General features: G+C 32.0%; 1 protein-coding gene across 2 annotated transcripts; it reads left to right on the forward strand.

Moving 5' to 3' along the window:
* Positions 1–4,511: 4,511 nt before the first annotated feature.
* On the forward strand, positions 4,512–97,800 carry LOC108906272 (plexin-A4). 2 transcript variants are annotated; one of them, XM_018709488.1, is made up of 19 exons: positions 4,512–4,911; positions 13,458–13,574; positions 21,618–22,776; positions 49,658–49,840; positions 57,796–57,924; positions 68,265–68,365; positions 74,136–74,265; positions 74,318–74,480; positions 74,536–74,744; positions 74,795–75,128; positions 75,182–75,528; positions 75,584–75,816; positions 83,964–84,249; positions 84,306–84,554; positions 85,149–86,192; positions 88,540–88,720; positions 90,637–91,347; positions 91,400–91,545; positions 95,178–97,800. In XM_018709488.1, the coding sequence occupies exons 3-19, from the start codon at positions 21,655–21,657 to the stop codon at positions 95,352–95,354; spliced, it is 5,745 nt and encodes a 1,914-aa protein (XP_018565004.1). In that variant the 5' UTR covers positions 4,512–4,911; positions 13,458–13,574; positions 21,618–21,654; the 3' UTR covers positions 95,355–97,800. The 2 variants fall into 2 exon arrangements, with proteins under 2 accessions (XP_018565004.1, XP_018565002.1); XM_018709486.1 differs by lacking the exon at positions 13,458–13,574 and having other exon boundaries at positions 95,178–95,354.
* The last annotated feature ends 9,907 nt before the right edge of the window (positions 97,801–107,707 follow it).

Below are 107,707 nucleotides of genomic sequence, written 5' to 3' on the forward strand. Positions count from 1 at the left end.
TGTACACCTAAAAGATATTAATTTCAACAAAAGCTCAAAAGCTACTGCCAAAATAAATTTCACTGAATATTGAAATATCATCCTGTAGTTTGCCTTTACAGTATGTACAATTCGTTTTGAAACACTCTACATATAGTACGAGGACCGGCTTAAAACAGTAAATGAAATTGTCGATGTTAGTTGTTTTGGATGAAGAATCTCTCTCCTCGAGCGATGGAACACATGTTTTTAAATATCCTGTATATCTCGTCAGTTTCTTTTGCCAATTTTTAACATTTCTTATATTAAGTTCAAGATATAATAACTTCAAATACACCTAAATACTTCAATAATTTACTTTACTGTATATAGGGTGTCTCGTAAATAATAGTACATACTTCAAACGTAACTTGGATGAAAATAAACCGATTAGATTAAGTTATTGTAGTACGATTTTGCTTTCTTAAAAAATTTGAGGCCTTAAAAATTTTTATTTTGTTTTTTAAAATAATTCCGTTACTATATTGTCACTTTCGTTTTTTGCCATATTTTTTTGTTGGCAGATATTTTGAGAAAATAATTATTTTGAAATGCCACTTCACATTCAGATGAAACTGGTTAAACTGTACATTTGATTAAATTGAATGTGGTCTTAACGACCTCTAACGTTTCGTTCTGTTACTATGTGAAAGATTATAGTTAGTAAGACAAAATTTGAAACTTGAACAAGAAATCACATGTGAATGAAACAAAATGTTTCGTAAATTGTTGACGTATAAACTGTCATTAAGGTTTGACCTAGCATTTTATTTACATCTTGTATAAATGCCTATGTTTAAGAAATAAAATAAAAACAATACAGTTTGGAGACAATATTTTCAGGATCGTGCTGATAATGAAAATAGTGCTACATTTATTAAATTTGACACAAAATTCATATTTTCCAAACGGGTTTACTACCCAAGATTGAGAATTCCACAATTTTCAGTTTTTCAGGGCAATTCACAATGTATCTCTTTAAAAAAATGTTACCCGTGGTGAAATGACCGAATGAACTTATATAAACTGTTAATTTTTGTGTTTTGTAGTTACGTAAATTTAATTTTTCATTTACGATTATTTTTTTAGATATGCATTGAGATATACCTTATTTCTCTCAAAAATGTTTATAGAAAATGTATATATGTACACAGTTATGGTAAAGCTTTGATAATATAAAAAATCTAGACGTTCTTAGCCAACATTTTCAGTACTGAGAGCAAAGCAATATTACAGTTTTTATGTCTTCTGATACAATTAAAATGGTTCACCTTCTATGTACTAACATTTCTTTGAATCTTAAGACAGATAATTCCGAGGTCTTGGTAGTATGAATAATATAAAAAATATCCTAAAATAATTTGCATCAAATCGATTTATTAACTCTTAAAATCATTTTCGATTCTACAGGGTGTCTCATTTTTGGGGCCTTACCTAACCTATTTTTTTCAAGAGACACCTCTCATATTAGGTACCTACTAAAATTTCTAATTTCTTCTGAAAAAAATTTAATTAGATACCTTCTTGGACATTTAATACACCCTGTACAAGGGTTTTGGGAAACAATGTCACATATTCGGAAGTTGACAGAACTTAAGAAATTAGAATATTTTTTTTATGATTGTTTTTGAGTTAAAGGGCGTCAAAGATGATTTTTTTAAATCTAATTTTGGCTATCTTCCGAAAAATAATGTGATAAAATTTGGTACGGGTAGGTTTTTGGGAGTACAAAATACGTTGCATATTATAATGCAAAAATTTATACAAAAAAGGTACTTTTGTTAAAATCGCTGTAAACGCACTGTTTTTAAGAAAAACGCAATTAACTGCCCTAAAGTCAACCAACATCTACTTCTTAATATACAAGGTGTCCGAAAAGAAGTAGTCTAGATCAGAGCTGGGAGTATTTTGACAAAACAAATACCAAATAGTATTTTAAATACAAAATAATATTTTTTATTTTGTAATTAAAATACTTTTATTATAACAGCAAAAATATTTTGTATTTCAAATCCTTTAGTAAAGTATTTTGTATTTTGTATTTTAAAAAAATATTTAAAATCTTCTAAATGTAATTTAAATACTCTTGAGTAATTAAAATACTCGAAGTATTTAAAATACCCAAAATACCTGCCAAAAACAAATACTCTTTGCCTGTTACGACTGACGACTGGTACAGCACGCGCTAAAAAAAATTACGCACCGGCACGCCTGGATTTAGCGCTTTCTACTCTGCATTCTGCAATTTTTTTTAAATTTTTTGATGATCTCGAAATTGGGCTTGCCTTACACATACAATATATTTTTTTAAGTCACATCTTAAGAGTTTCAGATTTAATGTTTCACAAAAATATTTTAAATACCTACTGTTAATGAATATTTTCAATATACAGGGTGATTCCCAAACAGTGACCAAAAATGAAACCTCGTATTCTTTGGTGAATTTTAAGGGGAGTCTTTCATATAGTTTTTATCTAGGACGCTTCGTTGACAGGGTGATAATCTTAAAAAAATATTTTTCATTTCGTTTTTTAAGTTCTACTCGAAAATCAAGCTTTTTCGAAAAACAAAAAGAGAATAGTAGTTTGTAGAAAATTTACGAATCCGAAAATATCATGATTGTTACTGTGTAGCACTGCAGTGGCGTACTATTTCATTTAGATTAATATGCCACCGATACCCTGTATCTCCGCCACTGGAACATCCAAATTTTAGGAAAAGGCCTCGGATTTTAGACACTGTTTACATAAGTACATGTGCCCGATTTCAAATTATTTCACTAGTTTTTAAATTATTTAAAAAATTAAAGCATTTTTTTAAGTTTAACACCCTGTATCTTGTTAACAAAGCGTGCTAGATAAAAACTTCACACGAAAGACTCCCCTTAAAATTCACCGAAGAATATGAGGTTCATTTCATTTTTGGTCACCGTTTGTGAATCACCCTGTATTTAATATTCAACATACTTAGGCCCGGTACTTTGAGTCTCGGTTAAAGATTGATTAACTGATCAGGCGATTAGACTGTACATATAATGATATAAATATAATCACAGTCTCATCGCCTAAGTAGTTAATCGAGCCTTAACCGAGACTCAAAGTACCGGGCCTTAAAATACTATTTTAAATACTAAGTAATTTGTATTTAAAATACTTTGCCAAAGAAATATTTTGTTTTTAAGTATTTTAAAATACTTTCATACTAGTATTTTGTAATTTGTATTTTAAATACATTTTCAAAGTATTTTGCCCAGCTCTGGTCTAGATGAAAATAAACCGATCTGGATCAACCTACCTTAGTACAATTTTGGTTCCTTAAAAAGTTATGTCATTATTAGTTACAATGGAATAAATATTTCTTGAGAGACGATAACGTTTTAAGGAATTAAAATTGTACTAAAATAATGTGCTCTAAACATATTTTCATCCTTGTAGTGTAGACCATTCGTTTCTAGACACCCGGTATATTAATTGATTGACTTTATGACAGCCAATTGCGTTTTTCTCGAAAACGATGCGTTTCCAGCTGTTTTCATAAAGTCTTATGAAGTAGTCACTTTTTTATAAAATGAAATTTCACACTATTGATATACGGCATATTCTGTAAATAATTTAAAAGAGAGAAAGATGGCAGCTCCTTTAGCAGTTGGTCAAAAACTAATAACACTACCGGATTTAGAACCTCAAAAACCTGTAAGTATTACATTGTTTTTTGGAAAAATTTGATTTAAAAAAAATCATTTTTGTCACTGTTTTTCAAAAATAGGAAATATCGTCATACTTTTTGATGTTCTATCGGCTTCTGAATTTATGGTATCTATTCAAAATCATCACGCGGTATAGATGAAAATTATTATAAAATATGAAGGTACGACTTTATTTGGGTGCAACACTTTCTTATATTATTGACATTAGCTTAAATGCGACATTGTGTATAGCACATGTTTTTGGGAAGTGCAAAATAGAGACCATCATAGTTATTACCCTTATCAAGTGTTCAGAGGGTAAGTACCTACATAAGTAATCAATAATATAAACATTTAAAAACTGAAACACCATGTATAGATATATTTATAGGAAGTGTGTTTGTATAGGTATGTATGTATACCTATCTCACGCGCCTACGTATTTCTCTTTAAAATAAAGACAGATATATGAATTGACTTTCCCAGTAATTCATTGAATACTGATTTTTTTACCTACACGAGTACCTACGTGAATCACAAATGTAAATTATTTGAGTTAAGCGATGTAGGCAATTAAGTACACGTATCTTTCATTATCTGATAAAATTAAATATTCAGAAATTTTTTAGTCGACCTCAATAAGTTCGGTATAACTTTCGAATGAAGTGAAGATCTCTTTTCTGTTTACATTTTGAAACTGGTAGTTCATGAGATCAGGAGATAGGCGCTTGCGTCATGATAGATAGGGCGGGGTTTACAGTACAACTACACATTACATTATACCACAAGTCAGTCGGTGTTCGGTTGCGGGTAGGGTGTGTTAGTCAGTGCTTTCATAAAATACATTTAAAAAAAAAATTAAACCGAAAATCCCTGCAAAATATAAGAAAATATCTTTAAAATAACACCGCGCACCGTATTTTAAAACATTGTAACAAACTGCATCTTCAACTAAAGCAATAAAGTGTGTTTGTAAAATCCTAACCTATAAAGTGAATATTGGTAAAAGAATGTTAAGGCTCGGTTAATCCTTTAAGAATTTGCATGTTTTCTGTGAACATAATTTATTAAGTGTGTTTTAAAATAATTTATACGGGTTTAGTCTGTACTTAGAATTATTTATTTTAAAAACTTGTGTTGAGTTTTAATGATTACGCTATCTGGTGGTTTTGTGAAGTAATAAAAATAAACAAAAAGAAGACAACATAGTAAGTAAACATTTGTTCACTTTATTTGTAATTTTGATAGCATTTAAACCAATAAATATAAAAACACTGACGGTGGTTGTTCACCTATTCTATTGTCGTTCGGTGTAGACAGTCAGAGATCAGAGGAGTTTGGAATTGGAGTCTGACTAGCTTGCTTGTCATTTCATGATTCAGACCGTGACTTTCGTCATCGGTTGAGTTTATCCTACGTTTTACAGCTCTAGCTCGTACTGGAGTTGTCAAGAGCTAGACAGTTGATTAAAAGGTATGGTCATGTAAATCAAATATTCAATCATTAAGCCATTTTTTATCTATTCGTGAAACATATTTTACCCCTATCGAAGAGTAATGCCAATGCTAATAATACATGTATTAGTGTTTAATATTTGGAATTGGTTTAAAATTAAAACATATTTAAGATATTTTACACACATTAAAATCCTCGTTTTTTAAATACAGTAATATATGAAAATTAAATATTCCCCATAAGATAGTGAAATACCATTTCAATAATGAATAACTGTTAGAGGTTTAAACATGCCAGGGTCTGATATCGAAATATGTACAGTAGATAAGTATTTCAAAATATCATCTATTTGATTTAGTATTACTAATTTTTTATGTAATATTTTAGTATTTTAGATTTCAAACATACATATGTAGGTATTTCTACCTAACCTTAAAAAAACTTTGTTACATGCTATATTTACATTTCATGTTTTCTACATAGACATTCCTTATTGTTATACCTACCTACACATAGATACGCCCTGGGTGTAAGATGATGCAAAGAACAAATCATAGATCTCAAAACGTTAATATAAATCCCTGATATAAGTGCAGTCATAAATCAATTGTCAATTAGGTAATTTAATAATCAATAAAAAATGTTACAAATTAGCGACATGTTATGATTACATCCTATCACTATTTAATTTATGGTACTTGGCGTAGATAATGTGTTCTTGAAACTGTTTTAGAATAATTTTTTATTTCTTAAATACAAATTTTAGTACTTATGTACCTGTACAAAAAATTTTTGACGTAAGGTTAGACATATGTTTTGATAGTAACCCTTTTCGAGCTTTCCTTTGTTTTAGTTCCCCATTCGATATTGTAGAACATACTATTTTATCTAACAAAGTAGAAAAAATGGAGGACATTGCCTTGTATTGATTAAAAACATGTTGGCAGGGCATATCTGTGATTGCACAGATCCACCTATTTTGCTGGCAGGGCATATCTGTGATTGCACAAATCCACCTATATTTTTTCTGTGAACACGTGGTGACGTGTCATTTATCGAAGCAGTGATACAGTAATTTTTGCAGTGGCACATAAATACTTTTAAATCTTGTACAAGGATACGGTTGTTTACTATACAGTGCAAGTATGTCCATACATCCGATTCAGTGATACTTGAAGTTCGGTCTTGTTCGAGTGGTAGAACACTCCTTAAGTAAATAAGTACAAATTTGTGAGTGTTTAAAAAATGCATTTACATGGGCACGTCAAAATAGACATAAGTGTAATTAAATATATTATATAACTACACATGGAAATAAGAAAATGTCTGAAAATATAGGTATTCCAGTAAATTTATGTTTGTCATTTGATGTGTGGTATGTGGTGTACCTGTTTTTTCTGAAACTACCCAACTTTTAAAATTGGCATGATACTTATATAGCCTGGTGATTTATTATAATCTTTAATTTTATAATTTTGATTTCCTTTCATAAATAACGTTTGTTTGGCTGAAATTATTAGTGACGTTTTTTATTGTAGATATTTAATATTTTTCCACCCCTGGAAATTGAAATCTTGCCCCACAAAAATTGTCAAACTCAATAAATTTGTATCAAATTATCCAACTTTCTAAAAAATGGAATGGTGATTTATTATAACCTTTAATTTAATAATTCTGATTACAGTTCATGAATGACTTATTATACCTATGTAGGTATTGACTGAAATATTAGTGACATCCACATCATATGACATATTTTATAGGTTATATTTCCAACTGTCGTGTAATTTACATATTTAGATGTTTTTCCATTTCTGAAAATTAAAATCTTACTCCACAAAAATTTCCAAAATCCATAAATTTGTGTCGAACCAAAAATCGCTGCTGCTTTAGTAGCCCATTTCTCGAACTATTTTTCGTATCTATCTTTGTTGATTGTTTTTAAGGTTTAATATGTAAAGAAGGATACAACTTTTTTTGTGATAAGAAAAAACCCCTCTTTATATACATACATAATTGACTATAACAATGTTTGTCTATGGCAACTTCTATTGTCCATGATTTTTAATTTTCAGGGTGTACTTAATTAAAATAGTTCGTCATACTTTAATCGTTAACAATGAATTAGGATAGTTCAGAGAGGGTGTAAAGAAAAAATGTGTGCTTTTAGATTGAAAAAAATTGCTTAACCCATTTTCTAGGCTATTTTGATTAACATTTGGTGTCACTTTGTTTTTGAACAAATGTATGTGCATGTTATGTATGAGTTAAATCAATCTCGCAACTACAATCCCCTACGAGTGGTAGTCGCCCCTTCGAAAATCATTATAGGGGACAAGGGTCGAGTATTTGAAATGTGTTGGTATTCTCTTTACACGACATTTGCCATGTTTTAATATCTAATAATTGAAGCAAAACTATTAATGCCCATAAATTTCAAAATGAGTGAGAATGAGAGTGGAGGATTGAAGTGATGCAAAATTCTCGAGAATAAACGCGAATTTAACAAACTATCCTGGGATATTTAATATAAAGTAAAAGTTGACGCTTCAATTTTTTTCGTGGTTTGTCTCGTTCTCAAAATTTCTTCTCATCAATATTCTAATCTAATTACTGTCCAGAAAAAAAAAGCTCTTATTTCGATTATTTTTGTGTCTTCAAATTTGATTAATAAAATTACATGAGGCTGAGTTTGTGATTAAAAGCAAACCTTTTCTTTCGGGCTGTGCGTAATGAGTTACTATATTCGAAAACAGAAAATAAAAATAACAAAACATAATAAAAATTTAAATTTTCATCCTAGTGGATCACTACTACTATCGCTACTGTCACTGATTACTGTTATCGTCATTAAAATTATCATTAAGTCACATACCTACTCATTCCAGCTGCAATATTGCTTCAATTTAAATTACATGCAATCTCTGTTAACAATTTTTCTGTTTTATTAACAGTTAATCTATTACGTTATTTGGATTGATGAAAGGAATATTTACTGAGAGCTCTTTCAGTTGTAGCTGAAGATCTTGGCAGCGTTATTTTAACTAACATGAAAAACATCCGTTTAGGAAAACTGCGGTAATTCTATTATCCTGATTTTTGTTTCACTAAAATTTGGTTTATTATTTACCATATAAAAGTCATACCTTAAATTAATGAAAATAGAGTAAAAAGTACTCAAAATGTTTATAAAGATTTGAAATAAATTAGAATAGAGAAATAAACAGTATACCTTCAGAATGCGTCTGTGCATTTATGTTTGTTTTTACTTTAATACTAACACCTTCAGATATATACATACCATCAACAAACTGTTATAAACAGAATTTGTTTTCTTCTCGTTGACACTGTCAGTTCAAGAGATAATACATACAGATCCTTTCTTTTCAGTTTAGATTTCATTAAATTTTGCTAGATTTATGTGGGAAGATGTTGTTCTTTATTCGTTTGCACTGGCCTTCTATAGAATGTAAGGAATTTGATTTCACAATGTCGGCAAGGTTTAAGCGGTGAGAAATACAACCGTATTCAATAATACCAGTTCCTTCGGCAATCAACTTTCTTGCTCGGACTATTGTTGCTGCATTATCGGCAACTAAGCCAATTACCCTTTGTTGCCCAATTTCATTAATATTTTTCAATAACTCCGGTTTTATGTATTCAGCTGCGTGACGTTCTAAATCAGTTGTAAAGGTTTTGTACGGTTTAACTTATTTCATCTGGCAGGTGAAGGTCGGATGTGCCGTGGCAAAATATCGTAGCAGTCCGCGTAGCCTGTTATCGGAACTCGTAGAGTAAATGTTATATGTTCTCTCAAAAAAGTAAAGGAGCCCGCATAAAAACATTCAAAACATTTATATTCACTGAGGATGTTCTGTTGTATTTATAGGACGTCCGGATGACTATATTGCACGTGCAAAATCAATTTCTGTCTAATAAATGGAAAAAAAAGGAATACAATATCAGAAACATAATTTTTATAAAGTATTTGTTGTAGTTAAAGGACATGCTCGTGCAAAAGTCATCAATTTCTATCTAATAAAGGAAAAAAAGAAATAGAATATCGGACGACAGTCAAAACAACAAAATTATCTTTTGAAGGACATGGGGTAGGACAAGAAGATACATTTTTAGTGTTATTAGTATCCTCTTTAGAGACTTTCTGGGTTCATGTTGATGGCAGAAATTTTTTGACTTCCAAAATATAACGGTAGATTAGGAATATGGATCAGGGCTGCTGTTTCTTTACTTAACAATTAGTTCATTCTCATTTAAAACCGTTTTATGTATTTATAATAAACAGGTTACCGATATTAATTGCACATACCCAGGGAAAAACCACAGGCGTAATTTGGTATGAATCATATTTGAATAATACCTACCGAGTACAATTTGAATAATACTTTGGTAATACTTAATTATTTATTTCATATAAATTTGAAGCCGCTACACTCCCCACTTCCTTCCTCTTTTCTATTGTTTCTGAGTAACATTTGTAATTAATTATGAAAATGACTATTTGGTGTATAATTTTTGACCAGCTATTTTCCCTTCGGCATCTGGTTGAAGTGATATTCAGCTATTTGTGATTAAATAACGGAAAAAGTAAACGTTAGACAGAAAATCTAAACGTTTTGTTTTCAGTTTCAATCTGCACAAACAAGTATAAACCTGTCACAGAACCGATACGTAAATATGTAAACGGGTACAATAAGGCCTTGGCTAAACCGAAGAGCGAACGATAATCGTAGAGGTTCCTTTTGGACACGGGCAGCTGAAACTCATTTTACCGCATTCGACCTTGTCGACGTAATTCGCGATGAAAAATTCCTTCACTCTAAATTCAAACTAATTTGTTTTAACGTCGCCCTCTACACGTTTCAATATTGCCCGCATGTTACAGTTTGGTGGGGCCACATACGCACCTAATAAATCACGTTTTAAAAAATTACATTTGGCTTTTTAATTTAGTTTTTTGTAATATTCCAAAACCACTTCTCTTCGTTACGATAACCTGTATTTAAATGTATAGTACAAATGTTCAAACATCAATGCTTGTATTATTAAAACGCCTGGAATCAACGCCAGAAGAAATCGACGAAACTCATTTTTTTTATTCAGTCTACGCGTTAAGGAATTTGTTGCAAACGTGCATGGCCACATAATTGGTAAATACTACGAATATTTAATAATAGCAAACCTTTATTTTCAATCATAAAAGAGGAAGTTTGATAAATGTACGAGATAACTTTTATCGAAACTTTATGTTACAGAGGCAGATAATACGCTTTGTTCCTCTTCAGTTTATTATTAGAATTCGCTCAAAATCAAACAATTACGAATATTTTCTGTATTACTAAAACGCATCCGGAGTTGTGATATGACAGATAACCATCGAATTTTTTACTTTTGACTAAGCGCTAGAAATTTGCTGCTAACATACACTACCATGTATTTGAGAAAAACTACAAGTATTTAATTATTCCAAGGATCGTTAATCATAAATAAATTGTTTCCTTTATTAGTTTTTCAGAATTAGCTGCCGCATCCTTAAAATGATAATCAATCGGTTAATAATCAAATTAATTCCCACATATTTGCCATTTTTCGTATTGTTAAATATTTTCAGTCATAAAATGGTAAGAAATAGGAATTTGTTACTGACCTAAATTTGTCCAGTAAAATACTCGCTTTCATAATTACTTTTACTAAAACGTTACTAAGTTATTCAAATATTACTCAAGTTTATGAAATTTAGATATAGTAAAAGTCTGGATAAACACAAAAATTTAATAAATTAATAAGTTGCTAGAATATACAGATTGAGATTACCGACTATTAAAGTGCGTCGATGTACTTGTCATTCATAACAGATAGTAAAGATAACAAACACTATATTCCTATTAGATCAGATGCTTCCGGCGCATGCGCATATCATTTGTGTGTTGTCAATAGTTTAATAAAAGTATGAAGCTTATAACATTTGACTAAATCTAACCTAGACTAGCCTAAGTAAAGTTTTGCGCCTCATTTTTCTTGATGTGACAATTTTGCATTTATTAAATTGCATTTTTTTCCAAAAAAGTCGTATCTTGCGTTCTTTATTTAAATTTTCTTAAATTTTCCCGGTATATCCAAATTTTAAAGTTGTGTTCGTAATTAAAAAGCTAAAAAATCTCAACTCATCTCATCAAGGAAGATAGAGCAAAATTTTACACCGATCATAGTAGTTATTTTTTCTTTTAGAGGATAAAAGTTTTGAATTTATTAAAAATATATATGATTTTCAACTTGAACACCCTGTATCTTTGAGACTAAACACCTCAGGGCACATATTATATATGTTGTTAGAATTTAACTAAAAATTCCATATATTTTTCGAGAAATATGTCTAATTTTGGCTGACTAAATTTTCTAAAAATTTCCTGTATATCTTTTTAAATCAAATGAAACTGTTTCTCATTCCGAGAAAACCAAAATGCCGCCACTGTATAATTTTCGAAATAATCATACTTAATTAAATATCATGTGGGAGATACAGAGTAAAAATTTGGAAGTCTTCCTGGAAAAGATCAAGGAATTATTTAGTCAAAATTTGGTATAATCCTGGTCTTTTCTTTGAAACGGGCCGTTTTAAAATGGGGTTTAGCCACTCTATCTGATTTTGACAGAAAGTGAAATAATGTAAAAAAAACTTGTGCCCCAGAATTGTTTTATTTTTGTATGAAATATTAAAATAAAAGGAATTTGGCGGACAACTGCAACGTGCCTACAATACGCTGTTTATTGATAGGAAATTCAACCTCATGCCACTGGCGTTCTCATTTTGTTTAGTGATAGATTGACAAAGAGGAGTCGCTTAAATAAGAAGTTTTCTATAGTAATAACGGCGTCCTTAGTCGTGATAACAATAAACGGTTTGAATTAAAATTTTGAAAATCAAATAAAAATGTATTTAAGGAGTTATCGATTTATTCCATTTTGTAGTATAGTCTTTCCGAAGGCAGTTGAACATGTAAAAAACGCCTGGCAATAAAATTTAATGACTCATATGCGTCCCTTAAAAAGTTTTCTGCTAAAGATGAAAAATTATAATAATTTGTATACAATGTCTAGAAAATTTCTATTATATGTTCATTTGACCAACAACATATTTTAATTATTTGTGTCCCATGTTGTGTTAATATTATTTCTCCCTTTCGCAATTGTAATATGATTAATAGAAGGTGCCTATAATAAATTAAAATTACCTGAATCACACCAAATTCCGCATTGCTGCACTGCACTGCTGGAAAAATGGAAGAGACCTTTTTTCATTGAAATACAATACAGAATTAGATACATATATCTCTATATTTTTAGCGACAGTGACTTTTTTATCCTTTCTTTGTTAAGGACTGTAGAACAATTTTCATTATTATATTTTTCAATTCGAGAACTTCTAAAATCTGATCTGGATCTCGAAAAGTAAGCCGTTTATGAAAAGGTCGAACTTTTCTTCTTAAAATAAGCATCTCTGAAATATGTTTAAATATTTAAATTACATATTATACACATCTGGCCCAATATGAATGAATTAATTTATAAAGGAAAATTAAATCACAATTAAAAATAGTGCTTTTAATTAAGGGCGCCCCCCTTAATTTTTTATGCTTAATTTTCAGTGAATTTATAGCAAGTCATTTGACGAGGGTTTTAGAAAATCCAAGCGAGCCAGAAACAATATAAATTCACTGTAGCAGTTATACCAGTTTCTCCATGGTATAAGTCAGTTTCAGAATAAGGGGGAAAAAACATATTTTTACTTCTTATGTTTATCATTACATTTCCAGAACTTTACAGCTTGTTGAAAAATCGCGTGGGGTACTATAAACATGAATTAATCATAATTATTGAGTATTTTTACAAAATTTTCGACAAACAAGAAAGGTATAATCCCATGTTTTCCATATTTCACTGCGGAAAATTAAAGGAATCCTTGTATTGGTTTTTTATCATAGTCTTACTAAAAGTACGATTTCTTGTGTATAAAACGTCAGCCTTAAGCAAATCTTTTTTCATAATCAAATATATTTTCTTACGATCTTTCTTTTTTTTGCTTTCACTAAAAATCAGCACCAAAATGAGCAAATGTGAACGCCAGTGTGAATTTAAAATTTGATGGAAATAATTCTCACTTGCCAATGCGGCCCTGTTTTATTTATGCACTGAAGTAACAAACTCTGTCTATGATTCTCGTAATTAAGTATTCCAGGAACTGATTGACATATGATAATTAATTCAAATCCATTGATTTCAGATCCGGATGTCTATGATTTTACGAGATATTGGATTATGAACGTATTATATATTTTGAATTATGAAATCCTCCTTCGGTCTAAGCCACCTACTGTTATGAAATAAGCTCGGAAATAAGGTAATTATTTTTATTTTGCAAAACAATTAGAACTTCATATTTATAACTTTCTTGGATTTTCTAATAAGATCTCTTAGTGAGAATTTTCCATATTTCAAAAAATTTGTGTTCAAGGTCATTTCTGAATTTTACTAACAATTTAACGTTCTGTTTATATGTATAAGATTGACATTTTCTCATAAATTTATCAATTTTTTTTTTCTGGAAACAAATAGGGACACCGGAAGTTTTTTTTGACCCTTCTGATTTTTTTATACAAACTTTATATCATCTTGACTTAAAATGGAATTGTCTGGTATTGAAAACCAAAAAAATGCCCCCTAGGAAGAAATTAAAAGGGCCTGGGCAGGTAGAATTCTAATACCGAAGATTTCAGTTCGAAGGTCACGTAAAGTACCTCAAAATTGGCGACATAGCCGGATTTCTTCGTTGACTGCTGAACGATAAGCTACGTAGTGAGTTTTTTTATATTCAAATCGCGGCCTTAGCCCAGTAAAAGTAGGATTTTTAAACTTCCGGCATGTGGCGTGCGGTAGCGGCATTGGCCTGGTTATCACTTAGGTAGTGTTCTATGAAAATATTCAATATTGTGCACCTTTCTATACATATTGAAATTGTGGTCCTGTAACAGCCCTAAATACTGAAATATAGTTGGACTTTATTTTTCTTTGTTGCTGGAAGTTTAAGAGAAATGGATAGGATTCAGTGGCGTACGTGATATTTTCTGTAAGTGTTTTTCTGTTATAAACCAAACGTTCACAGGATGTTCTTTAAAACCCCTAACCTGATATCACGGAAACTAAAAGAAAGTTCTGTAGAAAAATGTGTAGAGAATAGACATGATTACAAACGGGTTGACCCTTTGTAGTAGTGTAGATATGGCACTCGCATTTGATGACGTGAACTTAGAAAATGATCCAAGTGAAAAACCGTTAATTTCTAAGTGACCTTTGCAATTTAAATAGTTTTCGAATATCATGTGTATTATAGATTATTTGAATCAGAAAGTGTTTATAAAACAACGGCGTGGCTGTTTTCACACCCGTTATAAAACAAATGTGTTATAATTTCTTCAAAATTAATAATAAATAATAGATGCCTTAGTTGAAAATAAATCAAAATTGTTTATCCATCTATCTGTTTGAACGGAAATGGGGTAATTCAGTAAATTTTCAAAAACGTTCTCATTTTGTATACACAAAGTATTGCTCATGATTAGGTGATTCTGAAAATTTCAACTCGATCCGTTGAGCGGTTTTCAAACTATATGATTTTTAAAATACGAATAATTGTCTTAGCCGTGGCAATGCAATGACGTCACCGCATGGGACGGTCAGCCGGCTTGGCGCTACTTCCAGATGATTTTAAAGTTTGTGCATAAAAATGGAAGCAAATTTCGTAAAAGCAGATACTCGGCGCGCCAGTTTATGATTTTTTTTGGATGACTTGTAGGCGATATAAAATTTTAATTTTTTTGCAGAGAACCTTAAAATTGCAATATCTCTTCGTTAAGCAAATACAAAAAATTTGCTAAATGAGCCCACTGATTTCAATTTTTGAATTTTTTTTATTTTTCATTCATATAAAATTATTTCAGACTAATAATGTGAGCTGTACGCTCTTTATATTTAACTTCGCTTTTATTTGTTCCACCAAAAAAATAAATCAATATTCGAGCAAGATTTAATTTTAAAAATTTATTGATTCTTTTTATTAGCAATTAAATTTGTGTAAATATATCTGTTATTATAAGTATCGTAATATAACTACGTGCTACATCCCTTGGAATAAATTGCGAAAGTGAAAAAACATTAAATAAAGCCAACTAGTCAATCATTCCCAGTCAAACAGAAATACATTTTATTACCTACCATTTTAGCCTGTTATTTCATATACAATAAGTTCCAAATGACCTACGAATCATTTCTAAAATAATTTTTTGTGAAATGCTTCTATTTACTTTAGTAAGTTACTCAAAATTTACAAGGTTTTTCACGAGGACCACTTTTCGGTGCCAGATCATTTACGAGTATGTTTATTATTAACAACATTTTTTATAGAATCTGGATATCGCCAAGAGATTTTGAAATATCGTGTGAAGTTTTAAACGGAATGCCCTGTATATCTAAACGAAAAGTTTATATATATTAATATTGAAGGGAAAATTGCCAGTCAAAATTTATAAACTAAAATAACTACTTTCATAATTAATTACTCAAATAATAGACATAACTATAACTTGTATAGAAATCCCATACTAGTTCGTGTTTCATAAACTTTGTCAGTGTTCTATTTTGCCATCAAAACACTCAGTGGAAATGACGAGAGAAGTACTATCACGTGCCAATATCCTTGACAGAAAAAATGACCTCGGATGGAGAAGGGTCGAGCGGGACTATTGCTCTTTATCCACGCCATCTCTGTATTCTCGGACGTCTCGTAGAGGCAGACCCATTCGCCGTCGTCCTGGACCGTTGACGCCGCCGGATCCCAGCAGTTCGTGGGGCCCTCTCCTGTTTTAGCTAGGCGCGTCTTTTCTTCGCCCGCTCGTCTGTGCGTGTGTTGGCTCGCGACCTGGGTGGCGGGTGAGGTCGTGCAGTTGTGAAGCTTAGGAAGCACACTGGCGCTTTAGTTTATTAGCACTAGCGAATTTAATACTGTGGCGCCTTTTTGTCACTGTCTGTTGGCTTTGCTGGAGCAATTATTGTTTGTGAGGTTAGGAGTACCTCATTTGGAAGCTTTTAGAACTTATAGTGTGAGCCCTCTTCCGTAACTTTTTCTACGTGCAAAAGCAAAATTTGGAGCGTACTACTGTACTGGTCATTCATCCGGCCCTGGTTATAAGTTGTAGGGTGGTCGGGCTGACGTTCGTACACACTCCAGGCTAGGTCCGCAAAGATCCTGCAATGGCGTCCGCATTGAATTTAGATTTCTAAAAGGTCTTTGTTCTTTTTCCATTATGGATTGTACTGTATAGTCACTCTGAAATCCAATAAGAATTTGGCCTCCTTAAAAAGACACCTATCTTGGAATGATTGCTGTCTCTATAAGTTATTGAACTGAAAACGATTTTGGGCAATGGTGATACTAAGGCCTTGCAAAAGCCTGAATTTCGTAAATTTTGGAACTATGTTATTTTCCAAAAATCCGCTACTGTAGTAAAATTTTGACGGCAATCTGGATCTAGGGAAATTTCGGGGATTTCGAAACATGGGTAAAATTGTGTTTTCTCGCTCTGCAAGTTCCAATGTGCGTCATAGGTCGTCGACACTTACTTGTCCTTAGTCTCGTACTCTTCGCTAGATTTGTGCCCCCTGAATGGCTTTTTGAAGATTTATTGAATTATTTTGAAAACATGGGTGAAAATTTGAAATTTTCAAAAAACTCGGCGCCTGTACTGATTACACTCACAGTATTCGTTTAGCCAACCAAAAAATTGTTATGTTTAGGACTCTGACTACTATACCAGTAGCGCACCCAGACAAAGTTTGAAGGGAACCAATTTCAAGTGTAGTCTCTAATGTGGTTGTATAATTAACATTTGCTGCATAGTAGCATAGTACACATGAGAACTAAAATATGAAAAATCAAATTTGTGTATGAACTTCTGGATATATTTATTTATTCGTTTTTCATGACTGGCTCCAAAGCTCTGGATCTTCTGGATTTCTGCTCTCGTCGCTGCCAAATATCATATATATTCGAATAATCGGCCAATCAGAGCAAAGCACCCCCTCGCGTTTGCAAAACAAACTTGTCCGTACCGAATCTAGTTGCTATAAGATCGATGGTAACACACTAGGCGATTGCGCCGCTGCAGCACAACCGCATATTGTGTTGCCGTTCTTAATGTTAAATGTTTAACTTGATGTCTCCGCCAAATTGAACAGCGGGTGGCCGTCAAGCGAGGGGGCGATAATCGTAAAGGCAATTTTCGGGACGTACATTATTCGATGTAATTCAGAGATGAAAAATTCGCTCGTCATAAATTCAAACAGATTTGATTCCATAGAATCGCTGGCTAAATATTGCCGAGCTGTGGCAAAAAATGAGTTTGAAAAAATATCTCTCACGTTATATTTTCAAGTTGGGACACCCTGTATATATTTTTACGAAAATGTGCTGAACTTAAATAATATTCGTGTGTTTTTTAGTTTTCTGTACTATGTATATTGTAAAATATTTTTCCAAGATTTAGTACTTATAAAATTATAAAACTAGCTTTGGATGATATAACTCCGTATCAATAAAAATTGACTTACTTTTCAACTTTTTTTCACTTTTCAAGAATTAATAGAAATATATTTCAAGCTTAGTTTTGACAACGTCGCATTTACGGTGTCGCTAACACTAGAAGAAGATTAACTTGACTGTATTGCCTAATTATTTATTAAATCGAATGATCTATTATTTTGATCTAGACAATTTGAGGCAAAAATGTTCGAGGGATTTCCTGTTAAAGTCGGTAAATTGACACAAATCTAACTCCATTCACACAATCGTTCAGGTGATTGTGAAATATTTGGTGTTTTTTGGCGCAACGAATTATTTGTTTTGAAATCATTATATTAGATTTTTTATATGAACTGGTCTAACGAAATAGTTTGTAAGCAGAAAAACCGATTATTTATTTAAACCACCATTCTCCCAGATTTCATTTTTTAGAAGCATTTGGGCCCAACCCACCAGAATAAAGGCCCTCGTCACTAAAGTTGATACTAATAATGTTTTTTTTAAAATAAAAAATCAGCGATATTTTTTAAATAATAATGATTTTTATTTATATATTTTTTAATATGCTTGTGCTTTATTGCTTAATTTTCATTTGTTGCACTTAATAAAAGTAATTTATTAAATAGTTTGATTTATTTAGCTTAAAAATCGACGATTTTTAAGATTTTTTTACACATCACTGGGCAAAGCATAGGCAAAGGTAATAAAGCAGAATTAAATAAATTAAATGTAATTAAATTTATAGTCAGCAATTAATTTATAAATGTGCAAGTCTTTTTAACATAAAAACGGTTATTTCTTTATAAAATTACATACCTACCAAATTAATTAAATTAAATTATTTAAGTATTAAAGTAAATTAATTTTTACTTTGTTTCTTTTAATAGATATTTTAATCGTATTTGTCCAACGCTTCCTTATTAAATAAGTTGTTTTGGAATAAAACTATGAAGAGATTTTCACTCAAAAATCTACACGTCTGACATTCAGTTCAGTAGATTTAGAATAGATGCTGCATTGGTAAAAATTGATTAAGAATGGACGATACCACAAACAACCACCCATTGCGTTGGAATAATATGAAAATAATTTTGTATAATAAATATTTGTATATAAATCAACAATTTATAATTTATTAAATCACCGCCAGTGTTTTTTCAGTACGTAGGTACAACACAAATACCTGTGTTGTCCCTTATTGCCACATTTTTATAGAGTGTGTCTCGATGAAAAGTAACACAAAAAGTTCTTATTAACCAGGGGCCAATTCTGACTCCCTTGAGGATGTTGATCTTTTTTTTAAATACCTTCTAAACCAGTTGAAGTATCAGTCCCCAATTTGGTATGAGTTTATTCCTATTGACAACTGATGTGATGAAAAATAGGTTACGCAGAACCGACTTTTTATACCTAGCTAGGTACATTAAAAAATATATAATATGTTATATGTATACAGTGTGTCCCGTTTTTCAGGTTAACACCTCTGAAAATGTGAAAAGGCAGTGGACTTTACGCAAGCCAATTTTTTTACAAATAGTACCCTGAAGGGAGGTTATATTCTACTAATCATTTTATTGATGTAACAAAAGCCTGGCCTACTACGATTTTTTAAAGGGGTCGTTTTTCCAGAAAGTGGTATTAGGCAAAAAGTGTTATATTTATAGGTCTGTATTTTTTCTTTGTCCGGTTGGTAATTGTTTTCACTTTCATAGCAATCTTTGACCTGCTTATTATAATTTTTGGTTGTCTAATTTTTCGAAGTTTGGCACCACATAAAAAAACACTCCATAGACATTTGTCGTTCAAATTTGGTATATGGGTATTTTGATGGGTGTTGAATAGCCTGGAAATATTAACTTTTTGATAAAAAAATGTCTAATACTATTTTCTGGAAAAAACGTCCCTTTCAAAAAAATCGTAGTAGGCCAGGCTTTTGTCACATCAATAAAATTAGTAGCATATAACCTCCCATCAGGGTACTAGTTGTAAAAAAATTGGCTTTCGGAAAATCCACAGCCTTCTCACATTACCAGAGGTGTTAACCTGAAAAACGGGACACACTGTATATTCTTCTCAATTGGAAATGTTAAGTTATGAGTTTGTAGTATGAAAAACTGATGGTAACTGAAAAAATTATTAATTTTGTAAAATTTTAATAAAGGACACGGTTTTCGAGAAAAAATGTATCCTTTACAAAAAACAACACATTCTAGAAATCTCGATAGCGAATTTTAATTAGAGAATAATTTGTAGAGATAATAGGAAATTTTGTATGTGTTAAGTTCTGCACCCTTTATCTTTAAAAAAAATGGGATTGATTTTCAAAAGGAACCCATGACTGTGTAGAGAATCAAAAGAGATTTTCAACGATATGCAACCCTTCCTATTTAAAAATTTGGAGGGGATGTTTACCCCGCTCAGGGGATAGCAGTTAGAACCATCTAATTTATGCAAAAAAATGTCCCCCTCGCAAACAAAATCGACGGGTTTTTGCGTTTTTCCAAAAAAAGTTTTTCCTAGCCGCTATGGGCTCTGTTACGTTTTCGTTGGGCCATCCTGTATGTATATATATGTTGGTTAGAAAAAAAAGTAAAAAATTGCATAATTGATACTTGAATAACTTGGCATAACTTTGCAAATAATGATTAAACCAAGGTTGGCATGATATATATCACGATATTTATTCCTTGATATATATCATGATATTTATAAAAATTTAAATAATGATTCCTACTGGTTTAAAGTTGTTAAAATTGTTAATAGATGGCAGAAAAAGTTGGAAAATTGACATTTTTATTTAAATATAACTATCAGGTAGAAAAAATTAAAAAAGAACATATTGTTTGGATTTGGGACAATTCAAATACACCAGAGCCTTTGCCTGAAGAATCATCGGAACATTCCATCGATTCTGACAAATCCGACGCTAATTTACCATTGATACGTTTAATGCAAATTGGTTAGTTTTCGTAGTACCTAATATTCACGCAAATATTTTTTATTAGTTTCAGAATTTATATTTATTTTTCGTTCTTGTCTTTGATATTTGGAATAAAAATATTTACCTAAATAGTTTCTTAATTTTATTTCGCTACTATAATATTATACACAAACTAATTAATTAAAAAAAAATAAATATCAAGACTTGATGTATATCGGATATATGTATATCAAGATATATATCTGATATTTGATATTTATATAAAATATCATGATATTTGCCAACCTTGGAATAAACTAAGGATATTGACTGTAACTTTTCAACCTCAAAGTGTCGTAAAGAAACCTTGATTTCAAAACGCGGCGATTTTTTTCCCTAAATTTGTCGTTTTTCTGAAAATGGATTTAATTAGTAACTTTTCACTGCTGACGTTAAAAAATTTTAAACTACAGATCTGAAAACTAGACACCTGAAGCTTCAATATCCTTTTTTTTTCGGATTCTCTTTACGGTCATTTCCCTCCAAGTTACAGCTCTTTGAAAATCACCCAGAATTTTGAGATTTTTTTAATATCCATTAATTTATGTGCCTAGTGTAGTTATAATTAATCTGTATTGTACGTAGGTAATAAAAATTCTTATTTGGTTCTAATTTCCGATTGCACCAGTAATATGAAGGAATTTAATCATTTTTTTACCAAATTATATCTAAAAATTGTTTTCAAAGATTCGACAAGAAAAAATACAAATAGGAAATAAAGAAAGCACTTTAAAAAATCATGATTTTTTTTATCAAACCTGCCTATTACTTTTTAAATTATACTTTAAACTGGAAACAAACATGTTAATAATTTTTTTTCTTTATTTCAGGACCAAATGACGTGAAATCTAAAGAGCCAGTGCCGCCATGAAGCGGTCGTCGCTATTGTTCGTGTCATTGGCCTTGGTGTTGGCCACAGCAAATTCATTAGTGCAACCAAAAGAAATAATAAGAACTTTTTCGGAACCAATGGCGCAAGCGTTTAACCACCTCGTGGTCGACAAAAACACGGGGAGGGTGTACATAGGAGCGGTAAACCGACTGTACCAACTCTCTCCCGACTTAGATTTGGTAATATCCGAGGAAACTGGGCCGAAGATGGATTCCGACGATTGTTCTGTCCTCGAGTGTAACACCGCTATAAACAAGAAGATGACTGACAACGTTAATAAGGCTTTGGTGATAGATTATACGACCACGAGACTGATATCTTGCGGGAGTCTTTTTCAAGGAATCTGTTCCGTCAGAAATTTACACAACATATCCGATGGAACTTTGGAAGTGCGGGAGGCTGTCGTCGCGAACAACGCTACTGCCTCTACCGTAGCATTTATTGCTCCTGGACCTCCAAATCCCCCAGTATCGCAAGTGATGTACGTTGGCGTCACCTTTACTCTGGGTTCACCATATAGGTCCGAAGTACCGGCGGTTAGCAGTAGATCTTTAGACAAAGACAAAATGTTCGCCATCGCTCAAACGGCCGTAACGACGGGCACCAGAATGTTCGTGAACTCGTTAGCTAGAGAACGTTATCCAATTACGTACGTGTACGGTTTTGCATCTGAGGGTTTTAGTTATTTTCTAACGACGCAGATGAAGCACACAACGTCGAGTCAGTACATCAGCAAATTGGTTAGAGTTTGTCATGACGACGAAAATTATTATTCTTACACCGAAATACCCATGGATTGTATCAGTGAGGCGCAAGGTGGTAGAAAATATAATTTGGTCCAGGCCGCCTATGTTGGTAAGGCGGGTTCAGATCTGGCTTCCGATTTGGGCATAACGGCCCAAGATGACGTTCTGTTTGCCGTGTTTAGTGAAAGTGATCCTGTGATAGCTAATAAACCTTCCGATCTCTCCGCGCTCTGTGTGTATTCGCTCAAAGCGATACGGAGGAAATTTATGCAGAACATCAAGCATTGCTTCAGTGGAAAGGGCCTACGTGGCCTGGATTTTATCTCTCCGAGCCATCAGTGTGTATCAACGGTGAGCTTTTCTATTTATTTAGCAAGTAATATTGTGTAATGTTTCTACTGAACTACGGATAGTGTTTTAAAGGACCGTATAGTAGTCTAAAAAAATATTTTAATAAAAGATAAAGGACCTGAACAACACTCACGCAAAAATACGTAGCTCATTTATTTACTAGTATAGTCTTTCCGGTCTCAATTGAAGACCAAAGAGCTTGACGGTTTGTACCAGGTTCGGTCGCTACGCAACAACTCGGCATTGAAATATTTGAAAAACTTGTTCCCATGTTTATTTAGCCATACCCATATATAGGTCTGGTCGACCAGTTGAAGAATGCGCGCGCGGACAAACGGCAAACAAACACAGCCGGACTGGGCGACCAGCCATAAATTTCAGTTGTCGACTAATTGCCTAGCAGTGCAGTGCACCAATGCGGAATTTGGTGTGATTCAGGTAATTTCAATTTATTATAGGCACCTTCTATTAATCATTCATACTACAATTGCGAAAGGGAGAAAATTATTTCAACATGGCATTTTGTAGACCTTTTGAAACTGAACAAAACGAAATACCGCCAGACAATATTGAATTAGTAGAACCGGTTGTTGATGAAACAGATTTAGAATTTAAAAATAAAGATTTACATGTTCAATGTCAGCGGCTCAATATAAATTTTTACGATTATTTAAAAAAGGAAGAAAATGAAAAACCAGATAATTAAATTATAAATAGAATTCACATATTAACTAAAGTTTCAGTGTCCACAATTTTTCGGGTTATTAAACAAGGTGTCATTGCGTAAAGAGGAAGTGAAAATAAAAATTTAAAATTATTGACAACATGACGAGAGACGTAAAATTGAGGACATAAATGTTGTTGGCCAAATGAACAAATATAATAGAAATTTTCTACACATTATATACAAATTTTTATTATTTTTTACCTTTCGCAGAAAACTTTTTTAGGGACGCCCATGAAACTCATTAACTTTTATTGCTAGGCGTTTTTATACATGTTTAACTGACATCAGAAAGACTATGCAGGACAGGACTAGTATATTTTGGACAAGGCGGTTAAAATCAATGTTTTATTGATTTTAGACGACCAGTTCAACTCAATAATGACAAGGTTGGTCAAAATGAGTTTTATATAAGAAAAAATTATTTTATTAAAACAACAACAGGCATGAAGATTTTACTACTGGTAAAAATTAAAGGAACAAAATATTTTCATGAATTTTTTAGTGATTTTCGAAAGGCTGGATCTTAGTGAAAAATGGTCGTGTCGAGAACAAACAAACAATCATTTAGAAGCTTTAAGTCTCTAATTTCAAAATCTTTAGACAATAAATTTTTTTGAGCTACGGTTATCGAGCAATCAAAAGAAATAGGTACTTCGAGAAAAATTTCCAATTTTTTTTTCAATTTGCATTTCTTTAATTCCTTTCTGAAACATTGATCACTTGGAACAGAAAAACGGTTTAATGTATCCACTTGCCAATTTACAGGGTTATTTGCGAGTACATTGATCTGTAAAAATTTCTGTCAACATTAGTCTTTTGTAAATTAGCGGTACTTAGATTTTCTAAAAAACAGTCATTTTTTACATTTTTTCCAAATCGATGTGAAGGATGAAAACAAAATTTTTTCTTCGAAAACTATGACGGGTCCCTGCAGAGAATTGGTTCTAGTTTTCAAAACAGCCCTTGGATTTACTGTGCAATAATTTCTTGTAGAGATATCGATTATTAAAGACAAAAGTGTTATTTTTCATTCAACCGTCGATATCTGGACAACCAATAGTCGCACGGAGACCTTTCAATGATCAAATCAAATCAATAGCTGAATAAATAAACTCCTCTGTATTGATTGAATTTTAAAAAATTTTTAAATTGTTTCATAAAAGCATCCTGCGGGGTGTGATTATGTTTATAGTACCTGTATAACTTCTACTTTTCATATAAAACTTTTAAGTTCCACATTTCTATTGCCTAGATTGGGTATAAACGAAAACAATGAGAATATACGTATTCTTTTGGATGCTACTCTACATTGCGTTCCTTTCTGGTAAATATCTGTTAAGGCTGGCCACATGCTGCGTTTTTCGGATCCGATTTCCGATTTCGTTTACCGAATTAATTATTACCCGACGACAAAATATGCAGGATGTTTTCTAAACCTTTCATAACTTCTGGAGGTTATTTTAGCAAAACGTATTTTAATTAGTAAGTACCTTTTCAAGGGTTTTATTTCGAGTGTCTTTCATATTTTTTCTATTTGCTTCAGAAAACCATGAAAACATGATTTTGTCCCAATGTTTCCGTTTTTCTTTTATTCTAATTCGCAATAAAAAAAAATATGTAATTGGAAAGAGCAAAACTTATTTAGTAGATGAGCTCCTTTTCTAAATATAATCTAACAGAACGTGCAACGAACCGAAAGGGCTAATGACAGAGCATTACAAAGTCCTAACGAAGAATGGGTTCATTCTTAGCGTTAGGTAAAAAATCGATAGAGTGGAACTACTACACTCATGCGCACAACATTCCCTGCTGGATGTACTATACAGGGCACAAGTTGGCTGGTAAGTCGACGTATTCCGTTGAGATCATGGTAGTAGAACTCGTTTGTAATCAATTTATTTATAAGTACCTATATTTCGAGGTACATTGTTTTTAAATTAATTTAACCATCAACAACGTTGTACAATATATTGTGAGTTGTCTATAAACAGCGGATTCATTCAGTTTTTGAAATCAGAGTTGTTTTAGCTCGTTTCGAAGGTTTTTTTTTACGTTCCGTAAAGCTGGCAATGTTCCAAAGTTCCATACCTACATTCCAAATAAACTTTCTCTTTCTCACTTTGGAAGCCATTTCGTCAATGCACAACGAGGCTTAGTACATGACGTTCGAAACAGGATTAACAAGATATTGCACAATGTAACCCATAAAATACAATATCTTCCTAGTTGCTTAACATACAGGGTGACCCCAAATAAAGTACAAAAAAAATTTAGAAGGTGATTCTACTTATAAAAATGTAAGTCCTATAATTTAGAAGTTTCTGTTATTAAAGGTGTTACATAACGTCAAAGTTATGTTCGTAGTTGATATTTCGCCATAATCATTTGTGAATGAAACGGCATCAAAAACGTCCTGTACTAAATATCGTTATGCCTTGAGTTCACATACAATAGTTTCCAAAGAGGAAGAGAGAAAGCTTGTTTTGAAATGTGTAGAACTTTGTAGAACATGGCCAATGTTAAAAATGAGTAGTACGGTCAGTTGCCTTTCAAGTACGGAGAAAGGTACCCCTAAGCTGAACAGAAGCTATTTCTTTAAAAAACTTAATTGACGGTCTTGAGACCGCTTTAGATGTATCAGGTTTATTTACAACTTTAAATTCTTTCCCCATTTTTTGTTGTTGGAACTAGAAAATGAATTTTTTTTTAAATTCAGAATATCCCAAAAATTATAGGTTTTTCCACGAAGATAAAACTATAGCAATATTCAAGTAATACTTCAGTACTTGATATTTAAATATAAAGAAAATGAATTACGTCACATAGGTACCGTTTGCTCTCTCAATTTTTTTAAATTTTTTTAATAAATGCATTTGTTAAAGTAATTTATTAAATAGGTACCTATGTAATTGGAATTACTCTGCTCTTTTAGCTTAAAACCAATAAAATTTATTACGAAATAGAATAATAATATTCAGCAGGTCTCTCCATATATGGGGAGAAAATATTTCCTTAATATGACTCGAACTGAATCTAAACTGATGTTTTTTTCCGTATATTTTGTTGTCACAACATTTCGCTAATAGGTCGATCTTTATGTGTTCTGAAGATAAAAGGATATAAAATTATGAAAAGTAATTAACATTTTTAAATTCGTAAACTAAGTAGAAACTTGCGTAAATATGTAATTAATGACAAAATGCCTTTATACTGAATACAAACTTGTGCTTGTATGTCGATAGATGAAGTGACAGTTGCTATTTCACTCTTGCTTTCTCTTAATTGTTAGGCGGCCTTCAGAATAGCCCCCAATAATTTCTCTTCGATGTTTGAATCTTGCGTTAAACTAAATTAAACCTTTCATGTAGTCTTTCCAAAGTCAGTTGAACACGTATAAAAACGCCTAGCAATAAAATTTAATGAGTTTCATAGGCCTCCCTAAAAAAGTTAAAAAAGTTTCTGCTAAAGGTAAAAAATTATAATAATTTGTATATAATGTGTAGAAAATTTCTATTATATGTTCATTTGGCCAACAACATATTTTAATTATTTATGTCCTCAAACAATTTTATTATATTGATGGTAAATTTGATGCCATGTTGTGGTGTAATAATATTAGTAAACAAAATATCCCTCTTATTTCTCCCTTTCGCAATTGTAATATCAATGATTAATAGAAGGTGCCTATAATAAATTAAAATTACCTAATTCACACCAAATTCCGCATTGCTGCACTGCACTGCTAGGAAATTTGTCAACCACTTGTCAACAATTGAGATTTATTGCCCAGTCGTCCAGTGCAGCTGTGTTTGTATTTCGTTTGCCCGTGTGCGCATTCTTCAACTGGGCGTATACATTTCTACCACCTCCACGTTTAGTTCGACCAGACCTGTATATAGGTATGGTTAAATAAATATGGGAACAAGTTTTTCAAATATTTCAATGCCGAGTTTCTGCCAACCTTTTGATTCTTCAATTGAGATCGGAAAGACTGTAAGTATTACTCCTTATAATTCATAGGCCCTGTAAATAAAGATGGACCCACCATTTTAGTTTTATAATTGGACATGCTTTATGCTCCTAAAAAATAAATAAAGAATAGTAGTAAATAAAACAAAATAAATAATACATAATAAAAAGCAGAAAAAAATCATGTTATTAAAAGAAATTTAAATAAAATTAAAAAATATGTAAAGAAACAGCATCAGTAACTACTATTATAAATAACTGTGGCTCAGGAAAAATTGATGAAAGGGCATAAAAAAATATTTATTAAGGTCTAATGCTTTTAATAAAATGTACACTATTGTACATTGCAAATGAGTTATCCTCGGAGTTATCTATAGTACATACTTAAGTCCTTCTTTTTTAATATGGTATGTAGTATGTACCAGGTTCGGTCGCTGACGCAGCAACTTGGCAAAATTGAAAAACTTGTTCCCATATTTATTTAGCCATACCCATACACAGGTCTGGTCGAAATAAACGTGGAGATGGTAGAAATGTATATGCCCAGTTGAATAACGCGCGCGCGGGGAAACGGCGCACACAGACAGTAGAATTGGGCGACTGAGCAATAAATTTCAGCTGTTGACAAGTGGTTGACAAATTGCCTAGCAGTTCAGAGCAGCAATGCGAAATTTGGTGTGATTTCAGAAAATTTTAATTTATTATGGGCACCTTCTATTAATCATTCATATTACAATTGCGATAGGCAGAAATAAGGGGCATATTTTGTTTACTAATATTATTACAACATGACATTTTGGAGACCTTTTGAAACGGAACAAAACTGAATTTACCATCAATATAATAAAATTGTTTGAGGACGTACTTAAATAATTAAAATATGATCTTGGTCAAATGAACATATAATAGAAATTTTCTACACATTATATACAAATTATTATAATTTTTTACCTTTAGCAGAAAACTTATTTAGGGACGCCTATGAAACTCATTAAATTTTATTGCTAGACGTTTTTATGCACGTTCGGCTAACTTCGGAAAGACTATAACTGTCATTATACAAACAGAAAAAAAAAAAAGTAGTTGCCACTTCATGTTCTTGTAATTGCCACTGATTTATATTATACTATTATTTAAATTGTTTCTGGGAACTCCATAAGTTTTTGCAGCTGTGGAAGACGACATATTGCTGCACGCAATTGTGCCAACTTTCATTTCTTTTGAGTGTATTGGAAAAACTTTTTGTTTTTGTCTTTGCATACATTTTCACTTGTAGCAATAATTGCCACTATTTTTAACCAGTAATTGACATTTTAAAAGGAAGATAGAAATACTGTATATTTAGAAATCTTCAACCATATTATTACCAGATGGGTATAATTCATATTCAAATAATAAAATAAAGCTAGTATTACAAGTATTTTAAATTATTTTTTTGAAATTTTCTTTGGTAATTGCCGCTAATGTCAATTATTGGGTTTCCAGTACTTGCCACCTCCTTTAAATGAAGATCAGCATTGAATGATTATGGATAATTAATTAATACAGTATTTAAATAAATATATTATTATAAAGTATATCGTAGCAATTACTGGTTTTACCCTACTAAATTCTTTAATTGTGATATTTAGTAATTAGTTCATAGAATATGGGTGTCCCAGAGAACTTAGATCGTGACTCGGGCACAGACTTCCATGATCAAAATGAGAAGGTTTGTCAACGGAGTGAGCTCCTACAAAAATTACCACACTGTATGTAATTTTCCTATTATTCAAGAAATAAGGATTCCTGGATTAAAAAGTCTTTCTGTGGCTCCAACCTTTCTGGGACACCGTATATTATACAAGATGTTCCAATATTTCGCGTACATTGAAGTGCCACAACAGGACGATTTAACTAAACTAATTGCGTAAAAGATTGTTGTGGTCGAGAAAAAATATTTCGTGAGATGCTGTTTATGAGGTGAAAAAAAAGAGAAAACAAAATTTAACTATCTCTGGATCTTTTGAGTTTCCTTTTGTTAATGCTCATGAAGAAATCGACCTACATAATCTTGCACTCGCCTAAAACATATTGCAAGCTATTATTGCTTGATTATATCAACGGCTCATTAAAAATTTAACATCAGGAGATAACTATAAACATTTCGCTTCGTGGCGAAAAGAAAGCAACTAATTCTGTGGAAAAGGCTACGAAACTATACAACTTAGAAAATTATTTAAAAAAATGTCAATTTTTTTCGTACGGCCACCAAAACCAAGTGGTGCATATCTTGTCTATGATTTTACCATCAGTTCCAATGTTGTAGCTTGTGCCGTTTTCGAAAGAAATTGTATCTGTTGACGTAATATTCGCTCCTTAATCAAGAACCATAGCGAAACTAATTTTACGCCATGTTGTCACTGAGAGTAGATATTTTAAGATTGTACTTTGCCATTAAAAAATATCCACAATATCCGTTTTAAGTTACTAAGCAACTCGCATACAATACATATATACAGAGCGATCCAGGTCCTTACGCCACAAACTCCTTTTAAAAATGTATTTTCTGATTGGAACCTAAGACAAGGCAGGACAACGTCGTCATATTTAGTTCGTGTATTTCCCATTGAGTCAAGGAAGTGTGTCAATTTTTTTTATTCATTTCATGTTTTATATAGGAAATAACAAGTGGCTGTCATCGAACATCGAAGGTCTTTCAATTCTCAGTGATTTTTAGATGAACTATAGAAACAAGTATAATCTCCATTTAACAAATATTTATTTGTTTTATTTAAAAAGAACGTTGCTTGAATTCGCGAACAAATTCTTTTTTTGTTCTTGCACTGTAACATTGATCTTTTTGTTAGCACAACATCGCTATAATTCTGACAAATATACACAATATACGGTGTGCTAGCCGCGGTAGACTGTGTGAAAGAGGAAAGGGACTGACGTATTTGTTATTGTTATCGGGGTTTTGTAAGCGGGAAGATGTAATAAGCGGAGTTGTTGAAAGCCAACAGAAATGCATCTGTTTGAGGTACAAAACAAAACGAAACAAAAGTAGTACAAACAGTGACCTACTAGCGAACGAGAGTCTATGCCTACTTCAAATTTTTCAAAGCAGTCAGACTTGGTGAATTTCGAAAGTATACCTAACTTCGATAATCCGGGATAAAACTTTTCGAGCGCAGGACACAAAAATTTAAATAATTAAGCACTTAATATTAAATTTAAAAAAAAACAATCGTTGTCCTTTATAATATTTACCTGTTTGCTCATTGTTTAACATAGAAAACTGTGAAAATAAAACGGGTAGAAATTGATCCATACCCGTTTGAATTTTTTCATGATCAGTACATTTACATTCACAGAAAACGGAAGATGTATAAAAGGACGCCAACGATTACAAATTCGTAACCATTAAAATGATTGTGTTATGTGAAAAAGTGGCACAAAATGTATCAACTTTTTAATTTTACAGAGCTTAATAGAAACGGTCTACGCGGCATATCTGAACGAACGCAATGGTCTCGTTGATATTAATACTTTGTTTTTTCATTTTCCGTAAGGACTTAACCCCGTAAATATGTTTTCAAAAAACTAGGTCGATAGCTTTAAAATTAACTGTGATAACTAATTTCTAATTCTTAAAATATTTGAAACGATTCAATCCGTTCGCATTGCATTTGTGACGTCACATCACTCGACTGACTCGACTCAACAGCTCTGTTAGCTATTGTCTCTTAATTATTTGTGGTGTAGTTTAAGCTTTTCTCCATATTTATGGTATAGCTTAAGTTTTCTTTATTAATATTTTTCCACCTGAGAAATAAAAAATTAAAGAAATCTTTGTGTCATAAGGATCAGTTAAGGGTTATTTTTATTAAACTATTTTTGCCTAACTAAAAATCGTGCATTGAAAATAACATAAGTAAAAAATAGGCATCACTACACTTCAATTGAAGACTGGTGTGAGGAGAAGATAACATTTTTTTTTGTTATATTTCTGCAGATATAGGTTTAAAGGTCTACAATTAAGTTAACGTTTCGAAAAATCAATATTTTTATGTTATTAAAATCTGTAATGACGTTTTTAATTTGGTTTGTTAGAATGTGGTTTAGCCGCTAACGAGTTGTATGGTCTTTCTGATCTGATTCAAAGACCAAAGAGCTAGGCGGTATGTACCAGATTCGGTCGCTACGCAACAACTCGACATTGAAATATTTGAAAAACTTGTTCCCATATTTATTTAGCTATACCCATTTCGTCCCTATTATCACGTAGAGGCGTATGTGTATGTCCCTACGTGATAAGAGGGACTATATACAGGTCTGGTCGCCCAGTTGAAGAATGCGCGCGGGCAAAGGGCGAACAAACACAGCCGGACTGGGCGACCGGCTATAAATTTCAGTTGTCGACAAATTGCCTGGTGCAGTGCAGCAATGCGGAATTTGGTGTGATTCAGGTAATTTTAATTTATTACAGGCCCCTTCGATGAATCATTCATACTACAATTGCGAAAGGGAAGAGGGATATTTTGTTTACTAATATTATTATAACGTGGCATTTTGGAGACCTTTTGAAACGGAACAAAACGAAATACCGCCAGACAGTATTGAATTAGTAAAAGCGGTTGTTGATGAAACACATTTAGAATTTAAAAATAAAGATTTACATGTTCAATGTCAGCGTCTCATTTTAAGTATTACCGATTGTTTAAAAAAGGAAGAAAATGAAAAACCAGATAATTAAATTATAGATAGAATTCACACATTAACTAAAGTTTCAGTATCCACAATTTTTCGTGTTATTAAACAAGGTGTTACAGATCATTGCGTAAAGAGGAAGCGAAAACAAAAATTTAGAAATATCGACGACATGACGAGAGACGTATTCGACGGACAATTTATAATTTCTATAAAGTAAATTGGGGACATAAATAATTAAAATATGTTGTTCAAATGAACATATAATAGAAATTTTCTACGCAAACTATTATAATTTTTTACCTTTGACAGAAAACTTTTTAGGGACGCCCATGAAACTCATTAAATTTTATTGCTAACCGTTTTTATACATGTTCAACTGAATTCGGAAAGACTATATAACGTCACAACGTTGCTTGCGTACGTTGCCCCACTCTCCGTTTTATTAATTATTTTGAGGGAGAAATTGTTGAAAAAAGTTTAGATGATTTTTTGCTTGTTAGCTAAATAAGCTCATTAGAAGCATTAATAATGAACCCTGCTCGGATTGGATTCTCATAGAAATGGTCATGTCCGTATTTAAAGTTAAAACACACATTAATGATTCATTGATTTGCACAATAAAATTAATTGGTTTTGTATACGCGTCAGCGTGTTTTTGACGGTGTGCGGTCTCGATTAACAGTTTTAATAAGTTTGGATGCAAGGTGCTACTTTTGGAAATATAACCTGCACTATTTAAAGATAATACGGATATCGAAATACGTGGGGGTAAAATAATAGGGGTAGAATTTCGTCTCGTCCACGAGATGGAAGGAAATAGCGGCTGAAACTTACACATGTCTTCCAGACATTGTCAATCCACTTCCTTTTCGCCTTTTTCTGAGTTCATTTTTCTGCTTTTTCGTCTCCCTACGTTCGTATTTCAATCCTGATAAAATTGGAAATTGGAGTAGCTATTCGATATTTTTTATTAAAAATAACTCGTTTAATTTTGAAGTGAAAATAAATAAGTTACCTCCTATATTAAATTCGAATTATATGCTTTTAAGCCATATTCTGTAGGAAAATTAAGTTTTAGTGAAAGTAAGTATTTTTGTAAATGGTTGAAAAATATTAATTGGCAAAACATCAAATATTATTAATTGTAAATTAAACAGGGCAGTCCCTAAAATAGGTATATAGGTTTATCAGTATTATTTTTTACAGTACAATATCGTGTATTTTTTGTGAATTGTATTGTGTATTTTTTCCATATCGACTTCCATATCCGATTCTTGCCAGCATATTTATCCACCTGTTGCGAACAGTTTTCTTTTAGCATGACTCCTAAATATTGTCGAAAGTGAAATTGTAAAGTAAAATTAAATTTTATAGAAATATTAAATAGTTTGGTTATTTACGATGAGAGCTTTATTTTTAGTAGTTTAAGTAAAGGTAATACTAAACATTTGGATGTTATCCCAAGCAGCACGAAGCGGTTACATCTTGGAAGTTTGTAACCTTTACTAATACTTTACTGTAACAAAAATAAAGCTTGCTTAAACGTTTAGATCAACAAAGTGGGAAATTATAAAACTGTTACGGAACGGCGCAGTGCCGATGCCGTTTAAAGAAACTCTTTAGTGGCAACACTAAACAAATAACCTTAATTATTTTATTTATTTATTTAAAAACTTCATTAACCGACCTTTAAGACTCATCTGCAAAACTTCATATAGTTATACAATAGTCGATACCATTTGTTTTAATATTTCGTTTAAAAACTTCCTTAAAACTGTGTGCTACTGTAAAATGTAAAGCTGTATGTTAATATTGTTCAAATTTATGTTTTATTACAAATAAAGGGTAAATTTATTCACCCTTCGTCTCGCACTTCGTGCTAGACATAAACTATCCTTACTTCAGTAAGTTGTATATATTATTTTAGTTAAATAAGTAAATATTTAGCTATACAATGTTCATTATTAGACATCGGAAACTTTATGGCGACAATCAAATAAATGAACAGTAGTAAGTAATCTACATTTTGCTGCTAAGAGGCAATACGCGTTGTGGTAGCAGAAATAGACTAAATCTATGGTCAAGTCTTGAGCCGCTCTATGCTCACGATACAATGCTACTCACTTCCAGAAAAAAACGCTATACATAGCAAGCAAAGCGTTAAATTCACTCATACACTCACAAACGGGAATGCATTGCGCGACCAACGTCCATCGGCAAAAACCTGGATTGTTCCCGGCACGCCAGGTGGACAGGGCAAGCATTAGGGTATCGTTTCGAATAAATTGATCGATGCGAAGCTTCAGATTAGAGGCAGACACGTACATGTTATTATAGTACAATAGTGGGACCTCGGTAAATGTTGAAAGGTCATTTTCGTTTTTGAAATGACCGATCGCCGAAAAATAGACACTACCCCCTTTTATTTTATTTTATTCAATACACTGTTCAACAGGTACTACCCAATTATAGAACAGGGATTTTACAGACAATAATAAAAGAACTACATTAATTACAAACAAAATTGAAAGGAACAAAAAAAATACAGACCCATCAAAAAAAGAAGGAAATAAATAAAATATATGCATTAAATAATACACATAAATGAAGTTCAAAATTGCATATTTGAAACTATGTACCAGACATTAAAAATAAAATATTTTTAAGTCACTAAGGCTGCGATTAAAAATATCTACTGAATTTTTATTACAGTTGTAGATTTCATAAAGTGGTGAATGTTTGAGTATATTAGTACTAGGAGTTGGTAAATGTCAAATCATTATGCAAATACTTTAATGTACAGTCTTTCCGATATCAATTGAAGAACCAATAGGATGACAGTATGTACCAGGTTCAGTCGCTGACGCAGCAACTCGGCATTGAAGTATTTGAAAAACTTGTTCCCATATCTATTTATCCGTACAGGTGGTAGAAATCTATACCCCAGATGAAGAATGGGCGTGCGGGCTAACGGTGTTACGCCCTGTTGCTTTGGTCGACTACGTCATAAATTTCAGTTGTCGACAAGCCGCCTGGCAGTGCAGTGCAGCAATGCGGAATTTAGTGTGATTCAAGTAATTTTAGTTTATTATAGGCACCTTTTATTAATCATTCATATTACAATTGTGAAAGGGGAAAATAATATTATTACAACATGTCATTTTGGAGACCTTTTGAAACGGAACAATACGAAATTTACCATCAACATAATAAAATTGTACATATAATAGAAATTCTCTACACATTATATACAAATTATTATAATTTTTTACCTTCAACAGAAAACTGATTTAATGGCGCCTATGAAACTCATTAAATTTTATTGCTCGGCTTTTTTATACATGTTCAACTGTTAAAATATGTATATGTCACGTGACAAATTAGAGCAGCAGTTTTGTTATTAACAAACTATCAGGGATAGTTTAGTTGGAGTACAGAAAACATTAGATATGTGAAAGGGTTATTGTTATCTTTCAAAGTGAAACAAGGCGACATTTTGTAAGATTTTTTAATGTCTTTTATGAATTGGCGTTGAACTCGTTGGTAACTAAAAAGGTTTTGGACAATTTTATAATTAATAGGGGCGTTTTAATTTTTTTACGATTTGTTTACGTTGGTGCCGAATATTGAAAGTATATTAATTAAAAATATAAATAAACAAGCTTCGAGAAAGTTAAACTTTCACCATTATTTTAATGAACAGCGTGATCCTCTGATTTTTTTTGCTCATTGTTTCCAAACATCCTATACGAAGGAATAACGAGTAATTAATTGGTTTTAAAAATATGCTGCCAACATGATAATTAATATTTTATTAAGAATACGTATGTTATCAGTTATTTTCAACTGAGTCATTTCCTTCAGTTAAATTGTCAGTTAATATGTATTCTACTTAATTCTTAGAAATAAATCAGTACAACTGAGGACAACAAATTTTGTTTTACTTGTGTTCGTTCATAAATTAGTTTTTACTTGTGCGGCATTTGTTTAAAATCAACTGAAGTAAATGTTCAACAAATTCCAAAAGATGAATGAAAATATCTTGAATATTTCAATAATTACGTGAACGATAATTACTGTGTTATTTAATTTTATTTTTGCTTTGTTAACCTATGTTTCCTTCGCCCAGTGCTGTACATTTTTTTCCACTCTTTTAAAATGGTTCATCTGAATAAAAATTGGTCTGTTTTCTATTTCACTTCAGTAGGAAATAGGCAACCAGGTATACCCGGTAGTAAATACGATCAAGTTTTCACATTGTTTCATTTTGAAGAGGTGGCATTGTCGATTTCTTTTGTGGCCGCCATAGCTAAAAAGCGAGCGTCGCATCCCAAGGACTCCTTTAATGTATACTTCCGATGTCGACTTCAGACGGTAGCCTCATTTTAGTACTTGCGAAAGGGTTTCGATAGTCATCCGTCTGATGAGAGTAACAATGGGCAGTATGAATAAAAAGGATGTAATCCTTTAGCTATAGGAAAATATAGCGTTTACTTAGCATTGTTTGAATAAAGATCGAAGCCAAACCTTATACCCCAAGTAAAAGGTAATACTTTAAGGAAAACTATCATCTGCTACTTCCGGGAAGTAAACGCTCCATTTGAAATGAGTAAAGCCAAGGGTCTACTTCTCACTTGAAGTAATTGTTTTCCAGGGAGTCCTATGCCTTAACTAACCTCATTGAAATTATCTGGGTTCTTTTTTGGATTTCCATTGCTCTTTGTAAAGTCTTGCACAAGGTCTTTCTCTCACTAGAATTATGTGCAAATAGGCAACCAGCAATACATTTTTATAGATTTTATTACAGTTTCAGACATTTTTGCCTATTCTAACGCATATTTACTATAAAATGGAGTTAGTTTGATACTCCAATTAGTTTTTGTTGTAAAGAAATTTGTATTTTGCCAATTTTTAACAAAAGGCATCGTAAATTACAAATTTCTTTCTCCAAAAATTAACAGGAGCATCAAACTTACTCCATTTTATAGTAAATTTGCTTTAGAATGGGGTAGAAAGTCTGTTATTTGTGCATTAATTCATATTTAGACAAACTGTAATAAAATCTATAAAAATGTATTGCTGGTTGGCTATTTGCGATAGAACCCTATATCTACTCTGTGCAACTACCACAACCACTCATTTATTTACGTTTAAGCGACATTTAGGATTGAAGTAGGTTGGGTTCTCAGTCACACTAAATGACGTCACAACGCGCTCTTGATAACGAGACAAAATTTAAATTCTGCATAATTACGTTTCCAATGTCTATAATAAATTTGTAGCATTAATAAAATAAAGTTGTTGGTTTTCAGTTTTAAAAGAAATTAAATTTCAATGCAAGTTGTTACGGCTTTAGATACGTAATCAAGAAAAACGTATGAGTTAGTATATAGTCAAATACACAGGGTGTAGCGTGTATAATCTACAAAAATTAAACTACAGCTTCCTAACGATATTTGTAATAGAAAAGTCTTATACGAAAATGTTATATTTTTACGTTTTTTTTTCGTAAATTACTGTTCAATTATTGATCAAAATATTTTCTCTGGAACGGTCCTGTCCGTGTGCTGTACGATGAGTTACGTGCTGTAGACCAACCGCGTAAACAAATCGTCGTTGAAGATAGAAAGATACTTCTCAATTTTTGGGGAATTTTTCAATGCAAAAGTACAAATTAAGAAAATAGATATTTAAAATAAAAACTGATATTTTCTTATTATAATAATTAATAGTAACTACTATCTTAATTGCTTTGTCGTTACTGCAAGAGTTCGCAAAGAAAACCACATACGTAAGCATCTGTAGTTGCCAACTGCGTGCACTAAACAAACTACATTTAAATATGGAACCAAATGAAATAAAACTTGGCATTTCTAGAGAAAATGTTCAAATTGATCCCCATTAGCGCGGATACAGGCATGGCATCGACGCACCCAATTTTGGCGAATATTTTCCCAAATTTCCAGGTATTCCCCTAATTGTGTCAGCAGCTTCAAGTATACGGTTTCACAATTCTTCCACCGTAGCAACTGGAGCATTGTAAACCAATGACTTCAAGTGACTCCAAAGATAAAAGTCTATTGGAGTTAGATCGGGGGACCTAGGTGAAGAGGACCAAAGCGTCCAATCCATCGCTGAGGAAAGCGTCGTTACTTCTCGAGTACTGTGTGGAGGAGCCTCATCTTGAAGATAAAACATGCGTGCCCAAACATTTATCGAGAACCGCCTTTATTCCATGGCTAGAAATTGGCCTCAATGATTTGGGATCGAGGGGGATTATCCCTCTTTATCCTGCCTCATCTCGTGTAGGCCTGGACAGCCTTCGTAGGAATTGAGAACTGATGTTGAAAATGAGTTTCCCTAATCGCGTGAGGATTTTCATCGGCCCATATATGCATATTATGGAAATTCACTCCGTCAGGGGTAAATGTCGCCTCATCTGTTACACAAACATAAGCAGGAAAGTCTACTTGATTGGCACATTGCCGTAAAAAACATCTGCAAAAACGCATTCGTTGATCACAATTCGGGGGTAAAATCTGTTGAACTGGTTGCAGATGATAGGGGTGCAACAACTGGCTCCTTAAGATGCGATGTACGGTACGAGATGAGGTTCCTACTTGCTGTGCGAGTCGTCTAGTACTAATTGTGGGGTCTTCGTCAAGATTTTCCAACACTGCATCTTCAACATTAAGGTTCACTTGCTGACCACGTCATTCTCCTCAAGGAATAGCACTTCCCGTATCTAGCGGCCGCTGAACACACTGTAGGATTGTATTTGCACATGGGGGGTGACGTTGTGGCCATCGTTCCCGGTACAACCTAGTTGCCGTGAGCGCATTTTCTCCGGCTGCACCATACACTAACACCATATCGACACGTTCCGAAATAGTAAATGCATTGTTTTGCCGGTTCATTGTAAAACTAGTTTGTGCACAAACTAAAAAATTAAGCAAAGTAAAAAATAAGAATCTCGTTTTTAATGTAATCGACACTCTATTCTTATTTTTTACTTCTTTATAAAAATTACACTGTCACTATCGTGGAATTACAAAATAAAGACATTTGTCTGGAATCTTTCACTTTTTAACACTGATGGGGTCGATGGACGATACCTAATATTTAATAATTAAGTGAATAATGAATTCAATACAAATACAAAATCAGTCGACTACACAAATTTTTTGACAATTCCTACCTATTCCTACCTATTAACCTATTCTTCTTTTAGTATTACTAGTATTAGATTATACCGACTTCAATTATAAGGTTGCATCTTGGGTCGCATAAAAACATTTCCAAAGTTTTTAATAAATAACACAGGGTCGGCCTTCATTTTCGTTGAATAAATGAACTTTAATTTACAAAAAAAAAAACGCGAAGATAGAATTTTTTCGTATAAAAGTTTTCTATTACAAATATCACCAGGAAGTTGTAGTTTAATTTTTATAGATTATACACGTCACACCCTGTATAGTTCTCTTCTATAGCCAAATATATTTTCTTCTAAGCTAGATATTTCAAAGAACCTGTAATTTAAAACGCCTTTGAAGTGGCTCACAACTGATGCAGATATGTATTTGTCAGTGGGGCGTCCCTGAATTAGCCTCTGTTATTTACATTATGTACGATTTACTGTCGGACATGAACATACGTACAATGAACGATATGTAACCTTGCTACGTGTCAAAATTTGTCGCGTACAGTTGAGACAAAAAATATTGTCCAATTTGCCACCTGTGATTTACTGAAGAAATTGTAGTAACAGTCGTTTCGAAGTCACCCGATCCGGCCGTTCTGATTCGGGGTCTGATGTACGACAATAAAGCGGCGACGATCAGCTATGGGGACTACATACTTCCCTCGCTCATACATACCAGCCTGATCGATACGCTGTAGGCTGTATCTTTCTGCAGCATTCCCGGTCAGTGAGTGAGGTTTCGGCTAAAGTCGTGGATTCTCGACTACATCTGGTCGATGCTCGTCGGGAGGTTGTGTTCGGGAACGTTATCGCAGTGTGTAAATTCAACAATTCTTTAAATTATTTCCGTGAACTGATCAACAGTGCCGGAGTCCTGTTTGAGGTTTATCTAATAAAGGCTTTTGATTAGATATAACGAGTATGTCAACTTAAAAACAAACTGCACTGATAAATGACATAGTTGGTATAGTTTCACGTTATTTAAATTTTTTCTATTAACATTTTTATTGTAAATAAGAATTATTTACTTTGTAGATAGAGAATTATTATTTAAAAAAGGATGTTTTGGCGGATGTGTATTCCTGCAGCGGTTTAATGATAAACTACTTAATTAATTTCTGTGGTTTGTTTGTTTGTAAGGTTTTCAACTGAACGTTTTATGTTTTTTATTGAGGACAGTCGAGTGTGGTACTTTTGTGTTTTTTTATCACTGTCTTTGAATGCTGTGCTAGGGCACTAAAGTTTATACGTGTGTGGCTTCTTAGAGTGCCCGTATGGAAGCTTTAGGAGCTTGTACATAAGCTTTAAGAGCTTGATTTGAATTTTGCCTCCTTGGAGGGTTTGTGTAAGTAAGTAGCCTTAAAAACTGTGTATCCGTCAGAATCTTCACCTCAGGGTGGTAGTGTGCTATGAAGCAATGGGAGATAAGACATTGTATTTAAGGAGTGTGTATTTAACTAGAAGGTTGACGTTCGATCACATCCTTGAGGGGTCCGCAGAAGTTCTGTAACGAAGTCCGCCTTACAATTAGATCTGGACCATTGGCCTCTGGATTTTACTCATCTTTGGAAAATCGCCAACTTCAACTCATAATCGACTTGTCTTCTTGGCATAGTACTTTTAGTTATATTTCGTAATTCCTCTGTTGAAATTTCGTAATATTCTTCAGTTTTTGGAAATTCGAAACTGAAGTGAATTTTATATTTTTACAGCGTGTCGTCTGGGCGGCGCTCTGCGAACAGGTGAAACCGTTAATTTTGGCTCCGCGCCTTCTGCTGCTCGTGGAAGGTAGTTTGGGTCTCTTTGGGCATGTTTATCCACTTTGGCGGGGATTAGCCCGGCGTGGAATGATTTATCGATTAGAAAGTTGAGCGAACGGATAGATGTGTTTTAGTTTCGGTTTCATGTGACGAAATAGCCCCACGTTGGGCGCCATGTCGCCGTCGTGTATTGCTGGCTTCAGGAATGGTAGCTTCCAGGAGTAGTCGGCGGCTAGAGGGCTTCCTGGTACCTCTGTCCTCTCCCTCTTGATGAACGGCCCTGCGGCCATCGTCGAGAGGAGGTGAGGCTTCCTGTCCTCTGACATCGTTCCCAGTTGGACTATACTCAAAAGGAGATTCCGCGATCTAATTTGTTTGTTGTTCGACCAAACAGGCCGTCGGAGCACAACACTTATAAGAGTTTCCACTTTGGACTTGGAAACAGGTTCGGGTTTTTGTATCACCCTGTAAGCACTGGTCGGGACTAAGCCCTAGTGTCTGAAAATCAGTCTCTTTTATGTTTTGCTACTGATTAATTCACTGAGCACGGCCTCCTTGGAGGGCCGGCGTGTATGCTTAAATGATCGGGAGCGAATAACTCGGAAATGAACAAATATATGTATCGTTTATTAAAAATAATACTGGTAATACAGAATGATTAAATGCGGTTTCTTCCATACGAATATTGCTCGGAGCTCACCAGGCACTGTGTCCTGGCTGATAGACTGCATTTGCCGCCAGTTCGTGTTCGATCGCTGGAAGGGCGAATCTCGGTTGAACGACTGTGGCGTGGTTGGGTCCAGGGGACACCTCGATTTAGCCCGCGACGACGTTGGGAATTTGTCTCGATCGCTCGGCCGTGGTTGGCGATCTGAAATCAAAAATTCAATAGGGAGGCGAAAATTTTATTTCGATCTGAAATCAAAAATTCAAAAGGGAGGCGAAAATTGTATTTCCTCCGTCCGTCGTGGCCGGTTGTAGGGTGGCTGCGGCGCAGGCCGCGGTTATCGTCCGCTGTCACAAGGGGTGGCTACGCCGGATTGGTGTCGTCTTTGCGGCTCGATGTTAGGAAATTCGAAAGGTGGGTGAAAATTTTCAGAAGGTCGGCGATTTTCTTAATTCTGATTCTGGTCTGGCGTCATTCGACGGATGTGGTGGACGTCTGGGTATCTTCGTACAATGTGTTGAACGTCTTGCATGTTGTGAAAGACCGTTCGTCGCGGTTGGGGAGTTTCAGGTATGTTTTCGAAACATCCGCGAATTTTCATGTCTGACCTTGTTCTCCTGGTTGGAGGGCTGCTTGGGCCTGCTCTGGCAGCTTGCCTTTAGTACTTTGGCATCAAAAATCCGTGGTTTGGGTGGTTCGTTGGTAAATTCGAAACATGAGCGAAATCTGAATCGTATCCATTCCTACGACAATAGACTAACTAGTAATTCTAAATTTTGAAACTTATACGTTACCTAAATCATCATATATCCCTAGAAATACAAATTGAATATATATTTTTTAGCATAGGAACTACAGCTGCTTACTTCAGCTAACTATGCCATAGGGCTACGTGACACCGAAAGTTGCTCTGACTCGCGAAAAAATAAATTCTAAAAAGGTATGAGTAAAGTATGAGGCAAAAAGCCAAATAGGAAGTGGCAAATATACGGAGTGTATTTAAAAAACAATAAGTTCAATAGATTCTTACCTTTAATTACTATAAATAAATCATTAGTTAAAGTTTCATCACTCTCTGTCAATCGTCTTCGGAGATACTTTAGAAATTTTTATTTTTTTTTCAAATTTCGCACTCCAAATCTGGAAAACGGAGGGTTATTGACTATTTCCTCATAGCAATTTTTGTCCAATACTTTATCTTTGGGTAATTAATCCTGTATTGCACCCTGTATTAAAACAGTCTCACAATTTCCATGTCACATGCATTTCCTGTTTGGAAATTCGAAATTAGTCACTGCATTTACATTAAATATATTTAACATCATCCCATTAGTATTATGTCTGACCAAATACGAAATTAACCTCCTTGATACTTTGTTTCTGGGCCGGATGGTGGTGACACATCTGTGCCGGTAACGCTTAGACCAGGAACTACATTTCTACGATCAATTCTCAGAGGAAATGAATGAACCAGCAGAAATTTTCAGCGAGCTGTTAGCAGGATACCTAAAAACAAGAAAAAGGCAACAATCTGCCTTCCCTATACACAAGGATGAACATACAGATAAAATAGGCCTTCTCTTAAGCAAGCACAATGTTAGTACCGTTTTCGACATTTCAAGGAAGATAAGGTCAGCCTTTCCCAAGTCGACCTGTTAGAGCAACGTAAAACCAAGGTCTCGGTTTATATAGCATTCCGTTTACATATTAAACAAAAGTTACCACGCAGTCAAATAACACAGGCGTTACCTAAAGAGAGAAATAAGCAGTTGCGTGGTAGAGGACACGTGATAGACTTAAGTAGTACCGTGATACTAGTAAGAGAAGGATGATGTCCAGAAAATTTGAACATCATGTAATTTTTACCGAGACGACGGCCTAGAAGACTAATCCGTAAATATCAAAGATCGGAACGTCACAGGTCAGTGACTTCAAATCATGCATCATAACGATATGGATCAGTATCCACAGCAAATCTTCAGTTTCAAAAATTTTTCTGAAGAAGAGAGCAAGCAATATATCACTAGAAATGCCAAGAAGCCAAAACCGACAGCCTTTAACTTCGGGATAACTAAAGATCGACCTGCCAGTTTTATGTTTCTTAGTTTTAGAATTAAGTATGTGTACTTACGCAAAATTTATGAAGATCAAACATTGTAAAATTCTACTTTTTTGTAGAGATAATTTGTATATATACATATTTAACATTTCCCCATTCTATAACAAAATAAAAATATAATCAAATCTGAATATATAACGGAAAATCAAAGTTCGAAAATATCATCATATTTATATAAATATCATATCGGATATATATCCGATATTTGTCGGATATACATATATCAAATTTTGATATTTATTTTGTAATGTTTGTCTATTTTTTTGCTAATGTAAAATACTGATAAATAATAAGAATATTGCTACTGTACTTTTTTTTTATTAAGAAAAGAATACAATATTGTAATAAAAACGATCACAAAATAATAAAAACTGAGCTAAGGTCGATAATAATATAGTTCCATTAAACAAATAAAATTGGTGATCAACTTAGAATGATTTAACTAATTAGTGGTTAGGCATTGAATAATGATGAACGACATAGTCGTGCACATATTTTTTATAGGAATAACTACATTTTTTACCAGTTCGCAAATTTTACATTTGTTATAAATATCCATATCCATGTATATATCAGAATTTAAATATCATGATATATATATATATATATATATATCGGGATATATATGATATATCATCGTGATATATATCGTTGATATATTATATCCTTCAAACCCTGCGGAAAATTATATATTTAAATGTAAAAGATAATCAGTTTATGGTAAATATGTGGATGGTGATATAGTTTCAACAGCATTGGTTCACTAACTCACATTTAACAATGACAAACATTTACTTCATATAAATTTATAACATACCTACCTACAAAATAATCAAAACAGCCGGCGCTAGTATACTCAAATATCAAATACGCGGGTATACAGGGTTGATATAATCAATATTATTTTAACAAAAAATCATTATTTTTTTCTTGGATTTGTTTATTTTTTTTATAAAGCTTTAATTATTTTCAATAGAAGACCGCATTATAAAATAAAAAGTTGTAACAAAAAATATGTTTATTATATTCGAAAAACGAGCCATTTTAGAATTTTTTTTTTTTAATTTAGGAGCCTTCAATATAGATAAATCGAAATTGCTACAAAACTATTCGTCTTTTGAATTTTTTGTTAGAAGTGCAGTTTTAAATACAATGTAATCACAACAGACCTTTTTAGTAATGACGTCACATACGCCAAATAATAGACAACCCCATAGTACACATTGTCGTGAAGAATTTCTCAATATTTTTACTAGATCGATTTTAGACCTTATGTACTTTGGACATAAGTGCACCTTCTTCGCCATGACCTTAAATATCGCGATATTCTGGCAATACTAGAAATATTTAAGAAATTTCAGTCCCCAAGTGACAAACTAAAAGAATTATGGATTTATATATTTAAATTTATAGAACAATATTGAGTTTTATAGTAATTAATAAATTAAAATTATATCCATGTTACTGAGCACACGTGCCTTAAAAATAATGTCGGCTAAGCGAAGTAGCCTCACAACAGGATATCATTCAAGAAAAGTTTAGCTAAGGTTAAGAGTACGTCTATAATAAATAAACCACTTGAGGAAAAAAAGCCCTCGATAAACACGCTGACACAGCAAATCACCAAGAAAAACAATAAAAATACTTAGTAGAACTAGAAAATGCCAAGATAAAACAAAAGAAGAGAAAGTAAGCCAATGATGACAGCGATGACATATCAACAAGATCTCACCTGCATATGAGGCTATTCTTTTCGAGCATGCGCATTAGGAAATTTTTGTGTCAAATTTTTACTTTATTTATTTTTAGGAATATTCTTTTATATCGTTCTTTGTAAGTTTTGAGCATATTCGTGTATCTATTGTACGAAACATGTGTTGGTTGTTCTTAAATACAAGAAAAAAATATTTTTATGTATAGAAATAGAAAATTTATAAATTATAAAATCCTCAGTACATCAAAAATTACCCAGGACCTGTTTGCGGCACTAAATTTAGCTCGAGATAGGAGCACAGGACACTTATAACAGTTTGTTTCTATCACTGTTTAACCTGTACATTGCAGTCCCACCCAAAACGGGTCACCCTGTACATTATTGAATTACTGCTCGTAAATTATCCCCAGCGCAAGGTTATATTTTCCAGTCTAATTTGTTAAAATTATAAAATAAGATTACCTGATTTAAATCATGATGTATAGTTATTTAAGATGCGATAAGTCATTTTTTATTACACGAACGACTTGGTTATAAATAAGAGGGAAGCGAGAGGTTTTAAAACCGCGTGGTGCTATAAAGTGACGTTTTACGGTTATCTTTTTACAACGTTTCGCCTTCGATCTTGCAAGTTCCCGCAAGAAATGGTAAAATTTCATTTTTTATCGATTTTTTTTGTAGATGTCCACTTTGATGGTTAGTATTATTCGAGTGTCATAACTAGAGGTCGGAAATGTTAAGGCCGCTGCAGTGCGGTACAGGGTTGTCTCTAGACAGGGTTCCATTTTATGTAATTTTATTAAAAAAGAAGTGACAAACGTTGTCTTCCCCTAGCTGCACTCTTTAGGTGCATTATAAGAATATATATGTAAGTAATTGCATAATAGTATGAAACAAAAACGGGCAGTGTCAATTTTTCTACACTAAACGTTTCACATGGAACGTACCATAAAATATATAGTTATAGTACGTAATAAAATAAGTGCCAGCAATAGTTAATAAAGTGATTGTAGAAAATTATTAACAGTTGTCCTAAGTGTTCCGCGGTCAATCGTCAACATATACCGGGGTCACAGGACATATCTAAAATAGTCTGAAGTTTTTAATTTTGCTGTTGCCATTTTTACTAATGGCAGCGAAGCAACTACTTCACATTTTAGTAATTTCATTATCCGCATCATTATACCGTAAATAATATGTACATATCTGCCCCTGATCTGAAACTTCGCATCGATCAATCTATTCAATGCGTATGGCTCTGGAACGTTTAATTTTTTATCGATTGTGCCCACTTTGATTACTAGTATTATTCGAGTGTCATAATTGAAACGTCAGAGAACTATGTGAATGAAAGATGCAACGATTTTTTTGTTTCGGAAAAGCGGATAATATTACGGAACATGTTTTCCTTGCTTATTTTTCATAAAGAGCAAAGCCTATAAAACCGTCGAGTCTTTGGTCTGAATATTGCATAGTAAAAGCTTTAATGATAGCTGAAAGGGACGATCGATCTTTAAACCATTTTCAAAGTTAACGTTTATTTAAAGCGGCAATCCGTGGGATACCGTAGTGAGAAATCAAAACTGAAATACACGAATTTGTAAACGAAGCACCTAATGGTACACATTTAACGATTGAGGAAATTTTCATGCAGCTATTCCTTTGAGCAGAGTGACTAATAATAGATGTTTTCCAATTTTAAGTTGCACAAAGCTTGGTGTATGCAGAGGAGACGAATTTATTAAAATGAAAGTTGGTGATGCAGAAGATATGAGTAATACACTGATAGCGGAATTCCGTAGTCAAAAACCGATAAACCTCAAACTTTTATTATTGATGGCGAAACGAGAAACTTCTGCCTTAATGGAAAGTGTTCTGTTCAGCCGATAGGTGTTAATACCTTTGGGAAAATATCAAATGTCTAGATATATTGGGTTGCTCAATCCAGATTGTACGGGTCATAGTTTGAAATGATCGTCTGAAACAATGCTTGCGATTGTATCGACTGACGGTTGTAGAATCTTTATAGAAATCAATTCAAAACGAAATGGCGACATCGAATTAAATTTTCCAAAGAAACTATCTGCTGCAAATGCTACTACATCGAAGAGTTGTTAAAAATGAATTATGAATAAAATACTGTTCTTACTGATAGACCGTTTAACAGAAATCGTTCAAATGCGATGAATATTTCATTGGACAGGCTCTTATAAAAGCCTTTTTTTACTGGAAACTTTGTCAAAAAACTTTTGACGCTGTTGAAGATGAAAATCGGTTCCTTAAAATTATGGTAATCGTGCACGAAAAAGATAAGATATGTCTATGTAAAAGAAGATAAACAATACTGCAGTGATGCCACTTGTTCCAAAATTGTAGTAGTAAAAATATTTTAATGGTTTTATTGCATGTTATGCAATAAAATAATAAAATTAAATAAAAGATAAACCAAACGTGAAACTTTTCTTTTGTTAAAACCAGTTTATTGGGTTTCACAGGTAATCACGAAATAAGTGATAAAACTAAAGCACTTACTAATTAAACGTGAAACTAGGTTTTATTTAAGTCATTCTCAAGAATTATTAGATTAACCTCAGAAGTAGATATTGAGAACAGTTTTATTTAAACGGTCGTTAATGCTATAATCCTCGAACATAAAATATTTGTTACACACAGACACCAGATTTTTATCATGTACATTGCAATAACGTAGAAGCGCCTAATTCGGTAAGCTTATCAACTTGTTACATGAAAGATGATTGTTTCAATCATGATATTAGTATGAATTAAATACAGTACTATTTTTTAAAATAACTGTACTTACGAATTTAAAAAGTAAAGGCAACATACTTAAAATGACCTTGACTGATACAATTATACTGTAGCTGCGTTACACTTGTAATAGAGTTGTTATTCCACAGATGTTTCGATCGATAAAGGTTCACCGCATTACCCGAAACAAAAACCATTTTTAATATTCGTTTCCGCCCTTAGGCGAACCCGATTTTCAGCCACATCCCTTTCAGTTATATCCTCGACAGTTACCCCATGTTTAGTTTACCCCCAGGATGAGATACTGCCTTCACCTGCAACCACAAACGAGGATATTCCCAAAAATAGTCCTTGAAATAATTCCAGGGTTTTGTCCACCTTTGGGGTGTGGAACATATCTATATATTCCTTACTACGCTCCTTCAATTGATGTCTTCGAAGCAATTCCTCAGTTTCTTGTACCCTGGGGTATATAATCTTTGGAACCACATGGTTTGCGCTTCTCCTATATAGTTCTTCAAGGTTTATCATTTTAATGAATAGAGCAAACCTTATATCGTAGATGTGAGAGTAGGATTTGCCATTGCAAAAATCATGACAACCTGAACTACATGTTTGTTAGTTGCGTAGCCGTTTTGCAACGACTTTTGATCTCCTTTGTCATTTTTTTGACAATACCTTTTTATATAATTAAAATTGTTCATTACTATTTAAAAAATATGATACTTAGTTCTGGTTCTATATTTTTATTCCAGACGTTTGTTTATCTGTTATGTTTTTGGAAACGTCGGATGGGATTGTTTCTGAAGTAGACACATTTAACACAAATCTTACAAACACTAGTACTAAATAAATAAAAGAGTGATTGAAATTCCTCCAATTAAATTGATTAGATATTTATAGTGTAATAGTTTTTACTTCAAAAACTAATATTAGGAATGGATTTTGGCAAGTAAAGACAATTTAATTGATATATATGAATTGTGAATATTTTGCCAAATAATATTTTTCAAAATCCCTTTACATTACTTTTTAAATTAATACAAATTTCCCATACTTTCTAAACTTAAGTATATATTATTGGTAGATTTACCATTTGAAATAAATTCTATCGGCGTGAGTCAGATTCTTTTCTTTGTTTTTTTTTTGTAACTGTTTTACTTTATAGTTGTTTTACACTCATTATAGTCTTTACCGACTTTAAATGCATTTTGTTTAATATTTCAATAAATGTAAGTAACACATTATTTTTCATTTCAGAAACTGCAAACGATCGGCGAGGATTTTTGTGGTCTTGATGTTAACACGCCGTTAGGTGGAGAACAACCTGTTGCTGCAGTTCCTGTATTGCTGTTCAACATCCGACTGACGGCAGTGGTTGCCACCTCAACAGGAGACTTCACGGTTGTTTTCATTGGCACCTCCACGGGACATCTGAAAAAGGTTAATTTATTTACTTATATTATGTCAACGTTTCGAAAAAATGTAATTGTAAAGCTACAGAGGCCACTGAGAATATCCAAATTTTCTTTTTTTTCGATTATAACTTAGAAACGAAAAGACATCAGAAATCTGTTTTGATTTTAAAGACTCGCAAAAATTCCAACCAATATTCGTAAAAACCGGAACATCTGTCTTTAATAATCGAGATACCCTAGCATGATATCGATAACGTGATAGTGACGGAACTGATGATTAGCCGTCATTGCAGAAAAACGGAAAAAGCAAATAGAAAATCGCAAACGGGGATCTTTGCAGCATAATGATATAGATATTTCACTTTCAATTCCATCTTAAGGCTGTGAGGTAATCGAAATTATTTTTCCCATTTCACACATGTCTGAAATTGTTTTGATTTGTTTTCCCGTTCAAAAGACAAAATTATATTTATAGAGAATAACGCTGGTCCTGTTACTGATTTTGTCACAATATACTTTCAATGCTTATTTTCATCAATGTCTATAAAGCCATACTGTTAATTTCTATTTTTTCCGAGTTTCCTCAAAAATCAAAATCATATGTACTTTTTTTATTGAATATTATCTAATGAAAACTAAATAATTTGAAGAAAAGTAATAAAAACAAGTCTAGTTAATCCTCTTCCACGGCAAAGCTGACAAAAACAGTAGAGACTGGATCTGCTAGTGGTTAATTCCTCTATTCACATCATCTTATGTCTTTCGAAAGGAAGAAATATCCAGAATATTTATGAAATTGGAAAAAATTAGATGACGTCACAGTCACAGATCGAATTTTAAGTCAAATACTCTTATCATCATGCTATAAAGATCCTTGTTGGTGGTTTCCTATATGGTATTTCCATTTCTCAACAAAGGCTACCAACCATCAGTCACATTTTGAGAACCGCTGTTCACATGAAAAGTAAAATCTAGAGTGATGTACCCCGTATAATATATTTTTTGTTGATAATGTAATGTTTAGATCATAATAATAGTTATGAAGCTTCCGTATCGCATAGAGATAAAAATAATACTAGAGAAACTTGTATCGCATGTTTAAGGTCGTAGAGAATAGAGCTAATTAAAAATGTGTTTAAAACTGTTTTGGAACTGCTGAAATGCATGTATTTTATCGCGGCGAATAGTTACAAAACTATCTGTAAGACTTTTTACGAGTTTATGAAGCCGGACTGTATTCGAAAGTCAGTTTGTAATACATTGTTGTAGTGATTGCTGTGCTGTTTTTCGAGAGTACATTTAATAGCCGTATTACCAAGTTTTCTTTTGAAAAAGGCGCATTTATTTAGCAATCGCGAATATATGATAACATCCTAACGACGTGCCCCCTCACTGCGAACATTTGTTGCTGTAGCGCAAAGATTTGGACACCGAGTTATTAGAAGACGTGCCATTAAATGTTCGGCAAAATTTGTAGTTACTACATGACGGAGCCCCCGCTCACTTTTTTCGGACATTACTTTTCCAGATTGCTGGAGAGGGCGTGGCATTGTTGCAACGCGTGCAAGCGAATTGGATACGTCGCGCTGAAGCTTGTTTGCAAGCAAATAGTGGGTACATTGAACATCTATGAGAATCAGCAGTTCTCAAAAGGTTCCTTGCAATGTTGTGATAGGTCAGATTTTAAAATTACATTTTACTCAACACAAATCCGTGTATTTACCTCATTTTGACATAACGGACATGTGGCAAAAATACTTTATATAAGTTCATTAACACCATGTGTAATTGCCATTTAAAAAAACCATGTGTTTGCATTATAGGTTTATAGTTCAACACTGTAGAAAATAAAAAATACATAGTTGTTGTAGTTGAGTGTTATCCTTGACGTCGTATTAAAATAACATTTTTAGCTTTTTAGGATGAAAATGAAAATATCTTGCATTTTGTGGATATTTCGTTTTATTTCGAAATCTTCCTCACTCCCAAAAAATACAACATATATATTTTTTTAAAGTGTAATTTAATGCTTACTGTATTTATAAATAAAATTTTGAAAGGACAAAAAAAATCAATATAAATCTCTAATACCACATTATTGTACATCATACCCGTTATAATAATATATAATGACGTACAATTATACAGGGTGTAATTTTGAGGGGAGCTACCTTTGACTTTTAGAAACATCTATGTTTGTTTTCTCAGATGCCGTCTTGGAAACTGGGTTTTTTCGAAGCTTTTTTATTTTTTCGTAATTTTTATACCCCGTCACTGACTGGGCAGGCTAGCCGCTGCGCATGTTATGCCGTCCGCCTCAACACATCTCATCATGGAATGTCTTACCTTATTAAGGTCCATGTTGCCTGCCGTATGTGGTCCGTCGCGTTCTGCTCTCTTTGACAATAATAAACGCAACTAATTATATTTCGATTCGAGTAAAAACTAATACTTCACACAGAAAGTGGCGAAAATTACAAAAGACTTCTCGTAAACCGAAAAATAAAATAAATGTAACAAATTGAAGCGGTGTCGTATTCGTAATATCTGTTTCACGGAAATAAAGTCGGTCGTTTGTTTTTCCTTCTACTACCCGTACCATGTTAGGTGTAAAGTCAATTTATATATTCATTCTTGTAAATAATGATCAAACATACGCCTGTGAAACTATTGGTCCAAACGAATAGAACGGCAATCTCCAAAGATGCGCCTCCTTTACAAAACCGCATTTAACAATACAGGGTATCCCAAAAGTATGGACACGTTTTATACAAAAGTTTCAGGATTTTTCCCGGGCTATTCAAAGATGACCATGACCTTGACCTTGAAGTTCATTTCAAGGTCAAGGTCATTTTTTCAAATGGGAACCCCTACTTTTTATCACGTCATTGGAAAGAGGGGAAAATTTTACGTACGAAAATTACTGACCAAGACCTTGAGACCATGGTCAAGGTCATTTTAAGGTCGAATAAGATTTTTGATAGATACCGCCTGGAAACCGCAGAATAACTCGGAAGTAAAGGGATATACGGAAAAACGTTTCATACAAAAGTTTCAGGATTTTTTCCGGGCTATTCAATGATGACCTTGGCCTTGACCTTGAGGGTATCCCGTTTAATATCTTTAATTTCGTGCGTGTCATTCGCGATTTAATTTTCTTGCTGATTATGTTTTGGATGGTGAAGGGATTGAATAAGAAAAAGGAGTAAAAACTCACTGTATTTTGTTTTGAGTTTTATATCTTTTTAATTATATTATAATTAATAATTTTGAGATCGACCGATACCGATACATCGGCTTACAAACAGGATATGTTGCAATGTTACTAGAACTACATATAACAAAAAATATATGTTGTGATTATGTATTTATCACTGTGATACTAAAATGAATGCCTTTTTTCCCATTTAACTTAACATTTACACCAACATGCAATTTAAATTTATGCAAAATTATGTTAACTATTCTGCTAGCAAACCTACTGGTACGAACAATTATTCTGTTGGACAGGTACTTTCCATGGCAACAGTGATATCTGTATTGAAACGTTTTAAATGATCAATCGGTAGCAAATTATAATTCTCATTGATATTATATCTTTAAATCATTGTTGGAATTATTGGAAGTTTGTATTTGGTTTAGAATTTTAAATATGGTTATTAGTAATTTCGTGGCTCGGCGTCAATCCCCAATTATGTTGTAATTTGGCAGTGTTATTTGTAATATTATGAGGCTAATTTAACCCTAACTTGATTACCTTTGTTAAGTCCAGTGGCGTTCCGAGCGGTACCTTAACGAATATTTTTAATGTTTCTTGTGTGGTCCAGGGATATGCAATTTAGTGGATTTTATTTTTTTTCTCTAAAAATTAATCAAGATTCGAAAAACATTCAAGAGACAAAAAGGTTGCTTTTAGTTGCTTAATCCAAAAAATATAAAAATTACAAAAAAGTGGTGTACATTTTTTTTGTCAAAAACATTCGTTAAGGTACCGCTCGGGACGCCACTGGACTTAACAAATCTAATCAAGTTAGGGTTAAATTAACCCCTTACCACTACAAATAACACAGCCAAATTACAATAAAGTTGGGTAAAGGGTATTAAGATATTTACGAAATAACAATTTTTTGCAAAAGTTTAACCCCCTGTATCTTGAAAACGAAGCATCTGCGGACCAATGTTTATATCAACTTGTTGTCTTAAAATAGTCTGATGAATTTATTGTACATATTTAATTAACACCCTGTATTTTTCAAAATATTTTGGAAAGAATGGGCTAAAATTTTCTTCATTCGACCGTTTTTTATCTTTTATACATTTGGAACCGATGCACGCATCACCAGAATGTTCGCACAGTATACGCGATACGAGAGAGAAAAAATGTAAAAGAGAGAATGTTTTGATCTACCTTACAAATACGCTACGCGTAAACGATGGGCAGTTTCGCTGTTGATATCTATTAAAGCAACGTCCAGGGGAAGTTGTATAAATTGAATTGTGTTCATTCAGCTCCAGTAATGTGTGAACGTGTATTACGCCGGCTACACGCTTACATTGTTCGAGATGAATAAAAAAGGTAACGCATGTGTGGATGAAAAGTTATTATTCGTCGGCAAGCATTCGATATATTCGGACAAATACCGCGTTCCGTGTTGAGTCGGTAATAAATCAGCACACATCGCGTCAAATGATCCAAATAATTTATGTAGCTCTGTACGTAAGCGATCATCCTTTAGGCGATGTATATATATATTCGTAGAATTCACAAATATTCGCAATAGACTTTTTTAGTGCGACGTCACATATTTAGGCAACCCGCAACAAATTGTCATAGTTGAAATTGTACAGACCAAATCTGACCCTTACATAGATACTATAAAAATGAACAACTTCAAATTAATTTATTTTTACAAGGATTTGGAAGTATTTAAGAACAACCAACACGTGTTTCGTAAAATAGAGAATACACTAATGTGCTTAAAACGATATAAAAGAATATTCCTAAATTTAAATAAAGTAAAAATTTAACATTAGCCGTGTTATTCCTAATGCGCATGCTCGGAAAGAATAGCCTCATACGCAGGTGAGATCTTGTTGATATGTCATCGCTGTCATCATTAGCGTATTTTCTCTTCTTTTGTTTAATCTTGACATTTTCTAGTTCTACTAAGTATTTTTTATTGTTTTTCTTGGTGTTGTGCTGTATCAGCGTGTTTATCAACTGTGTTTTTCTTCAAGTGGGTTATTATAGACGTACTCTTGACAATAACCAAACTTTTCTGGAATGATATCCTGTTGCGAGCCTACTTCTCTTACATGAAATTACCTTTAATGCGCATGCTCGGTAACATTGATATCATTTTAATTTATTAGTTACTATAAAAGTCAATGTTGTTCTATGAATTTAAATATGTATATAAATTCTACAATTCTTTTAGTTTGTCACTTGGGGATCGAAACTTAAATATTTCTAATATTGCCAGAATATCGCGATATTTAAAGTCATGACAAAGAAGACATAAGGTCGAAAATCGATCAAGAAATCGATACTGAGAAATTCTCCATGACAGTGCGCACTATAGGGTTGCCTATTATTTGGCGTATGTGACGTCATACTAAGAAGGTCTATTGAAGACTGAAATAATAATATCAGAAGTTAAAAAGTCTCTAGTTCTGTTTAGGTCACTCTCTGACAGTAGACATTAAGTAGCATTGATATTTAAGATATAATACACTTTACAGTTTATTAAATAATACATACATACATACATACATACATACATACATACATACATACAGGATGTTAGGAAAATAAATCATTGCCACATGTATCCAATCGAAATGAATTATTGGAAACTTATCAAAATTTTAATTACCAAAACGTAAAATTATAACGTTGTTTATTAAATGTTTAAGCAAAAAAGCGAAAGCAACTAAAATGAAAAGTAAATAATAATAATTTCAGACGACGAAACAGATTTTCGATGCGTTAACAACTTTATAAAACGCCCTATACAAAGCGATGTGTTTTGTATTTTTCTTGTCTGCCTTTTCATTGTGAAATTTTGTTTAGGCAAAACTGTGTTCATGTAAAAATAACCCTTTACTGATACTTTTAAATACTACACAAACTTTCACAGGTGGTTAAAATACCCAAAAAAAAAAACAAAGAAGAAAAAAAAACGAAAATAATGCAACAAATAAATAACTTCATAGGTATTATCTTTTGTGTTGTGTTCTTTCAGTTTCGATAAAGCAAAGCATTTTTAATTTTGGGAAACAAATGTTAGTGCTTTTGTTTACATTCAAATGTAAAATTCCGAAAATGTACTCTAGGTGAATATCACGATATGCCAATTATTTATGGAGACGGTCACCAAAATTCGGAAGGTACCAAACGCATTTATGGACAACGTTATCCAGAAAGACCGTTTCCAGCCCAATAAACTTTTGTACAGGTCTCCCAGAGACTTGGATGGAAATGTGCTTCCTAGATTTCAATTCAACAAATATACGATGTTGAAGCAGATTCTACCAGAAGTGCCCTCGCAGTGCTTTGCGGCATGTTTCATTGGATAGTGTGTAGAACCATTAAAGAACAGTTGGCAGTGAAGCACTTCTACTTAATGACTAATGAAGAAATTTTGGAACTTTCATAATTTTGCAACAAACATTAACCGCCCGTTTGTGGAGCATCCAGTAACAATTTTGGAAACATACCTATAAGAAGAAAAGGCCTTAAGATCTCCTGATTTCAATCCTTCTACTTGTGAAGCCACATAAAGACCATGGTTTACGCTGCCGAAATCCGGGATGAAAGTAATCCTGGAGCATGTATTTTTGCCGAAGCCAACCAGATATCAGTCACACAACTGTGTTAACAATGTCAAGAAAAATTGGAAGTGTTTCAACGCGTTTTTCTCGAATAGTTTCAATTGGATACAAGTAGTCAAGTTTTTGGGTCAAAATTACGCAAATATTCGATTGCTAAGTTTACGAAGGTTATTTGCCGAACACCCTGTACACCATATAATCTAGAGTTCGAAATTAGAGTGTGAAGTCAGTAGCGCCATCATAATTTAACTGAATTAAACATTTTGCATTTTCTTGCAAATAAATTGTGGACCTTAGTATGCATCTGTATTATTAAATTGGCTTTTTTTAATTTTACATTTATTTGCCTTTAAAGTAAACGTATGTTTATCAGTAAAATAAAAAGTGACAAGCTTCATACACGAATCGCACTCTTCTTTCAAAAGATATCTTAAATTTATTTAACTATCTGATAAATAACATTATTTTAAATTTTTTTAAAAATCCATAATTGTCTGGTTTTTTAATAAAGTGATAGATACATTTTTTCTTCGACACCATGTTATGAGCTTTGTTCCTAGAGCAGTCCAAAACAATTTCCAACAGTCAGACTCGTGAGAATTCCGATACAATGCTTACATAAGGTCGTAATTTATTGTTTCGAATCAAATGCGATTGTGCCCGACTGTTTCTAATAAACGCACTTATCCAATTTACAAAACAGTCAGTAGCGCCGAAATTCTAAGGTTCACAATTTTTTCTGCCACTGGTTATTAACCCAAGTTTCCTCTATCAAACATCTTCATATAGTTAAATAAATATGATATATTTTTTTTATTTCGGGGAGTTCTATCGCCAAGTAAAGTTTGGCGTGTGCAATTCGGGACACCCTGTAGAACAAATGCTATAGCGCGTGCGACCTTACAAAAGTGTGCCTATAACAGCCACCTGCAGGTTGTTTACAACATTTAACTCTTCATTTTATCTGAGAAGGAAACCGTCACTTAAAATTAGCTCCATTGTATGGAGACCTACAGCATGAAATTTACTTGAACTGTTTATTATGTACTTTAGATTAGGAAATTATTTTTGAATTTAGCCAGCGGCACGTCAAATTTTTATAAAGCAATTTTGCGTAGTATCTGATTGTGGTTTTTTCCGTTCTAGATTGTTGTGGAATCGTCTACCTCCGCTTTGGAATATGGAGATTTAACTGTCGAAGAGGACTCGCCCGTAAATCCAGATTTGCACTTCGATTCTCACTCGATGCATTTATACATAATGACGGAAAAGAAGGTTAGTGATTGAAATAATCTTAAATTAGTTGTTTATCTGTCGATTTTAAATTTAAAAAAAATATATACAACGTATAAATAACTTAAAGGTGTTGAAGTCAATTTTTTTTCAAAAATTACACATGTATGTATTTCGAATGACTTAAAACGCATATTTTTTACATCGGGGGTATTGTCGAGCTTCTAACCCTGTCAAAGGGGATCGCCAAAGATATTTGAAAATAAAAAATTGACTTCGTCGGCTTATATCTTCAAAACTAAGCAACATTGCATTAGTCAGAGTTCGTAGTGGCCTGGAAAACCGGGAAAAGTCAGGGAATTCATTATTCTTCATAAAAAACAGGGAATAGTCGGGGAATTTTAAATATATCCATGAAAGTGGGAAAATTTTGTGAAAACCGGCTCTGGGTTCTTGAAAGAGAAAACTATTTGTGGTTTTGAAACTTTTATAAGAGGTTCTTTGGGTATAAAAAAGATTATGGTGTCTAGTCTAGAAAAAGTGTAATGCATAAACAGTCAGAGCAAAAGTGGAAAAGTCAGTGAATTCTATATTACTGTAGAACTATGAACCATGATTAAGGGTTAAAATGACGTAATTTCGTCTATAGAATGCACTTTTAAGTTTCGTCCTCACCTTTATGTTACACGTTGTATATTTATCAAAAAATTATTTCGTATATTCATTTAAAATTAAACGAAAAGTTGTGATAGGTATTTACAGTAAGGTTTTGCCACATACAGGGTAGTTATTTTAATTATTTGATTAGTGATTCTGATGAAATAACTAATGATGAACTTCAACCATAAAAAATACTATAAATTGCGACAATGAACTCAAATTATCTCCAGATTTCTTCGTATTAACTCGGAATATCTTAATAACTTCTAATAATTCCTTGCGCCTCCATTTGTGAAAGAATCTAGAGAGCGCCGCACAGTGGGCGAAAAAATTCCGTGGGAGGTAGTAAGAGTTGTCCAAATTGGGATGTATATTTTTTAAAAGCTTGTAATTATGACTGTCCGCTTTCTTATGTCACTGCGACACAGACCTTTTTAGTAGTGACGTCACATACGCCAAATAATAGGCAACCCCATAGTGTCATGAAGAATTACTATTAGATCGACTTTCGACCTTATGTACTTTAGACATATGTGCCAAAAAATGGCTTCTTTGTCAAGTCATGACCTTAAATAACGCTATATTCGCAATATTTAAGAAGTTTCAAACTCCAAGTGACAAATTAATAGAATTATAGAATTTATATATTTAAATTTAGAGAACAATATTGACTTTTATGGTAATTAATAAATTAAAATTATATCGATGTTACTGAGCATGCGCATTAAAGATAATTTCATGTAAGCGAAGTAGCCTCGCAACAGGATATCATTCAAGGAAAGTTTGGTTATGGTTAATAGTACGTCTATAATAAATCACTTGAAGAATAAAAACACTCAATAAACACACAGTACGACATCAAGAAAAACAATAACAATACATAGTAGAATTAGAAAATGCCAATATTAAACAAAATAAGAGAAAATACACTGATGATGACAGCGGTGACATATCAACAAGATCTCACCTGCGTATGGAGGCTATGCTATTCGGTCTGTACAATTTCAACTATGCCAATTTGTTGCGGGTTGCCTAAATATGTGACGTCACATTAAAAATAGTCTATTGCGATATTTTAAGATCTCGACTTGCGACGTCTTAAATACTCATATAAACTACAATCAGAAATGTTTCCCATACTTAATACTACAAAATTTGAACAATATTTAGCGAATATAAAAAAGTAGGTGTAAATCTTAAAACCAGTTAATTGCAAATCCTTTAACCACAAATTGTTGAAACAATAAGCCTAAAAACCTGACCTAATAAACCTAAATTCATTAAACTAAAACCAATAAAATCTAACCCCACAAAACCTAAATCAACAGGTGTATAATTTCAAGAATTTGTAGTTGAATTAATTGTAAACCAACTGGTTTTAAAATTTATACCTTACATTTTTTATATTCGCGGAATATTGTTCATATTTTGTGGTATCATTTATGGAAAACATTTCTGATTGTAGTTTATGAAAGTATTTAAGATATCGCAAGTTGAGATCTTAAAATGTCGCAATTGTCTCGGTGACATAAGAAAGCGGACATAATTTCGAGTATTTAAAAAAATATATCCCAATTTGGACAACTTTTACTACCTCGCACGGAATTTTGAGGACTTTTGCCCACAGTGCTCAAATTCCATATTCATTACGTCGTATAGGATATCACCACAGAAAAGTGAAAAACCTAAGCAACAGATTTATTATCAAGAGTTCGTAGGTGACTTATAAGGTTGATATAATCTTACATCTGTTTTAATTCGCTTCCACATTCGTGAAATAATACAGATATTTGCAGTACGTTTTTCAATTTTTTAAACTTGCGTGATCTTTGCTAACACTCGAGCCTAGATACAGCCAAAGTCACGTTGCTTCGATGCTCTCCGTTTGCGTGTTAAAAATTATTGATTAAACCAATGATTATAAAAACGATTCAGGGGAAAACCGATGTTTTTTTTATGTATCTGTTGCATTTTCGATAAAATAGTACATTTTTTCTGAAAAAAGAAAACTGGAAAGACAAAATAAGTTAGTTGTGTTCGATATCAATTAATCGCACCTTTTTGGGGAAAACTGGTTTCACTTATTACATTTTGAATATGTACTTAGTTTTCAAAAGAACCATGAGATTCCTAAATTTAAAAATTGTTTAAATGGCATATCTAAAATATCACTGCCATTTATTCGTTTTTCAAACTTAAATTTTTGACCTTTTTATTATCAGTTGACCTTAACCTTGGAAATAAGATATTGCAGAAATTAATGTGATATTATTGCCGATTTAATAAATTAAAAACATTTTAGTCATATATACAAAATATTCCCGGATCATGTCACAATTAATTTTCCACACATCTTTCGATTCTGCAAGTTTTTAATTCATCAATATGCAGAATGTAACTTATCGAGTATAATTTATCATGCACGTGTGTTGATAATTCGACTTTGAATTGCACTGTGATTCAAAAACTATTTGATGTATGTATTTTATTAATAATTATAATGCGCAAAAAATAGTATATTTTACTGTATTATATGTTCGAGATATGTCCGTTTATTCGTTTATTTACATTATTAACTTATTTTTACTATACGATATTAACTCTTATTATTAAGCTCTGAATGAACTAAAGATGCATCAGCGTCTCCTTTTATTAAATCGGTAAAAGCTTGCTCAACTAAAAATAGATCGTTTCCCACGCGCGCGGCAAAAAAACATCAACCATGTGTATAGATCGTAGCCAGATTGTAAAATCTTCCGTTTTATAAAACGCCTAGGCGTTTTATAAAAAGCGGTTAGCTCAAATCTTCGTCGACTGCGTTATTTTACTAGTTACCTGGCCAGTCGTTTTGTAAAACGGCGGAAGTTTTACAAAATGAGAAACGACATGCGGCCAAATCGTCAAATGTTTAAAGTCGATAGGTTAAATTTTTTACAATTATTAACAACTTCAACGGGATACTTTTTATGTTATAATTATCCATATACCATCCTAATGTAGATAAAAACATGGATGTCATTTCTAAATAAACATACAATATACAGTGTATCTCACGATTATGTCATATTCTCTTGAGGCGGAAAAACTGTTTTAATTGTAAATTTATTTTTTCCTTTATAAAAATGTTTGCTTGTCTCAAACTCTTAAAAGTGTTACTGTCTATTTTATATGTAGGGTCAAAATTACAACAATCTCGAAGGGTCACTAACATTAAGAGATATTGTTAGGAAATCCAAAAAGGCTGTAAAAGATTCAATTGTTTTACCTCCTTTCATAAATTGGCTTGTACACCCCTATGACTCCCGTAATTAAGCCGAAAACTGATTAACAAATGTTATTTTATTAAAATCCAATGAATTCAGATCGGGATTTCTGTGAGAACTCGATGGAAACACATTCGACGCAATCGCCTGCCAGGAACAGGAGTCCTATACTATAACCACAAACAATTTTATGTTATTCTGATTACAATAGTGAGTTCCAAACTTCGTTTTTATGGGGATCAAGGAGTCCAATGAACAAACATCTTTTAAAACCGCTTTCTCGCCGAGATCTCTTCTAGGAAAGAAGAATTTTCAATTACGGATTGGCCAGAGCCAGAAATTACACAATTAGTTATTGAAGACTACTCGGAAATGTGTGATATCAAATCACCTTCGATAAGAAAATAAAAGGACACACAAAATGGATTAAAACGGAGAATGGCGAGACAGACAACGAGGAAACCGCAGAAATAATATTCTCGATTCGAACAAAGTAGAGAAGGAAAAGTTATCTGACAAGATGGTATGATGCAGAAAGGAAAGACTTGAAAATAAGAACAAGCGTGGATGTGAATAACATGTGTATGTGAATAACATGTGTATGTGATTTGAATTATGTATTTTTTTTTTTTTTTTCAATGTAAGATAAAAAGTAGTTTTTATTGTCTGCCTGATTGTTTTTACATCACCGAAACAATGTTGGCGAATGAAGCTATTTGAATTTCTCCACCGAACTACTAAAAATTCTTCATATTTCTTCACAAAATTCAACTGGGGAACCGCAATACAAAATTACAGTACCACGTCTGGTTACAAAGCCATCACCCATTCCAAGCGACTATAATCGAAAGATGGGCTAAATTGAAAAAAACTATGGCGGACTTAGATACTGGATATTTGCGGACCCATCAAGGAATGGGATCGAACGTCGACTCTGGCACCTTGCAATTCCGCAATCAGGGACGGATACGACTCAAGATTTCTAATTGGATTTGGATTTTCTAATTGGATTATGTACAAGTTTTTCCTCTTCGGAATACAATTGTGCGACACACTGTATATTGTATGTTTGTTTAGAAATACCATACATATTTTATCTGTTCTTATCTATATTAGGATTGGCTTGTGAATAAATGTAATTTAAAAATACTATATTAAAGTATTAGAGTATTATAAAACTACTGAAACGGGTCTGCCAGAATGTAGAACAGGTGATGATTTTAAATATTTTAAAATTTGACCGCGTGTTGTTTGCCGTTTTATGAAACGTCCTGCCGTTTCAGAAAATGACTAACCTGGTAGTAAAATAACGCAAAGTCAACGAAGATTCGATAATCTGACTGCTTATTCGTTTTATCAAACTACGGATTTTAAAATCTGGCTCCGACATATTTACGCATTGACATAATTCTCTGAGTAATTGTGAGAGAAAATGGCTTATCAATTATTCTCTTTGATTCGTAGTCGACATCCGGGATGGCTCATGTTCTCAAATATTAATTTCTTTGAAACAGCCGAATGACTTATCAGTGATAAATGTTTAGGCTGCTTCAAGGAAATTGATATCATTTCTGTGCAGGGTGTTTGACAATCTTAGAATTATTTTTTAATGTCTTTATTTTAAACCAAGCGACGCAAAAAAGTAAAGAAATGATAAATGAATACTGGGCTTATTTAATAAGTGCGAACATGTATTGAAAACTGCTGAAGCCGAAAGCATATGACAGGTTGTAGTCTCACATGATACATCACAGTAAGTGTTCGATGTTATCACAAAAGCAAGTTCGTCGCATTAAAGCTAATTTAAAGAAATGCCTAGTCGTCGCTTTAAGGCCGATAACACACTTTGGCGTCGAGCCGCAGTGGCACAACATAGCGTATTATCAATTGGTACCACTGGTACACGTATTTATATAAAAATTCAGTGGATCTGGATTTAATGGATCTTTCTAATAGTGACGTCGCATACGCCAAATAATAGGCAACCCCATAGAATACACATTGTCGTGAAGAATTTCTCAATTTTTTTACTAGATCGATTTTCGACCTGATGTACTTTGGTCATAAGTGCCAAAAATGTCTTTTTTGTCATGACCCTAAAAATCGCGATATTCTGGCAATATTAGAAATATTTAAGAAGTTTCAAACCCCAAGTGACAAACTAAAAGAATTATGGAATTTATGTTTTAAATTTATAGAATATTGACTTTTATAGTAAATAATAAATTAAAATTATATCGCTGTTACTGAACATGCGCATTAAAGATAATTTCATGTAAGAGAAGTAGCCTCGCAACAGGATATCATTCAAGAAAAGTTTGGTACTGGTTAAGAGGACGTCTATAAAACCCACTCGATAAACACACTGACACAGCACAATACCAAGAAAAACAATAAAAATACTTAGAACTAGAAAATGACAAGATTGAACAATTGATTGACACTATCGATTTGTGGTCTCATATTGGTTTAAAATCACTCAAAAATAATCCTTTAATATTTCGTCGGCGTACTTAATTAACACCCTGTATATTATTTCTTTAATTAAATGATATTAAATAAAATAACCTAAAAATGAAAGTCGTAACTTATATGAACGCTGAGAAGAAAAATTGATATTTTTAATTAGCATCAGTAAAATTTATTTAGAAATTTCCGTAATACAAGCGGTCTGTCTTTTTTTAAACAAAGATAAGATGTTTGTATGACGAAATATGCTGTTATTGCAATACTATTATTATTTTGTTATACCTAGATTAATAAACTAACTCTAAAAGATATTGGAATTTGGAAAACTGTACTATTTCTTATTATTTTAACGTTATAGGAGTTATAGAGTGTGTAATAAAGCATTAATTTCATCTTGTAGAGACAGTACATTACGACGAGAAAGTATGAAGGGAAATAGAGGTAAGGGATCTACTGCATTTCAGTGAATAGATAAAAAAGACAAAAAGACATGGCAATGTCAATATACATACAGACTCAATTTAATTCCGTTTATTGAATAAACATTGAAAAACACAACGAAGAATGGACAAAATACAATTAGTGAACACCGTTAAAATGCAACAATTTTGGATTAAAATTTAGGAAATTAAAATAAGTTGAATTCATCTATTTTTATACCACCTACGCTATCTATTGCCCAACAGTTTATAAATCCAATTACAGGAAATATAAATAAAGAAACGAATACATGAGAAATTCCTAAATTTAAAGGAATATAAAAATAAATACCTACCTGTACATACTTTGGCTATACCTATACAGCTGTTGCATTTAATGTTGACACAATTGATGGTTTGTACGAGGGTACGATTAATGTTACAAGTGTCGCATATCAAATTGAAACTTTTGCAGCTAACTCTGCCTGGAACTTAATTCTAGGAATTTGAAAGTAGAAATTGCTCAGTAGCAACGGACAATCTATATTATTATGAAATTTGTTAACGGGGATTTTTAAACTATTTATAATACGACTAATGTGTCACTGATAATGCTGTAGTGTGAGTATTTATTGGCGAGGGGCTGACCCACTTATAAGGGGGAAAGCGTTCCCTGTTAAAAACTACCGTGCAGCACACCCAGTAAAAAAGGTCACGGACGCCAATGTAACAACTATTTATCATATTATTAATGTAGGCGATACAAGGATGCGTGAAGTTTCAAGGCAAGTTTGTAAGATGTTCATAAGGCGTTGGAATGTAACATTTGCGTGAAGTTACATGAATGCATTTTTTAAATTTAAAATATAATTCCTAAGTTTGATAGAAGCCTTGTATTAGAGAATAATTTTTTGCCCCTTCCATAGGTCATAGAAAAAGAATATCTTATAAAAGTTGTAGACCATAAAATTCTACATAACTTCTTTTTGTACTATTAAAATTAACACGAGTTAGGGAGATTAGAATTTAAGGGATGATTTCAGAAATATAAAAAAATCATTAAAAAAATCAACTTCCGGTCTAGACCGGAAGTCGTAATATGGACCTTTCAATGGTCCCCTCGGTGCCCTACAATTTTTGTCTGGAACTTTTTTCGAAATAATCGAGTCCCACCGAGATATTATTTTGTCTCAATATAAATACTCACACCCGGTATATTGAAAGATTAATTGGATTAGTGCGGTCGCTGAGAATTTATTATTTTATAAAGATTGATTGAACGATTCTGTGCCTAGAGATTAAGCTTAATTTTAAAATGTGCTATTTATAGTTCGTCGGCTGATTATTAGTTTTTTCTTTCATCATTTTTGCTCATATTGTCATTTTAGTGCCATAAGATATTTTAAAATTGTTTTAATCTCTGAATCAACAAATCAGTGCATATGGAAGATAAATTCTCTAAATTATTCATTTAATTTTTTTAATGGAGATCAAAGTGACAAAACAAAATATAAGTAGAACAAACCAATGATCGTGTAAGTGACGTTGTCGTTTACACAAAAAAATAGAAAGAACTGTTTTTATGGCCCGTCAGTTGTCTATCATGTGACAATTTCTTTTTTACCTCTGGTAGTTTTTGAAATGAGAATATTTTTTTATTCTCTGATTCACGTCATAAATATAATTCTCTATTTTATTTGTTATTTTGTGAAATATTGAAACCGAAAATTTTCTGCACTTAAACTTGATGTTTAGTTTTTTTTAATGGGCAAACGTTTTGGTTTTTGCATCAGACATTTGTTTAAAAACATGTGTACGTGAACATTGTAGGTTTGGATTAAGCTTTAAACCATGAGTACGGTGACCATATCTTTTTTCAGAAAAAAAAGTACAAAATTTAGAGAAATTAAACATAAATGCAAAAATATTTTATAAACGCAAAATATATCTTTTTATTGGACAAAACTATCTTATTTCCATTGAAAATAAACACATAAAATAACTAAACATAATTTAGTTATTATTATTATTAATTAAAGTATACTAAACTAACAAGTTATAATTTTTTTTGTACTGAAAAAATAAAAAGAAATATTCTACTCATACATAAATTTGTGCATAAACGGTAAAAGTGGTTTATGAGGATTATTACGTGTTTTAAACATTGAAAATTAATTTCTAAAAAACGAAATGGTCAATCGATTTCAAATTTAAATGTCTATCGTTGGCAATTAGATAGAAATAAAAGCATTGGGTACTATCGAATGTTATATCATATTATCTGAACGCATTATTTCATATTAACTGAACTCATAGTGGGTCAATATTCAAGTAAAAGTGCCAAAAGAAATTAACTGAGAACAATATATCAAGATATTTGTTTAAAAACAGTAAAAAAATAAAAAGCTTCCTCCTTTTTTTTAAAAGAAGTACATTTGCATGTCCTTAGAAAAGTTTTAAAGTACATTAAGACCTTATTTAAAAGTAAGTACTGTCTTAAATAAGTACATATGGCTACCATAACCATGACAGTAAATAATCTGATCAAAAAATTTAGCAAAACTGATATTGTGGTTGAAGTACATAGTTGCAAAATGCATGGGTTTTCTCGGTTTCAAACGTGGTAATAGACCTTTTTAGTAGTGACGTCACATACGCCAAATAATAGGCAACCCCATAGTGCACATTGTCATGAAGAATTTCTCAATATTTTTACCAGATCGATTTTCAACCTTATGTACTTTGGACATAAGTGGCTTCTTTGTCATGACCTTAAATATCGCGATATTCTGGCAATATTAGAAATATTTAAGAAGTTTCAAACCTCAAGTGACAAACTAATAGAATTATAGAATTTATATAATTAAATTTGTAGAATATTGACTTTTACAGTAATAAATTAAAATTATATCAACGTTACTGAGCATACACATTAAAGATAATTTCATATTAGCGAAGTAACCTCGCAACAGGATCAGGATATCAGTCAAGAAAAGTTCGGTTGTGGTTGTCTATTTCTAATATTAAAAATTTTTTGCCTTGTTAACACAACCTCGTCTGTCTAAAAAATATTTCGTGTAAACTGAGTTGTTGAATACACTTAACAAACTTGTTCACAAAATTTGCAGGTCCTAGGACTTCCTTGATCTGATAATGGTACGGATGAAAGAAATTTTTACATAAAATTATTAACATCATGATTCTTGTAACCCAGAATTCAGCAAAGAGTGTTCTTCGACTAGTTAGTAGAACTTACAAAGAAAATGTTCATGCATGCTCCTGTACACATAATTTTCTTGCATTACAATTTTAAGTAGCACATTCAGACTTACTAGCTGAGTCATTGAACTAAACCGACAACTACAAAACAAATGGGAATGATGACATAAAAAATACTTTCCTACAATTTTATATTGGTCTTTTACTCTTTTACCTACCTTTTGAAATATTGCCGAGTACTGATAAATCGCCCTGTATATTATACATATATAAATGAACATATGAAATGGTTAATTTCTATTTATTTTATTATCCTCAAGCCAAATATTTTTAATGACTTTCTTTTTACTAGGTGTCTAAAGTTAAAGTACAGGAATGTACTGTTTACAGAAATTGCCTGGAATGTTTAGGAGTGAAGGATCCATATTGCGGGTGGTGCTCACTGGAGAACAAGTAAGTAACTTTATCTTATACTTGTCATTATCAGTTTCGTAATTAGAGATCTATGTACAGGGTGTTTCAAAACGAACCTGATATCAGCTGTGGAGCCACTCCACACACTCCTGTCCAAAGTGGCGGCTGTTCACATTCATTATTCTATTATAGTCTTTTAACACGCTGGAATATAATAATTTAAAAATGTGTTTTTATCGTAAAACAATTTGTTGTCTAATTGTAAATAATAGTCAAAAAGTGCAAAGCAACAAGATTAATTTTCTATCTAGTGGTTCTCAGGATCATCAACATTTGGTAATGCACAAGATTACCTGAGATGTACAGAAGACTAATAAAAACTTACAATTATAATAAAATAAATAAATAATTATCGGCAGCCACCAGTAGTTAAAGTTCTTCCGGAAACATTGGTATTGAAAAATTCTGTTTTTAAAGCCACAAAGGCAATCAGAAAATAATGTAAAAAGAAAAAAAATTAGAAATACGGAACACCGCTGTACGAAACTTCAAATGCTGTCAGATAATCGAATTCTAATATTGACAGTAAAGAGGAAATCAATATTAGCAAATGGAAATTGATATTAATGATTTTAGTGACAGGCTGTGGTCCTCAACCGAACAATGATTCTGGATCTCTGTTTGAAGAAACAATTGTTATGTATCGACAACTGCTGCAACATCTTTCCATTATGAGAACATAGAAAGAAATATTTTAATAATTTGCAGATAAGGTTATATCATTTGATAAACTATTAATGTTCCATCCAATCATTCGACTCATCTAAATTATCTTTAATTTTGCGATGAAACATCAAATGTCAATCACAGACATTCATATCGCTACTGTATATTAAAAGAAAAGAACTATTTGCCAAAATGTTATAATTACCAACGGCACTTAAAAGATTGGATATTATTTAGTAATATACCGTCATAGAATAAAATTAATTATAAATACCAGTAAGATTAGAACAATTGATGCTAATGTAATGCGGAATTAACATTACATTTAAACTGTATAAAGATGTGTTAAAGTGATCTAGATGAGTAATCTTTATAATCCTTTTGTAACATGCAACTTGGTGAAATATTTGCATAATTAGTACAAGATATAATATAAAAAACGTAAGCGTATCTAGAAAAATATAAATGTAGATTGAAACTAATTTTGCTAATTAGGAAACATGAATTAACACCGTTGTTAAGTAATTTAATCAACAATAAACGTTGTTAAAGATGAATAATTTAACTAATCTGTTTTCCTGCTTTTTACCAATATACATACAGTGCGTTCATGATGGAAGGAACAAATTCGTTTAAAATTCAGGTAATTATTTTGTGGAAAAATACTCCTAAAGGGGTTAAATCTGGTGACCTTGGTGGCCACTCAATAGGATCTCTGCATCCAATCCATTTATTAGGGAAAGTTAAGTTGAGACATTGCAAAATGATCGTATTAGAACCATATGTCATTATGAGGAATATCTGAATCTTGTGGATTAGGAAACTTAACAGCTAAAGAGGGGATGAGTTTAAACTGATGAAAGTCTAAGTAGCGTTCTCCATTTAAATTTTCTTCAAAAAGGTCCAAGAATTCAGTTTTCGACTAAACCTGTCCAAACATTTATTTTTTTACGATGCTGTGTGTGACAGACTTGTGTCCAACGAGGATTTTCAGTTGCCCAGTACCTGCAGTTTTGTCTGTTTAAGTGTCCATTTAAAACAAAAGTAGCCTCGTCAGAAAAAATATTTCGGGTGAAATCTAAGTTTTGATTATTCATCTCACATCTGCTCACAAAACTGCGTCTTCTAATAGTTATGTATCAATTAAACCTTATAAAGATGATATTTATTTTTTTGGAGTATTTGTGACAGATCCTGATAACAAATTACAATTCCTGGACATTCTAGTAAAACGTCCAGTTTAGAATCTTCTTGGAGGTCGATCAGGATGAATTACATTAAATAAATTACGCACTTCTTGTTAAGTACGCACTCTGTTTCCGAAACTAATCATCATAAGTACTTCAATACGTTCTTTCTGAGATAAAGGTATTTTTAGACTGAAACGTAAAACTGACAAAATGACACTGACACACTAAACGCCGGTGATAGTTTGGTTTTTATTGTCACAAAATACTACATCAAAATGGTCTAGGGTTCAACGAATGAAAGACGATTAATACGAAGAAAATTGTTTTGCTTAAGATAAAAATTGACATGCAGGGTGTTTTTGTTGTGTTGCAATAGTTTTCTAATCGAGAGATTGTTTCTGAATTTCAAATGCTTTTTTATTTTTTGTATTACCTCTGAACACTCAAGACCAGGAACGTAAGATTTATTTCAGTCATTAATCATTTTAACTTTTGGTATATTTATTTCTGCCGCCCTCGTTATTGAATTTTGAAGTGTGTCGTTATACAGATTTTCAATTGACAATTATTAAATTTATTTTCGGGAATTGAATTGCCAATTCGTTTCCTTGAAATTTCTATGATTTGAATTATTAATAATCTCATTTTCTTTTACACTATCCAAACTAAATTTTATTGGGAAGTGATCACTGATCACTATTACCTAAATAGAGATAATAATATTAGTTTCAAGCTATCTTTACTGCGAGACATGAAAAAGATGTAATGCCTCCTGAGCTTGGGTTACTTCTGGGAGGGATAAATCTGTTTGGTGAGGGAAGGCTTCCATTTAGTGAATTTATTTTTATCAAATCTAAACCTTCCAAATTGGAGTCAATAATATCATTGAATTTTTTTAGCCTGAACATTATCTTTAAATTTATCTGTTTGTACACATGATTAGGTTTGATCCACATCTCATTTACGTTAATTATATCCATGTCATGGGTTATAAAATTAATCAAACTATATTTATTTGAACTTGTACTCCCGATTATTATTTTTTTTAATTAAGAAGAGTTAACATCATTTAAATTTGTATAAATCGATATGTCTCTGTCTTTGTATTTACTTTCCTTTTTTTTACAATAAGTATGCATTAATAAAATTTACTAGTTCTTTAACTTGTCTAGTGGCATGTTGTCTGTTATTTCATTAATATAAGATACTTCTTGCACATTACTATTACTTGTTATATTGCTAGTTGTTGTGTTAAAATTGGGAATGATGGTTAGGACGATCTCACATCTATTAAACGAAATTTTGAGTTTCAGGTAGAACATGGTTTAGAGAATTTAAACTTTTTTTCACTCGCGAAATTAGAGTATAGCTTCGATAAAAAAAGGAGACTGAAAGGGAGAGTTGAAGTATGTTATTCTATGATTAAAAATATACTCTATTAAAGGAAAAGTATATCTATTAAAACTATAGTAATTATATTTTAGTACAAACTATTTCTAAGGAATGGAAAAAACATATGTGCCCAAACTTAAACAAGAAAAAGACCTTTCTTTTCCTATTTTTGCTGTACTGACCGGTTTTGCATAAATTCTAACTACGGTATCTGTTTCAGCTGGTCAAAATACATCGAAATCAATTTTGGACTATGATTAAACAATTTTTGGGTCCGTTTTCACCCTAAATATAGATTTTGCAAGATACTGGCCGGTATTGCATAAATTCTGACTATTTTCACAGCTATTATCCCAGTAATGAGCTCTAATTTTGATACAGAAAACAAACATTTTACTTATAATAATGCATCTTCAGTATCAGTAATTCCTGAAAGAGAGGCAAAAGGTAAATAAATAATATAAGTTTACCAAGAAAACCTGAATCTCTAACTTTGAAATTAGTTTGGTTCTCGAATATACAGGGTGTGCCATTTAACACTCCCGCTGCTAATGTCTCCGGAATGCAGAAATTTATTTCAGTTCCGGAAATTGGGGTTGTTAGGTCCCTCGAATAGCTTCAAATTGCAGTTAGAATTGTTACTTAAAATCTTCCTGTATAGATGGTGTGGCGATATTAAAAAAATTTTTGATTCCTGGAATGTGGAAATGCGGTCCATCTGCAAGATCCTTAAATTATACGTAATTTTTGTAATATAGAGTTTTTCCCAATATTTACTTGTTTTTGAGACATGTCGACTTCAATATGCATTGTACGATGCAACAGGAAAATATATTATTTGATTTAAATCACACTGAGACAAAATATTCTTTTGAAATATTGGTAATGGCTTTATTCACACCACATACTAACTAACAAACAATAAAATATAAAAAAATAAATTAAATTTAAAATAATAATTGAGGTGTAGAAGTAGTTACTGAAGTAAGTGAAAATAAATGTTCAAAATTACGACATCAGCATTAATACACAATGTTAGTCTTCTCGTTAGTTCGACATTACAGGCTCTTAATAAAGTGTTACGATCTAAAGCCGCCGTAACTGCATAAATTTTATTATACAAATCTGCTATTGTCTTCTATAGGATTCTGATATACAGTGTTTTTTAAATGACTATAGAAAAAAATCCAATCGGGTCAAATTTGGTGAACGAGCCGGCCACCTAATAACTAGTATGTGGTGTGAATAAAGCCATTATAACAATATTTTTCAAGAATATTTTGTCTCGGTGATTTAAATAAAATGATATCGTACATTGCATATTGAAGTCGACATATCTCTAAAACAAGTAAATATTGGGAAAAACTTTATATTACAAAAATTACTCAAAATTTAATGATCTTTCAGATGGACTTCATTTCCACGTTCCAGGAATCAAAAAAATTTTTAGTACCGCCACGCCATCTATACGGAAAGATTTGAACCAACAATTCTAACTGCAATTCGAGGGACCTAACAACCCCAGTTTCCAAAACTAAAATAAATTTCTTCATTTCGGAGATATTGGCAGCAGGAGTGTTAAATGGCACACCCTGTAGATAATGCTACCTTTTCTTTTGTAATTCCATATTTTGTTGCTTCAGACCGAAAGAAACAGGACTTTACTAAGTTTTGACAAGGTGCATGGGCCTTCCTTTGAATTACTTTCCCAAATAACGATATGGATAGCCTCTTACATCTTTCTTCTTCAAAGAGCTCATTTCCAAATTGACCTACATACTTCTCTTGAATCAAATCCCTTTCAGTTTGAGTAACTTAAAAGATAATGTTTAAACAATACTCATATCTACCATTAATACTGTTTTATGACGAACGTCAGATATATCTAACTGATGAATAATATTGAAGTAAACCACTACTACAACAATGATTTCTGGGACATTATACTATATATGACTTCTGGCAACTGTAAAACATAACCATACATGATTTTTTAAAAATTATTGTTTTATTTAAATATAATAGTTGCATTATACTTGGAAAGAATTTTAAAACAGAAAAAATTTATTTACAAGATCCTTACTTTTAATGTTTTGATGATTTCCAGAATTTCACTGTATATTTTTTCCTTCAGTTGTTCTCTTCGAACTACAGATATTTGTAAGGTCTCCCTTTATTAACATTAAATGTTAGAGCAGATCTTTTTTTTAATAGATAATAAAAGCAGTAGTATAGTGACCATAGCACACAGTAAGATAAAAATGTCTATGGATAGAAGATGCTATTAATAATGAAAAAAACAAAAAATGATATTCAATTCAAAACATTATCGAGAATTATGTGTTCATCATGACCACCATTGTTGTTATAAATAAAATTGAATTTTTATTATATTAATTTCAAATACTATTAAAATTTTAAAAATTCCTTGCAAACCCCTACTTTATTACTTTTATTACAAAAATGTGTACATCTGTTAAACTTTTTTTTAATTATTTTAGATGTAGTTTACGAGCAGATTGCCAAGATGCCGCTAAAGATCCCTTATATTGGATTAGTTACAAAAGCGGAAGGTGTACAACAATAACTTCGGTAATTCCTAATCAGTTACAAAGGACCACTGCAAGAACGGTAGTTTTATAAGTTAGTTTTCTTATTGACGTCTATAATCGTATTTTTTTAGTTGGATCTCGTAATCGACAATTTGCCAACTCTACAAGGACATTTTTTATGTGCTTTTACGGCACTGGATAAAACTTTAATCACCAACGCCACGAGGAAGGGTTCAGGAGTGAATTGCACCACGCCGAGGACCGACACTTTACCTTCTATCCCGCCAGGACAGCGTAAGATTATCGGAAATAATTAAAATTTCGTTTTTAATTATTCTTTACATTCTAGATCATTTCACTGCCAAATTATCGGTAAGAATGACGTCTGGACCGGATTTCGTTGCGACAAATTTCACTTTTTTCGATTGCAACACATACAGTTCTTGTACCCAATGTGTCTCTTCCTCGTTTCCTTGCGACTGGTGTGTAGACGGACACAGATGCACACACGATACTGCAGAAAATTGTAGGAACGATATTCTAGTGACTGGCGTTAGTGTAAGTAATGAATAAATGGATTATATTTTCGTTAATTAAAAAAATTGTAGAGGGCCGGACCCAGTTACAGATCAGGTCCTGCTTTTTGTCCAACAATTAACGCAACCGTGGGAAACTCACCAGAGATACTAGTAGCGTCCGGAATAAAGAAACCCATCAGGGTTAAAGTTCACATAATAGGGCAATTTATCGTCCAGACTAGATTCGTGTGCCAGTTTAACATTGAAGGTCGCGTAACAAGTGTAAACGCTCAGCTGCTTGGTGATACGATTTATTGTGATGCTATGGAATTTTCATATACCTCCCGGGCCCCTAACATTACAGCCACTTTTGCTGTGATTTGGGGCGGTTCGAAACCATTAGATAACCCAGACAATATTCATAGTAAGCAACTCGTCCTCTAATATAACACGTTTCTTTAAGACCGACATTTTCAGTTGTGATATATCGATGTCGTGACATGGCAGACAACTGTGGTATTTGCTTAGCCTTAGCGGAGAAATACGATTGTGGATGGTGTCAAAGTTCCGATCGTTGTGAAGTACAGGATCAATGCGAGAAAGGTTCAGCCGTGTGGTTAAATAGAAGTCAAACTTGTCCGAATCCGGAAATAACTTCCTTCAGTCCGGAATTGGGACCGTGGGAAGGTGGTACGAATATTACAATACAAGGAATTAATTTGGGGAAAAATTTTCAAGATATTTATTCCGGCATAAGTATAGCTGGAATTAATTGTCAACCGTACGAACACCTTTACATTAAAACCAAGCAAATCGTTTGTCAGGTATATCTAGTGCGTTTAATAATTCAATGAGTATATTCCGTTTTCTCTTTTTAAGGTCGACGGGCCTGGTACAAAAGAATTTCGTCAGGGTCCCGTGACGGTTAAAGTCGAAGATTACCGCGGGGAATCTAAAACTCATTACAGATTTGTCAATCCTAACATAACTGGTATTTCGCCCAGATATGGACCGAAATCTGGAGGCACCATGCTGCAAATTACCGGGGAATATATGAATGCCGGAAGTAATATCCAGGCATTTCTTGATGATCTTCCATGCAGAATACTCTCGTAAGTATTTGATTATAAAAATAATTAACAGAATTATGAAATAATACTTATTATAATACTGTCAGTTAATGTTTGTAAAGTCGAATATACTGTAGTGTCATTTGGTTAAGATTAATAGAAATAGAAATAGTTTTATTGAAAAAATATGTATTTAACTTGTGTTCTTCACTTTAAATTTAATTTGTGCTATTTTGAATATAAATTTGAGATAGTCCATAAAGTTTTTGTGCTTATTATAATCGTTCATCAAAATTCAAAGTATAAAAATTAATAACTCTCCAAATTGATGGGGTAAATTAGATTTTAAATTAGTTTACACATTTATTTTCCCTTCCTACTAGTTTCGGCTATTATGCCATCATCAGGGGAAAAGAAAAATAAAAGTAATTGGCTGCATAAAACTCTTAATAAATAACATCATAACTTTTGGGAAAAAATGAAAACATCAGTAAATTTTCTTTCTAGTCATCGTGGTAAATTGAGGACAAACAATAAGCAGCCAATTTTTTTCCAATGATTGACATATTTCATTTTTCTCGATGACATAATAACTGAAACTAGTAGAAAAAGAAAACAAATTGCTTCCTATTTACAGCAACGAAACATTTCTTATGAAAAGTGGTTTCAGTTAAATTGGCTGAAATTTTTATATGTTACAGGCTCTCTCAACCTGCCGATCAAAAGTCTCCATTGGAGCAATATCCAAAAGTTCATAGTTTTCGAGTTACGTTGACTTTAGGGCAATAACTCCGTCTTCGAAACTGCGAGTAGTTCTTTTGACTGCAGATTTCCGTTAAACTATTCTAGTTGATGGCATAAATTCTATAAATTGTAATAAAAAATTAAATATTTTATTAATTCCTTTATGCGTATGTATCCGTCACATATTAATGCAGGCAATGACCAAATCAAGATTCAGGGCTAAACTCCACCAGGGCGATTTACTATATTTTGACCCCCCCCTCCCAATTAACTTTTTTGTTTTAACAGTTGTAAAAAAATGTGAAATACAAAAGTTGCATGATTTTTTATGAAGTTTTCAAAAATGATAGTAGAAAAACAAATGAAGTCCAAACAAAATCGCCGCGGATGTTAAATTCGTTAATTTAAATGGAACCCTGTATATTTTTACATATTTGGATAAAACGTTTCCTATCGAGCATAGTCATATAGGGTCCATCTCTAACAATAAGTGAGATAATATTAAAAAAAAACAAAAAAGCTTTTTTGTATGTAAAAATATACGAGGTGTTCCATTTAAATTAACAAAGTTAACATCCGCGGCCATTTTGTTTGGACTTCATTTGTTTTCCTACTACCATTTTCGAAAACTTCATAAAAAGTCATGCAACTTTTGTATTTCAATTTTTTTATGTCTTAAAACAAAAAAGTTAAAGGGGGGGTCAAAGTATAGCGAACCACCCTGTACAAATATTTTTGGATCATGGTAGAAAAGTCACCCCAGAGGTGTTGGACGATTTTGCAACCTCCACGTGGTGCACCATGGGTAATGCAAATGCAAACGGCAAAAAATATTAAGTAACATTTTTACCCCTTCGAATACAGAGTTATTGATCTGAGGTCAATGTAGGTCGAAAACTATGAACTTTTGGATATTGTGCTAACATAAAAAAATTTCAGCCAATTTAAGTGAAACCACTTTTTCATAAAAGTGCAGGGTCCTTTGATTAACACAATTTACACGTACACTCACGTCACATTCTATTTAACATTTTACTTTTTTTTACTTTTGTTTTCATTTGAATTAAAAAATTATGTGGACTAAACTTGCAGGGCAATTTTTCTGATGAAAACTGAATGTAGAAAAACAATAATAAAAAATGTAACTTCCCCATTTCAGCATGGGTTTATGTAGAAGTTAACAGTTACTAATTTGTCAAGCATAATGCAATTTATATCTGAGAATCAAAGCTCCTTATTCGCGGGGGATGCGTTCCGAAAATGTACCGCGAATACGGAATCCGCGCATTCGGAGTGGCATTTTGTATGTTGCAAAATAATAAAAAAATACATAGTAAAAGTAATTTAATGAGATAAATTTTAACAATATTAATTATTATGATCAGGTTTAGGCAATGGTTTAAAGAACTTTCGATTTTTTCTTGTTTTGCAGCTATTAAAAGGCCTTTTAATTCGAATTGATATTCAGCTGTGGCATTATCAATTTGCTTCTATTCTTAAAAACAAGACTTCTTTCCATAGACGAATCAATTTTTACGAAGAAATCAAAAAATTCATTTGCCATCCGTAAACCTTCACTCAGGTTTTTTAAGTTTTACGTCACATTTATCAAAGGCCATAGTGGCACATGTAAGCGAACGAATAAGAAAGATCTGATCAAAACACCCTCACGAGTTTATTTTTGGCCATATCTTCCTTAGTGTTAGAGATAGATCTGTCGGAGTTTATATCATTGTAATCCTGGGAAAACGTACTTTCCAAATATGCACTGTGTCCTATTCAAAGAAAACACAATAATAAATATATGTGAAATGAAACGTTAAATTGTTTGTCTAAGTACAATTTTGAAGTTACATGATTATATCCTACACCTACAGCTTTGGCCTATATATATATTTTTTCTAATATGAAAGCGACAGAGATAGGTGAAGTCGAATGTTATGTGAGTAACTCTGTACAGTCCACATTAGAAGAAAGTGACTTTTAAGCTTACTGATGCAAGTTTGTTCAATTTTTTTTATTGTCTTATTATCTAAAATTAAACAATTCTATAAATAAATAATTTTAGGTAGTATATTTGTGGTTAGTCTATATAACATAATTTCATCCATAAATATCGATATCTTGGTATTGAGAGTTCATTAGTATAAGTCTTATTTATACAGTGTGTCCACAATGACAAAAAATTTTCGAGTTGAAATTTGAGCTTCTGGGCATCATCTCTGCTTGGCCTTAAACTAAGGAGTTCAAAAAATAAGTCCAATTAGGTGTTTTTACGATGAATTTTCAAAAATTGTCCTGAGTAAAGTACCTTTGTTTTTAAAAATATCAAAAATATTTACTTAAGAATGTTATTCAGAACTAAAAGTTTTCACAGATTGTCAATTTTCAATTTGATCGGCCAAGTCTGTTTTTTTTATTTTTAACAACAAAGTACAAATTCCTAATTATTTATTAGAGAAAAAAATTTAACTAATATAATAAACATAAATATACAAATAATATAATGGTAACTTTCAGTTATCAATAACTTTCTTAAGTAAATATTTTTGATATTTTTAAAAACAAAGGTAAAAACACCCTGTACATTAATTAATTGAACTAGTTTTTTCAACTTCTTATTTTAAGGCCAAGCAGAGATGAAGCCCAGTAGCTCAAATTTCAACTCAAAAAATGTTTGTAATTTACACCCTACGTGCACTCAATCCGTGGACACACTGTATGTAAATGTGTACAAAGAGTAATATAGTTGTTTTTGTGTGATCTCATCGTCTAATTATTAACCACAAACCATGATTATTATTTATTTATTTTTTTCGCCTTAACATGAATGTTGTAGAAACAAAGAAGGATTCTTTGTGGTTAAAAAACGTTAGTTTATTGTACTTTCCCAGACACGGCCTATCTGATGTTGCAAAACAAAGCAAATATCTTGGTGTTATTGTAGTAGTTTGTTGTCCCTATCTGCCTTCAAAAAATATTTTTGTCACAGTCGTATCTATTTAGTTGTAGTCCATAAATATGAAACAAATTCGATAGGATTTAGGGTTATCTCAAAAAATATAAGAATTATCAGAAAACCGATGAATACTCCTAGCCCCGATTTTTGAAAGAGAAGAAAAAACGCACAAACTACAGCCTACAATCTCTATTTCAGAGATAGCAAATGTTTTTCACACAACGGCAATTTTTACTAACCTTTGTATTCAGCATCTAAGTGTGGACTCTAAATACTTCAATAACTTTCTTACAGTATTTTTTGTAGTGGAAAAGATAATATAGAAACTTAACTTTGAAAAAAAAAAAACAACTGAGGCATTAATAATTAAAATGTTGGAGACCTTCAAAGAAATTACCTCCTACTCATGTTTCGAATAACTAACATCACTTTGGACAATAGCCAACAATTTATTTCAAGTGGCCTTCTTTAAAAATGAATTTAACGACCATATTTTACAAACAGAACATTATAGCATCTGCATTCAAGAAATTGGGTTACATCATAAAAATTTCCAAAAAATGTCAATGTCTGCACTATGATTGGTATACATTATACTTAATCGTTCTAAATTAAAAGCATCAGTACTCTGGAGCTCAGTTTATGCCAATCAAATTGCAACTTCGAAAATCACACATTAAATTTAGAAGAAAAAAGTTTGAACATTATTTTTGTTATATTTTTTATGAGGAAACCATTGGTGTACTCAGATTTTTTTACAAATCGCACACTTTTTCCAAAATTACATAAACATAAGTATTTTTTTAAATAGAACACCTTTCAAAATTTATAAAACCAAGTAATAGTCCTTCAACAAGCTTTCAATCAGTCAAAAATAAATTAACTATCAATATCAAACCACAAAAGACGAATACTAAATAAATCCATGGCCAACTGAAGAAATACATATACATTTTTTACATTTTTCTTCATTTAGGCAAATAAAAAGTATATATTATTATATATGGCTGAAAAGGTAAAAAAAATTGCTCAACGGGATGGCCAAATACAGGGTGTTCTATTAAAAAAAACTTATGTTTATCTGGTATCGGAAAAACTGTAAGCCAATGGCTTCCACATAAAAAATAGAACAAATGATGGACAAACTTTTTTCTTGTATTAATGACAACGGAGATGGAGAGCTAATGTAAATGGGCGATTTTTCAAAAAAAACCCTGTATATCTAAAACTAAAGATCTTTTGGTACCAGCGAATTAAACTCAAAAGAAGAGGATGGGACATCGTTATCAGATTTTTTGTATCTATCACCGTTTTGACTGTACCCTATAAAACTATCGAAAATCAACCACCCTGTATATATTCCCCTCAAGGTTTTGCACTTTAGTGTTTCAATATTCATGGCTTATCTAAAAGATCTGTTTCTCAAGTAATATTTTTGTATAAAGTTCTCCATAATATCGTAAGACTGTCCAGGTGTATTAAAAAACATTTGCATCAAAATAATACTCCCAATAATATAACCACAGCGCACGCTAACATTCTTGTAGCATCACTATTATATCAAAATATCTTCAAGTATATAGAAAATTATACTTATATATTTGTTTCATTCTATAGTTTGTTGGTTTTTCTTTTTATTAATATTATTTCATTTTTCTTTTTATTTATATTATTTCATATTTGTAGTTTTTTTCCATTCATATTTTCTATTTTTTGCATTTTTTAAATTTTAATTATAGACTTACCATACCCTATTATTGGACACTTACTGTTTGATGTGTGTCTTAAATGAATAAATAAATAAATTTATGTTTCATTTGATCAATTCATTTACTCTTTAATGCACATTCTTGTACTTCTAGTAAAAACTAAGTACATACTCACTTCCAACTAAACTACATAATTTTTTATGTATTGAATGTATAAGTATTCATTTATTCCAATTATGTAGAAATATTAGATATTTGAGATATGAATGTAATAAATTTCTCTGTCTACATATATGAGCACATTATTATTAGGTTTATTGAATAATGAATGTTATCCTGCTTGACGTAATAATTATCTCCTACTTAAAATATGAAATAAACAGGTACTTACTTAAACTACAACTTTTGTTTAAATTCATATTTCTAGATGTCACATGTCGAATGTTGCCCACTTGTTTATAGCGATATATATATATATATTGTGTTTTAATCACACTGATTCTTGCTTTTATAATATTACGTATTTGTATTTTATTGAGCTCGTTTTTAGTTGATATTTGTTTAATATATTTGAAAACTAGTGGACTGATGATAATCTTCATTAAGGCTGTGTTCAGCGAATGGTCGGACCGGTCAAAGTCGTACAGGGGACAAATATTTTGTTGGTCAGCCCAATCAGCTGATTGGGAATATCGGGCAGGTTTTAATACAGTTACTAAAGACCATTCAGCGAATTGTTTGACTAAAGAAGTTTGACCGAACTAGTCGGACAATTCGCTGAATACAGCCTAAATAAATTATGAGGTTTGTCTCAAATATTTGAGTAATAATTTAGAAACTGCTTTGAGTACATGAGTTCCTAATATCAGTTTGTTTTAATTTCATTATAGTTTTTTATTAGCTAAAAATGATGTGTGTTTATTTAATGCTTCTATTAACATTGTCTTTATGTGTAGTTGTGATAATATCGTGTATATATTAGTTTAAAAACAGTGGAGTTAAATCTATTTCATTAAGGCATTTATCTTGTAATTTTTTGTCTAACTATATCTTGTACATACAGGGGCAAGAAAATTTCCCATTCCTAAACGTTTATATTTTCATTAAAACATTCTCGCCGAGAATCAACAGGAAGGTATGAACATATCATTGCCAGGAAAGGATGAAGAAAAGTTGCTAGTTTAGGTTAGAAAGTGTATTAAATAGAAATAATCAACAGTAAAATAATTCCGCATTGCTGCACTGCACTGTACTGTTAGGCAACTTAACAACTGAAATTTATGACCTGTCGCCCAGTGTGGCTGTTTTGTGCGGCGTTTGCCTGCTCGCGCATTCTTCAACTGGTCGTATACATTTCTACCACCTGCACGTTTAGTTCGACCAGACCTGTATATGAGCATGGCTAAATAAATATGGGAACAAGTTTTTCAAATATTTCAATTCAAAGTTGCTACGTTGCGACTGGACCTGGTACATACTGCCTAGCTCTTTGGTCTTCAATTGAGATCGGAAAGACTACATAAGCGCGCGAATTTTTTCCACGGTTTCATGAGTTTCGGACGTAGAAGGCCGACCCGGGCGTTGAATGTCTTCGATCGACTTGTCGCCGCGATTGAATGGAAGGCATGTTTTTTATAATCTGTAAACAACATATCAAGCGGGAGAAGCCCGAACTACAAGAGCGGCGCGCGCAGCGGGTTTCCTCCGGTTATTTTTGGTCCCCCCCCCTGGTATATCTAAAGAATGACAGCTTTTTACACCAAAGTATAAATACATATCTAAATCTTACATTCATGTCTGTTCTAAATTTTATCTATATCTACTGCTACTTCTATTTGTCTTGAAATATTATTTAGTCTGTTTATTTGAAAGTACTGTTATTTTTTTATATAAAAGAAAACTATTTTTTTTTTAATAACATTTTAACATAACATATACGAAATATAGTACTTAACTAAATGACACATCATGACAGGTATAGGAATTGAAAATATTTTTTTGAATTTTACATACAGGATGTTTCAAAAAGGTGTTGCCAAACTTGAGAGGACATTGCGGAAGAAAATTTTTGCATATAAACCTCTAGTCAGATATAAGCAGTTTTGGACCTGGAGCAATTTTTGTCGCAAAAACGCAAAAATAGTAAATTTATAATAATTTTTTGAAAAGCACGTCGGTGATTCGGAAAACGTTGAGCTTCTCTAGCATCGCATCTTGCTTCGCCATAAATAAGATGCATACTCATCGAACGTAAATTGGTGCACTTGAACAACTTGGGAGCAAGATTTTGTCGCAAACAAAATAAATGTGAAACACTCAATTAGGTCCGATCATTTATTACATGACAGCTCTGTTCATTTGTTTCACTATTGCTCACAGCGTGACACAGATGATATTGCATGGCTAGATTAGATGCGTACAATAGAGCTTTTATCACACAGTTGGGGATAAAATCAATTTTTACTAACATGTGCAGGACATGCAGTTGGTAAACACTTATCAGAAGAGATAAATGTGTTTATTTTGTTTCAAATGATTTTTTTGGGTTTCATTACTTTTTTGTACAAAAATTGCTCCAGGGCTTTGAAAATTTGCCACGAATTCTTCACTCTGCGTTAACGCGATTGGTTGATAGAAAACTTGTTTGTAATTGGTTTGTTCTAAAATACAAAGCCGAGATCTAGACGCTTGTCTCTATATCCCCTTCAAGTTTGGCAACACCTTTTTGAAACACCCTGTATATGTACTAGTGTACACTTAACTGCATTTATTTTAAGGACTGATCAAAACCAAGCTTTATGTATAACAAGTGCATCTGAAACAACCTCGAAAAGGGAGTTAAAAATGAAATTTGATAAAGGTGATAGATTTTTGGAGAACATAAAATTTGAGTATGTAGAAGATCCAGTTATTGAATCGGCGGAGTCAGGTGTTGCGAGTCAAATTAAAGTTCCTAAGGGTATTCCAGCTGGTGGTATAAAAATATCGGTAACAGGAAAAAATTTAGCCTATATTCAGAAACCCCAGATGTATGTTTTTTATGAAAATAAAATGTTTATTAGTGTAAGTAAATTTAAAAAATACATATATTTTTGTACCTAATAAGTTTTAATGTGTAGGAATGTACTGTTCTCAGTAACACTAGTATGATATGCAATAGCCCTGTCATTGATGCTGCCGAAGAAGTTAACTTGGATGCCGATAATCCGTTAAAATTAGAGTATGGGTTTAGGATGGACAACGTAACAGGAGTACAGAATTTAACACTCAACAAGGACTTCAATCCTTTTCTTCTTTTCCCGAACCCCACATTTATACCGTTCGAAAAAGAAGTGAAATATTACAAATCGGATTATCTTAATATTAACGTAAGTACAATAGATATGTTTTCAGCAAGGTTGGCAAATATCATGATATTTATATAAATATCAAATATCTTGATATATTTCCCATATATATCAAGTTGATATTTATTTTTTTTAATTAATTAGTTTATAATATTATAGTAGCGAAATAAAATTAAGAAACTATTTAGGTAAATATTTTTATTCCAAATATAAAAAACAAGAACGAAAAAATTCTGAAAATATTTGCGTGAATATTAGGTACTACGAAAACTAACCAATTTACAGCAAAGTCAACATAAATTATTAAAAGAAATACAAACACACAGCACCTGCTCGAGTTGACTAACACCTGGAGAAATAATGAAATAAAAATATTCCTTCAATTTTAATTTATTGAAAAATTCGGGGAATCACATAAATAAACGTTCGTCAACGATTAGCATATGGTTTTGCTGCCATCTGTTTTAGCAATTTTAAACCAGTAGGAATCATTATTTAAATTTTTATAAATATCATGATATATATCAAGGAATAAATATCGTGATAGATATCAATGATATATATTATGCCAACCTTGGTTTTCAGGTAAATCATTCTGGTAATAAATTATTTTAGGGTCAGAACATCGACCGGGCCTGTCAAGAGTCCGACGTTGAAGTAAGAATTGGTAAAAGTTCTTGTAATGTCACTTCTTTATCGCGACAGCAGTTGACGTGCCGTCCGCCGGAAACACAACCTCAAGCCGTTAACGACCAAGGTTTACCCAATGGGGAGGCTTTGCCCGAAGTTATCGTAATAGTAGGCGGTTCGTTGAGATATAATATCGGTGTACTCTCTTACTCTTCCCCGCAAGGACTTAATGGTCCGATTACGAAACCAACGTTGTACGGGATAATCGGTCTAGGAGTGGTTATTTTTGTCGTTTTTATATTATTCTTAATTGCATACCGGAGGAAATCTACTGAGAGCAATCGTGTTTTGAAAAATATGCAGGAGCAGATGGATATATTAGAACTTCGCGTGGCGGCTGAATGTAAAGAAGCTTTCGCGGAACTTCAGACTGAGATGACGGACCTTACTGGAGACTTAACTTCTGGTGGTATTCCGTTCTTGGATTACAGGACATACGCTATGAAAATATTGTTTCCGAACGTAGACGATCATATTGTTTTGCAGTGGGAAAGACCCGAATTGCTTTGCAAAGAAAAAGGGCTACGATTATTTGGTCAGTTGATCATGAACAAAACATTTTTACTTCTCTTTATTAGAACGTTAGAAAGCAATAGGTATTTTTCAATGAGAGACAGAGTGAATGTGGCCAGTCTAATAATGGTCACATTACAAAGTAAAATGGAATATTGTACGGATATTCTTAAAACTTTATTAGCTGAATTAATAGAAAAATGTATGGAGAGTAAAAGTCACCCGAAGTTGCTCCTAAGAAGAACGGAAAGTGTTGCAGAAAAAATGCTTAGCGCTTGGTTTACATTCCTTCTGTACAAATTCTTAAGGGAGTGTGCCGGCGAGCCACTATTTATGTTATTTAGAGCCGTTAAGCAACAAGTTGATAAAGGACCAGTGGACTCCATTACATCGGAGGCCAGATATTCTCTCAGCGAAGAAAAACTTATAAGACAATCAATAGATTTTAAGCCCATGGTAAGTAATTACATTTACAGAACTGTTAATAAATTATAAATTAGTCAGTGGTGGTTGGTGAAAATTAGAATGGTTATAATTCGACAATGAAGTATGAGACTCATACCATTTTTTGGGGTATGATATCTAGGCCTATATTGAGAACATTCATATTAAAAAAATTGTGAAATAAAAATTTCAAATAGGGGTCATCTACCTTGAAATCTCAAAATGGGTTGAGCACACATTTTCGACTAAATTTAGGACAAAAAACACCGGACTTTACCAAGGTACCCAGGGATTCGCTGATTCCGATACGGAGGTCGGTTAAGCTCTCACTTCAGGTTCAAGGTCATTTGAATGTCAAACAGAAAAATTCATACATAGGTTTTTTGGGTCCATGGATCTGAATCCAATGTCAGTTGATCTCTATCGCCTCATGTTCAAGGTCTTTTGAAGGTTAAAATAAGGAGCTGAAAAAAATTGGAGAAAATTTTTGCGAATGCTCACACGCCTACTTTTTTCTGTTTATTTGTCTGCCTTTTTACCTGCACACCTGTTCATTTGCTTGTTAGTCTGTATTTATCGTCCGCCTGTATTTTTTCTGTCCATCTACCTGACATCCTGCCTTTCTGCCAGTAATTTTGCCTATCTTCCTGTTTGACTAAATCTATCTGTCTATCTGCCTCCTTGTCAGTTTGTCTTCTTACCTTTCTAACTACCATCCTCTCTCAGTTTTGCACAATTGTACAAAAACTAGATTAAAAAAACTTTTGAAAGCCTTCAACAAATAATTCGCAGAAAAATGTTAAATACAAAAGTGTCAGGATTTCTGCCTGACTATCCGATGATGACCTTGACATTGACCGTGACCTTGATCATTTTAAGGTCAACATTTTTCTCTAAAATGCTCTCCGCCGAGTTATTCTGTCGTTCCTGTACTTTTGTTAGTTTGACCTTGTGGGGGCCCCAAGGTCAAAGGGGAGGGGTCACTCAAGATCATGTCTGAATGTAAAATTTTCCGCTGTTTTCATTTCTGGAGTCAAAAGTATTGGGTCCCATTTGAAAAACAACATTCGACCTTGAAATAATCTTCAAGGTCAAGGTCACCAAGGAAGGAATAGCCAGGGAGAAATCCTGAAACTTTTGTATTTAACATTTTTCTCTGAAATGCTCTCCCGCCGAGTTATTCTGCCGTTCCGGTACTTTTGCTATACCCCGTATAATGAAAAACACATAGTAGGTATTTAAAAAAAACTAATTCTTTATAAAAAGATAATTCCAGCGTTTTTTGTGCTTTCCTAATATCTTTGAAAGCAACAAATCTGCAAGCGAATTAGGTATTAATTGCACTTGATAACCTTGTAATACGGTTTTTTTCCCGTCTTAATATGCAAAAAAACAAAGGGACTATTATTACATTTATAAATTGAATTATTCTTTGACTAGAATTGGCCAACTGTATGTTAATATTAGGCAGAGATAAGGATATTTAACAGGAGTTTTACTGTTTAAAAAATAATTTAAAATTTCCTTTGAATATGTTAAATAAAAAACACGAATTCAACACTTAACACAATAATTTCTAGAATAATGAGCTGCTGGAACTGCACCACAAATAGTATCAGTGGTCTAATAAAGATAGATAGTTGCAAGAGCAATACAGTGGGAGATGCGCTTTACTGAGAATGCAGAACCATGTATAGACTGTCAGTTATCTTCGACAATGCACAGCATATTTGATATTCATTATTTCTCTTGTTTCCTGTAATGATAAAGCATCTCTAAGATAGGCACCGAACACAGATTTTAAATCTGTTAATTTTAATAAAATAGTGATTTATTTTATATAATAACGCACACATTTTTTTCATTTATTTCATTGAGAATAAAATCGTGCATCATCCACAAATTGTAAGTGGAAAACTACCCGTCAAAGTTTTGCACTCTCCTGTTTCACCGAATACCTCCCCAACATTTGTTATTCTAATAGTAAAAAGCCATGTTTACATTTTAATACTTTATTTTATGAAAGAGAAATTTCTGTTTGCATATACAGGGCATCCAAGAAAATAAAATCTGAAAATTATGCAAGATTATTTTTACACAAAAATAGCCCACTTCGATAGTTCCAAAATATAAATAATTTAGTTTGCATAATATAAATTTATGGAAAATAAGTTTTTAATTCACCGTCAGTAATTTGGGACAGAACTAAAATTGATTTTTTTAGACGTGTAACTAGAACGAAGATAGACGAATTTTGAGATAAATTTATTAACAGAACCTCACTATTTTTACCGATAGTATCTATTTCGTAATTTTACTTTTTAAGAAACTGATTATAAACAAATATTTTAAATTGCAGACTGTTTATGTCTCTATATCTCAACAAACGATTGTGGGAAGCTTGGACCACAACACAGATAATGTTCCTGTGAAAGTTTTAGATTGTGATACAATTAGTCAAGTTAAAGAAAAATCTTTGGATACTATCTATAGAGCAACACCATATTCTCAAAGACCACGAAAAGATGATCTGGACCTCGGTGAGTTTTAATTCATGAAGATATAACTATTTAGTAGTAGAATTAATGTATGTATTGTTTCTTAACTTTATTTTGGTTAAAAAATTATAGATTATTAGTTATATTGTTGTAATAATTTTCATATAAATACAAAACAAACTAAATATGAAACTTACCTTTTCTAAAAATCAGTTAAACGCAGTTCATAAATATAACACGAAATAAATGGTATAACACACTCCTACCTAAATGAAAAATTTTGGAACTAGATATGGCAACATTGTCCTGCCTTTTAATCTGTCTTATTTAGGTCGTTCAACTCTCAAGAGTTTTTAGATGGAATTTGGTCATTTTTGTCACCGAACAATGAGGATTAGATTATTCTTACCATTTCCATAAACATCCTAAAATAGTTTCTATTTAACAGGTACCTCTATTCTACTGTAAATCTATGTGACTTTTTAATAGAACATAAAGGGCTAGCCTCCACTGCCATTCCTTATTATTTTTGTTAAATACATTTGAATACTAAGAGCAATAACATATTGTTATGTAAGTCGGAAACAATTAAAAATTGTAAAAATGTTTGTTGAATAATTTGTAAATAGTTTTCGAGATAGTTGTTTCTCCAAAAAAAAGTTTTCGGGTTGGTTATGGCTCCATTATACATCGTGTTGTTACCGAATTACCCCAGGCTACTGACGTCACACCAGATGTTTGCTACAGGGTGTAACTTTAAGTGGGGGTCATATTTATACACAGAGCCGCAGCGCATGTACAATTGACAACTGGGCTATGCATCGTTGTCAAATCTCATGATTTAAAGAAAAGATTATAAAAAAGCAAAAAAAAACAGCTTTTCACAAAACGATACTGTCAGTAGAATAAGAACATATTCGGCCGGTCCTGTTCTGCCAAATTAATTTGTCAGTTTGCATTTACTCGTCACATTAGAACACCTGCAAAATGTAAGCAGCTCCGTTCCCCCCCCCCTCGTAGGCATCACTTGTATGTAACAGTAAAACTAGGTCAGTGTTATAGGTCATTGACACTGACATTCAAAAGTAAAATATACGCTGCTTAAAAAAACAGTAACACATAAATATTTGTAAAAACTTGAAACATTAAAAAAATTGTTTTCATATCAGATTAGTTTTTCATTTATTTTATATTGTTAGTTTTTTGAAACAGCAAAAATAATTATTTTAAAACACAAATAAGTTTTATTTACAATTAGTAACATATGTACATACCGATAACAACCGCGTTTTTGCAATTGAAAAAATGCTATTTCTAATAAACAATTACAAAAACTCGTGAACAAATAAATATTTATTTTTATACCAAATTTTCAGGGCTTCTTAAGCGTAACAAAATACAACTTTTACTGCAGTTTAGAGAAAATTGCTTTTTTCTTCTATTTATAACAAATTCAAATTTCGCTGGTTTTTTTGCAATTATTTCACCAAACTGTTAATGGATTTTAATTTAGCAGATCTCAAATGAAGCGATTTTTGAAAACCTATAAGTATAAACAAAAGCAATAACTCCTGTTGGAGAGCACTTTTTAATACAGCTAAAAAAACTCCATTTTTTGGTAATTTTTACATTGTTGTTTTAAACCGACACTTTTTGGGAAATATTATTTCTTTTTGCATAAACTAACGATTAAACCAAGTTTCAATCGAAACAAATTTTTTTACAAATTTTGTTTCATTTACTGGGATTCAGGAAAACATGCCCATAAAAAACTGCCCCCACTTAAAGTTACACCCTGTATAAAAACTGTAAAAAGTTCTCCTTTCTCGTATCTGCATCTAATCTAGGAATAGCCAACCGGCTATACTTTGTGTGCCATGAATTTGAAAAATATATGAAGTAATTTTATAATAGTATTTCTCTTGAGGTGTGCCATAATTATGTATACACTGTTTCAGAATGGCGAACTGGCACATCAGGTAGACTGATTCTCTATGATGAAGATAGTACCACGAAAATAGAAGGAGACTGGAAGAGGCGAAATACATTACAACATTATAGAGTACCTGATGGTGGATGTCTCAACCTAGTGTCCAAACAAAGCTCCATTTATAATTTAAGCATTTTTTCAGAAAAAAACGATAAATCTCACAAGTACGAGACACTCAATCTCAGTAAATTTAGCTCGGTAAGCCCACCTTTAAGTCGAGCAACGAGCCCTTTGAATCACGAACACGAACAGGGCTACAAAGTTTGGCATCTTGTCAAACACCACGATAATGATAATCAAAAGGAGGGGGAGAGGGGTAATAAAATGGTTTCAGAAATATACTTAACGAGGCTGTTAGCTACGAAGGGTACTCTTCAAAAATTTGTAGATGATTTATTTGAGACTATTTTTAGTACAGCTCATAGAGGATCAGCATTACCGCTTGCCATAAAGTACATGTTTGATTTTCTAGACGATCAAGCGTTACAACATGGGATATCTGATCCTGAAGTGGTACACACGTGGAAGAGTAATTCACTTCCGCTTAGATTTTGGGTGAATTTAATTAAGAACCCAAATTTTGTATTTGACATCCATAAGTCAAATATTGTAGACTCTTGTTTATCTGTGGTTGCTCAAACATTTATGGATTCCTGTTCCACCTCTGATCATAGATTAGGTTCGTTTTCGCGTATACGTTGAAATATGACTTTATCATAAAATTTTTACAGGTAAAGATTCACCAAGTTCAAAACTTTTATACGCTAAAGATATTCCTTGCTACAAAGAATGGGTAGAACGATATTATTCAGATATTAAAATGATGCCGGCTATTTCGGATCAAGATATGAATGCAATGTTAGCTGAAGATTCTAGAGTAAGTACATAATTCTTTTAGTAATTAGTTTACAGCTTACACATTTTTGTATTTTTTTTAATTGAGTAATTTGTACATTCCAGGATTGTACTTCGTGTTCTTCCAATTTTCTGTGTTTGACCACCTGTGAAAAAAGTTAAAATTTCCTGGATTATTTTGTTCCTCTGTTCCTTTGTTTTTGTTTCGTAAAATAATTTGACACATTTTATGTACAAATTCTTTGTTTTGCTGTTATCAGATATTTTTCTTTTACTATTTTATCAACTTGGTAAATAGTGTTTCCTATTTTATCCTGAAAAGTTGTCTTTGGTCTATTGTGCGTAATAGTTTTATCTGATGAGAGTCAAGTCCCATTATAATTTATATTTACCTCTTCCCTTTCATTATTAGGCTATTGATTTTATAGGATTTTAAAAGGAACTATGATATTCGAGATATTTTATTACATGAATCGTTTAAATGGTCATTTTAGATGAAAAAACTGCGTGTTATTAAATTAGAGGGTGGAAATTGGAGATGGGGTTGAAAATGCACTTTTGCAGTTTTTTAAATATAGTACGAAAACGAGGAAAATTTCGGTATAGTTCATAGGAAAAATTTTGTAGAAAATTGAATTTCCTATCGATGGCTTATTTAAAAAATTTAAAATTTTGTGCAAAAAATCGTTAATAAACCATTTTAAAATAAGAAAAGAAAATAAGATTATTTGATTTTTTTTTACTTTTTTGATTCGCTGTACAAAAAAACTAAATGAGATTCCCTTCTAATATTGACTGTTATAACGGGTCAAACTTAAATATTTTTTAGATTTTCGTTGTTTTTAAGATAATAATGATTATAATTCTTATTATTTTTACTTAATAAAAAATTATTTAATAAATAAAGATTCTCACAACTTAAAGTCAAAAAAGTAAATAAAATAAAAAAATCTTATTTTTTCTTTTTTTTTAAATTGTTTATTAACGATTTTTTACATAAAATATTTCTTTTAAATTTTTTAAATAACCCAATTCGATGGGAAATTGAATTCTTTACAAAATTTTTCCTATGAACTATACCGAAATTTTGCTTCGTTTTCGTGCTATATTTAAAAAACTGCAAATGTGCATTTTCACCCCTATCTCCAATTTCCACCCTCTAATTTAATAGTACGCCGCGGTTTTTTCATTTTTAATGACCCTTCGAACAAGTCATGTGATGAAAATCCTTAAACAACTTATTTCCTTCTTTTTTTTACAAAAAGTGAAAATTAAAACGTATAAAGTTAAACGCGACAAAAATAAAAAAATTGGCTCATTGTAAGTTTGAGCGGCCATTTATCAGTCAATTTTCTTCCTAATTTTTTGCTTTTTTTTTGTTTAAACGATTTTTTGCATAAAATTTTCCTTTAAAATAAGCCATTTCGATGGGAAATTCAATTCTCTAAATAATTTTTCCTATGAACTTAGTGAAATTTTGCTTCATTTTCGAGCTACATTTAAAAAACTGAAAAGGGTGCATTTTCACCCCTATCTCCAATTTCCATCCTCTAATTTAATAGCACTCTGCGGTTTTTTCATTTAAAATGACCCTTTAAACGATTCATGCAATAAAATTGCTGAAACGTCATAGTTTCTTTTAACCCTGTTTTTTTGGATATAATCAATAGCCTATATGTATGAACTGAAAAGTGCCAAGCTATAGGCTGCAGTATCAAAAATTAACTGCTAGTTTCATAAATAGCCCTACCTATTTCTTGTCAACTTATTATTTCCATTTTCTCTTCAGGAGATTTCTTCTAAGCGATAGTTTCGAATGTTATTTTTCTGATAAATTTCTCAATTTTTCTATTTCTGTATCATTCTAATCATTTGTAATGTTTTCATGGCCTTGGTTCTTTTAGTATTATTTCTAATTTAGTAGTTTGACTTACGTTTTATTAACTTCATAAAAAAAAAACAATAAAATTTTACTTGTAACCAAGCAATTTGGCATTAATTTTAAAGGACTTCAATATATCTTTAGGTACAAAAATTCATTTAGCTGGTGTCTTTAGTAGAAATACATAATTTGATAAAAATGTTTGTTTACATTTGGTCAAATTAAAAAAAAATCTAAAAAAGGTTTATTAGGGTTAAAAATTGGTATACTGGAATAATATTGAAAAACTGAAAAATATAGTGTGATTCACAAACGGTGACCAAAAATAAAACCTCGTATTCTTTGGTGAATTTTGGGGAGTCATTCGTATAAAGTTTTTATCTAGGATGCTTCATTAAAATGATACAGGTTGCTAAAAATTTATAGGACTCGAACTGCTCCAGACGAATTAATTCGCTTTAATAGTTAAATTGGATCACGCTGCTCAAGCGCATTAGTAACTCGGTTGTTGCAATTGGTATAGGGGATTTTTGCGGGCGGAGCTTATAGCGATTGTGGCAATTATTTTTATGGAAGGAGGTACTGGTAATAATTGAGATTGTTAATCTCTTTTCAGTTTCTGTTTAGTACGGGTGTCGATATATTGTATATTTTTAATTTTTTTTAAATAATTTTAAAAACTAGGAAGGAAAATAATTTGAAATGGGGCACATGTATTTATGTAAACATTGTCCAAAATCTGAGGCCTTTTCCTAAAATTTAGATGCTCCAGTGACGGAGATACAGGGTATCGGTGGCATAATAAAATAGTACGCCATTGCTTTATGGTAACAATCATGATATTTTCGAATTCATCTTTAAATTTTCTGCAAATTGCTACTATTTTGTTTTTCGAAAAATGTCTTGATTTTCGAGTAAAACTTAAAAATGAACTGAAAACACACTTTGATATTCAAATAAAATGCGGTTTAAAGTTACATAGTAGGCTGCTACAGCTACTCTGTCATTCTGAGCAATTAGAAGAAAGAATAAATAATGCTTTTATCAGATGCACGCAACAATAAATTTCGAACAAATTACATTTTCGTTACTAAAAAGATGTCTGTGTTCCTGGAAATGGAGGTATTTTTGAGCATTTAATCAAATAAAATCATTAAAATGATGAATAATATCATTAATTTCTTTATTCGAATAAATATCCAAATGATTAGTGTTTGTCAAGTCATTTAAGTAAAAGTGTTTTCATATTTTTAATTTTACTCGAAAATCGGGCTTTTTTCGAAAAACATAAAAGTGTAGTAATTTGTTTGAAAATAAAAAGATGAATCCGAAAAAATATCATGATTGTTACCGTAAAGCAGTGGTGTACTATTTTATTTACGTCTGTATCTGCGCCACTGAAACATCTAAATTTTAAAAAAAGTTGTCAGATTTTGGACAATGTTTATATAAATACATGTGCCCAATTTCCAATTATTTCACTTAGGTACTAGTTTTTTAAATAATTTAGAAAAATTAAAAATATTTTTTTAAGTTTAACACCCTATATCATTTTAACGAAGTGTCCTAGATAAAAGTTTTATACGAAAGAATTCACCAAAGAATACGAAGTTTCATTTTTGATCACCATATGTGAATCCCCCCATTATACTTTTCTGTGGTGTTTTATTAAAATTTTTCTGAAAAAATATAAATTTTGATAAAGAAAATCATAAGATTGCTTTTGGCGTGTTATTTGATGAAAAGGAGAATTAAAAAAAAATTTGTTTCAGTTACACACCACCGAATTTAATACGAATTGTGCTCTACATGAATTATACACATATGCAATGAAATACAACGAGCAGTTAACAGTTACCTTAGAAGAGGATGAATTTTCACAGAAGCAGCGATTGGCCTATAAATTAGAACAGGTCCACAACATTATGGCAGAACAAGGGCAGCCGTGATACTGGCCTGACCTGACGTATCCGTCAGCACCACCACTTTCACCCCTAATTCCATCAGCACCCCAGGAATTGGCTTGCTGATAAACATTTTATGCCAAATATACATATCCATCAAACTATTTCTTGTGTGTGTTATGAATTGCTGTTTTGCAACTAATAATTGTTCAGTGTATATGCGGGGCCGGTTCTCACTCAGTGACTTTAAAGTGCCTCTGGTAGATTGAGTGAAGTGCTGTCTCCATAAATGAGTGTACTATATTTTTATGACAACAGTTTTGATTATGCTTTGCCGTGCTGAGTTTCAGCCGTAGTCCATATTGTTGATATTCACAGAAATATCCAGTTTAATAATGCTTTTTTGATATATGTATAATAATTGTACCTTTATACAGTTTAATATTTTTGTATTTAGTTGAACGCAATCATGATGATTGTCTTCCCCAGTGAAGGAAGCGCCAGGGTGTAGTATTTACTTGCGACCTTTCAATCAATGAATGTCTCAGTTTCTACATACTATGCACGAGGTCGTATCAATGTGGTTTGTGTACGTGTAATAAGGCTGTGTATTTTTTTTAAACAAACCAGAATTATAAGTTGCCACGTTAATATTTCTTAGACGTATTTACCAATTTATTTCTTCCTTATTTGAGGTCGAACTAGATTTACTTTTTCCATGTTATATGTGCAATTTTTGAGCCATTATTTAAATGCACACGTATTCACTGAATGTTCCACTGGTTTTTAATTATTATTAAATAAAATAATCTAATTCTTCATTGAAAGAATTTTTAAATTCTTTATTTTTGCTAAATGAATTGGTACATCAAGTAATTTCCACTTATATAGACTGTAATGAAACGAAAACTAATACTTCAAACTTTTTTTAACGATATTGATGTATTTGCGACATAGGCTGTGTATTTTTAGATGATATGGCCCTTCCTATTAACAAAATGTCATACTATATTTTGCAGATATGATTCCTAATAACAAAAATCCATATATTATTTTAATATATACATGGTATTCCAGAAATAAGTAAGAGAATAAATTTTCAATCGAAGCACTCTATGAAGTTACAACTCAATGAGGCAAAACAGAATTTTATTTTATTTTATTTCATTTTCCTTGTCAAAATCTTTCCAGTATGTAAATTTTTTTGATCATTGTTTTTAAAATCTTCAAACTATAAAACCTTTGACAAGAAAAGTGGAACGAAGACAATACGGTATTAAAGTAACGTTTGGTGAGGATAATACGTCACAGAAAAAAAAAAATTGAAAAATAATTTTATCCCTGACATTGATTTTCCTGTAACTTTGTAGAGTGCTTCGATCTAAGAACTCCAACTTTTTATTTTTTGCGATCATTTCTGGAACAGAACACCCTGTACGTGGTGTTACGCGAGGACGCAAACTTTGGGGGTAAAACCTATAAAATTAAGCTAAAATGCTTATATAAACCTTGGTCCAGAAACATATACAAATGGCTTTACAAAATTTGATACAATAATTTCTACATGTAGTATATGCAAAACCATACAAGCAATTTATTATCATTATCATTATTATTATTATTATTATTCGTATACATCGTTAGCAAATTATTCCCCACGATTAAAATATATTGAGAAAAAGAATCGCAACATCATTGGAGATTGAATTGTTAAACGAACACTAGCGCCATCTGTTATAGCATAAATAGATAAAAAACTAAAACTTTGAAGATTAAGTTTAATTTAATTGCGTTTTTTAAATATTAAAATATATTTTTTTAATTCAATATGAAAGTCTAATGGAAAATAGTATACATTTGTGAACCCTGGTTTGTATGAACTTTTTTTTTGTTTATTTTCAAGGAATATCGCCTTCAAATCCGCACTTTCTCACGGAACACCTGTGGGGTCTTTCTTAAATAAGTGCAGAATAAGTGCGTCTGGAACATAATCTACCATACTCCAAGGGCAGCTTCCGTGGATAAAAATGTAACTAAGATCAAGTTACCATAGTTTGTTTTTTTAAAAAGTTATGGGCCAAGATTCCTCGGTTACTTTTCTACATATTTCAAAGAAATTTGGTGTACCGAGATTTTTTAAATAGAACATGAACATAGAGATTATTAAGAATACTCGGAATAATCTTATTTTTCGGCATATTTTCTGTGTTGGTAAAGATTTTGGGAAAAATGCAGATCTTTCGTTATTTATATTTTGCATTTAAATTGTCTTCCATTCCAATTCAGTTAAATGTCATCCCTTTGTCAAATTTTGTTTGTTTTTTTATTACTATTTAGATCAAGTTATATCATTGGTGCTAATGATTGATGTAAGTTAATTTTTAATCATACAAAATAGTATGGCTACAGAGTCACCGCAAAAATCGCCCGTTTTTTTCACAATTCGCAGAGAACTAAGGAAAGTAGATAAAAATATGTTTTTGGTCTCAAATTACTAGAAGTAAAAAATTAAAATGAGTGTAGCTTTTAGTTTTTTGAAAATTTTCAAAAATCACCCCTATTTAGTGGTTGAAAAGACGCTCATAATGAAGAATTGAATATTCATAAATATAAAAACTATTAACATGTGAATTTTTCTATCGAATGAAATAAGCATTCACTACTTCAGCGCATTCAAGGGGTGGAACAATCCCCAAAAATAGAGGATATCGGAAAAAATTGTAAAAAATCCAAAAAACAAAAATATTAGGATAATTCACATGCTAATAGTTTTTATATCAATTGGTAATATTCAAATTCTTCATTTTTGGCATTTTTTCATCCCCTAAGTAGGGGTGATTATTAAAATTTTCAAAATACTAAAAAAATGCTTATTTCAGTTTTTTACTACGAGTAAATTGCGACCAAAAATATTTTTATGTATTTTTTTTTAAATTCTCTGCGAATTGTGAAAAAACAGGCAAAAATCACAGGTTTTTTGCGGTCACTCTTTAGCAGATGTATTTAGTTTAATGGGACTAGACAGCAGAAGAAATGATATATTTTAGTGGATAACATGTTTAACGACAAATAAAGCATGGTTTCATAAAATATCTATTTTCTCAAAATCTGTATTAGCAAAAATATGGCAAATCTTGGGAACTTAAAAAGTGACTAACTAATAAAATTGTACCAGGAACGCCACTCTCGAAGAAGGTCTATTGGCTTCCAGATGCTCTGTATATTAGTGCAATATGTGACAACATGTATTCAAACATTGGGTATTGCGTATGGTATAACTTCGAATATAAAAAGTACGAACAGGTAAAATAAAAAAGGTATTTTTCTTTCACCTTTCGCTATTTGCACTTTCCTCCCTCTTTACTTTGCGAGTGTAAGTTATCCTTTTTGCACTTTACTTGTTTTTTTCATTCTTGTATTTGCACTGGGTGTCGGAAATTATAACAATTTATACACCGGCCAGTGTATATGAGCATGTATTTTGCACTGAAGCAGATTTTTTATACGAGTGCACTGACTACACTTTTCTACGCCAGGTATGGTTTAGTGTAAGTGTGTAAGAAAAATGCCTTGAAAATCTTAACCGTTTCATAATGCTTGTTTTGTTTCTCAATTTTAATGTAATATATTCACCTTTATTCAATGTTACTATAAATTGTAAAACATACACTATTTGTTTTGGAACTTGCAAATTTTAACACCGATATATACAAACATTGAAACTATAATCCGGAATATGCAATAATCGAGGTATTACTGTATCATCAAAGAGAACTATTACTAAAATTTGTCTTGGATATTTTAAAAACCAAAATTTTATATAAAACACAACTACACACATTTATTATATTATTATTATATATTAACCATAGTTAGGGTTATAACTTTGAGATATTTTAGGTTTCTAAAGATTATTTTTTTTTAGTTAATCAGTTTTGCCATAAATACAGGGTATAGCAAAAGTACCAGAACGGCAGAATTACTCGGCGGGAGAGCAATTTAGAGAAAAATGTTAAATACAAAAGTTTCAGGATTTCTCCCTGACTATCCAATGGTGACCTTGACCTTGAAAGTCATTTCGAGGTCAATATTTTTATCTAAAATTCTCTCCCGACGAGTTATTCTGCCGTTGCTGTACTTCTGTCAGTTCGACCTTGTGGGGGCCCCAAGGTCAAAAGGGAGGAGTCACTCAAGGTTATATCTGAACGTAAAATTTTCCGTTCTTTTCACTTCTGGAGTCAAAAGTATAGGGTCTCATTTGAAAAATCACATTTGACCTTGAAATGATCTTCAAGGTCAAATGTGAAGGTCAAGATCACCATCGGATAGCCAGGGAGCTATCTGATTTTCCGGTAAAATGCTCTCTCGCCGAGTTATTCTGCCGTTTCGGTACTTTTGATATGTCCTGTATAAACAATCAATTCTAAAATCTGATTCTATTACTCTTCACTGTTTTTTGACTAAAAATATTTGTTTTGTCTATAAAGTTGTGTGGCAAATTACTTTAATTTTGAGTACAAATGTACTCTTCATGATAGTGTAGATAGATCTGTGATCCAAAAATTTTTTTTATTGAAATGGTCCACGTGAAATTTTTGTAATATACTAGGTGTTTCAGGATAAATTTTCCAAAATTAAAGTTTGAATTTGGATCGTCAAAGTAAGAAAAAAAACGTCCTATGAAGAATTGTTCGGGCTCTTTTTGAGATACAGGATGTTGAAATTTGAATAATCTAAAATATCTTTGATGACATTTGACATAGAGTGATGGAATTTGATCTAATTCTCCAATTAAATGTAAAAATCCACCGAATTTGGATATAACTATGTCTAACAGTGGCGGAGATAGAGGGGTCACACTATCACTAAGAGCCCCAGAAATTTGACGCCACTGGAACTGTAATCCTTAAGGTGAGTTCACACGATTCAGTTTTAAAACGTCTTGAATTACAGTTGTTTTCATAAGTGCAGAGGTAATAGTCATTTTGTTAAGAGAACTGAAAAATAAAAGTTTGGCTATGAACAAAAAAGTGCAAAAAGTGTGACGAAACTTGAAAGCGAATTTAATAATAGTTTAACGACAATTTAAAGACATGTCAAGATTAATTTAGATCGGGATTAGAATTTCAGTGCGATTTAAAAAAATTGTTTTTGGCAGCGCACCTTTATCACCCTGTAACTTATTTACTATATATTATTGAATCTCTGGTCAAATTACATTGCCTGTGTCCTTTTTCAGTTTGGTACTTATATTAAAAATACCCTTGTAATATTTTTGTTAATGACTCAATTTAAATTTTACTTTAACCCAAAAAAAATTATAATTCTTTGTGCCATACATTCAATGCCGCCCCCTCTTTAATTTGTTACTTTTTAAATTTAGAAAAAATGTTAAATAGAAAAATTCTGGTCGGGAAGTATATGTTGGTATTAAATTTAATTAATGCTATTTTGATGAAGTCGTAAGAGAAAGTTGTCAACTATTGACATTTATTGTACCACTCCATTACAAATTTCCCACATTCTGTGTATTAAAAGATCAGTTATAAGTAATAATTATAATTATACAGAGTAACAAACGTTATTTTATCATGATCACTTGGGTAAAAATAAAAAAAATATATCTTTTAATTGACCTAATATATTGATAAAATTGGAGAGCATGGCATTTTTATTTTGGGAACCTGTATCTGGATGGATATAAAAATCTTGCCATTTTTTTTTAAACGGGGTTTTTGGCAGTGAACATTTGCCATTTCTCTTGTTTGGTACCATATTTTAGAGACACCCTATGTACAGTGTGTAACACTATGCCTCAATTATGTTCCTTTTAAACGAAAGTGATTTCTTGGCTTTTATAAATGTAAGCTTCAATGGCAGATGTGTCTAAGAGAAAATATTCTTTAATTTGGATGAGGAAAAAGCTTCTTCATGTTTGACTGTGTTACACTCTAAATGTACGAAGCTAAATAAAGACAGGCATAAATAAATTCACTCGAATGTTGTCAACTGCTATTGCCACTGCTCACCTAGATATTATTTTAATACTTACCATTATTGCCAGGTATATGACTTTACAAATTAAAACTTTAAATATTTATAAAAAATTTTATTTAATTTTTTTTAAAAATCACGTAAAAAATCTTGAAGTTATTTATTACCTTCCCATATTGCATTTATTATAATTATAATTTGATGACTTTTATTTTTTCGTAGAAAAAAGTAGTTTAAGAATTATATTATATAATAGTTTTTTTTGTTTGTTTGTTTTGATTCATGCCGTCACATGTTAAAATAATGGTATTTATATCCTTAGCACCCTCTCTTTTTTACACTGATATTAATTCCAACATTTTCCTTTTTTGTAATTATGAAATGATTAATTCATACGTTGTAACTGAACTGAGTTTTATACGCTTTTTCCATGGAATGGTAAAATTTTTAAGGGAACAATATTTAGTTATATTAATCGTGCAGTTTAGAGGAAAATGTCGAAGCTATTATGTACATAAATTAATACCTTCACATAATTACTTACATCATAGTAACAGCAAATCGCAGTACCAATTACATTGTAGCTCCACCTTCTCTATATTTTGATCATTGTATACATTTTTGTTCTCGCATGCATACATACAAGAAATCGTTATCAAAATAAATGTTGCTAATGTCAAGAAATATTAATAGGTTGTTCAAAGAAAAAATAAATTGATGGTAATTTTTATTGAGTTTTGCTGCTACTACTACTTTTAAATACCTGAAAAATATATGTTTAATAATTAAACTTGTAAACGTTTGTTTCTGTGTTAATTTTGGGAACAATGTGTGTATCTTGTTACTGTTGGTGCATAATAATAAATGTATTATTATTTTCACTTTTAAATATACATGACTGAAAAATATGATACCACTAATTTGTATTAAAAAAAAAACTTAATATATAAATGTTTAATATTTAAATTTTTATTTTTTTCATGAATAAGACGAACAAATAAGGTATATAACAACATTGAAATGGAAAGCACCGTAATGCGTGCAATATGCTTACAAAAGTATTATTGTTATTAAACATGTTTTAATTGTTCTGAAAACTTTTTGTTATATATAATTTTAAGTAGGTTCATGTTCATCATGTTCGAACTTAAAATTTTAAAATCCTTAAAATAAATCTTTTACTTTTAGCCGCAGATCTTTTACATAAAAGTATTTTTTTGACAAATGATGTAGGTAAATTTGTTTTTGTCAGCTTTGTCTAATATTTTTCATGAGAATACTTTAGAAAAGTGACATATAAGACAATAAATTTCTATATTTTCTTTTAAATTCACATTTCATATGCCATACTTTTTATATATCAAGACATATTTATATTTCATGTAATACAAATTCAAAGATATTCCCAAAAATGTACATTTTCTAATATCTTTATTTTAGACATTGAACATACGTGGAATGAGAAAGACAAATCTATAAAAACTTATCTGCAAAAAAATTAGTGAGAAGAAAAAAGTGTCCATATTTCATTAAGGGATTAAAGGTTTTCCCACCGAAAATGAGCACCTCGGTATATTTTTTATTTTTGGTTTCAGATTATTTTTAGTACAAGTGTGTGCTTCTTTGAGAGCTTCACAAATTAACTTTTGGATAAATAATTGTGATATCTACTGAATCTAAATTGTTTTTAATTTTAAATTAAAAAGAATACTGTTCAATTTAAAAAATGTAACATACATCTAGAAGTTGCATATATGATTTTTTTCGCCCATAGTTTAAAGTTCTTGAGGCCTCATCTATCTTTTATAGGAAACTTTTTCCCTAAAATCGAAAACAAAAAAGCTACCAGGGTGATAATTTTCTGTGGAAAATCCTGTACAAACAGGGTGTCCCAAAAAGGTTGGGATACCATTTTACCACAAACTGCTGGATTCAAAATATGATGATTAAAAACGACTTACATATATACAAAAATCAATACTATTGAAATATAATATAACCCATGAATTTTGTACCAAGAAACATTTTTTAATATCACTCTAAAAGTGATTTGGCTACAGTTCTTATTTTCTATATTTAGCACGTCTTTGAAAATGATATGTTATTCCTTTTTTTTAGGTCGCCACCGTCCCCTTTACCATCACATAACTTTTTTGTTCATACACCTGATGCTATCTAATTCAAACTGGCTATATATTTCTTTAAAAATTTTCTTGTGAAACTTTGATATCTAGAAAGGACTTGTAAACCAGACCAACATTTTGCATTAAAAAAATGTAAATAGTCATTGGCATATACACAAAAAAGGTATAGAATGGTCAAGAAAATGGGAACTCCCAAATAATAAATAACACCCTGTGGAAATATATTACACTCAAAGACTTGTACCAAATAAAAAGTCCCTAGCTAAAGATGTTTTCAGTGATATTAAAAAACGTTTTGTTATACATTCTAATAGGTTGTATTTTATAGATCAGTTGGTCTAAATCATTTTGATCTTAGGAATTTGTGATTCAGCAGCAATTTACAATTCCAAATCTGTCCGTCATTGAAAATAAGCAAACTTGATTACGTTTTTGGTTTATAAAATGAATTAAAAATTTGGTTATTTAACTGCTTAAGGTTAAATAGAAGGGGCAATGGAAACAGAAATAGAAAAAATAACGTCAAATAATATGAAATTATAGAAAAAAAACCTATTGTCTAGCATTCAAAAAAAGAGTTGACTTTACTGAAGAAGATGACATGTTTCTAAATAGACATACACTATAAATTTTTCAATAGAATTTTTCGGTTAAGGATTTCTAAAACTACAAAATTTTTATTTTGTCACAGTGTTTGTCAAAATTGAATAGTATATGCAATATCTAAAAAAAATGAATTGGTGTATATTAATAAACAAACTTTATAATATCTTTTTAATTTTGAAGCTATACAGTATCTGAATTAGTATTCAGAAACTATAAAGTTTACAATTAATTAACAATTTAATAATTATTTAAAAATATGAACATTAAAGGTGAAGTAATACGCAATGAAATATACAAAATGCACAATAATAACTTCTGTTTGATTTATTATCTTTTGTAATAATTTTACTTCATTTGTAATCAATCGATTCTTGTTTCCAGTAGTAATGTTCAGTCAAATGAGGTACAGCGGCCATTTTCTCTCGAATACGAATCATATTCTGTCCAATTTATTAATGTGATCATGATTCCAGTTTTTAAATCATTGTATTTGGATTCAACCATTCCTATGTAAAAGAAAATGGCTAAAAGTTTCCGAAATTTGACCGAACAAGACATAGTTAAAGATTTTGGAAAAAATAGAATAATTTATAACGTGGAACATATCATTGTATTTAATTTCTGATTTGAAGTGGATAAATTGATGTATAATACATATTGTTGAAATAATTTAATAAGATAAGTAATGTAAGTGCTATGTTCTTTTATCAGAAATACTAATCCCGCAAAATATAAAATAAAACAAATTCTACATGTATACCATGAACACAGTGCGATCAAAGCATATTTTTTTTTTTAAAGAAATTATACATACTTTCCGCAGTTTGTATTTCCTCTGCACTGTTGGATTATATTATTTTTTAATACAAATTATCACCGTCCTTAAATTTGAATGAAGATGTACTTTTAAATTAACTTACAGAACTAGTAGCGCATTGAAAATCAAATAGGGCACATTAATTTTTAATAATCATGACTGTAAAATTTTCTTTGTAATAATTTATATTTTGTTTGTATATAAAAGTTTATGCCAAAAAATGCTTATGGATAAATGCATAGGAACATTTGTAAATAATAAATGTATGTATGTCTGGATGAGTGCATGTTTGTATATGTGCACGCATGATATATATATTTATAATAATGTGTGTACATTCGGTTGTACAATGTGAATGGTCATGTACTATTATATGTTATTATAAAAGACTGAATGGAGTTACTAAAATACTTAATACAAAAAAATCACCCGAACATGCGTTTTATTTCTTTTACCCCTTAACAAACATTATTTTATGTATTCTGAAAAGCTTCAGCGAGCAAGTACTTCATCCCGACTCACAGCACCCAGCTATGGCAGCTATATCTTGGACACTATTCATCTTACCATTTAGAGGTTAAATGGCCAAAAAGTGATTTTAAAGTTTTATGGTGTTTGATTTTGCTAAAGAAGTGGGCACAGTTTTTTTTTTAAAGAAATGCTGTGATATATAGTGATATTTTATTTATACTCTAAACTTCAGTAACTACAAAGAATTTTTCAAAGTTGACAGACGTATACTTCCACCATCCCTCTAACATCATTCTCTGTTGCAGACTCGCTTTAAAACGTAAACGTCCTCGTAGACTATTCAGGACAAGAAACGGTGTTTAACTTCTTTGGGTGGTCTCCCTCTTCTCTGCACCGAATACATTTTTGGAAGTCCATACATTCGGGTATACGGTGTCAAATAGAACACATGATATTTCACTACGGGAATTAGAAGTCTGGTATGTTATGGTACAAGTTCTGGAATGAATTCTGTATGGACCATCTTTTTTAGGAGCAAATTTGGAAGTTTTACCGAGTACGACTCATCTATTTGGAATTCAAAAATTGGTCTGTTCCGTATTCTACACTTTCTCTAACCTCTCTCACCGTCTTGGGTTTTTTTATAAGATTATTTCAGGAACAAAATTATCTAATAGTTCTGTAGATCGTAGATTTTGAACGTCATCGTCACCAGGTACGTGTAATTTCCTGGCAAAATGCAAATATGCTAAGAGTACAACCTATATTTTGCATCATACAAATCTTATCAAAGGCAATTTATTCAGAAAACCGGATTGATTATTATCAACTAATTGGGTCTTCAGATCTCTGTGTTTTCTTTCGACGTGGTTGGCATCCGGACGATACGCTGTAGTAAGGCATTGCTTGAATTCGAGTGAATATGACACATATTGCATAGCAGCTCCTATCAGCTGTGGACCATTATCCGAAATACAGTTCCTTGGTTGTACTATAACATAGCGTTAGATTAGGGTTGCCCAGATTTTCAAAACACAAAAGCGATAGGTGAGAAGTAACTAGTCGGTAATATAAAATACACAAAACGATCCAATGGTTACGTCTAGGAAGTTGACGGTAACTAAGATTTCGATGAAGTTTATTCCAGGTTTTTACGAAATGCTTTAAAAAACAAAGAAAACAAATTTTAACGTCACGGATCATAAGGATTCGTAAGGATCTAAACTCTTTCCGTATATACAGGGTGAGTCAAAATTCACTCCCCAGCGGCCGGATATATATTCTAAAATAAAACAAAAATGTAGAATACTAAAATCTCGAAAGCGGAGCCTTTTTTGGAAAATTTTGTAAAGAAAAATTCAAATTTATAATTTTTTTGTTTAATATTAACACCATTAAAATCCATCCGCTTTCGAGATTCTAGTATTCTACATTTTTGTTTTATTTTTTATTTTAGAATATATATCCGGCTGCTGGGGAGTGAATTTTGACTCACCCTGTATATATATATACAGGGTGTCCGGAAACTACGGGGAAAAAGTAAAGGATTATATAGAGCAGGTCAAACGAGTGCTAGTACTTCATATAAACTTTTTACATAGGTGCCATTGTTGAGGAGTTATTGTCACTCAAAGTAAGAAGTTGGAAAATGAATATTGCCCATAATTTCTAAAGGGTTACTTTGATTAACTTGAAATTTCGGGGATCAAAGCAACTCATTCAAATGTATCTTTGTACATTTAAAATAGAATCAAATATTTTTTATTATACAAGGACGGTCGATGATCGCAACAGAAAAAAGTTAAGAATGAAACATATGGATTAAAAGAGGTTACTTCAGTAAATGCTCGATATGTCCTCCATCTAGTTCAATGCACTTCCTTATTCATTTAACATTATTTTGTTGCACACTAAATAGCATTTGTGGATTCTGTTTAATTTTATTACAATGATGTTCTATTCTTGCCATCAACTCTTCTCTTGTATAAACCGGAGCTTTCCACCATTACCAAAAACTTGGGAAAGTTCCCATAAATAAAAAAGTTATGAAAAACAGGGAAAACCCTACATTCTGGGGACTGGAACTCCTCACTGAATTGTATTTATGGTATAAAATTAGCGGAACAAATCTCTTGCAATCCGCTTAACCTTGTCCAAAGATACGTTGCCTTTTGGCCCAATTTTCGTCGTCGGAAGTAATCAGTATTTTATAGAAACATTTTTCACTTACAATAATTTCAATTTTAGTTTTTAAACATTATTTTCCTCCGTTACTATTATAGTGAATAAACTCATTTTTTTTTATTTTTTTACAAAGTGCTCCCATTTCTCAGGCCAAGCAATCATATTTTCAACTTTGAAAAGAA

The sequence above is a fragment of the Anoplophora glabripennis genome, unplaced genomic scaffold, assembly GCF_000390285.2.
Source record: "Anoplophora glabripennis isolate ALB-LARVAE unplaced genomic scaffold, Agla_2.0 scaffold32, whole genome shotgun sequence".
Lineage (NCBI taxonomy): Eukaryota > Metazoa > Arthropoda > Insecta > Coleoptera > Cerambycidae > Anoplophora > Anoplophora glabripennis.

What these genes read in the sequence shown, in the direction of transcription:
- LOC108906272 (XM_018709488.1), top strand. Translation starts at nt 21,655, where the DNA reads ATGAAGCGGTCGTCGCTATTGTTCGTGTCATTGGCCTTGGTGTTGGCC. An exon ending in AAAGGACCACTGCAAGAACG is followed by an intron (nt 74,266 to 74,317) that starts GTAGTTTTATAA and finishes GTATTTTTTTAG; the next exon opens with TTGGATCTCGTAATCGACAA. An exon ending in TAACCCAGACAATATTCATA is followed by an intron (nt 75,129 to 75,181) that starts GTAAGCAACTCG and finishes CGACATTTTCAG; the next exon opens with TTGTGATATATCGATGTCGT.